We start from the raw sequence: 124,149 nt of genomic DNA on the forward strand, positions 1-124,149 counted from the left end.
TTCCTGCCATAGCCCTAGAATCTCTAGGAGCCCCGGTTTGTTACACTGAAGAATGGTATTCAGAAAGCAGGATCTAGGCACAAATCAGATTTAACTTGGTTAAATGAAAATGCAAACCTGAACTGGCCTTTGGAACAGCTTTGGAAGGAGAGGGCAAATCGTGCAGGGTCGAGGGGAGAAGGGGGGACACAAACAGATACTGAGGTTGAGAGAGAGCCCAGAGCAGAATCAGCCAAGGCAGGGAGCTCAATCCTTGGCTGGGAGCACCTGTGGGAAGCATGGCCTCTATGCAAATAAAAGGAAGGATTCAGAAGGACGCCATCAACAAAACAAGAAAAGGCAACCTGCTGAATGGGAGAAGATAGTTGCAAATGATATATCCGATAAAGGATTAATATTCAAAGTATATGAGGAACTTATATAACCCAACACCAAAAACCTAAATCATCTGATTAGAAATATACAGAGAACCTGAACAGACATTTCTCCAAAGAAAAATACAGATGACCAACAGACACATGAAAAAGTGTTCAACATCACTCATTATCAGGGAAATGCAAATCAAAACCACAGTGAGCTATCACGGCCTTTCTGAGGCTAAAATCAAAAACACAAGAAACAACAAGTGTTGGCAAAGATATGGAGAAAAAGGAAGCCTCATGCACGGTTGGTGGAAAGTAAATTGGTGCAGCCGTTGTGGAAAACAGTGTGGAGTTTCCTCAGAAAACTAAAATAGGATTACCAGGGGCATCTGGGTGGCTCAGTCTGTTAAGTGTCTGATTCTTGGTTTCAGCTCGGGCCATAATCTTACATTTCGTGGATTCAAGCCCTCCATTGGGCTCTGCACTGTGAGTGTAGAGCCTGCTTGGGATTCTCTCTCTCCCTCTTCCTCTGTCCCTCCCCCGCTCACTCTGTCTCTCTCAAAATGAATAAACTTAAAAAAAATTTTTTTTTATTATTTTTTTTTTTTTTAATTTTTTTTTCAACGTTTATTTATTTTTGGGACAGAGAGAGACAGAGCATGAACAGGGGAGGGGCAGAGAGAGAGGGAGACACAGAATCGGAAACAGGCTCCAGGCTCCGAGCCATCAGCCCAGAGCCTGACGCGGGGCTCGAACTCACGGACCGCGAGATCGTGACCTGGCTGAAGTCGGACGCTTAACCGACTGCGCCACCCAGGCGCCCAAAAAAAATTTTTTTTTTAAATAGGATTATCATATGCTCCAGTATTTCCACTACTGGGTATTTACCCAAAGAAAACGAAAACACTAATTCAAAAAGATACATGCATCCCTATGTTTATTGTAGCATTATTTACAATAGCCAAGATATGGAAGCATCCCAAGTGTCCATGGATAGATGAATGGATAAAGAAGATGGGGTATATACACAATGGAATATTAGTCAGCCATAAAAAAGAATGAAATCTTGCCATTTGCAACAACACGGATGGATCTAAAGGGTATTATGCCAAGTGAAGGAAGTCAGAGAAAGACAAATAAGATAGATTTTACTTATGTGTGGAATCTTAAAAACAAACCAAAATACAGGGAACAACTTTATGGTTGCTGGGGGTGGGGTGGGCAAAATGGGTGAAGAGGAGTGGGAGATACAGACTTCCACTTATGAAATGAATAAGTCATGGGAATAACAGGTACAGCGTAGGGAATATCCTCAATGGTCCTGTAACGGTGTGCATGGTGATGGATGGCAGCTACACTTGTGAGCATACATGGGGACTTACAGAATCACCATGTTGTACATCTGAAACTAAAGTAACATGTGTATCAACTACACATCAATTAAAAACAAGGAACACTGAGTTCCAGGCAGAGCTTGTACACCTGGGGCCTGGAGTTGGGAGGGAGAGGATGACTTTTATTTTCTCTCTTGCATCAGTACTCTTATGAATTTTTTAAAAAGTAGTATAGAAAAGACCTACTTTCCTTTTTTTTTTTTTCTTTACCAGAGGCTATATGCATCTATTTTCTCACATTGAAGAACAATGCAGGGGATGTGGTTGGACCGTTGCAGTGGGGTTCACCCAGCCGCAAATGGGTCTTTGCGGGGGGGCCAGCTGCGTTGGCAGTCCCAAATCCTTGGGGCTCAGAGGGAGTGTGGATTATTTTTTTAAGTTTATTTACTTATTTTGAGAGAAAAGGCATGCCCATGTTTGGGAGGGGCAGAGAGAGACAGAGAGAGAGGGGGTGGGGGAGAGAATCACAAGCAGGCTCCACACTGTCAGCGCAGAGCCCAATGTAGGGCTTGAACCCTACGAACTGTGAGGCCATGACCTGAGCTGAAATCAAGAGTCAGATGCTTAACTGCTTAACCGACTGAGCCACCCGGGCACTGTGGGAGTGTGGCTTTTAAACTCTGTTGCATGTTACCCACTATAAGAAGTACAGTTTACAACATGTCCTAACATAGACACATATGCAACCTGAAATTTCATGACGCAATATCCATTCCTTGTTATGGATGACGCAAGCTGCTTTCGATTCCTTGCAGGTTATTTCCCGCTAGTTTGATTTCACAACATACTAAAGAATGGATTGGGACCTGCAGTTTGAAAACCACCCCTCCAGGCCAACCTCTTATCATGTAAATGGGGAAACTTGGCCCTAAGAAGGGAACTGAGTGCCCCAAATGCTATGGCTTTTCAAGATGAACTTTTTACTTATGACATTTACTTATGACTTGTCACACAACGCTACATTTTTATAGCTATTGAGGAAAACAGGTCTGAGTAATGAGAGCAGATTTTTTAAGTGTCAAGAGCTGGATGAAATTAGACTAAGGGTCTTGAACCAGAGACTTCCTGCCCTTATTCAATAGCCCCCAATTCCTAACGTTGGAGACCATAGGCTCTTTGCAATAAAATAAATGTTTTGTCCTTCATCAGTCCATTCACCACTGACTCAGCAAAAGCTCTGAGAAGGTAGTAGGCAGAGGCGGGCATGCAAGATGAAGGTGTGAGTGCCTTGTGCTCAGGGTGCTCTCAGTTTCGCTGGGCGGCAGAGAGACGAACAGCCCAGCTGAGCAGACAGAGAGGACCTTGCAGTAAGAAGTGTACCCAGTGCGGGTGGGGCTACTGAGGACAGCATGGGAGCTGTCAGTCTGGTTGGAGGGGGTTGTGACCTAGGAGAGTCACCTTCCTAGGCCTCAGCATCCTCCCCTGTATGGGGAAGGCACGACCTGCATCACCTGCATCGGTGAGCTGTAGTGGGCCCTGGGAGCTGCCAGCACGGGCAGGCCAGGAGGACCTTAGCAGAGCATGGCAGGGAGGCTGGCAGAATGAGTAGGAGGAGGGGAGAAGGCACTCTTTGGTGGACCCACAGGCCTGAGAGGACCTGCCATGACCCCGAGGTGGGGCAGGTTGAGGATATGGGGCCTGGAGTGCAGGGTGTGACGGGAATGACAAGGAGGGGCCCCATGATGGAGGCTTTTTCTGTCTGCCACCCATTGGAGTCAAAATTTCATCCTATGGCCAACAGGGGCCAGGGATGTGCTCTGAGAAGCGGTATTTGTATGGTGAGATTTGTATCCTTTACACTGACTCCTGTAACCACAGGAGACTGGTGGTGCTTGGAAGATCCTGTAACCACAGAATCTGACACTGTGGTGCTTGGAAGACACGCTGTGAGGTGACCCAGGTATAGAAAGCAGTTTCTCTTGCACTGCTGACAGCAAGAGCAGGTGGGCCGAGGCACGAAGGTGGCTTTGTACCCCCCCACACCCACTTGGGGTGCAGAGACTGTGGGCGCTTTTCTAACTAAAGACATGGCCCTGACATCAGAGAGAGTTCTCCAACCCTCTGTGCTGAGAAACTGCCCTGGAGAATCTCACTGGCCTGAGCCTGGGAACTCAGTCCCTGACACTGTCAAGGCACTTGAGCATGACGTGAGGTGCCACAGTGAAAAGACATATAGCACACTGAACTGCACAGACCTGGGTTCGAATTCCACCTCCCCCATGTACAAATTAAGTGACTTTAGGAAAGTTGGTTAACTTTGCCCTGGGCTACATATAGTTTCCTCATTGTCCAGTGGAGAGAGGACATAGTGTGGATGAGTTAACGTGTTTGAAATCTGTTGTAAACCCCCAATGAGCAGTCACTCTTTTTTTTTTAAGTTTATTTTGAGAGCGCGAGCACACACACATACATGTGTGTGGGGGGGAGGGGCAGACAGCAAGAGAAAGAATCCCAAGTAGGCTCCACACTGTCAGCACAGACCCCGACACGGGGCTCGAACTCATGAACTGTGAGATCATGCCCTGAACTGAAACCAAGAGTTGGACACTCAACCAGCTGAGCCCCCCAGAAGTCACTCTTAATGTCCCCTTTTACTTTTTAAATTTGTTTTAGAGAGAGAGAGGGCAAGCAGGAGAGGGGGCAGAGGGACACAGAGAGAGAGAATCTTAAGCAGGCTCCACGCTCAGTGCGTGGAGCCCAATGCAGGGCTCAATCCCACGACCCTGGGATCATGACCTGAGCAGAAATCAAGAGTCAGATGCTCAACCAATTGAGCCACCCAGGGGCCCCTCATAGTCTCCTTTTAAAGGTGAAGAGGCTGAGGTGGGAAGAGTTAAGTGACTTGCCCAAGCATACCCAGCTAGCGGAACCAGAAGCCCCGTGGTGGTCTGGCTGCTGCCCACATTCCTTTGAGGAGCTGGTGCTGCTCCAAGCTTTGATTCCACAGCAAGCAGAGCCCTGCCACCTGCACCCAGCCTGAAACCACGTTGCCTGTTAACCTAGTCCTAGGGGCCAGAGCACGGAGCGATGAGTCACTGCAAGCAGCTCCAACAAAGAGACCCCCTCTTCCCTAGCCAGCACACGGGCTGAGCCCTGGTTGCCAAGCAACAAGACATAACATATCTAAATACAACTAGGTCTCTTGCTGTAACAGTGAGGCCTGTTTCTTGCTTCTCCCTTTCACCCCTCCGCCTTCCTTCCAGTGTCTCCTGGGGCAGTAGGTTTGGTCCTCACGCTAACAGCTTCCAGACCAGAGTGAACGTGGACTGCAGGGTGGATTCCTAGGGGTGGATGCTCTGCCTGGGCGATGAATGGGACAAGGCTGTGCAAGGCAGGGGGGAGGGAGGTGCAGAAGGTGTGGGCGGTGGCAGCAGACAGGATGGGCTTTTATCATTCCAGCCGGGTAAGGGCGGTGGTGGTGCCAGGACATGACTTCCTGACACCGAACCAGGAGGATGGCAGAGGGAGGCTCCTCAGATGGGGGTGCGTGTCCATTTCCTTGGGGCTTCAGCTGTTCCAGGGGCCCCAGGGTGGTGACAGCCTCCTGTGTGGGTCTCGTGGCATCTCTTCTCGAACCTGTGCTTTTTTAATTCCATCTGGTTACTCGGTTTAGCTGCAGAATGTCTTGAGAGGGTGGCTCCCCTGGGAGGGCCTCTTGCCTACACACTGGCCTTGCTTATGCCAAAGACTGTGGACAGGGTAACAGTTATAATTTTAGGACTCCTCTTGTGGTCAGGCAATGAACTTGGTCTTTGCGTATATATCATCCTATTAACCCTTACAATGACGATGTAATGTATTATTTTTTATCAGTTTTATTAGGTTTGATTTACACACAATAAAAGACACCAATTTTACCTGTACAATTTGGTGAGTTCTGACAAAAGTATAACAATGTTGTAACCAACATCACAGTGTTCACCACAGAACATTTCTGTCACCACTCTGCAGCCAATCCTCTACCCTTGACCTCTGGCAACCACTGGCCACTATAGTCTTACCTTTCCTAGACTTTATTTCATTCATTCATTCATTCATTCATTCATTATTTGAGGGTGGGGAGGAATGGGGAGGGAGGGACAGGGAGGGAGAGGTAGAGAAAGAGAGGGGAAAAGGGGGAGAGGGAGGGAGAGGGAGAGGAGAAGGGGGAGGGAGAAGGGGAGGGAGAAGGGGAGGGAGAATCTTAAGCAGTCTTCATGCTCAGCATGGAGACCGAGTCAGGGCTTGATCCCAGGACCCTGAGATCATGACCTGAGCCAAAATCAAGAGTCAGATGTTCAACCAACTGAACCAGCAGACTCCCCTCTTAGACTTTCATTTACACGGAATAACAGAACATGTAGTCCTTTGGTGACAGTCTTCTTTCACTTAGCATAATGCTTTTGAAACATTATCATTGTTCTGCTAACCAGTTAATGAATATTTGGGCTGTTTCCATTTTGGAGCTATTATGAAAAAAGCAGTAATGAACATATATATACAAGACTTTGTGTGGACATGTGTGTTCATTTCTCCAGGAATGGAACTGCTGGTTCATTAAACAGATGAAAGATTGAAGCTCAGAGGGGTTAAGAAACTTGCTTGAGCTCATGCACCTTGGCAGAAATTCACAGCCAACGGCAGGTGGTCGCCCATAGGAAATATGTTTTGTTTTTTAATTTTTATATTTTAATTTTTTATTTTTTAGTTGAAAGTTCTTTGGCCAGTAATTACTGTAGTAGTGTGTATCTGGGCTGAATCCAGGTGTATTCAGGCTCCTGGCATAGGTAGACAGACACTAAGCACAAGTTGCTGAGTACACAGGGGCGTAGGTCACTCTCAGAAAGCATTAGCAGGTGACTTCCAGAAGCCTAAGTGGCAGGGTTGCAGGGTTTTTGTTTTGTAAAGATGTTTGCCAGGCTTCTCCACTGTAAAATTACTATTTTCTCTTTCTAATTAATTACTCGAGAGGGGAGACTTTGAGAGGAAGCATCCTGCTCCTCATCAAGCTTTCATCCACTGGTCTGAATATCCATTATGAATTTCCTGACTCCACCATTCCTTTTACATTTGTCATTGGCATTTTTCTATTAGGGAGAGCTTTCCCTTCTTCCCCATTTATGTTTAGATCAGTATGCCTCATGGATTATTTTATTATATGGGAGATAATCCATAATTATCACTGTTTTAATGTTTAACATGTCCCAGATTTGACCAAATTCAGTCTCTTGAAGCTGGCTCCTATGTCCTTTTAACACATGCACAATGTCCCAGGCTTTCGTACTTCTGTGGCAGCCCCGGTCCCTTTTATTGGAGAATGGCATTCAGAAACCAAGAATGGGGTGCTAGAGATACTCGTTATTGCTGGGCTGTCCCACTTACAGGCCTCCTCAGGCTACAGGGTTTCAAGGCAGTGGGGCTGGGTCAAAGGCAGGGCCATGACACTGGACTTGTAAGTGAGAGCTCAGCAAAACTGGGCATCAACATCAAGGGAATCTACAGTAGGTGCCAGGATGGGGAAACCCAGCCAAGTCAACCAGTCAATCAGTTTCTCTGCTCAGAAATATGTCTATAAATTTCATAAATTTAAAAACCTCTGGGGCAGGGGGAGGTAACACCTTTCAGCTTTTCTTCCTTTGGTGTGAATAACTTCCAGGGCAGAGAACATGAGAAGCTGGTTCTCAAGGAAGGTGGTGGAGGGTCAGGGAGAATGAGGGCAGGCATGGCAGGGGAAGAGTCTAGGGACTCCGGATGGTACACTGTGTCTCCAGTGGCAACAGAAAATTGCCCAAGTTCTCCTGCCACAAACCCTGTGCTATGCCCAAGGTTGATGGACCAGCTGGCTCACAAGAATCTGACCCTTGAGTGAACTCCAGAATTAGAGGTGGGGGCTCATAACGTGGGACCACCATCTCAGAATTGGTCTCCCTGAAAATAACTACCTTCTGGTTGTTTTGGGGTACCCTCCATTCTGAAGTGGCTGCTGGTCTTACTGGGCAGGTACGGTGCTAGGCCTCTCATGGGCAGCAGGTGGGGACAAGCCTGCCTGTTTGCAGTGGCTTTCTTTTCTTTTCTTTTTTGAGAGAGAAGGAGCATGTGTGCAGGCACACAAGAGGGGTGGGGGAGCACAAGTTGGGGAGGGTCAGAGAGAGAGGGAGAGAGAATCCTAAGCAAGACCAACATGGGGCTCGATCTCACAACCACGAGGTCATGACCTGAACCAAATCTAAGAGGCAGACTCTTAACTGACCAAGCCACCCAGGTGTCCCTCCAATGGTCTCCACATGCCTTGTCCCACTGGTGTCTCTCAGAATCCTGGGGCAGGATGCTCTTTTCTGTCTTCTAGATGAGGACACTGAGCAAGCCAGGCCAAGAGGAGCAGGCATCAGTCCCTGCCAACTCTAGTATTCATAGTTTAGCCTGGCCAGAGCCACCAGACCTGGCCATAGCAGGGTGGCCACTGAGGGCACAGGGAACCCCACGGAGACCGGTCTGAGCAACCTCAGCAGTCTGGAGGGGCTGAGGAGTCAGTGGCACTGCTGCCTTTCAGGATGCTGAACCTTCTCCAGTGCAGCTTCAGACAGGCTGGCCTATGGTGAAGAACCAGACCTTCAGATGAAGGACGTCAACCGTTTGAGCAGACTTGCAGGAACCAGCTGTGGAAGGAGCTATACCACACTGGACTGATGGGTGTGGTGAGCCAGAAGGATGAAGGTGACTAACTCCTCACCGGTGTCTGTCTGCCGGTGAGTACCTGGGGGAGGGGCGGATCCCGCAAACCAGTTCTGAGAGCAGACTGGGAAGTCCTGGAGGGAAGGAAGCCAGTGGTGTCACCACTGGTCAGGCTGAACCTGGAGGGCAGAGCCCCAGTGCTGGGAGGGGCAGCTGAAGGAAAGGCAGGGAGTGGTGCCCTGTGGCATTAGGCACTCATTAGGGGCTCTGGGACCTGGCTTTAGGGAGGGATCCTGAGACACCAGGCACTCAGCAGGGCTGGACGCATGACTTCCACTCAGGCCTGCTCCATGAGGAGTCCCAGCAGCCTGGTGACAGCAATCCCACCTTTCTTTGCTACTTTTTCCTTATATGCAGATGAGAATAATAATTCTGCTGACCTGTCTTTCTCAGGATGTTTGTGAAAAACACCTAATAAAACATGGTGCAGAGAGACAAGGAAAAAGAGGAATGGGAAGAGAAGAAAATATAAACAGGATAAAGGGAAGAAACAAGACACAAAGATCAGAAGCAAGGGTTGACCATTAGGGGGTGCTGCAGGGGGTAGAGGTCACCAGGAGGCCCCAAGCAAAAGGCCAACTTTTAAAAAACTGATTATTGTCAACAATTTGATATTTTAAAGGTGTATCTTTACTATAGTCTTAGAACGCACTAATTCAGAAAACCCATGTGATTTAAACATCTCTTGGTCCTTTTCCAAAACAGGAAGTTCTCCCCCAATGGCAACCCATAATTTCCCCATATCATGGAAAGTGAGCTGGGACAAGGGCTAAGGGAATGTGAAAGGAATGAGTTGCACTTCTCAGATTTCCCTTAGCATCGGTATCTCATGTGATCTCTCATCCTGCCATAAACACCACGGGCAAAAAGAAATCCCTAACTGTTCTCTTGCAGCCAAGAAGCTGTCCTTAGCTCTCTATCCATTATATGAACATCTTTCACTGAAAAAAAAAAAAATTAGAGGGGTGCCTGGGTGGCTCAATCGGTTAAGTGTCTGATTCTTGATTTTTGGCTCAGGTCATGATCTCACAGTTTGTGAGACTGAGCCCCATGTCCAGCTCTGTGCTGATGGCACGGAGCCTGCCTGGTATTCTCTCCCCCATCTCTCTCTGCCCCTCCCCCGGTCATGCGCTCTCTCTCTCTCTCTCTCTCTCTCTCTCTCTCTCTCGGAAATAAATAAACTTAAAAAAATTAGAACAAGTTAAAATTTAAGTATACATACCAGCTATCAAATTTATGTTTGTAATTAAAGCAGAAAATAAAGTAAAACTACCATAAAATCTATCTAAAAACTTACCTAAAAACAAAAAAATACCAGCACAACAAAGATCTATGCAGGGAGGAAAGACTGAAGGAAACAGCTATAGAAGGAACAAGAGGGTTTTCTTCCTTGTGTTTTCCACATTTTCCATCAATATGTGTAACATAATGAGAAAATATATGACAAACGTAATTTTAAAGAAATATACCCAATAGCAACTGATAAAGGAAAGAATTAGGGATGACCAAGATCACAGAAAATTCAAGACCAACCTCTGTGGGAAATCTTGTCATAGGACCACTTTCCAAGGCTTTTGGAAAGCTTTTTGGGCAATCCCCAACAGCTGAAATCCCAGAAATTACTTTTCTTTGCTTGCAGAAGCACTGTGGACTTTTTATCAGGAGATTTACTTTACTAATATTACATTTTGCTTTTTGACAGAGCAAAGTGAGTGTCCACCCCAGGGGATCATGATGACAATAATAAAAATTAAAAAAAAAAAAATAACAGACTTACCATGGATCATTTATATAGCACACGGTCCTTCTCTGGCTCCCTAAATCCCAACTTTTCATGTGCTTCTCAGGGAAGACATGATTAGCTGCTATGCAACAGCCATCCATCTCTCAGCTCCCTGGTAACCTCTAGCCTGGGTTTGTGGCCAGACATGGTCTGGCAGTGTGCCCAGCCCTGGGGCACACCTCATGTGGGCTGTCCACATTATGGTAATGCTGACTCCTTTGCAGACACAGAAATGGAGCTGGCTCAGCTCTGGTCAATGAGATGCTCCTAGGACTAGGTTCAGCTACCAGTGACAGTGACTTACCCCTTTCTTATGTGAAAGTACAGAGTCCTGTGGTTCAGACCAGGATGGGGGTTCTGCTTCCACCAGTTCTTTGCACGGCCCCCTTGTTCTCCTTCTTCAAGATGATCTGTAAGGTATTCCAAGATGGAGAAAGGGATGAAGGCAGAGGGATCAAAGGGGTCAAAGCAGTAGACTCTTGAGGAAGGGTCTCTCAAGAAGGTTCTTGGACGGACACTTCCACTGATTTCCCTTTTACTAGTATTTAGTTATATGATCACATTTAGTTGCAAGGGAGGTTGGGAAATAAACCCTTTATTATTGGGGGGGGGACGTCTATTGCTCAGCTAAAATTCAATTGCCATGGAAAGAGGAGAATGAACTTGGGGGCACCATTAGCAGATTGTTAGCAAGAACAAAAGGGGTACTCTGCTGGAGGGCTGACGTGAGATTGTCCTTGATGAAGAGAATCCCAAACACATCTAGCCTCAGATTTTGGTTTCTAATGTTATTCTCCAATAGAAGGAAACAGGGCTCCTTGGAGAATGGCTGATTCTAGGACTAGGGCAAGAAACATTCAGGATGAGTCTGGCACATCTGGTAATGCCAGAAAGTTAGGAAGTACTAAAAAAGTAGGGGGGAAAAAAAGAAAGAAAAAAAGAAAATCTCGTAATGATGAGACCCTCAGAGGATCACAGGAACCAGTGGAAAGAGCTCCTAATGGCCAAATCTGGAACGATTTGAGCAAAAAAATAAATAATGTTATATTGGATTACAACCTAAAGTATAAAATAAACATCTGTGAGCCCATATTAATATAAATAAATGATTGAATAGGTAATAACTGAGGGAGAAGAGACACATTTTCCATGGAGAATTCCAAGGAATTTATGTAGATATTCTGCACTCTAGGAGGTGAAGCATAACTCTCCACTCCTTAGGTGGGAGCACAGTGATTTCATTTCAGAGAATACAACATAGAAGTTGGGGGGCGGGGGGGAAGAATAGAGAAACCTGGAAATGAGGCTTCAAACAGGCAGTCAAGGTCAACCTTAACCTTTATAAATCATGGTGATGACAGGCTGTGATGAGAAGGGCACTTTACCCCTGTGATCTTCATCCCCAAATTCAAACCTTACTTTAATCATAAGAAACACATAAGACAAACCACAGTGGAGAAATATTCTACAAAATATCTGACCACTACTTCTCAGAACTGTGAAGGTCATCAAAAACAAGGGACATTGTAACCAAGCGGAGCCTAAGGAGACAGGAGAACTAAGTGTAATGGGGGATCCTGGATGGCATTCTGACACAGAAAAGGGACATTAGGTAAAAATTATGGAAATCTGAATAAAGTATGGATTTTAGTTAATGATAAGGTATTAATATTGGTTCCCTAATCTGAAAAATGTATCAAATATTAATAATTGGGGAAATTGGGTGGGGCATATCTGGGAGCTGTCTGTACTATCCGCTCAATCTGTCTGTAAATCTAAACCTGTTTCCAAAGTTAAAAGCTGAGAGAGAAAAAGGGAGAGAGAATATGAATCCTTTCCCTTTCCTGAGTAGGAGGCCAAGATATTTGGAGGTGAGGGAGTCATCTTATGACTGTAGACATGACAATCACAGCCATAACCGATTATGGACCACTCTATTGGGTTTTTGTTATATAAAAAAATAAACTTCACTGTTGAAGCTGTTTTGGGCCAGGTATCTTGTTCCTTGCAGCTGAATGCATCCCAACTGACACTCCTCAGGTCACTTTCACAGCCACCGCTGTAGTTTAGACCTTTATCTCCTTACTTAGGATTGTTAGCCTGCTTGAGCACTCTTCCTTCCTCATTTGGTTGCTCTCTTCCTCCTCTGGATTTACCCACTGGCTGCATCTCTCCAAACACCCTGAGGCCAGCAATTCTTGCCCTTTCCAGGACAAGGGCTGTTCTTCCAAGCTTGTGCAGACTTGAGTCCTTCTGCCCGGAATGCCCATTCCTCCCTCCTCCATTCCAGCAAATAGCTACCCAGATGCAAGTTTCAGCTCACCGTGTGTGATGGGCAGGATTCTCCTCTGTCCCTGAAGATCCACAGGTAAACATGGCCTGCGTGGTAAACATGGCCTGGTACTGTGACTATAATGAGCCGTACCCCTATGATTAGATTGATTTCTAAGAACAGATTATCTTGCAGGGCCTGACCAAATCATATGAACTTTTAAAAAGCAGAGAGTTTTCTCTGGCTGGTAACAAAAGAGGAAGTCAGAGATTCAACACGTGAGGGGGATTTGATTTTCAAGAAATTCTCTGTTGCTGGCGTTGAGGATGGAGGGGTCCCATGGCAAGGAATGCTGGTGGGCTCTAGAAGCTGATAGCAGGCCCTGGATGAATGCCTGGGAGGAAATGGGGGCCTCAATCCCACAACCACAAGGAACTGACTTCTGACAACAAGAATGAAGACGGAAACAGGTCTTCCCCCAGAGCCTCCAGATAAGAACTCAGCCCAGCTGATATCCTGATTTCAGCCTCATGATACCGAACACAGAACCCAGCCATGATGCTGTGCAAACTCTGACCTAGAGAGCTGTGAACTAATAGTAAATAGGTGCCACTAAGTCTGAGGCAGTTTATTATGCAGCAGTAGAAAACGAACACACCATGCCTCCTCTCTGAAGTCTTCCCTCATTCCTTATATACACCTGTGATGTCCTCCTCTCTGCTGCTGGGGCACCTCATACACAGCTCTGCTACAGGGCAAGTCGCTAAGTATTATACTGATCCACTTAGGGGTCTGCCCTCATCACACAATTCCAGAGTTCCCGAGAAGTGGTGGAAACTACAACTTTATCACTGCAATCTCAGGCACAGAGCAGAAAGGCAAAAAATACTGATTAAATGAGGATTTCATCAAGAAAAAAACCCCCCAGGATCCCTAATTTGTAATCATATACACTAAAATTGCCAAAGGTACCAAAGATTTAATGTCTAAGCCAGAGAAAAACTCGCCAATGTAAAGAGAGAATGGAGAAAAAAGGTTAATATTCATGTAGGGTGTTTCTAAGGAACCAGATGTGGATGAAGTCCCCAGGTAAGTAGGTGAGGGAAGAAGTAAGCAGAAGTATGAGGAAAAATCTCTACATTACTTAGTAAACAGGTATTTATTGAATGTCTGCTATGTGGTCAGGCCAGGAAGTGTGGAAAACAATACAGGATTTAAACCCTGCTCTCAAAAATACTGAAAGCCTCCTTTCTGTGGCATACCGTGCTTAGAATGTTAGAACCAAAACGAATTTTAAAGACCTTGATTTTATGCATACTTAAGCTTAAAAATCTTCTACTTTTTTTTAATGTTTATTTTTGAGAGGGGAGGGGGCAGAGAGAGAGGGAGACACAGAATCCGAAGCAGGCTCCAGGCTCTGAGCAATCAGCACAGAGCCCGATGCGGGGCTCCAACACAGGAACCGTGAGATCATGACCTGAGCTGAAGTCTGACATTTAACTGACTGAGCCACCCAGGCGCCCACAAAATCCTCCACTTTTTAAACAAGTGGGAGCAAATGGATTTTCTATTGAGCTCCGTAGTTTTGAGGTCTTTTGGTATTGGCCCTTCTTTGCGTTGGCTGCCTGATTCTCTGCAGGACAGACGAACCATTCATTATCAGCTTAGCCTGATAGTCATTTAGGTTGTTCGGAGGTTTTCACTATTACAAACATCTGTCCAGTAGCAACTAAGCTCCCGCGCCTTTTACATCTCTGTGAAAGGGTCTATAATGACAATTCCAGGAAGGGGACCCAGATATTTTATGACACCACACCCTCTCCCGCAGTCCCTGCCCCACGGACGCAGGCTCCCTTGAGCAGCTAGGGCCTCCTGAGTTGGGGCAGTTGCCTACCTCTGGGCCTGGCGGGTGCAGCTCCCATCTCTCTCCGGGAGTGGAAATGTGGTCTGGAATAGGCAGGAAGGAGGTGGACTCCATAGTGTACCCAGAAGCCAAGTAGATGCAGAGCGAGGTTAAAAAAAAAAAAAAAAAAGGCACAGGAAGTTGTTAAGGGGTACTTGAGAAAGAAGAGAGGGGGTGGAAAAGATGCTTTCTGGTTCAGGGTGGCGTAGGCTAAAATCAGTCGGAATACATACAGGTTATTCACTCGCGATTAATTTGTTTTATCCTGTGGGCGATGGGGAACGAGGGAAGGATTCAGTGAAAGAGAGTTAGGTTTCAGATTCTGCCACTTGATCTAGGGGTGAATGTCAATTCATCTCTCTGGGTTGTTTCCACATGTTAAAACTGGGGAAGTAGTATTTGCTGGGCCGACCCTAGAACGGTGACAGGAACTAAACAGAGAACAGCTGTAAAACTTAAAAGGCCGATCTCCGGGGAGGGGGTGGTGGTGGTGGTGGTTTACAGTTAGCTAACAAGCCGATAGTAATATCTAAAGTGCTTCAGAAAACAATTCTGCAGTGAAGTCCGAAAATTAAGAGGCGGATGGCTTTTCGCCTGCAAACGACATGCCACAGACTGAGTCGGTCGCAGCCTCTCCTTGCCCTGCTGCTCAGCGCCTGGCTCAAAGCCCACGCAGGAAACCCTCGCCCGGGTTTGCTTGGAAGTCTCGGGCGCCGAGGACTCCCGGAGGCGGAGGATGACGGCGCGCGTGCGCGTGCGCGTGCGCGGCGCACCCCGCTCGGAGAAGGCGGCGGTGATCTAGGGGCGGGGCTGGCGCTGGGGCTGACCCGGACTGGGAATCCCCGCAATGCCTAACGGGTGGGGGGCAGCGGAGCGTGCGTGGGCGCAGCCAGCCAGTGCGCAGGCGCGGGCACGCTCCCCTTGGCCTCCGCTCGGCGCTGTAGGCTGGGCGCGCGCTCGCGGCGGGTTCCGTTCCCGGCGGGCGGAGGGTTGTGCGCGCAGGAGCGAGCCGGCCGTGACGTGCGCCGCGCTACGCCCGACGTCACGGGTCCGTGTGTAGTGGCGGCCCGGCTGCCCTCAACGGCGGCGCCTGACGAAGGTGGTGCGGTCGCTGGGTGCGGCGTTCAGGGGTCGCGCGGCGTGCGGCGACAACCACGATTAGGACGACGATCGGGAGGCCGGGCACTTCCAGCCGCGGAGTCGCCGCTCCCGCCCCTTCTCCGGCCTCTGGCGGCGCCCGGCCCACGGCTTCCTCCTTTCCAGCCCAGCTTCGCGCGGGCCTCGGGGCCGCGGCGGCGAGAAGTACCTAAGGGCGCCGAGAGGCCCCGGCCGGCCGCGACGTTCCACGCGCCCGCCATCCCGCCCGGCGCGGGCTCCATGTGAAGGAGAGACTCGGCCCGCACCACACTCCTCGCGCGCCCCTCCGGCCCCCGGGGGCCCGCGGCCTCCCCCGACCGGGGGGGGGGGCGCGGTGACAGGCCGCGCGGGGGCGGAGGGGCGGGCTCGGAGGCAGCGACGGCCCCTCCTCGGGCCTGCGGCTCCCTACGTCCCCGCGGAGCGGCCGGTATGTGCCTGTGTATGTGTGGGGCGGGGGCCGCGGGAAGGGGGCCGCAGCCCGCCTGTGAGCAGCTCCCCGGGCGGGGGGTTTCGCTGGGTGGTGGTCCCGCTCCAATTGGGCAGATCTCGGGGTCCCTGTATCCTGTCCTGGATCCCAGATCTGGGCGAAGTAGACTGCTGAGCTGGGTAGCTGTCAGACATGTACTCTGCAGGGATTTTAGAAGCAAGAGTGCATCTGGTCCCTTGGGAGAATCAGATATGTGCAGTAAGCGAAAAAGTGCTTGCCTTTGCACTGTCACATTGTGATTCTCTTTTGATTGGGGTTGATTCTTCCTTCTCGCTTTAGCTAGCACTAACTGCGCCGGGCAGTTGTCTTGCATTGTCTGACTTGGTCTTCTCAGCACAATGAGGTTGGTAGTGTCTCCCCATTTTACAGATAAAAGAATTGAGTCTCAGGGAGCTAGGGAATTTGCCCAAGGTCATGCAACTGGTAATCTGGGAAGCCTTGATTCCACTATGATGTCTTTTCCGTAGGAGTGTATTTTTGTGTCTTGAAAAAAAAAATATGTGAGGAAAATGAGAAGAGCTGGAGAGTTTCTTCCTGGGAGTAATGTAGTTTACTTGCCCCTAACGTAGGCTGTTCGATGTGTTTTGCTGCAACCTAGCCAAATCATTTTATTGCTTTTAAATAATTACTTTTAAAAAGGCGCTGGGCACCTTCCCCTTTTTTTGCAGTAGGATTGAACAGAAAACAAATTTCACTCTTCTTAAGAGGAAATATAGTGAAGACTATTTGATACATATTAGAAGATGATAATTAAAAAAGAAAATTGGTAACACTGCATGTTTCTTGAAAAGTTACAATGTTACTTGTGCAGTTTGTTCTTGACAAATACGGGGAACTCGCACTTGGGTTATTAGCTTGAGATTTCCTTATTGCAAAACTTGTTGCTGAATTATGTGGCAATGGCTGAACATACTTAGTAATTGGTGCAGTCTTATGCAATATTTCTGAGTTGAGTGTCAAAATTCAGTGTGTAGAATATCATAGAAACTTGTAATGGTGTGATTTTTTTCCCCCTTTGTATGTGGTGACTGATCAATGTTTATAAACTAAAAATTCTCATTTTAGCATTGGCCTGTATTATTTCTTTGATTATGGTTGGTGAATAAGAAAAGAGCCTTTACGTTTCTCTTTACAGAGCAAATGTTGATAAATTCCTTTGAGTAGTTGAAGCTTCACGCACAGTTGCAAACGTTTGAGAAATGTACTGATGCCCAATTACAGTACTCTGTAATTTTATCCAGTGTATTTTCAGTTTGAAAAAATTTGTAGTTGAATGATTTTGTATTGTCTGTAGAGAAAAAGTTAAATTATAGAGTTGACAGTGGTTGGTTCATAGATTGAATTGTTATTTGGTTAAAATATAAACTATGTTGAGTCCTGTTGAATTATGTTGAGTGTGAGATCATTATAGAATCATTATCTAGCTGTGATATTCATGTGTCTCTTTTGAAAGACTAGTTGTTAAAGGCTTATTTTTAAAAATTGGATTACATTATGTACTCAATCTTTTTTTTTATTTTTTAAAAAAAATTTTTTTTTTCAACGTTTATTTATTTTTGGGACAGAGAGAGACAGAGCATGAACGGGGGAGGGGCAGAGAGAGAGGGAGACACAGCATCGGAAACAGGCTCCAGGCTCTGAGCCATCAGCCCAGAGCCCGACGCGGGGCTCGAACTCGCAGACCGCAAGATCGTGACCTGGCTGAAGTCGGACACTTAACCGACTGCGCCACCCAGGCGCCCCTGTACTCAATCTTTTAAGCAGTGGTTTAGGTGAATCTTTCATTTTTAGTTCACCTTACTGCTACCAAAGCGGTAAACTATTTAATAGTTGCTGTATTAAACTGCAGTCATGTTTGATTCTTGACAGTTGCCACAGCTTTGATTACAGGTTGATCTTTTCTCCCCTTCTAGAATTGGAGTTCACCGGGCTCCTCAACACACTCCCCCAACTTTTTATTATGAAAGTTTCAAGCATATGAGAAATTGCTAATCGTGAACATCCATACCATGACCCTTTAGATTCAATATTTGTTGACATCTTGCTGTATTTGCTTTATCTATAAATATGTGTGTATTATTTTTGGCTCAGCCATTTGAAACTAAGCTGTAAACATTATGGCACTTTCCCCCTAAATATGTCAGCATACATTTCCAAAGATGGACATTTCCTTACATAGCCAAAATACTATTACTGTCACTTTTTTTAGTTCATATTTTCTAATCAATAATTAGTTGATAGTTTCTTATTGGTAGTTCCTTAATGTAATCTAACATCATCCATACTTAAATCTATTTATACTGACTGGTCTTTTATGGTGTTTTACACCTAGCCACACCAAACCAAGATCCTATCAAGGTTTATTCACTGCATTTGGTTGTTAAGTCTCTTTGAGCTCTTCGAATCTAGAACAGTCTCACCTCTCCCTTTTAAAATGAGGTTGCTTTTTAAAAAGAGATCAAGCCAGTTGTCTTATAAAATGAGTCACATTTTCTTTGTCTGATTTTCCCCCCCTCTTATGGTGTCATTTAGTGTATTCAGTTTCCCTGTATTAGTTAACTGTAAGCTAGGTTTAAAGGCTTGATTAGTTTAAAATTAAATATTTTGGACAAGAATAACCCCTCAGTGATCCCGTGTACTGCATATTGCTTCCCATCAGGTCATATGTTGTCAGGTCCCATCATTTGTGATGCTGAGTTTGATCACTTGGTTATGGGGGTGAAGGTAAGGTCTATCTATTTTCCCCACTGCAGTTAGCAGTCTGTGTTTTAGCTTTTCTTAGCCAATATTTGTTGCACAGAAGTAAGCAGAAATATAATAAAGGAAGAATGGATTTATTAAAAAACATTTTGAGGGGTGCCTGGATGGCTCAGTCGGGCATCTGACTTTGGCTCAGGTCATGGTCTCATGGTTTGTGAGTTCGAGCCCCGCATCAGGCTCTGGGCTGACAGCTCACAGCCTCGAGTCTGCTTTGGATTCTGTGTCTCCTCTCTCTCTCTATCCCTCCCCTGCTCTTGCTCTGTCTTTCTCTCTGTCTCTCTCAAAAATAGAACATTGAAAAATATTTAAAAAAACATTTTGAGAAAACTGTCTATTTTTATGGTGTAATGCAAGGAGCACTGGATTAAGTGTCAGAAGATCTAAATTCTAGTCCTAATACTACCACTATGTGAAGTTCAAGAATTATAATAGAATTATGTTTTTTTTTAAACTTCACTCAGTGTTCTCATTTCATAATGATCAAGTTAGTAAACATTTGTGAATTTCTGTTTTTTTAATTGAAGTATAATTGACATAGTATCCTATTAGTTTTAGGTGTATACCATAGTTATTTGATATTTTTATACATTACAGAATGATCCCCACAATAAGTCTAGTTACCATCTGTCGCCTTACAAAGTTATATTATTGGCTGTACTCTCTATGCTGTATATTACATTTCTATGACTTACTTTATGAATACTGTAATTTCTGATCATAAGGAGTGTTGGTTACATTTAGAGGGGAACCTCATTTTAATTAAGCCAGGTAGAAATAAATCAAGTATATGTAATATGAAATTGAATTTATTTCCCAACTAATTGACATTTAGTGGGTTATTGGTTTATTTATTTTTAGGTTATTGTTTTAAAGAAGGTTTCATAATAGGATTTACTTAAGTAACACATTTTCTCATTAAAAATACGATTTAATTCATTAAACAGTTTATGTGAAGTTTTTCCACACGTAGGATGAACTATATATGGAAATAAAGAATCCTTTCCCTTATTCTCAAGGTGTTGTGTGAGGTATATCTCTGTATCTAGACACACATATACTTTTATAAGAAATGTGGCTGGGGGCGCCTGGGTGGCTGGGTTTAGTGTCCCACTTCAGCTCAGGTCATGGTCTCACAGTTTGTGGGTTTGAGCCCCACATGGGGCTTTGTGCTGACCGCCCAGAGCCTGCTTCGGATTCTGTTTTCCTCTCTCTCTCTCTCTCTGCCCTTGCCCCGCTCTCTCGCAAAAACAAATAAACATTTAAAAAAAAAAAAAAAAGAAAGAAAGAAATGTGGCTGTATAATTTTGTGGTTTTTTTGCCTTGTATATCTCTGGGATTTATTGGGAACATTTGTTGACTGCATTTTTTTAAGGTGGTTAATCATGTATTTGCTTTGTAACATATCTTGTTGTCTTTATAGTTACTTAACCCTTAGATTATTGCTTACTTTTGTTTGTTTGTTTGTTTGTTACACTTTGTCTTCCCAACTAACAGGTAGAATCTTTGGGAGCCCTTCCTCTAACTAGCACATTGCCTTTCTTATAAGTGCTCAAGAGTGTTTTGTTTGAGATTCATAGTACCGTAAATTTTATAAGCACTATGTGGTTTATAAACTTCGGGAGTTTTTTCTAAAGGTAATTTTTCCCATTTGTGCAGTTAGTAATTTGTGTGGACTTTAGTAATTAATGATGACAAAGTAAAATAATTGTTTAAGATATGATTTTATCGGTATTCTTTGGATAATTCCCAGATTAGGTCCCCTCATCACTACTACTTCAGAATGCTTCTCAAGCCCACTGCACCTGCCTCTCTCTACCATCATACTCACCACATTGCTCTAGAATTATGTCTGTGTCCTCCACTGGGAAGTTAGCTCTTCAAGAACAGAGGCAGTGTTGTGTTGATTTTGGGGCACCCAGCACCATGCCTGGAGCCAAATATTTATTGAAAGAGAATTGACAGAAGGGACCTCCTTTTTCAGTGTCCTAAGATTCTTAAAAGGTGGTGCCTACCAAATCGCTGATCATTTACAGAATGTTTCTTCTTTATTTATTGGTTGAGTTTTCTTTGTTCTCTTTTGTGGTATTGTTTATTTAGCAAACGTAAGCTATTTCTATATTCTATGCACTGATTTAGGTGCTACTTTAAAGATACTTATTCCCTATTAACAACCTAAGGAAGTAGTTATTATTATGCCCATATTACAGATTAGGAAATTGAACCACAGAGACAATAAGTAACTGCCCATATTCACACTTTTTGTGCGTGGTGGAGCTGGAACTTTAATGCAGGTAGTCTGACTTCACAATCTGTGCTCTTAAGAATCGCACCATGCTGCCTCTCTGCTTTATCAGGGCAACCAGAAAATTGGAATTGCTTTACCAGAGTACTATTGGTACCATTCATGGAGACCCAACTGTGTATCAGGATGGGAAAGGCACTTCAGAAGGCCTTGAAGAGGAGGTAGTACTTGAACTAAGTTAACAAAATTGGTAAGCTTTACAGGTAAACTGATTGTGATTATAATATATTGAAAAAATTAAATATAGAAAAGATAAGGAAGCAAAAATTAGTAATCAGTTAAGAGTATATATTTGGGAGTCAGACCTGAATGGGAGTCCCAGCTGTGCTGTTCATCCTATCTATGCTTCACTTATCTGTAAAATAGCGAGAATAGTATGTAACTCATTGGTTTGTCATTAGGTTTAATGAAATAATATGTTTAGTACAGTGCTTCGCATATAAAAAGTGTTCAGTAAACATTGTCAGGTATTGTAAAAATTTCCCATAGTTCACTTAGGTTATGCCTATTTTGATGTTATAGAAGCCCTTCTATTTAATGTGATTAAGATTGGTGGTGGTCAGTTTAATTAAAAAAAAATTAATATAAGGGGAATTAAGTGACACATTATTACTTTAATTTTTTTTTTTTTTGAACACAGAGATGTAAACTAGTCTGAGTTAAAGTGATCCATCTGGAGTTGTATGGTTATTTCTCCGAGTCTTACAGCTTGTTCACCTATGCCCACTTTAACAACACTTTGTTTTTTTTAAAACTAGCCTTTGAGTCTTTCTAAACACTCAACTTCATTCTCATAGAAACAGTTTTCACATTCACAATTTCTTTGGGTTATATCATATTTAAACTGTATAACGAGCGCGTAAACACATTTGGTTCTTGGTAAATTGATGGGTGCAGAAATGTACTGGTTTGGTAAAAGATAAATTTAACATTGCATGTTCAACATTTTATCCGAAGGCTTTATTTATTTATTTATTTATTTTCAGAGGGAGCAAGCCAGGGAGGGTCAGAGAGAGAGAAATCCCAAGCAGGTTCCGCACTGTCAGCGTAGAGCCCGACATGGAGGCTCGAACTCACATTGTGAGATCATGACCTGAGCTGAAACCAAGAGTTGGATGTTTGAGTCACCCAGGCGCCCCTTATCAAAAGGTTTTGTAGGGAGAGTGGAGTGTTGGTTAATTTGCCAAGTTGGTTTGTTAAGGAGGTTAGATAAGAGAAATTATTGATACCTTGCCTTCTGAGTTTATGGATGTAGGTATTATGTAGATATTTAAACAAATAGCGAATGTAGATTGAAAGCTAAGAGTCATAATATCTCAATTTTATTTCAGTTCATTCTTTTTTTTTTAATCTATCCTTTGGTTTTTCTTTGTATTATGGTTCTTTGGCAATGTGTATAGTTTTTAGATTTCCATTCTCCATCTTACATATTTGTCATCATCTTTTAATGTTTTCATCTCTGTTATTTTACTTTGTGTTCCAGGAGAGCTGCTTGTGTTTGATCTCCATAGCCACATTGGTGGTTCTGCTCTTTTGCCCTCTGCTGTGTTTTAAAAAAAATATTTTTCATCTCATGAATATTTTAATTCTGCAGTTGACTTCCTATTATCTTGGTAATCCTTGATCTTTCCCATTTCTTTTTTTCCTCTTATCCTTGTTTTGCACTTCAGCCAGATCTCTCCTTTAGTTTTCTGTTTTTGTTTCATAAAGGTATATCTTCTGGCGTTGAGGATATCACACATTAATTATATCTTGGGAGGAAGAAGTAATATTTGAGTGTTTGTTACATGTCAGAAGCTTTACATACATTACTTTTACGTGACTGTGGTAGACCATAGTATCCTGGTTTTGAGCTAGGAAATTGAGGCCCTGAGGTATTAAGAGGATTGTTGATAGTCACATAGTATAGATGGGGATTTTAAATGGCTCTTTTAGAGCAAGAGTTCCTTAGCCTTCTCTCTGCCTCCACATTGTTTACATGAAGCCTTCTCCTTGGAAATGTGTGCGCTGGAATCTTCTGGGGGTAGGGCCAACATGATTTTTGAAAAGTGCCCACAAATATAGATATTATTCTTACCTCTCATTCTTCGTAATTGTAGAGAATTAAATCAGAGAGTTCTGATAAATATTTGGGGAAACCTGAATGATTTCTGTGTTTGAAGTAAATACACTTTTCAGTGGAATGAGAATAACCTGGCCTATTTTAAGTAAATGGTATGGGAAGTATGTTAATTTTTCTGATATTTAGGAGAAGTGATAGGAGTGATTTTAATGTACTTGGTCAGAGAAGGGATAAAATTTCTTGAAATGATGGGGCGCCTGGGTGGCTCAGTTGGTTGAGTGTCCAACTTCGGCTCAGGTCATGATCTTGCAGTCTGTGAGTTCGAGCCCCGCGTCAGGCTCTGTGCTGACAGCTCAGAGCCTGGAGCCTGTTTCAGATTCTGTCTCCCTTTTCTCTGCCCCTCCCCCGCTCATGCTCTGTCTCTCTCTCTCTCTCTCTCTCTCTCTCTGTCAAAAATAAACATAAAAAAAAATTAAAAAACAATTCTTGAATTGAGTAGAATGAACACGAGGAATTTTTAGTGTGATTTTTAAAATTAAATTTTAGGGGCGCCTGGGTGGCTCAGTCGGTTGAGCGTCCAACTTCGGCTCAGGTCACGATCTCATGGTTTGTGAGTTCGAGCCCCGCGTCGGGCTCTGGGCTGATGGCTCAGAGCCTGGAGCCTGCTTCCGATTCTGTGTCTCCCTCTCTCTGCCCCTCCCCCATTCATGCTCTGTCTCTCTCTGTCTCAAAAATAAACATTAAAAAAAATTAAAAACAAAATAAAATTAAATTTTAGACTATCATCCTGAATAGGCTATGAACAATAAGTCTCCAACTCAGGGCCTTAAAACAACAAAGATTTAGTTTTTGCTCATGCTATGTGTTCATTGAGGGTCAGTTGACGTGCTTCTGCTCAACGTTGTCATTCTTACTTTGAATCCCACTTTGGGACCTCCCTTGGGAGCAGTCATTATCTGGAACATTACTGGCTGCCATAGGTAAAAGAAAAAAAACACTCTAGGTTTTTCTTTTGTATTGTGCTTTCTGGGAAGGAAAATTTTTTTCTTTACCCTTCTTGGTTATTTGGTAGATTGACTTAAGATTGATAAACAGGAGAAAAACAAATTTAATTATATATGTACAGAAGCCCCATAAGGATGGGAGACCCACAGGCAGACTGGCAATTGAGGCTTATATGCCATCCTGAGCAGAGAAAGGGTAGGTTTTTGGGACTTCAAAGGGAGGGGAGGAAGACAGTTTATGGGAAGATGGGAAGAACAAATGTTTGGTAAACATGTTTGCCATGTTTTGTGGAGAAGGTGGGACACTGAGGAATTTGATCTCCAGGCCCTGTCAGCTTCCCCCACCCAGTTTACCATGCTTGCCCCATATTCTTTGTAGTTATTTTTGGTGATAGTTCAGATAGACCAGAACTATCTAAATTCTTTTTTTTTTCCTCTATGTTTATATTTGAGGGAGAGAGGCGAGCAGGGGAGGAGCAGAGAGAGAGGGAGACACAGAATCTGAAGCAGGCTCCAGGCTCTGAGCTGTCAGCACAGAGCCCGATCGATGCAGGGCTTGAACTCTGGAGCCTTGAGATCATGACTTGAGCTGAAGTCTGATGCTTAAGTGCGATTGAGCCACCCAGGCACCCTCCCCCTCACCCCAATCTAAATTCTTTAGGCTGTTAAAGGGGAGGTAAAAAGCTCTTCCTGAGTCTTTTGGACCTTGATTGACTTCAGTTCAAAGTAATCTATAAGCCAAAGTTGCATATTTGAAGGAGGCTCATTCTGAACCTCTTCACACTCAATACTTTTGACACTTCTGATCACCAACTATGTATGTGTGGGAGGCATTTCCATACCTTAAACAATTTTGTAATAGCAGCCAGACATAAGGTCATATCCCACAGGTTAAGAGCTCCGTTGCAGGGGACTGTCCACCCTTCAGGCTCAGTGGCATGGTAGGTAGTTGCCTGTGCTTCAGACCAATTGGCTGTAAATCAGAGGTTCCCATTCTTTGGGAATCTTTAGGTTCAGTTAATTTGCTAGAGCAACTCCCAGAATTCTGGAAAACACTTTACTTACTAGATTACTGGTTTGTTATAACAGGACATAACCCAGGAACAGGCAGGTGGAAGAGATACATAGGGCAAGGTTTGGGGAAAGGAAGTGGCTGTGGAGTTTCCATGCTCTCTCCCAGTGTACCACTCTTCCAGCACCTCCAGGTGTCTGCCACCCCAGAAGCTCCCCAGGACCCATCTTCTTGGGTTTTAAATGGAGGTTTCTTACCTAGGCATGACTGATTAAATAATTGGCCATTGGTGGTTGAGCTTAATCTCTAGCCCTTCTCCCCTCCCTAAAAGCCTTGGGAAGGAGCTCAAAGTTCCAACCCTCTAATCACATGGTTCCGGTGGCAACCAGCTTCCCTCGATCAGTGCTTTTCAAAAGTCATCCATTAACATAAACTGAGGTGTGGCTTAAAGAGATTCCTTATGAATAACAAAAGACACCTACTTGTCCTAGCTACACCTGTGATGAGCATATCATAAAGTGTAAACTTGTTGAATCACTATATTGTACACCTGAAACCAAGGTAACATTCTGTGTCAACTATACTTCAATTAAAAAAAGAAAAAAGACACCTGGTTTTTCTGAGCTCTTTGCCAGAAATGAGGACAAAGACCAGATACGTGTTTATTGTAAATCATACTCTCACACCAGGATAGAATGAAAATAGAATGTGTGAAAGTACACTCAGACTTTTAAAGCTTTTACCTGGAAGAAATATTCACCACTTCTATCCATGTGTATTGGCTGGAGGAAGTCTCATGGCTGTAATAACTAAATTGAACAGGGTGGGGAAGTTCAGTATTTCCAAATACCAGAAGAAGAACATCAAGTATTTGTGAACAGCCCTACGACCAAAGCAATGCTGTGGAAAGCTGTTTGAAAATTATTATTTAAAAAAAATTTTTTTTAAATGTTTATTTATTATTGAGAGACACAGAGAGAGCATGAGCTTGGGAGGGACAGAGAGGAGGAGACACAGAATCCGAAGCAGGTCCCAGGCACCAAGCTGTTAGCACAGAGCCCGACGACGTGGGGCTTGAACTCACAAGCCGCGAGATCATGGCCTAAGCCCAAGTTGGACACTTAACCGACTGAGCCACCCAGGCAACCCGAAAATTATTTTTGAAAATTAATAGGAGCCAATGAGAAAAATGTGAATCGATACTTTATAAGCCACTGGGAACAGATCTATAGCCTAAAGAAGTCAGTTTGTAATTGTTTTTGTGCTATTACTATCTCTAAATGTTTTCAAGTCATATTTTAGATTTGACATAAAAGTGCTTATTTCTTATTATTTGATGAGTTTGTGATTATTCTAATTAGGTTTGACTTGCTACATTCTAATGGTATTTGTGGAGTTTTAAGACAAAATGTTTTTGTTTTTTGTTTTAATACAGTAAGGTAATGAGATTAATGTCCCTGATTTAATTTAAGGAGAGATTGTCATGATTTATGTGATGGCTTTAATGTATTTTAAATCAGTTTAGGCATTTATTTATTTATTTTTTTTTAATTTTTTTTTTTCAACGTTTATGTATTTTTGGGACAGAGAGAGACAGAGCATGAACGGGGGAGGGGCAGAGAGAGAGGGAGACACAGCATCGGAAACAGGCTCCAGGCTCTGAGCCATCAGCCCAGAGCCCGACGCGGGGCTCGAACTCACGGACCGCGAGATCGTGACCTGGCTGAAGTCGGACGCTTAACCGACTGCGCCACCCAGGCGCCCCCAGTTTAGGCATTTAAACATAGCCTGTTGATTCCTTTTAAAATTACTAATATTGTGCAATATGACCAGTATGTCAAACTATATATAAAATTTCTGAGTTGCTTAGACACTATAAGGAAACAAAAGATGTAGAAGTAGCTCTGCCTTACTGTTGATAAAAATCTACTTTGAGAGATGGTATATTAACCATCTAGTCTGTAAATAGTAGATGACCGCATTCTAACGACTTTACCCCCAAACCACCATGTCTCTGCTTATATAAACTTGTTTCGTGATTTGGGAAAGAGTAGATTAGTGATGTGGTCTGAGATCATGTAATCCATGTTATTAATCAGCATTGCAATTAATGTCTCGTAGCCATGAACTGTTGCATACTTCCTTACTGTTGAGAGTTTTACTTAGGGATGTGCCAGGGGGATTTCTTGCCTAGAGTTTTCCTCAAGAGAGTACCACAAACTGTATTCCATTCTGTTTGTTTAATATTGATGGTAGGTAGGAAAGCCTGAGTTCAGTCTTAAATCTGACATTAATTAGAAATAGACTGTGACAGAGGGACTTCAACATTTCTGAATTTGAAAAAGTTGCCCCAGGTGATTTCTTAAGGACTAGCCTGTCTAGTCTGTGATTCTGTGAGACCCACAACATAACAGAATATAGTAAAGACTCAAAAGAAATGGAAGTTTTCTTGCTTGGGGGGTTGAGATGACAGTAGTCCAGGGAATATTTGTTATAGGGCAGCATTTGGAAGATAAATAGCTGTGTTTAAGTGTGACTAATTTGTTAGAATGACATCTCTTAAAGGTATTTCATAACCAGATACCTTGCATTGTGCTTGACATGTAGGCTTTCAGTAAAATGCTTGTTGAAAGAGTGAATGAGTAACTTCAGAATAATGTGATAGAAACCAGAATCATCTGTGATAAAATCCAGTAAACATTGAGCCCTAGAAAATAACAGAACTGAATTATTCTCATGTTATGAATGAGGAACCAAGACTAGTGGAATGTGTTTTTGGAAATACTTTCGCCAAAAAGAGAGGGAAGATCTTTTTGGAAAAAGGTGAAAGGTATTGGAAAAATTGTACATGCACTCTTTTATGTCCACTAGAAAATTTTAAATAATTTAGGGATATGCTTGGATAAGCCCAAAATGATTACATAAAAAAATGAAGCTTCTGGGGCACCTGGGTAGCTCAGTGGGTTAAGCGTCCAACTCTTGATTTCAGTGTGGGTCATAATCTCGCAGTCATGAGATCGAGTCCCACATTAGACTCCATATTGAGCATGGTGCCTGCTTGAGATTCTCTCTCTCCTCCTGTCTCTCTCCCCTTCCCCCAGTCACTCTACCTCCACCCCCTCAAAATAAATAAACTTAAAAAAAATGAAGCTACCCTATTTCGCAGTGGACAAACCACACATCAGCAAATATTTTTCTTCTCAGAATCCTTCTATATCTTTGTTTTTTGTTCTTCCATCTTCACATGTCAAAACAGAACATGGAAGTGCCCGAAGTGTTCTTAGCTTACTTTGTTCTTAGTTAATAAATTAATATTGACATGCTAATCTGATGCCCGCTCTAGTGCTTTCTGTCACTTAAATCTTCCTTTTTTGGAAATGGGAAGATCAAGTAGGGAGATACTGTTTCTTTAGAATAAGGGACACTTCAGCCTGTTTGGAAGCAAGGATAGGCTGTGCAGAACTATAAAAGAAGGCTTGAATGGAGGCTATGAAAGGACCAAGTGGCCTAGATTTGGTTTTGCAGGAAGATCTCAGAAGGAAGGTTTGCAGAGATTTATTGGTCATTAGATTGGGAGGAGGCTTGAGTAGTTACATTAGTTAGGGTTCAATTAGGGAAGGAGAAGTGCTGTGATATTATGGGATAAGGAATTTATGTAAGGTGTAAGAGCTTCTACAGTTGTGGGAGAAACTCAGAAATCAGTCTGTAAGGGGGAATTGGCAGATCAAAGTCAGTAATCAGCCTTCCTGAAACAGTGGTACTTTGGGCCGAAGTTTGTAGATAAATCTGAGGAGTCTGGTATGCCCAGCTGCTGGAGTAGAATCACACAGTAGAGCTGGTAGAAGGTCTATGGAAAGCTGTTGCCTCTGCATAGCCTCTCCTGTGGTTTCTAGTCAAGTGTTTGGTGGTAGCCCTGAGGTTGCTGTTGTGTCAGCAAGGTGCAATCAGGAAAAGGCTGTATGCACAAGGGGAGAGCAGAGACATGGAATTTGCTGGCAACTGCACCTGTCTATCTAACCCTGATCTTCGGAGTAATTTCCTCCTTTGGCTAACTCTAACCTGGAACCATATGGGAAGACGATTCTGGGAAATGTAGTTTAAACTCAATCAAGTTGACATAGTACAGACTGGCACAGTAGGTGAGCGTGGGGTGGGTGGGGAACTACAGATGTGATTGTGATGAGAATGGTATTTTATAGATCTAGGTTCATTCTGTGAGAGAGCATGTCTCTAAATTCAAGGCTTTTCCCACCTCTCTGAGATGGGGAGATAATATCTTCCATATGGGAGTGTTCTGAAGATTAAATAAAATGTTTGTAAAGCATTTAGCAGAGTATAAGCACAGTGCAAGCTGTTATAAATAGTAGCTTTATTAATAGTAGTAATTAGTAGTAATGAGAAAGGAAGAGTACATATTTTGAAAGGGGAGGAGAGAAGTGTATGGAAGAGAGATGGATAATGAGGGGAACAAAGTAGAAGGCATGGTTCCTAATATGTGAGAATGCTGTGGTCTACCTGCAGGGAACACACGTAAACATAGAATGGGAAGCTAGTGTAGGAGGTAATATCGTTTAAGAAAGGTGATTCTTTGTCATTGTGAGTGGAGAGACAGTATGTGCTGTCATTCTAGTGTAATTAAGGTTAAGTGGTAGTGTATGTGAAATGCCTTAGCACGCTGGCAGTGCACAGTGGATAGTTATTTTCTACTTCTGTCAGTTACCCTCATGACCAGGTGAGGGGAATAGGGAAGGCTTAAGCCAAGTCCTTTTTTTTTTTAATTAAAAAAATTTTTTTTTAATTTTACATTTATTTATTTTTGAGAAACAGAGTGAGACAAAGCGTGAGCGAGGGAGGGACAGAGAGAGAAGGAGACACAGAATCTGAAGCAGGCTCCAGGCTCTAAGCAAGCGGTCAGCACAGAGCCTGATGTGGGGCTCGAACCCACAAACTGTGAGATCATGACCTGAGCTGAACAAAGTCAGACGCTCAACAGACTGAGCTACCCAGATGCCCCTAAGCCAAGTCCTTAAAAGGTGGTTTGGGGGGCGCCTGGGTGGCTCAGTTGGTTGGGCGGCCGACTTCGGCTCAGGTCATGATCTCGCGGTCCGTGAGTTCGAGCCCCGCATCGGGCTCTGTGCTGACAGCTCAGATCCTGGAGCCTGTTTCAGATTCTGTGTCTCCCTCTCTCTGACCCTCCCCCGTTCATGCTCTGTCTCTCTCTGTCTCAAAAATAAATAAACGTTAAAAAAAAAAAATTAAAAAAAAAAAGGTGGTTTGGTCAAGTAGCAAAAAGAGAGGAAGCCTTTCAGACATAGAGAAGAAATAAAAGGTAGGCATCAGCAAGACACGTAGCACTTGATTAGTACAGCTCAGTACCTATTGATTCCTCCTCTTTGCTTTTGGTTATCTATTTGTAATTTCTAGAGATTGTCTGTGTTTGCTTCTGCTTGGGTCACTTGCCTACCTCTGGGCCATCAGTATGGCAAGGGATGTGGGACCACACTGTGCTAGTTTGGTGATATTAGGTAATCAAGTGGGTGGTTGGAGGTGGGGATGGTCAAAGGGACATATTTCCAGAAGAAGGCCACTATGGGTGAATAACTTTAATCACTCCCTTTGTTATAGTTGTTCAGTTTTGTAATTCTACCTTGTTCTTTTCAGTTCCTTGAATTAAGCATTTTTTTTTAACATTTATTTAAAACGTTTTTTAATTTAAAAGCTGAAGTCAGATGCTTAGCCAACTGAACCACCCAGGTGCCCCTCGAATTAAGCATTTTAATCTTGTTTCATACAATTAATATTTGTTTAGGTTTATCATGTTTGCCAGGTTTTTGCTAACATTTGTTCTCCTGGAATCACTTTCCTTTTTCTTTCTTTTTTTTTTTTTTTTGAGAGCAGGAGTGTGCAAGTAAGCGAGGGGCAGAGGGGTAGTGAGAGAGAGTGAATCCCACAAGGGGTGGGGGGAGGGCAGAGAGAGAGAGAGGAGGAGAGAGAGAGAGAAGGAGGGAGGGAGGACTTGAACTCAGGAACCATGAGATCATGACCTGAGTTGAGGTCAGAGGGGCCACGCAAGCGCTCCTCACTTTCTTTTTCTTTTTTCTTGAAGTATATCCTTTAGAAGTTTCTCAATTAAGGGTCTTTGGTGATAAATTACAATTTTTATTTGTTGGAAATCTTTAGCTCTTGTTTTTTTTTTTTTTTTAAGTTTATTTATTTATTTTGAGAGAGAGAGAGAGAGCATGAACAAGAGAGGGGCAGAAAGAGGGAGAGACAGAGAATCCCAAGCAGGCTTCTCACTGTCTATGCAGAGCCAGCTTCAGTCTCTAACTCATAAACCGTGAGACCATGGCCCAAGCTGAAATCAAGAGTTGGACGTTTAACTGACTGAGCTACCCTGGTGTCTCATTGTTTTTTTTGTTTTTGTTTTTTTAAGTTTATTTATTTGTTTATTTGAAAGAGAGAGGAGTGCCTGTGTGGCTCAGTTGGTTAAGCGTCTGCCTTCGGCTCAGGTCATGATCTCATGGTTCTTGAGTTTAAGCCCTGCATTGGGCTCTCTGCTGTCCATGCAGAGCCCACTTCAGATCCTCTGTCACCCTCTCTCTCTGTTCCTCCCCCACTTGTGTGCATGCATTCTCTCTCTCTCTCTCTCTCTCAATAAATAAACAAATAACTTTGAAAGAGAGAGAGAGTGTGCAACATGCCAGAGAGGGGCAGAGAGAGGAGAGAGAAAATTCCAAGCAGGCTCCATGCTGTCAGCGCGGAACCTAATGCAGGACTCGAACTGACGAGCCCTGAGATCATACCTAAGCTGAAATCAAGGGTTGACACTTAACTGACTGAACTATCCAGCACCCCTAGGTTTTGTTCTTGAATGATATTTTAGTTGCAAGTGAAAATCTACATTAGCAGTATTTTTCCCTCAGCATTTCAAAGATATTATTCCATTCAGTTTTCTGCCATATAATCAGATATAAAGGGCTATGTGGATGTTTTATAAATGATGATGTATTTTATTGTGCCGTTAGTATATAATTAAGCTTTTGAATGGAAATATTCATATTGGTTTTTATTTTAATTTTAAAATTCAGTGAATATTTATTGAAAACCTTAGGAATGTCAGAGGGAATGAGTAAAATAGGCCTTTAAAAAATCTAATACATTTTAGTTGTTCACATGCACAATATTTCTAAAATGTTTAATTACCTTTTCTGCATTAGCACTGAAGATAAACAGATAAACTGGTCATTCTTTTTTTTTAAGTTTATTTATTCTGAGAGAGCGAGTGGGGGGGGGGCAGAGAGCGAGGGAGAGAAGAGTCACAAGCAGGCTCTGCGCTACCAGGACAGAGCCCCATGCAGGGCTAGAACTCCCAAACCATGAGGTCATGACCTGAGCCAAAGTCAAGAGTTAGTTGGATGCTTAACCGACTGAGCCATCCAGGCTCCCCAGCTGGTCATTATTTCTATAATTATAAAACTTCATTCTGGTGAAAGGGAGAGAGACACATTAGGGTGACTGTATAATTTATTACCCAGAGTGGGCTACTTTGGAGAGTGGAAGGAGACTGTCTTAATAATTATCCTGGGTCAACAAAAATAAACTGGTACTGTGCTTCGTAAACTGGGACATATGGTTACCTTTCCTATGTGCATATGAGTATATTACAATAAAATATGTACAAAATACCATGGGCACATTATAAGTAACATAAAATTGAGTATAAAAGTATAAGTAGTATATGTAAATATCCAAATACTGAAGCTATATTTAATTAGCAATAGCAGTAATACTTTGATTTACTAGGAATGAAACATACCTAGATGTCAGCTTAACCTAATGAAAATATGTCAAAAACCACATTTGGCAAAAAAGCTTAAGAAATCTACAAATTGGATACTCAGAAATAGGGAAAATTGTGTGCAAAGTGCTCGTAGTGGCAATTTAGTTAACTGGAGTAGGTTTTCTGAATAAGTTGTTCTGATATGGATGTTAAGAGTAAGAATTCCTAAAGAGGAGGGAGAGATGAGCATTCAAAGGACAGGCAGAAGTCAAGGACCAGGAGGTGGGATCTGTTAAGTCCTTTGGGAAAGGCAGGTGGGTTGGATTGACTAAACAGATGTGTGCTGTGTAATGTTGTGGTTGTAAGGAGACTCAGATTTGAGATTGCTTTATTTTAAGGTATTTGTTAATGGACTTGCCAGGTACAATTGGGTGCTGTGGGATATATGAGTATGGGCGTCGAAGTGGCCTAGTCGGTTAAGTGTCGGACTTTGGCTCACGTCATGATCTCATGGTTTGTGAGTTCAGGTTCCACATCTGGCTCTGTGCTGACAGCGTGGAGCCTGCTTGGGATTCTCTCCCTTTCTCCCTGTCCCTCTCCCACTCCCATTCTTTCTCTCTCTCTCTCTCTCTCTCTCTCAAAAAAACAAATAAACATTAAAAAAAAAAGATATGTAAGTAATATTTCTTGTCCTCAAGGAGCTTACAATAATGAAGACACAGCCAGGTGCCCATATACAACCTTTTTACAAAGCATGAAATGAAAGGGTTTATGGGAATTGGTTTGATGAAAACGGCTAGCCTTGGGGTTTTATGTTGGAGTTTGAGATTCTGACAATGTATACTGACTTCAGAATTCTGACGGAGGAGTACTGTGTTTGATATTATTTGGGAGTTTTGATTTATGTGATAAGCAACAGAAAGTGTTCAGCGCCTACCAGCAGAATGAGTATATTCAATATAATCCTGTTTTGACCATAAACGTGGTCATGATTTTATTATACCAGTATTAAAGTATAAGTATTTGCCTTTCTATGCTTTGGAAAGACTTTAGAATTTTAAAAGACATTATTAGTATTATATAATTTGGTATTTCATCATTTAAAAAGTTCAGGTGACTAGTGAAGGGAGCATACACAATAGGCAGGTGTTACATGTTGATGGAACAGATAAACCAATGAGAGTATAATGTAGACTGTAAGAGTGGGTGCTGAACAGGATTGTCTGGGCTCCGATGCTGAACTTAGTAAATGTTAGTTGCTATTTTTTGAGTATTCACTAAGCTCTAGTATTCTAATAAGTGCTTTACAAATACTTGATTCAAACGTTATAATAATCATACGAAGTGGGTACTGTACCCATTTTACATTATAAGGAGATGGGCACCGAGAGCCATTATTATTATTATTATCAGTGAACCATTGACTAATGTTTTTGGCAAACCAATTACAATCTTTTATTTCTAGTGGCTGATAGAAATACCAGGGAATGATAACCAGGGTGCAAATATCGTATCTACATCAGCCTACAGTGATTTGAGAGTTTTTGAAAAGCTTAGATTCGTTAGAGTATTGATTTAGGAGCTACCCTCTTCTTCAGGATAATCTAATTCAGGAAAAAGTTAAGATTCATACACATTTAAAATAGATTTCCTAGTATTCTCAGTATGGTTTAAGAATAAGAAAAAAAAAACCCTTAAGTATATCAAATTAATTTTAACAAACATTTGTATAATTATTATTGTATGCCAGGCTCCTTCTAAGCACTTTATAAACATTAACTTGTTTAATTCCCATGGCAATCCAGTGATGGTATTACATCTAATACACCAATAAAAATCTTTGTATTACAGATAAGGAAACTAAGACAAAGAGAGATTGCGTCATTTGCCTTACATCACACAACTAGTGAGTGGCGGATGTGGATTTCAAACCCAGGCAGTTTGGCTGCATAGTTTGAGTGTTAGCCACTGTGCTTGCTGTTTTTCTGTTTGTTGTTGTTGTTTAGTTTCAAGTTTTTATAAATAACATAAAGTGTAATATTAGTTTCAGGAGTAGAATTTAATGATTCATCACTTACATACAACACCCAGTGCTCGCACAAGTGCCTACCTTGATATCCACCAAACATTTAACCCATCCCCTGACCCGCCCTCCTTCTGGCATCTTTGTTTGTTCTCTATAGTTAAGAGTCTGTTTCATGGTTTGTCTCCTTTTTCCCCCCTATGTTCATCTGTTTTGTTTCTTAAATTCCACATAAGCGTGAAATCATATGGTGTGTGTTTCTCTCTGACTGACTTCACTCAGCATAGTACTTTCTAGCTTCATCCATGTCGTTCCAAATGGCAAAATTTCATTCTTTTTTATGGCTGAGTAATACTCCATTTGTGTGTTTTGTGTGTGTGTGTGTGTGTGTGTGTGTGTATGTGTGTATACGTTACCTTAATTCATTTGTCAGTTGCTGGACATTTGGACTCTTTCCATAATTTGGCTATTGCTGATAATATTGCTATAAACATTGGGGTGCATGTATCCTTTTGAATCAGTATTTTTGTATCCTTTGGATAAATACCTAGTAGTGCAATTGCTGGACTCTAGAGTAGTTCTATTCTTTTTTTTTTTAATTTTTTTTTTAATGTTTATTTATTTTTGAGACAGAGAGAGACAGAGCATGAAAGGGGGGAGGGTCAGAGAGAGAGGGAGACACAGAATCGGAAGCAGGCTCCAGGCTCCAAGCTGTCAGCACAGAGCCCGACGCCCGGTTTGAACTCGTGAATCACAAGATCGTGACCTGAGCCGAAGTTGGACACTTAACCTACTGAGCCACCCAGGTGCCCCTAGAGTAGTTCTGTTCTTAACTTCCATACTGTTCATACTGTTTTCCACCCTGGAAATGCAGTTTGCATTCCCACTAACAGTGTAAGAGGGTTCCGCTTTCTTCACATCCTCGCCAGCATCTTTTGTTTTTTGTGTTGTTAATTTTAGCCATTCTGACAGGTGTGAGGGTGATATCTCATTGTAGTTTTGATTTGTATTTCCCTGATGTTGAGCATCTTTTCATGTGTCTATTAGCCATCTATATGTCTTCTTTGGAAAAATGTCTTTTCATGTGTTCTGCCCATTTTTAAACTGGATTATTTGTTTTTTGGGTATTGTGTTTGGTAAGTTCTTTATAGATTTTGGATGCTAACCCTTTATCAGATATGTCATTTGCAGATATCTTGTCCCATTCTGAAGGTGGCCTTTTAGTTTTGTTGATTGTTTTCTTTGCTGTGCAGAAGCTTTTTATCTTGATAATGTCCCAACAGTTCATTTTTGCTTTTGTTCCTCTTATTTCCAGAGATGTATCTAGTAAGAAGTTGCTATGGACAACGTCAAAGAGGTTATTGCCTGTGTTCTCTAGGATTTTGATGGTTTCCTGCCTCACATTTAGGTCTTTAGTCCATTTTGATTTTATTTTTGTGTATGGTGTAAGAACCATTTCATTCTTTTGCATTGGTTCGATTTCATTCTTTTACACTGTTGCTGTCCAGTTTTCAAAATACCATTTGTTGAAGAGACTGTCTTTTTTTCCATTGGGTATTCTTTCCTGCTATGTTGAAGATTAGTTGACCATATAGTTGTGGGTCCACTTTTGGGTTTTCTATTCTATTCCATTGATCTATGCTGGTTTTTTTGTTTGTTTGTTTGTTTGCTTCCAAATGTTTGTTTAGTTTTGAGAGAGAGAGAGCAAGCAGGGAGGGACAGAGAGAGAGGGAGACAGAGGATCCGAAGTGGGCTCTGCGCTGAGAGTAGGAGCCCAGTGCAGGGTTGAACCCACAAACTGTGAGATTATGACCTGAGCCAAAGTCGGACACTCAAATGACTGAGCCCCCTGATCTATGCTGTTTTTATTTTTGTAGGGAGCATAACCTACTGAGAGATAAAATGTGAGTGAGTGTGAAGTAATGTTACAGATGATAAATACATTCGGTTTCTGTATAATACTTTAAAAGAAAAATCAGAATTTACTAATTTCATAAAAATGGATGCTCTGTATTTAGAATGGTCAGATTTTGAATTCAGATCCCTCTATGACTCTAAAACATTCTATGATCATATTCTGCTTCCCAAGGAAATGTGAAAACTCAAATTTGGTTTGCCAAATAAAGCATATATTCTTTTGAAATATCAGTCAAGAAATGATAAAACATTTTAACTAAAAAATCTTTTAGGACTTAATAGGAGGAAGGCAGCAAATCCTAAATAATGATGATTATCGTGTCAACAGGGACCACTTGATGGACATTAGACTTTGTCTTCTAAGTATGTGCAGGCCTGTTTACAAATGATTACTACTTTATATGAGGTGTGATCATTCAACCAATTTGAAATAACTATGAGTTGTGACTAATAAGTTATTAAGAATTAACCAAATTTATTGCATCTAGGTAAACATTTAATCATTCTGGGAGGCTGTGTATTGTCTTTATTTGTATTATTACTTAAAATGTTTTGGGAACACTTTTAAAATTCTCTTTAAATTTGAATTTTGTATGGTTTTGAGTAGATAATATGATACAAAGCTCAAAAAGTATGAAAAGATACACAATGAAAGTCTTCTCCAGCCATCCAGTTCTTCTTAACCAGAGGTGACTGATATTATTAGAGAAAATTCTTCTTTGAAATCAGCTTCAGAATTTTTGAATACTTGCAATTAGGATATATCTGGGCAACGATGCCAAATTTTATTTTTTAGAATCTGAGTTCATTTACAGTCTGGCAAATTAAAGGGGCTACCAGCTGAGTAATATTTTTGAACATCAAAGGAGGGGTGTCTGTAAGGTAGTGAGATTTGTGGTGTGACATAAATTGGCTTAGTCATGGTCATAGTCACAGTGCTTGTAGTGTTATGGAATAAAATTTTTGTAGCTTGACTGAAATATTGACATAAACTCACATTTAAAAATGGAATTCGGTAAATTTGGACATATGTATATACCTGTGAAATTGTTGCTCTTATTAAGATTATGAAGATTAAGATCCATCACCCCCAAAAGTTTCTTCATGCCTTTTTGTAATCCAATCACTATCTTGCTTCTATCCATTGTCCCTAGATAACCAGTGATCTGATTTTTGTCACTTGTTGATAGACATTTGAAGTTCCAATTTCAGGCTATTATACATAAAGCTGCTGCGAACGTTTGTATACAAGTATTTACGTAGACAGTGCATTCATTTTTCTTGAGTAAATACAATTTCTTGAGTGGAATGGGTGGGACTAAAGTCTGTAGTTTGTATTAGCGTTCACTCTGTGTTGATTATTATGTGGGTCTTGACAAGTGTACCTACCGTTATACAATATCATGTCATGGAGTGAACAGTTTCACTGCCCTGAAAATCTCCTGTGGTCCACCTATTTATCCCTCCCTCCCTCCTTCCTGAAACTCTGGCTGCCACTGACCTTTTTACTGTCTCTGTAGTTTTGCCTTTTTCAAAATGTCATATTCTTGAAATCAGTCACCCTCATTGGCTTCTTTCACTTAGCAATAATGCGTTTGAGGTTCCTCCATGTCTTTTTGTGGTTTGATAGTTCTTTTCTTTTCTTTCACTTTTTCTTTTTCTTTTTAAAATCACTAAATGATATTCCATTGTTTGGAGATGCCACAGTTTGTTTATCCATGTACCTATTGAGGGACATCTTGGTTGCTTCCAGGTTTTGGCAATTATGAATCAAGTTGCTGTAAATGTCCATGTGCAGGTTTTTGTGTGAACATAATTTTCAGCTCCTTTGGGTAAACACCAAGAAGCATGATTGCTCGATATTATGGTAAGAGTATGTTTACTTTTGTAAGAAACTGCCGGACTGTTTCCAAAGTGATTTTACCATTTGATGTTCTCAACAGCAGTGTTGTGAGCATTTTAGTTGCACAGCATCTTTGCCAACACCTCACATGGCCAGTTTTAGGAATCTCATTGTGGTTTTGATTTGTATTTCCATAATGACTAATGATTTGGAGCATCTTTCATGTGTTTATTTGCCATATTTCTGTCTTTTTTGGTGAAATGTTATGTCCTAATCTCCAGTTGTTTCTGCATTTGGTTGTTTGTGTTTCTTTAATGGGTTGTAAGAGTATTTTACGTATTCTAGATACAAATCTTGTTGGATATGTTTTGCACATATATTCTCTTAGTCTGTGTCTTGCATTTTCATTTTCTTCATGTCTTTTGAAGATCAGGGGTTTCTAATTTTGATTAAGTTTAGTGTATTTTTTCCTTTAAAATTTGTACTGGGGATACCTGGGTGGCTGAGTTGGTTAAGTGTCTGACTCTTGATTTTGGTTGAGGTCATGATCTCATGATTTGTCAGTTTGAGTCTCATGTCTGCACTGTCAGTGCAGAGCCTGCTTGGGATTCTCTGTTTCCCTCTCTCTCTCTGCCCCTCCCCTGCTCGTGCTCCCCCTCTCTTTCTCTTTCCCTCTTTCTTTCTCAAAAATAAGTTAGAAAACTTTAAAATTGTACTGTTGCTCTTCAAAAGATACTATTAAGAAAATGAAATCTTTGCCAAACTCAAGGTCACAAAGTTTTTTTTCTAATAGTTTTGTACTTTTAGCTCTTATATTTCAGATATATGATCCATTCTGAGTTAATTTTTGTATATGAGATAAGGGCCGAGATATCCTATTTGTTCTGCCACCATTTATGGAGATTTTTCTTTGCGTGTAGCATCTTGTCATTGGCCTGTAATTCACATATACAATACACCTGTTAGTAATATTTACAGAGCTGTGCAACCAGCATTGCAATGAATTTTAGAACATTTTCTTCACAACAAAAAGATACTCTGTACCCTTTCACCATTTTCCCCAGTCTTCCCTTCTTCTCAGCCCTCAGCAACCACTGGTTTACTTTGTGACTCTATAGATTTGCCTATTCTGGGCATTTCATCATAAGTGAAGTCATACAATTTGTGTTTTTTTGTGATTGGTTTCTTTCACTCAGCATAATGTTTTCAAGATTCATCCATGTTGTCTGATGTATCAGTACTCCATTTCTTCTTATGGCTGTATAATACTGCATTTTGTGGATATACTATATTTGTTTACTCGTCAGTGATAGGCATTTGGGATGGAACATTTCTGTACACATTTTTGTATGGACATATGTTTTCAGTTCTCTTGGGTAGTAGAATTGCTGGGCTCTATGTTTAACCTCTCAAGCAACTGTCAGTCTGTTTTCCAAAGTGTTTGCACCTATTTAGCAATTCTTCCAGAAGTGTGTGAAGGTTCCAGTTTTCTCACATCCTTGTCGACACTTGTATTGATTTTTATTATAACCATCCTAGGGTATGTGAAGTGGCATCTCATTGCATTTTTGATTTGCACCTCCTCAATACTTAGTGATGTTGAGCATGTTCTCACATATTTATTGTTCATATCTGTATCTTCTTTAAAGAAATACCTATTCAGATCCTTTGCACATTAAAAACATGTTTTGTCTTTTTATTAATGAATTATAAGTGTTCTTTATATATTTTAAATACAAGTTATTTACTAGGTGCTTTGCAAAAATTTTTTTAAGTGCTTTGTAAAATTTTTGTCCTATTCTTTGGATTTTGTTTTTACTTTATTTTATGTATTTAATTTTTAAAAAGTTTATTTTGAGAGAGAAAGTGTATGCAAACAGGGGAGAGGAGCAGAGGGGGGGAGAGAGAGAATTCTAAGAGAGAATCCCAAGCGGGCTCTATGCTGTCAGCTCAGAGCCTGACACTGGGCTTGATCCCACAAACGGTGAGATCATGACTGAGCTGAAATCAAAGAGTAGGAGGTTTAGCCGACTGAGCCACCCAGTGGCTTTTTACTTTACTTTACAAAAAACTGTTTATTTTTACTTTACAAAAAATTGTTTATTTTAGGTGTTTCAGAGGAGAGTTACAAGTTTCCTAATTTATGTTTTCAGTAAGAGAAGTTTATTTCGAATGTTAGGCCAGTTTGGGGACACCTTTCTCTCTCTCTCTCTCTCTCTCTCTCTCTCGCTCTCTCTCTGTCTCTCTCTCTCTCTCTGTCTCTCTTTCTCTCTGTTTCTCTCTCAAATAAGTAAACTTTTAAAAGAAGAGCAAGCTTTAAAAAATAATGTTATACCAGTTTTAATCAATGCATTAACTCTATGGTAAAAGTTTAAGTTTTATTAATAGGTTAGATAAGCATTTTCAAAATATGTCTGTAGGAGATGGTATAGCATTGTAATAAAGGATAAGGATGTATTGTGGGGTTTGATTTCAATTTCCCCACTGATAGCTGCAGGACCCCAGGCACATATCTTAACTTTTATACATTGCTGTTTTCTTTTCCTTGTTTTTTATATTATTTTTAATTGAGATATAATGGACATATACCATTATATTAGTTTCAGATATACAACTTAATTTAATGATTTGATATTTGTAAATATTGTGAAATGATCACCAGAAAATCTAGTTAACATCCATAAACACACAGTTACACATATTTTTTTCTTGTGATGCACACTTAAAAAAAATGTTTATTTAGAGAGAGAGAGAAAGAGAGAGAGAGAGAGAAATTGTGAGTGCGAGCAGAGAGAAGGAGAGAGAGAATTCTAAGCAGGCTCTGCACTGACAGTGGGGCTTGATCTCACCAACCATGAATCATGACCTAAGTCAAAGTCAAGAGTTGGACACTTAAGTGACTGAGCTGCCTAGGCACCCCTTGTGATGAGCACTTTTAAGATCCATTCTCAACAACTTCCTAATATACAATACAGTATTATTAATTGTGGTCACCATGCGATATATTACATCCCCAAGACTTATTTGGGGATGGGATCCCCAATAAGTGGGTAATTCCCCACTGGAATTTTATACTTTTTGACCATTTTTACCCGTTTCACTTACCCTTCAACTTCCAGCCTCTGGCATCTACTGGTTTGTTTTCTGTATTTATGAGTTTGGTTTGTTTGTTTGTTGGATTTTTTAGATTCCACATATAGGTAAGATCATGTGTATTTGTCTTTCTCTGACCTGTTTCATATAGGATAATGCCCTCAAGGTCCATTCATGTTGTTGCAAATGGCAAGATTTCATTGTTAATGGATGAGTAATTTGTGTGTGTGTGTGTGTGTGCGTGCGTGCGCGTGAGCGTGCATGTGCGCACATTTGCACGCATCACATTTTCTTTATCCATTCATCTGTGGGCACTTAGGTTGCTTCTGTATCTTGGCTATTACAAGTAAATAATGCTGCATTAAACAAAAGAATGCGTATATCTTTTCAAATTAGGGTTTTTATTTTCTTCAAGTAAATTCCTAGAAGCAGAATTACTGGATCATATGGTATTTCTAACTTTGTGTTTTTCAAAGAACTTTCATATTGTTTCCCATAGTGGCTACACCAGTTTTACATTCCCATCAACAGTGCACCAGTGTTCCCTTTTCTCCACATCCTTGCCAACACTGTTATACCTTGTCTTTTTTTTTTTTCTTTAAGTTTATTTTAAGAGAGGGAGAGAGAAAGAAAACTCCAGCGGGGGGGAGGGGGGGCAGAGAGAGAGAGAGAGAGAGAGAAAGAGGGAGAGAGAGAATCCCAAGGAGGCTCTTTGCCACCAGTGCAGAGCCCAGTGGGGGCTTGAACCCATGAACTGCAAGATCATGTCCTGAGCCGAAACCAAGAGTCAGATGCTTAACTGACTGAACCACCTAGGCACCCCTATTTCTTGTCTTTTTGATGATACCCATTGTAACAGGTGTGAGTTGATATCTCACTGTGGTTTTGATTTGCATTTTCCTGCTAATTAGTAATGTTGAACATTTTTTCATGTGTCAGTTGGTAATCTGCATTTCTTTGGAAAAATGTCCACTCAGTTTTGGATATTAATCTCTTACCAGTATATGATTTGCAGATATTTTCTCTCATTTGGTAGTTTGCCTTTTCATTTTATTGGCTTCCTTTGCTGTGCATCTTTTCACTTACCTGAGGTATCCATTGGAGCTCAAACGTTTTTACTTTTGATAACTTATTTAGTTTTTCATTTGTAGATTGTGCTTTTGGTGTCATATCTAAGAAACCTTTACTCAGCCCAAGGTCATAAAAATTTATTGCTGTGTTTTTTTAATGAGAATTTTCCTGGTTTAGCTCTTATGTTTATGTCTTTGATCCATCTGGGGTTAATTTTTGTGTTTGGTAATGCAGGGACTCAACTTCATTCTTTTGTATGTGTCTGTCCAGTTGTCCCAGCACCATGTGTTGAAAAGACTATTCTTTTCTCATTGAGTCGTTTAGGTACCTTTGTCATTTGCCTTTTTTTTTTATCTTAAAGAAAGCATTCAGTCTTTCATCAGTGAAAAAAAACGGCTGTTTTTCCTAGATGCCTTTATCAAGTTGAGGATGGTTCTATTCTTTGCTAGGACTCTTTTTTTTTTTTTTTTTAAATCAGAAATGGATGTTCAGTGTTGTCAAATGCATTTTTCTGTGTCTGTTGAGATGATTGTATGTTTTTTCCCCTTAGTTTGCTAATATAATGAATTACATTAGTTTATTTTCCAGTTTAAACCAACTCTGCATTCCTGCAATAAATACTACTTGTCTTTTTTTTTTTTTTTTTATAAGTAATGTCTACACGCAATGTGGGGCTTGAACCCAAGAGTCTCATGCTCTTCTGACTGAGCCATCTAGGAGCCCCAAATACTACTTGTCTTGATATAGTATTGTTTTCAAAAGTTCTTGGATCCAATTTGCTAAAATTGATTTATCTATTTTTGCAACTATGATAGTGTGGCATATCAGTGTTAGGGTTGTTTTGTTTTTGTTTTGTTTCCTTATTATGTCTTTGATTTTAGGTTAGATCAGATGCTGTCTTCACAGGATGGGTTGGGAAATACTTCCTCCTCTTTAATATCCTGCAAAGGAGGGGTGCCTAGGTGGCTCAGTAAGTTAAGCATCTGACTTAATTTCAGCTTAGGTCATGATCGAATCCCGTTTTGGGCTCTGCACTGATGGTGCAGAGCCTGCTTGGGAATTTCTCTCTCCCTCTCTCTCTGTCTCTGTCTCTCGGAATAAATAAACTTAAAAAAAAAGATTGAAAAAATATTCTGCAAAGTTGCATGTAAAATTGATATTATTTCATCCTTAATTATTTGTAGACTTCACCAGTGAAGCCTTGTTGGCCTGAAGTTGTCTTTGTTGGAAAATTTTTAACTACAGATTAAGTTTCTTTAATGGATACAGTACCATTCAGGTTATCTTTTTGAATGAGTTTTGGTTGTTTGCTGCTTTTAAGAAATGTATCCATTTCATCTAACTTGTTTTAATTTATTGATATAAATATCATAGTATTTTGTTATTTTAATATTTGTAGAATCTATCTATAGTCACCTCTCTTCTGATAATTGGAATTGTGTCTTCTTTTTTAAATGTTTATTTATTTTGAGAAAGAGAGAGTGAGCATATACAAGCAGGGGAGGGGCAGAGAGAGAGGGACAATTCAAAGCAGGTTCCACACTGTCAGCACGGAGCCTGATGCAGGACTCTATCTCACAAACTGGAAGATCATGACCTGAGCTGTTATCAAGAGTTGGACGCTTAACCAATTGAGCCACCCAGGCATCCCTCTTCTTTTTTTTAACTGATCATTCTGACCAATAGTTTAAGAATTTTATTGACTTTTTCAAATAACCAACTGTTTTATTTCCTTTCCCTTATGTCTTTCTGTACTGTTTCATTTATTTGCACTCTGATTTTTATTTATTCTCTTATTTTGGCTTTAATGTACTATTCTTTTAAAAATCTATTTATTTTTTTTTTTCAACGTTTATTTATTTTTGGGACAGAGAGAGAGACAGAGCATGAACGGGGGAGGGCCAGAGAGAGAGGGAGACACAGAATGGGAAACAGGCTCCAGGCTCTGAGCCATAAGCCCAGAGCCTGACGCGGGGCTCGAACTCACGGACCGCGAGATCGTGACCTGGCTGAAGTCGGACGCTTAACCGACTGCGCCACCCAGGCGCCCCTTAAAAATCTATTTAAACAGAGGTCATTGAGACCTTTCTTTTCTCTAATATAGGAAATTTTTGTGCTAAAAGTTTTCTTCTAAGAATTGCTTTAGGTGCAGTCTCCAAGTTTTCATTTATAAAATTTTCTTTTAGAAAGCTCAAAATACTTTCTTTTTAATGTTTATTTTTGAGAGAAAGGGAGAGACAGTGTGAACATGAGAGGAGCAGAGAGATAGGGAGACAGAATCAGAAGCAGGCTCCAGGCTCCAAGCTGTCATCACAGAGCCCAATGAGGGGCTCGAACTCACAAGCCGAGAGATCACGACCTGAGCCAAAGTTGGACACTTAACCGGCTGAGCCACCCAGGCGCTTCTGTTCTAAATACTTTCTAATTTTCTTTTTGATTTTTTTCCCTGACCCATGGGTTAATTTGAATGTATGTTAGTGTCCAAATACTTGGGATTTTCCTGGTCTTCGATTAATTTTATTTGTGGTCAGAGAACATACTTTGTCCTATGTTAAAGAAATTATATCAAGATATTTAGTAAATTATAGTATCTGTCATGATAAAATTATTTTATTAATGTTTTAACTATATTGAGACTTGTTTCATGACCCAGACATAGGTCTGTCTTGTTAAATCTTCCATGTAAACTTGAAAAGGAATGTTCTAAAAATATCAAGTTGGTTAATAGTGCTCTTCAGGTCTTCTATAGCCTTATTAATTTTTGTCTGTTCTATCAATATTTAGAGAGGGATGTTAAAAATTTCCCACTATAATTATGGAATTGTCTGTTTTCCCTTTAATTTCTTTTGGATTTGAATTCATGTATTTTGAAGCTCTTTTAAATTCACAGTTGTGTAGTATTGTTATATTCTCTTGGTAAATTGACTCCTTCATAATAAATGCCTTTATTCCTGCTAATATTCATTGCTCTAAGATCCATTTTGGTATTAACATAGCCATTTCAGCTTTATTTTGTTTGTGTGTTTTTTTTACTTTCATTTTACTTCTAACCAACTTTCATCATTATATTTGAAGTCAGTATCTTGTCATCAACAAACAATTGAATCTTGCTTTCTTTAGAAGCCAATTTGACAACCTCTGTCTTTTTAATTCTGGTATTTAGACTATATTTAATGAGATTATCGCTATGGTTGAGATTTAACCCACTATTTTGCAGTTTTGTTTGTGTTTGTGTGTGTGTGTGTGTGTGTGTGTGTGTGTGTGTGTACTATTGGTTCTTTTTTTTCTCCTTTTTTGAGTTGTTTTGGAATGAATTTTTTTTTGTTGCATTTTATCTTTTTTGTTGACGAATCAGCTTTAACTTTTTAAAACTGTTCTAGTGTTTGACCTGGAGTTTATGGTATGTATATTTAAATGATCATAGTCTGCCTTTAAGAAATACATATCATTTAATGTAGACTCTAAGAAACTTATAGTAGTATACTTCCATTGTCCACTCCCCTCCTTTTCTAGCTTTTGTTCTACTGTTGTGATGCCTTTAATTTACCTTTTTGTTTTTTAAGTAGGGTCCATGCCCAGTGTGGGGCTTGAACTCAACAGCCCTGAGATCAAGAGTCACATATACAGACTGAGCCAGCTAGGCACCCCACACATTTACAGTTTTTGTTTTTGTTTTTAAAGTTTATGTATTTATTTTGAGAGAGAGAGAATGAACGGGAGGGGCAGAGAGAGAGAGGAAGAGAGGGAGAATCCCAAGCAGGCTCTGTGCTGTCAGTGTAGAGCTTGATGCGGACCTTGATCTCACAAACTGTGGAATCATGACCTGAGCCAAAATCAAGAATCAGACACTTAACCAACTGAGCCACACAGGTGCTCCCACATTTACCTTTTTAAAGAGAAAGGAAAAAAATTTCTTTTATGTATATCTACAAATTTACCATTTCTTGTGCTCTTCATTTCTTTGTGTTATGCCTAACTTATATTCGATGGCATTTTCCTTCTCTCTGAATGACTTCCATTAACATTTTTTTGTCTTTTGGAGCAGTCTTGGGATGATTTCCTTCTGATTTTTTTTTTATTTAATATCTGCAAACATCTTTTTTCTCTTTTATTTTTGAAAGATATGTTTTGGGTTCTAGAATTCTAGTTGACAGTTTTTTTTTTCCTTTCAGTACAGATCGTCCCTAACTTAGGATATTTTGGCTTTTGGGTGGTTTGGAAATGATACACATTCAGTAGAAACTGTAGTTTGATATTTGAATTGTCATGTTTTCCCAGGCTAGCTATATGCGGTACGATACTCTCTTGATACCAGGCAGCGAGCCACAACTCCTGGTCAGCCACACGACTATGAGAGAAAACAACTGAAATGCTTACAACCATTGTGTACGCATAAAGCCATCTGGTTTTTACTTTCAGTACATTATTTAATAAATTACCTGAGATACGGAACACTTTAATATAAAATAGGCTTTGTGTTAGATGATTTTATCCAGCTGTGGCTAATGTAAGTATTCTGAGCATATTTAAGGTACACCAGACTAAGGTTTGATGTTCAGTAGGTTAGGTACAGTAAATGCATTTTTGACTGACAATATTTTCAACTTACAATGGATTTATAGGAACGTAACCCCATTGTAAGTTGAGTATGATCTGTATTTTAAAGATGTTGTTCCCTTGTCTTCTGGGCTTACATTGTTCTTGATAAGAAGCCTGCTGTCATTCTTCTTGTTTCCATGTCTATATATAATGTGTCTTTTAAGTAATTTGTGATTTACTTTGATATAGTACTCTTCATATTTCTTGTGCTTGGAGTTCTTCGGGATTTATGGAACTGTAGGTTTATAGTTTCTATTAAATTTGGAACAATTTTGGTATTTCTTCAAATATACTTTCTGCCTTGCCTTGTTCTCATCTGAGGATATCAGTTACATGTTTATTAAGCTGCTTCAAATTTTCTTATCATTCATTGATGATATGTTCATTTTTTACCCACTCTTTTTACTCTTTCATTAATTAAATCATCTTTTGGTTATGTGTTTACCAATTTTTTCTCCATTGTTTGATTTACTGTTGTTAATCTTATCCAGTATATTTTTTGTCTTAGACATTGTATATTTTTTATCTGTAAAAAATCCGTTAAAAAAGTATCTTCCTTGTGTCTACTTAACATCTGTCCTCTACTTCCTTGAACATATGGTATGTAACTATGACAGCTGTATTAATGAGTTTATCATAGTGTTGTTTCTGTGTCTGTTTGTATTGACTGAGTTATGTTTTTCTCCTTTTCATACCTGGTGCTTTTGGATTTGATACCACATATTATGAATTTTACATTCTTGGGCCCTGCATTTTTGTGTTTCTGTAAATACTCTTTGTTCTGGGATTTAGGTAAGTTACTTGGAAACAGATTCTTTTGTGTTTTTTTTTTTAATTTTTTTTAACGTTTTTATTTATTTTTGAGATAGAGAGAGACAGAGCATGAATGGGGGAGGGTCAGAGAGAGGGAGACACAGAATCCGAAACAGGCACCAGGCTCTGAGCTGTCAGCACAGAGCCCGACGCGGGACTCGAACTCACAGACCGCGAGATCATGACCTGAGCTGAAGTCGGCCGCCCAACCGACTAAGCCACCCAGGCGCCCCTTTTGTGTTTTGTTTTTAATTTTAAGCTTTGTTAGGTGGAACCAGAGCAGCAATTAGTCTATCACAAAACTTTTTCCACTGTTGAGGCCAAACCCTTCAAAATGGTTTGTCCAATGCCGTGTGAATTATGAGCTTTTCCAATCTGACAGTTTTATGAGGGAATCCCATATGTAAAAGATAAAATCAGGGAATGATTGCTGAGAGCTTCATCTTCTCAGTATCTCACTATATCAAGGAATATATTTGGATTTGTGTAATAAATACGAGAGGTTATCAAATTAATTTTTTCATATAATCAGTCTAGAGACTGAAGGAAGTAATCATGTGCCCATTTTAGCTTATTGCTTTGCGATCCTTAGCATGTGGCCCTGGATGGAAATTTGAGATTATTTTCTGTAATTTGAAATGTGGAGGTGAGCTACAGACTGAATGTATAGATTTGAGGGTTATCAATTAGCTTGTAGGTAGTGGTGGTTATAATCATAGGAAAGTTTGCTCTTGCTCCAAATGAGCCAATAGAATAAGAGCAGTAGTGTAAGAATGGAACCTCAAAAAACACCATTTTTAACATCCAGATAGTGGAGGAAGGGATTCTAAAGAAGATAGGTGAAATGTGTGGGATGGGGGAGGGGGTGGAGATCATGAGAGTGCATTACTGTGGATGTTTGTGTTTTAGTTACCAGCATCTAAACAGCCTTCTTTTTGGAGAGGAATCATCCAGCAGTGTCATCCCCTCCCCCCACCCCCAGTATAACCTTTACTATAATATAACATAATGTCAAGAAGTAGGGAAGTTAGTTATATCTCAATAAAACCAGGGTGGGGGGGGGCGTGCAGATTAGGAAGACAAGGTTATATATGGACATGTAAGCCTTGGCAAGGACATGTAAGCCTTGGCAAACTTGGCAAGCCTTGAGTTTATTCAATGTTTGATGGAAAACTACCAAAAAGTTCTGAGCAAAGAAAGAATTAACATGGTCTGACTTTATTTTTCCCTCTGTTTTTTTTTAATTAGTTAGCATATAGTGCAACAATACTTTCAGAGGTAGATTCCTTAATGCCCCTTAGCCCATCTCCCCTCCCAAAACCCTTCCAGCAACCCTCTGTTTTCTATATTTAAGAGTCTCTTATGTTTGTCCTTCTCCCTGTTTTTATATTACTTTTGCTTCCCTTCCCTTATGTGCATCTGTTTTATATCTTAAAGTCCTCATATGAGTGAAGTCATATATTTGTCTTTCTCTGACTAATTTTGCTTAGCATAATACCCTCTAGTTCCATCCACGTAGTTGCAAATGACAAGATTTCATTCTTTTTGATTGCCGAGTAATACTCCATTGTATATGTATAGCACATCTTCTTTATCCATTCATCCATCAATGGACCATACTTTATATGGACTTTTCCATACTTTGGCTATTGTCAGTAGTGCTGCTATAAACATTGGGGTGCACTTGCCCCTTCGAAACAGCACACCTGTGTCCCTTGGATAAATACCTAGTAGTGCAATTGCTGGGACGTAGGGTAGTTCTATTTTTAATTTTTTGAGGAACCTCCATACTGTTTTCCAGAGTGGCTGACCAAACTGGTCAGTGCACAGTGCAAAAGAGAGTCTCTTTGTCCACATCCTCACCAACATCTGTTGTTGCCTGAGTCATTAATGTTAGCCATTCTGACAGGTGTGAGGTGGTATCTCATTGTGGTTTTGATTTGTATTTCCCTAATGATGAGTGATGTGGAGCATGTTTTCATGTGTCGGTTGGCCATCTGGATGTCTTCTTTAGAGAAGTGTCTATCCATGTCTTTTGCCTATTTCCTCACTGGATTATTTGTTCTTTGGGTGTTGAGTTTGGTAAGTTCTTTATAGATTTTGGATGCTAACCCTTTATCTGATATGTCATTTGCAAATATCTTCTCCCAGTCTGTCAGTTGCCTTTTAGTTTTGCTGATTATTTCCTTTGCTGTGCAGAAGCTTTTTATTTTGATGAAGTCCCAATAGTTCATTGTTGCTTTTGTTTCCCTTGTGTCTGGAGACATGTTGAGTAAGAAGTTGCTGTGGCCAGAGTCAAAGAGGTTTTTACCTGTTTTCTCCTTGAGGATTTTGATGGCTTCCTGTCTGACATTTAGGTCTTTCATCCATTTTGAGTTTATTTTTGTGTATGGTGTAAGAAAGTGGTCCAGGTTCATTTTTCTGCATGTCACTGTCTAGTTTTCCCAACATCACTTGCTGAAGAGACTGTTTTTATTCCATTGGATATTCTTTCCTGCTTTGTGAAAGGTTAGCTGGCCATACATTTGTGAGTCCATTTCTGGGTTCTGTATTCTGTTCCATTGATCTGAATGTCTGTTTTTGTGTCATGATTTGGTTTTCAATTAAGGCTTTTTTTTTTAGACCAGTTTTAGCCTCATAGCCAAATTGAAGAGAAGGTACAGAGATTTCACACATACTTTCTGCCCTATGCATATTCTCTTCCATTATCAACATCTCCGACCGCTGTGGTGTATTTGTTATAATTGATGAACTTAGGTTGATACATTATAATCACCCATGTTCATACTTCACTTTAGGTTTCACTCATATTGTACATTCTGTGGATTTGCACAAATGTATAATGACATGTATCCATTATGATGGCTCTTCATACACATCCCTATCTCTCCCCCTGCCCAACCCTGGCAGCCACTCATCGTTTTTTTTTTTTTTTTTTTTTTTTTTTTTTTGCTGCCACTAATTTAAAGAAAGATTGTTTTAAGTTTATTTATTTTGAGAGAGAGAGAGAGAGAGAGAGAGGCAACAAGCAGGGGAGGGACAGAGAGAAGGAAAGACAGAATCCCAAGCAATCTTCTGCACCATCAGCATAGAGCTTGATACAGGGCTCAAACCCATGAACCGTGAGATCATGACCTGAGCCAAGATCAAGAGTCAGATGCTCAACCAACTGAGCCACCCAGGCGCCCCATGCTACCACTAATTTTTCTCAAAAAAAAAATTTTTTTTTTTTTTTTTACTGTCTTCAGAGTTGTGCCTTTTTCAGAATATCATATAGTTGTACTCACGCGATAGCCTTTCAGATTGGCTTCTTTTACTTAGTAATATAAGTCTAAGGTTCCTTCATGTCTTTTCATGGCTTGATTGCTTATTTCTTTTAGGACTGAATAATATTCCATTGTCTGAATGTATTACATTGGGTTTTTAAAAAGGGTAACTCTCATTGCTGTATGGAAAATAAATTGTATGAATGATTCAAATGAAAACATTTTGGGTTGATAGGAAGCTTTTGCAGTAGTCTGTGCAAGAGATGATCATGCCAATTCATTGGAATGAAGTGGTAGTGACAGAGATATATTTTTAAGGAAAAGCTAACAGGATTTGGAATGTAGAGTGAGAGAATGAAAAGAATCAAGGATACTCCAAAATTTTTGTTTTGAGCAATTGGAAAAATAGTTTAGTTTTGTTTTTCCTGTTTTTGATGAGATGGAAAAGACTGGAAAGGAATAGGTAATGTTTATGTTTTTTCAACTTTTTTCTCATTTTGAATTTTTTTTTCTTTAGAAATAACTTTAAGTTCCAGAAGTTACAAAAATGGTTCTAAAGAAGTTTCTGATCAATTGAGAGTGTGTTGCCAACATGAGGCCCCATCACCTCAGAGTACTAATTTGTAATTGTTGTCAACAAGGACATTTTCTTACATATCCAGAATACAACCATCAAAAGTTAACATTGATAGAACAGTGTCATCTAATCCACCGTAGCCATTCAAAGTTGGGTGGTCTCAGTAATATTCTTTATAGCAAAATAATTCAATCTAGGGTCATATTTGTATTTTGTTGTTGTGACTAGTGTTTTTTCATCTGGAACAATTCCTCCATGATTCCTTGACTTTCATGATCTTGACAGTTTTGAAGTTTATAGAGCAGTTAACTTTTAGAATATTTCTCAGTTGGAGTTTGTCTAATGATGCTTCCCCATGTTTCAGTTTATTTTATTTTGGCAGAAACATCACAAAGGTGATGTGATATTTTTCTCAGTGCATCCTGTCAGGTGGTGAATGATTTTAATTCCCCCATTACTGGTGATCTTAATATTGATCAGTTGACTAAGCTTTCTGACAAGTTGCTATGCTAATAAAAAAGGTAGTTTTTTTTTTCTTTATAGTTGATGAATATTGGGGGGGGAAGGTATTTTGAGACTATTTTATTCATTCTTCATCACATTTTTACATATGAGTTTTAGCACTTACTGATTTTTCTTGGCTGAATTATTATTAGTGGTGCCAAATGGTGATTTCATAATTTTATTAAATTATTATAATTTATGAGTGCCAAAAAAACCTTCTTTTCCCATTTATTGACTTATTTTTAAAATAATGTGTCTGTGGACTCATAGATTCCTTTTTTTATTCAGTGGTTGTAATCTGTCATTTATTTTGATGCTCAAACTGTCTCATATTTGGCTAATGAGAGTCCCTTCTGTCTGGTTCCTGTGTCCTTTTGACATGTTTCGTGACTTTTTGTGTCCTTTCTTTCTGACACAGTAAGTCAGATGTTCCAGGCTCATCTTGCAGTTACCTGATTCATACCTGGAAATAACTCATATTTTCAAGGAGCCTTGGTACTTCTTAGTGGAGATTAGAATCTTCTTAATGGAGATTAGAAACCAGCATCTAGCAGGTGTACTCATTGTGAGTAGGATGTCACTACTCCTAGATTGCAGTAGACAAAACTATAACACGTATATATAGGTACAACCATGTTTGTGTTCATGTGTGTGCATACATATACACAAACATGCATATACATCTGTATTTACATCTGTTTCTTTATCTGTACATATTTAGAACAAAAACATTATTTCATAATGAAACTTCCAATCCCAGCCCAGCACCGTAGGGTTCATTCCTGCTTTTACCTGTTTGCATATTTGCAAGAGCCCAAAGGATGTTAGGTAGGGCATCTGTTGGGAGAAGGGGGTGTGGTGCAGTAGCAGTGCAGCATGATACTGTAATTTTTCCTCCTACATAGTTTTACATGTTTTAGTTCCATTTAATTCTATATGTTAAAAAAACTATTTGAGAATTTGTGTCTTAGCTGTTGATTATTTTGAAGTATGTTGTTTTATTTGCAGATGTTTGGAGATTTTCCTGTTGCCTTTCTATTGTTTCTGTATTGCTTATATTGTGATGAGAAAACATAGTTTGTATAATTTCAGTTCTTTCTTTTTTTAAGTTTTTTTTTAACATTTGTTTTTGAGACAGAGAGAGACAGAGCGTGAACGGGGGAGCGTCAGAGAGAGAGGGAGACAAGAATCTGAAGCAGGCTCCAGGCTCTGAGCGGGCTCGAACTCATGGACCGTGAGATCATGACCTGAGCCGCAGTCAGGTGCTTAACCGACTGAGCCACCCTGGCGCCCCTAATTTCAGTTCTTTCAAATGTGCTGAGACTTATTTTGTGGCCAGGATATGGCCCAGGTCCATCTTGGTGAATGTTCTGTGGGTGCTTTAAAAGAATATATATTTTTTTATTGGGTGGAATGGCATGTGGCTGTGTGTGTATGTATGTGTTAGCTTTATATAGTCATGTTTTTTTAAGAAGCTTAAGAGAAGAAAAAAATGTTAATAATTTTTTAAACATTTTTATTTAGCATTTCTAGTGTTTTTCATTTTGTCTGTTGGATTTGACCTTACCCCATCTGATGTCACTTCTCAGTCTAAAGACTTTCCTTAATATTCTGTCAGCCTTTGTTTATCAAGGAATGTGGGTTTTTTGTTTTTGTTTTTTGTTTTTTTAACTTTTGAGAGGGGCAGAGAGAGGGAAGGGGACAGAGAATCCAAAGTGGGCTGTGTTGACAGCAGAGAGCCCAATGTGGGGCTTGAACTCATGAACCATGAGATCATGACCTGAGCTGAAGTTGGAAGCTCAACCTACTGAGCCACCCAGGCGCCCCCAGATTTTTTTTTTTTTAAACCAATTTGCTTCTCCTTATTTGGTAGAATATCTTATTCCCCATGCTTGTTTCCTTGCTATTGTGTTTGCTTATTTTTCTTTGTTTTTTTTGTTTGTATTTTTTAAGCTAGACTTCTTAAGGGTTGCCCTGTGACCACATAACTTAGTGGTCAGTTATTGGTTTGGTAGAGGTTACATTCAAATACTTCAAGGCTGTAAGGCTTTGACCATCTTCTGGTGGATGTATATGAGTTGGAGAGCACAAATTTAAGGCAGTTTCCAGGTGTGGCTTAATTTTTACTTTGTACCTGGCCCTCTTGGGTCTCGTCTACACATGCCCATACTTTTCTAGTCAGCCTGGGATTTTTAGAAAGTTCATCTAGCACTTTTATGGCTTTAATTTTCAAGGTCTTCCCATTAAATTTCTGGCAGGCTTGCCCCTGTCCCCATCTGAGACACCGTTCTCTTCCTAGCAGAGCCACTGGTTTTCCCCATTTGTTTTACCCTATTTTTATTTTTATTTACAGTGTTATTCAGTGTAGGTTTTCATCTTTCACTCCAAATTAAGTCAGCACCTTAGCAACAGAGCTGCTGGATTTCAAGCCTGTCTTGTTTAAAGCTTTTATGCAGGGGTGCCTGGGTGGCTCAGTTGGTTAAGTGTCTGACTTCAGCTCAGGTCATGATCTCATGGTTTGTGAGTTTGAGCCCCGCGTCGGGCTCTGTGCTGACAGCTCAGAACCTGGAGCCTGCTTCAGATTCTGTGTCTCCCTCTGTCTCTGCCCCTCCCCTGCTCATACTCTATCTCTTTCTGTCTCAAAAATAAATCAAACATTTTTTAAAAATTAAAAAAAATAGTTTTTATGCAGACCAACCTGGGCTAGTGATGGGAGTATCTCCAAGTAGGAAGTCTGTAGACTCCCACTCCTTCCCTGAAGTTCTGGTAGTTTTCCATGAATAAATAATTCTCAATTTGTTGTTTACCTTTTGGCAAGTTCTAAATCCTTAAAATAGTTATTTTTGACAGTCTGTCCAGTTTAGTTCTTATTTTTGAAGGAGAGGATTTGCTGACCTTTTTATTCTATACTAGCTGGAAATCTAACCAGAAAGTTCTTTTTATTCTGTCTTACAAAATATACCTTGAATCCAACTCTTGTCTCCCATCTTCTGTGCTACCGTCTTATGACACTTTAATACATCATTATCTCTTCCTGGATGTTAAGTGACCTTATAACTACCTTTTGCTTCTTTTGTTGCCCTCTTGCAATTCATTCTTTTTTTAAAAATAAGTGTTTTAGTTTAGAAAAGTTGTAGATTTACTTAAAACTTCCACAGAGTACAGAACTTTCTCAGTTTCCTGAGAACCAGTTTCCCTGTTATTAACATCTTACATTATTGGGGCACCTGGGTGTCTCATTCAGCATCCCAACTCTTGATTTCAGCTCAGTTCATGATCCCATTGTTGTGGGATTGAGCCCCACGTTGGGCTCTGTGCTAAGCATGGAGCCTGCTTGAAATTTTCTCTTTCCCTTTCCCTCTGCCCCTCTCCTGTGTTTGTACATGCATGCTCTCAAAAATATTTTTGAAAAAAACCTTATATTATTATGATTGTGATAATTAATGAATCAGTATTGATACCTCATTATTAACTGAACTCCATATTTTATTTGGATTTTATTGTCTTTTTTCTGTGTCCCAGGATTCCATCCAGGATGCTACATCACATTTAGTTTTCATATTCCTTTCATTCCTCTAGGTTGTGACAGTTTCTCAAACATTCCTTGTTTTTAATGACCTTGACAGTTTCAAGGAATATTGGTGAGGTATTTCATGTCTCTTAAATTTTATTTTGGCATATGTTTTTCTCATGTTACTTGGTTTATGAGTTTTGGGAGGAAGACCAATAGGTAAAGTGTCATTGTGTATTAACCACATAATCCTTCCTATAGTTCCTGGAACATGCCAAGGTTTTTCGGCATTTGTAACTGCCATTCTTTAACCTTGAGAGTTTTCTCTTGACTCTTTATGGCTGGTGCCTTCTCAGTTTTTGAAGATTTTATTTACTTATTTACTCATTCACTGGGTTTGTTTCTTCATTTGATACTTTGTAGTTACTTGTATATCTTTGTCATTAAAGTATAAGCCCAAGAGTACAAGGACTTTGTTTTCTTTACTACTGTATACATGACACATAGTAGGCAGACACTAAAGTTTTCTTTTTAGAAATTATGAAGTGGCTGTCCTTTTTAGAAAATTTTTTAATGTTTATTTTTGAGGGAGAGAAAGAAAGCGTGCGCATGTGTGTGCGAGTAGGGGAGGGGCAGAGAAAGAGGGAGATAGAATCCCAAGTAGGCTCTGTGCTGACAGCACAGAGCCCCACGTGGGGCTCAAACTCAAACCATGAGATCATGATCTGAACTGAAAGCAAGTTGGATGCTTAACTAAGTCACCCAGGCACCCCAGTTAAGTGGTGGTCCTTAAAGCACATGAAGTGGAAGTATGTACAATGTAGATGACTCTTGAACATCATGAGTTTGAACTACATGAATCTACTTATAGGTGGATTTTTTTCCATACAGTACTGTAAATGTATTTTCCTTATGATTTTCTTTTTTTATTATTGTCATTTTTGTTTATTTTTTTATTTGAGAGAGAGCGAGAGCACATGAGCAGGGAAGAGGGGCAGAAAGAAAGAGAGAGAGAGAGAGAGAGAGAAAGAGAGAGAGAGAGAGAGAGAGAGAGAGAATGAATGAATCTCAAGCAGGCTTCACGCTTAGCGTGGAACCTGACTCCAGGCTAGATCCCATTACCCTGGGATCATGACCTGAGCCAAAATCAAGAGTCAGACCCTCAACCGACTGAACCACCCAGGCGCCCCCTTTCTGACTTTTTCTTTTCTCTGGCTTACTTTATTATAAGAATATAACATATAGTGTATGTAACATACAAAATATGTGTTAATCTACTGTTCATGTTATTGGTAAGGCTTCTCTAGTCAACAGTAGGCTATTAGTAGTTTTTAGGGAGCCAAAAGTTATAACACAGATTTTTGACTGCATGGGGAGGGGTCAGTGCCCATAGCCCCATGTTGTTCAAGGGTCAGCTGTAGATCACGTAAAGGACAAAGTGAAGAACACCTATATTTTATTTTATTTTATTTATTTATTTTTTTTTTTAAATTTTTTTTTTTCAACGTTTATTTATTTTTGGGACAGAGAGAGACAGAGCATGAACGGGGCAGGGGCAGAGAGAGAGGGAGACACAGAATCGGAAACAGGCTCCAGGCTCTGAGCCATCAGCCCAGAGCCCGACGCGGGGCTCGAACTCACGGACCGCGAGATCGTGACCTGGCTGAAGTCGGACGCTTAACCGACTGCGCCACCCAGGCGCCCCAAGAACACCTATATTTTAAAAGTAAATGGTTGTACTTGAAGTAAAGCACAGTGTATGTAGTGTCGGTAAATTCTAGATTTGTCTTGTTTGGATTTTGCAAAAAGTGAGGGTTTTTTTTTTTGTATTTTTAGAATTGTTATAAAATTTACCATTTTAATTATTTTTAAGTGCACAGTTAAGTGACATTAAGTACATTTGCATTGTCATGCAGTTATCACCATTAGCCATCTGCTGGCCTCTTCTTATATTGTAAAGCTACAACTGCATACCCATTAAGCAACAACTCCTCCTTTTCCCCCAGTCCCTGGCAACCACCTTCTACTTTGTCTCTATGAATTGGACTTTTCTAGGTACCTTTTATAAGTAGAATTATACTTTTTTGTTGGCTGGATTATTTCACTTAGCAAAATGTCCTTAAATTTCATCCAAGTTATAGCATATGTCAAAATCTTTTTTTTAAACTGCTGAATCATATTCCTTGTATGTATATACCATGTTTTATTTATCCATTCATCTGCCTCTAGGCACTTGAGTTGCTTTTACTTTTTGCCTCATGTGAATAATGCTCTTATGTGAATGTGGGTATACAAATACCTGTTTGAGTCCCCACTTTCAATTCTTTTGGGCATATACCCAGAAGTTAATTTCTGGATTTGTGGGAGTGAAATTGCTAAATAATATGGTAACTTAATTTTTAAATTCTTTTAAGTTTATTTACTTATTTTTTTTTAGTTTACATCCAAGTTAGTTAGAATATAGTGCAATAATGATTTAAGGAGTAGACTCCAGTGATTAATCCCCTATGTATAACACCCACTGCTCATTCCAAGTGTCTTCCTTAATGCCCCTTATCCATTTATTCCATCCCACTACCCACAACCCCTCCAGCAACCCTCAGTTTGTTCTCTGTATTTAAGAGTCTCTTATGTTTTGTTCCCCTCCTTGTTTTTTATATTATTTTTGTTTCCCTTCCCTTATGTTTATCTGTTTTGTCTCTTAAAGTCCTCATTTGAGTGAAGTCATATGATATTTGTCCTTCTCTGACTGACTGACTTCGCTTAGCATAATACCCTCTAGTTCCATCCGTGTTGTTGCAAATGGCAAGATTTCACTCTTTTTGATTGCCAAGTAATACTCCATTGTGTGTATATACCACATCTTTATCCATTCATCCATTGATGGACATTTGGGCTCTTTCCATACTTTGGCTATTATTGATAGTGCTGCTATAAACATTGGGGTGCATGTGTCCTTTCGTAGCAGCATACCTGTATCCCTTGGATAAATAACCTAGTAGTGCAGTTGCTGGGTCGTAGGGTAGTTCTATTTTTAATTTTTTGAGGAACCTCCATACTGTTGTCCAGAGTGATTGCACCAGTTTGCATTCCCACCAGCAGTGCAAAAGAGAGCCTCTTTCTCCGCATCCTCGCCAACATCTGTTGTTGCCTGAGTTGTTAATGTTAGCCATTCTGACAGGTGTAAGGTGGTATCTCATTGTGGTTTTGATGTGTATTTCCCTGATGATGAGTGATGTTGAGCATTTTCATATGCCTGTTGGCATCTGGATGTCTTCTTTGGAGAAGTGTCTATTCATGTCTTTTGCCCATTTCTTCACTGGATTATTTGTTTTTTGGGTGTTGAGTTTGATAAGTTCTTTTTTTTTTTTTTAATGTTTATTTATCTTTGAGAAAGAGACAGACAGAACATGAATGGGGGAGGGTCAGAGAGAGAGGGAGACACAGAATCCGAAGCAGGCTCCAGGCTCTGAGCTGTCAGCACAGAGCCCAACATGGAGCTTGAACCCACAAACCATGAGATCATGACCTGAGCCAAAGTTGGAGACTCAACTGACTGAGCCACCCAGGCACCCCTGATAAGTTCTTTGTAGATTTTGGATACTAACCCTTTATCTGATATGTTGTCTGCAAATATCTTCTCCCATTCTGTCAGTTGCCTTTTAGTTTTGCTGATTGTTTCCTTCGCTGTGCAGAAGCTTTTTATTTTTGATGAGGTCCCAGTAGTTCATTTTTGCTTTTGTTTCTCTTGCTTCCAGAGACATGTTGAGTAAGAAGTTGCTGTGGCCAAGATCAAAGAGGTTTTGTCTGCTTTCCCCTAGGGATTTTGATGGCTTCCTGTCTTACATTTAGGTCTTTCATACATTTTGAGTTTATTTTTGTGTATGGTGTAAGAAAGTGGTCCAGATTCGTTTTTCTGCATGTCGCTGTCCAGTTTTCCCAGCACCACTTGCTGAAGAGACTGTTTTTATTCCATTGGATATTCTTTCCTGCTTTGTGAAAGATTAGCTGCCCATATGTTTGTGGGTCCATTTCTGGATTCTCTATTCTGTTCCATTGATGTGAGTGTCTGTTCTTGTGCCAGTGCCATACTGTGTCGATCATTACAGCTTTGTAATACATCTTGAGGTCCAGGATGGTGATGCCCCCAGCTTTAGTTTTCTTTCTCAGGATTGCTTTGGCTATTCAGAGTCTTTTCTGGTTCCATACAAATTTTAGGATTGTACTAGCTCTGTGAAGAATGTTGGTGTTATTTTGATAGGGAAGTTGATTTATTTTTGAGAGAGTGAAGGAGGGAGAGAGGGAGAGGGAAGGAAGGGAGAGAGAGAGAGAGAGAGTGAGTGAGCGAGAGAGAATGAATCCCAAGCAGGATCTGCTCTATCAGCACAGAGCCCGATGTGGAGCTCATCGTCACGAACTGTGAGATCATGACCTGAGCCAAAATCCAGATTTGGATGCTGAATTGACTAAGCCACCTAGGTGCCCCTTAATTTTTTATTTTTTGAAGAACTGCCATAATGTTTTTCTAAGTGACTGCACCATTTTACATTCCCACCAGTAGTGCAGAAGAGTTTCAATTACTTCACATCTTTGCCAACCTTTATTATGTTTTGCTTTAAGTTTATTTGTTTATTTTAAGGAGAAAGAATATGTGCACCACATCCACATGCAAGCAGAGGAGGGACAGAGAGAGAGGGAGAGAGCAAATCCTAAGCAGGGTCTGCACTGTCAGCCCAGAGGCAGATGCGGGTCTTGGCTTGATCCTGTGGCCTCATGACTCTGGGATCATGACCTGCACCAAAATCAAGAGTTGGATGCTGAACTAACTGAGCCACCCAGGTGCCCCTTGATAGTAGTTATCGTAATGGGTGTGATATGGTATTTCATTATGGTTTTAGTTGGAATTTATTTCCCTAATGATTTGTGATGTTAAGCATCTTTTCATATTCTATTGGCCATTTTTATATCATCTTTGGAGAAATGTCTATTCAAGTCTTGTGCTCATTTTTATTTTTTTATTTTTTATTATTTATTTATTTATTTATTTATTTAGTGTTTATTTTTGAGACAGAGACAGCATGAGCAGGGAAGGGGCAGAGAGAGAGGGAGACAGAATCTGAAGCAGGCTCTAGGCTCTGAGCCGTCAGCACAGAGCCTGACGTGGGGCTTGAATTCACAGACCGCAAGATCATGACCTGAGCAAAGTCAGACACTTAACCGACTGAGCCACCCAGGCGCCCTGTTGTGCTCATTTTTTAATCACATTATTTGTTTTTTGTTGTTGAATTGTGAGAATTTATTCTGGACATTAACCTCTTCTCAGATCAATGATTTTTAAATATTTTCTCCCATTCTGTGGATTGCCTTTTAATTGTTGACTGTGTCTTTTGATGCACAGAAGTTTTAAAATTTTTTAACTGCTTTAATGAGGTATAATTGATATAAAAAAACTATTTGTGTTGTATAATTTTATTAGTTTGGACATATACAGGTACCCGTGCTACTACCACAATTAAGGTGATAGACATATCCAGCACTTTCCAAAGATTCCTTATGTCTCCTTTCTTTGGTAGTGGAAGGAATACTTAAGGGTATAATACCATATCATTAGCTATAGGAACTGTGTTGTACAACAGATCTCTAGAACGTAGGCGTGTAGAATAACTGACACTTTATACCCATTTAATAACAACTTCCCATTTTTCCCACCTATCAGTCGTTGGAAACCACTATTTTATTCTCTGCTTCTATGAATTTGACTGTTTTAGATACCTTATAAAAATAGAATCGTGTAGTATTCTACATGACTGGATTATGTTACTTAACATAATACCTTCCAGGTTCATCCATGAGAAGTTTTAAATTTTGATGAACTCCAATTAATCTATCTTTTTGTTGACAGTGCTTTTGGTGTCACATCTAAGGCATTGTTGCAAAAATTCTATGTCATGAAGCTTCTCCTTTCTATTTTCTTTGAAGAGTTTTATGGTTTTCACTATTACATTTAGGTTTGTGATCTATTTTGAGGTAATTTTTGTGTTTGGTGTAAGGTTCAGTCTACATTTTTTTGCATAAGGATATCCAGTTTTCCCATCACCATATGTTTACAAAACTGTCCTTCTCTATTAAATAGTCTTGTCATCCTTGTCAAAAATCATTTGACCATATATATGCAAGGGATTAATTCTGGACTCTTTTTCATTGGTCTGTGTGTCTTTTACACCAGTACCACACTGTTTTATTTTTTTTTAAATTTTTTTTTTTTTCCAACGTTTATTTATTTTTGGGACAGAGAGAGACAGAGCATGAACGGGGGAGGGGCAGAGAGAGAGGGAGACACAGAATCGGAAACAGGCTCCAGGCTCCGAGCCATCAGCCCAGAGCCTGACGCGGGGCTTGAACTCACGGACCGTGAGATCGTGACCTGGCTGAAGTCGGACGCTTAACCGACTGCGCCACCCAGGCGCCCCAGTACCACACTGTTTTAATTACTGTAACTTTGTAGTAAGTTTTGAAATCAGAAAGTGTACATTCTCTGGTTTGTTCTTTTTCAGGATTGCTTTGGTTATTTGGAGTTCCTTGAGATTTCTATATGAGCTTTTGGGTGGATTTTTCTTTTCTGCAAAAAATGTCATGGAGATTTTGATAAGGATTGCATTGAATCTGTAGGTCACTTTCGTAGTATCAACATATTAATGGTGTTAAGTCTTCTAATCCATGAGCATGGGATATGTTTCCATTTATTTATATATTTTAAATTTCTTTTGGCAGCGTTTCTGGCAGTGTATCATTGTACAGGTTTTTCACCTCTTTGGTTAGGTTAATTCCGAGATATCTTACTCTTTTTGATGCTGTTGTAAGTGGAATTATTTTCTTAATTTCATTTTCAGATTATTCATTATGTAATGAGATGTAACTGATTTTTGTGTATTGATTTTGTATCCTGCAACTTTGGTGAATTTGTTTGTATGTGTGTAATCTTTAGACATTTCTATATATAAGATCGTGTCATCTCAAACAGAGATATTTTACTTCTTTCATTCCTATCTGGATGCTCATCATTTATTTTCTTGCCTAATTGCTCTCACTGGAACTTCCAGTATTGTGTTGAACTGAGGTGGCAAAGTGGGCATTTATGTCTTGTTCCTAATCTGAAGATGGTAAATCTTAGAGGAAAAGTCTTTCATCAGTAAGTGTGATGTTAGGTGTAGGCTTTTCTTATATGCTCTTTATTGCGTTTAGGAAGTTTCCTCCTATTGGTAGTTTGTTGAGTGTTTTTTATCATGAAAGGGTATTGAATTTTGTCAGATGCTTTTTCTGCATCAATTGAGTGTATCTTGTGTTTTTTGCCCTCTTCATTATGCTAATGTGACCTGTTACATTGATTTTTTCATATATTGAACTATCTTTGCCTTTCAGCAACAAATCCCACTGTGTTATGGTGTATAATCCTTTTAATATGCTGCTGAATTTGGTCTGCTAGTACTTTGTTGAGGAATTTTGCATCAATATTCATAAGAGATAATTGTCCAATAGTTTTCTTTTAAATGTCTTTGTTTGGCTTTGGTATTAGGGTAATGTTGTCCTCGTCCAATGAGTTAGGAAATGGTCCTTACTCTTCAATTTTTTTGGAATGTTTCAGAATTTGGAAGAATTGTTTCAGAAGAAACCATGTGTCGATGTTTGATAAAATTCATTAGTGCAACCATCTGGTCCTGGGCTTTTCTTGTCAGGAACTTTATGATTACTGGTTCATTATCTTTACTAATCATAGGTCTGTTTAGATTTCCTAATCATTATTCATTCTTGGTAGGTTTTATGTTTCTAGAAATTTTTCCATTTCACCTCTGTTATATAGTTTTTCATATGCAGTTGTTCATGCTGCTCTGATATGGTCCTTTTTATTCCTGTAATGTTCTCTTTCTGATTTTAATTTATTTCAATCTTTTCTGTTTTTCTTATTCTAACTAATGGTTTATCTTTTCAAAGAGCCAGCTCTTGGTCTTATTGATTTTCTTTATTGTTTTTCTCTTCTCTCTTTAATCTGTGGTCTAACCTTTATTATTTCTTTCCTTCTGTAAGCTTTTGGCTTAGTTTGTTTTTGCTTTACTAATTAAGATGTAGAGTTAGGTTGTTTTGAAATTTTTTTTGACATAAATATTTATAGCTCTAAATTTCTCTTAGCATTGTTTTTGCCATATCCTATGAGTTTTGGTGTGTTGTGTTTTCATTTTCATCTTTTTCAAGATATTTTCTAATTTCCCTTGTGATTTCTTCTTTGAAACATTGGTTAAGAATTTACTGTATGATTGCCACTTCTTTATGACTTTTCCAGTTTTCCTTTTGCTGTTAATTTCTAGTTTCATTCCACTATGATTGGAAAAATACTTTGTCTGATTTTAATCTTACTAAATTATTAAGATTTTTTTTGTGTGTGGCCTAACATATGATCTATTCAGAAAAATGTTCCATGTGGACTTGAGAAGACTATGTATTGTACTGTTTTTGGATTGAGTGTTCTGTATCGGTCTGGTAGGTCCAGTTGGCCTATAGTGTTCAAGTCCTGTATTTCCTTACTGATCTGAATGGTTGCTCTGTTATTGAAAGTGGGGTATTGAGTTTTCTATTGTTACTGTGTAGGTATGTATTTCTCTTTTTTAATTCTGTTCGTGCTTCATATATTTTGGAGCTCTGCTGTTTGGTGTATGTATGTTTATAATTGTTATATCTTCTTAATGAATTGACCATTTTCTCAATATTTAATGTCTTTTTTGTGTCTTATAACAGTTTTGACTTCTAGTCTGTTTTGTCTGATATTAGTGTAGCCACTCTAGCTCTCTCCTGGTTACTATTTGCATGGGATATCTTTCTGTCCTTTTACTTTTAGCCTATCATGTCCTTAGATCTTATAGACGCTGTATAATAGGATCATGCTTTTTAAATTCATTATGCCATTCTGAAATGATACTCAACATTATTGGCCATGAGGTAAGTATAAATTAAAACTAGTGAGATATTACATCGTCACCAGAATGACTAATAGGGTTGGTGAGGAGGTGGAAGAACTGGAACTCTCATACGTTGCTGGTGGGAGGATATAGATTGACAGCTACTCTAAGAAAGTGTTTGGCCATATATGCTAAAGTTAACTATGTGTGTGTCTTAGTGACCTAGCAATTCCTTCTGTTGGTATATATCCAACAGAAATATGTGTTTATGTTCACTAAAAGTTATGTTCAAGGAGGTTTGTAGAGCCTATGTTTGTAATAGTCAAAAACTGGAAACTTTTATGTCCATCAATAGTAGAGTAGGTGAATTAATTGAGATATAGTCACATAATGGAGTATTACACAGCAATGAAAATGAGCAAAATACTCATACAGATGATGTGGAAGAATCTCAGAGCTGTAACAGATATTGAATGAAAATAAATACAAAAGCGTATGTCTTCTGTGAATTAATATGAAAAGCTGGCAAAATCAGTCTATGGTAATAAATGTCAAAATGACAAAAATTAAAATAGGTTGTAGATAAGAACTTTCAGGTACAGATGTGATTCACCTTTGTTTAACTTTTCCTACTAACTTGTACCTTTAATTTTATATATTTTGATGTTTTTGCCAATTTCAACCTCAGAATATTGGTAAAAGTACTGAACTGTTTGTTTATTTATTGACTGTTTTATTTATTTGGGAGAGAGAGTGTGAGCAGGGGAGGGGTAGAGAGAGAGAGAGGGAGAGAAAGAATCCCAAGTAGGCTCCTCGCTCTCAGTGCAGAGCCTGAAGCAGGGCTTGAACCCACAAACCATGAGATCATGACTTGAGCAGAAATTAAGAGTAGGATGCTTAACATACTGAGCCACCCAGGCATCCCCATAGTTGTGTTTATAAATGCAGCCTTGAACTGCTTTTCCATTAGACTGATGCCTTTTTTATTTAATTTGTGGTTTGGGGAATTAACTGTTTTTCCTGAAAGAGATGTTATTGATTTAAATGGAAAAAATTTTGTGTTCAGAATACTTTATTTTGGAGGTTAGTCAAGATTTGTCTTCAACATTTTAATTTAAAAATTGAAAAAGGCAGTTGAGAATTTAAATTTGTAGAAAGACAATATACTGAATAAATTCTTCTCGACCATTTTATGACATTCTCTGTGTCTATATGTATGGTAGGAGAATTTCCTATGCTAGCCATTTTCTTGAAAGGTGAACTGGAGTGACACATAGTATTCTAGAAAGTTTAAGTGAGAAATAAGAAGTGGGTATTCGGGTCCTAACTTTGCCCAGCTTTATGATCTTGAGTAAATTATATTATCTTTTTGTCTCTTCTAAGTAATGCTGCATTGAATATTAGTGTAAACGTTTTTGTGTGGTTATATGTTTTTAGTATTCTTGGATATATACCTAAGAATTGAAATAGTGATTCATATAGTTTCAGTGTTTCCACATTTTCACCAACACTTGTCATTGTCTGTCATTTTGGTTATAGCCATACTACTGGGTGTGAATTAGTAGGATGCCATTGTGGTTTTGATTTGCATTTCCCTGATGACTGTTAATATTAAGCATCTTCTCAAGTGCTTATTGGCCATTTTATATCTGGGAGAAATGTCTTTTGAAATCTGTTGCCCATTTTATAATTGGGTTAGTTGTTTTATTATAGAGACCTTATATATTTTGTATCCTAGACCCTTATCAAGTATATAATTAGCAAATATTTTCTCCCAGTCTGTGAGTTGTCTTTTCACTATCTTGAGAGTGTCCTTTGATGCACAAAAATGTTTAATTTTGAGGAAGTCCATTTGTTGCTTGTGCTTGTAGGGTCACATTTAAGAAACTATTGCCTAATCCAAGGTCATGAAAATTTATACCTTTGTTCCCTTCTGAGAGTTTTTTTGGATTTAGCTTTTACATTTATGTATTTGATCGATTTTGAATTAATTTTTTGCATACTATATGAGGTGGGAGTCCAACTTAAGGCTTTGGCGTGTGGATATCCAGTTGTTCAGTGCCAGTGAACTGCCAGAACTGGGTGGCTCAGTCAGTTGAGCGTCCGACTTTGGCTCAGGTCGTGATCTCGCGGTCTGTGAGTTCGAGCCCCGCATTGGGCTCTGTGCTGACAGCTCAGAGCCTGGAGCCTGCTTCGGATTCTGTGCCTCCCTCTCTCTCTGCCCCTCCCCCACTCATGCTCTATCTCTGTCTCTCTCTCTCTCTGTCAAAAATAAACATTAAAAAAATTTTTTTATAAAGACTGTTCTTTCACTGTTATCTTGGCAACCTTGTCAAAAATCATTTGACTGTAGATGTTTGGGTTTATTTCTGGATTCAGTTCTATTCCACCAGTCTCTATTCTTATGTCAGTATTACCATTGTTTTGATTGCTATAGCTTTGTAGTAAGCTTTGAAATCAGAGTGTGTGAATATTCTAACTTTGTTTTTCTTTTGCAATATTGTTTTGGCTCTTCAGGGCCTCTTGTACTTCCAAATTTAAGGATCAGCTTTTCTGGGGATTGTACAAATTTAGGGATCAGCTTTTCTGGGGGCGCCTGGGTGGCTCAGTTAAGTGTCTGACTCCCGCTCAGGTAATGATCTTGCGGTTTGTGAGTTCAAGTCCGATGTTGGGCTCTGTGCTGACAGCTCAGAGCCTGAAGCCTGCTTTGGATTCTGTGTCTGCCTCTCTCTCTGCCCTTCCCCTTCTCACCCTCTGTCTGTCTCTCTCTCTCAAAAATAAATAAACATTAAAAAAATTTTTTTAAAAAGAATTAGCTTTTCTATTTCTGCAAAAAAAAAAAAAAAAGGCCAATGGAATTTTGATACAGATTGCGTGGAATCTGTAGATCACTTTGGGAATATTCCCATCTTAACAATATTGTCTTTCATCTATGACCATGGGATGCCTTTCCATACATTTAGATCTTCAATTTTTTTCAATAATGTTTTATAGTTTTCAGTGTATACAAGACTTATTTTTCTTAAGTATATTCCTAAGTAATTTATTCTTTTTGATACTATAAATGGAATTTATTTTATTTTTTTATGTGACTTTTAAAAAATCTTATTTAAGTTCCAGTATAGTTAACATGCAGTGTTAAATGAGTTTCAGGTGTACGGTGTAATGATTGAACAATTCTGTATATTTCTTTGCTTATCAAGAGAAGTATACTCTTGGGGTGCCTTGGTGGCTCATTTGCTTAAGCATCTGACTCTTGATTTCCGCTCAGATCATGATCTCACAGTTTGTGAGTTCAAGCCCCATGTCTGGCTCTGTGCTGATAGTGCAGAGCCTGCTGGGGATTCTCTCTCTCCCTCTTTCTCTGTCCCTCCCCCACTTGCACACTCTCTCTCAAAAACAAATAAATAAACATTAAAAAAAAAGAATTTAAAGTGTACTCTTAGTTCCCTTCACCTGTTTCATCCATCCCCTCCCACTTCCCCTCTGGTAACCATCTGTTTGTTCTCTGTAGTCTGTTTTTTGTTTGTCTCTCTTTTTTTCCTTTGTTCATTTGTTTTGCTTATTAACTTCCACATATGAGTAAAATTATGTGTTATTTGTTTTTCTATAAAAACAGGAGTGCTTTTAGTCCTGTATCCAGTACAGTATTAAAAAGGAGTAGTAAGACTGGCCATCTGTTTCTAATCTTAAGGGGGCATGCATCTGGTCTTTCGCCATTAAGTATGATGTTAGCTGTGGGGTTTTTCATGGATGACCTTTATCACCTTGATGGAATTCCCTTATCTTTCTAGTCTTTCAAGTATTTAAGGTAGTTAGATTTTGGCAGATGCATTTTCTGTGTCTATTGAGATGATGTTTTGGTCCTTTTTTAATGTTATTTATTACATTGATTTTTGTATGCTGAACCCTACCTTTTGTGGAATATATCCCACATGTTTGCAGTGTGTAATTCCCCCCCCCCCTTTTTTTAATGTTCTGGATTAGGTTTGCTAGTATTTTCTTGAGGATTTTTATACCTGTTCACTTGGGGATCTAGTTGTCTTGTAATGTTTTTGTCTGGTTTATCAGTAATCAGTAATACTGGCTTCAGTTCTCTCTTTCTCTAGTTCTCTCTCTTTTAATAGTGGTAGTTTTTTTCTTAAATGTTTGAAGGCATGTGGTTTGGACTTTTATTTGCAGAAAGATTTTCATTTCTAATTCAATCTCATTAATTTTTATATTGAATTCAGATCCTTCTTGAGTTGGTTTAGGTAGTTTCTAGTAATTTGTGTCATCCAGGTGACCCAATTTATTGGAAATACAGTTGTTCATAGTATTATCTTATTCTTTTCATTTCTGTAAGGTTGGTAATAATGCTCTATCTTTAATACCTCAGTTTAGTTATTTGTGTCTTTTTTTTTTCTTGGGTAGTCTAGCTAAATGTTTGCTAATTTTCCACTCTAATCCTTATTGTTTCTTTCCTTCTGCTTGTTTGGGTTTCAAATGCTCTTCTTTCTCTAGGGTCTTAAGGTAGAAGTTTAGGTTACTAATTTGAGATCCTTCTCATTTTCAATATGAACATTTACAGTTAGAAATTTATCTCTAAGTTGTACTTCAGGAGCATCTAGTAAGTGTCAGTATATTTTGTTTTCATTTGCATTTATCTCAAAGCATTTTCTAATTTCCTCATGATTTCTTTTTTGATCCATTGATTCTTAAGGAGTGTGGTGTTTTATTTTCACATATTTGTGAATTTCCCAAATTTCCTTCTGTTTCTGATTTCATTGCATTGTTGTCAGGGAACAGACTTCATATAACTTCAGTCCATTTATACTTACTGAGATTAGTTTTATTGACTAACATGGTGTGTTTTGCAAAAAGGTTCTGTGTGCATTTCTGAAGAATGTGTTTTGGGGTTGAGTTTCTGTGGAAGTTTTATAGTGTTATTCAAATCTTGTTTTCTCACTGATTTTTCTGTTTATCTATTGTTGAAAATTGGGCATTGAAATCTGCAGCAATTATTTTTGAATGATCTATTTCTCCTTTCAATTCTGTAATTTTCTTCTTCCTGTATATTGAGTTTATTGTTACGTGCATACATATTTATAATTACTATAATATAGTACATACTATATTATAGTAATTATAATTGATGAACTGGCCATGTTTTCATTATAAGTGTTCTCCTTTGTCTCTAACAATTTTTGTATTCTCTTTTGTCTTCTATTAGTATAGCACTGTAGATCTTTTCTGACTACTGCTTGCGTGGTATATCTTTTTCCATCTTTTTACTTTCAGTTTTGTCTTTGAATCTAAAGTTGTGGCCAGCATATGGTTGGATCATGTTATTATTTTTTTTAAGTTTATTTATATGTTAGTGCTGATGGGGGAGGGGCAGAGAGAGAGGGAGAGAGAGAATCTCAAGCAAGCTCTGCACTGCCAGCACAGATCCCAACATGGGGTTCCAACTCACAAAACCATGAGATCATGACCTGAGCTGAAACCAAGAGTTGACACTTAACCGACTGAGCCACCCAGGCGCCCTGCCCCGATCATGTTTTTTCTTTTCTTTTCTTTTCTTTTCTTTTCTTTTCTTTTCTTTTCTTTTCTTTTCTTTTCTCTTCTCTTCTCTTCTCTTCTCTTCTCTTCTCTTCTCTTTTCTCTTTCCTTTTTAATTTTTTTAATGTTTATTTTAGAGAGAGAGACAGAGTACAAGCTGGGAGGGACAGAGAGAGAGGGAGACACAGAATCTGAAGCAGGCTTCAGCCTCTGAGCTGTCAGTACAGAGCCCGATGCAGGGCTCAAACTCACGAACTGTAAGATCATGACCTGAGCTGAAGTTAGATGCTCAACTGACTGAGCCACCCAGGCGTCCCACCTGATCATGTTTTTTTAATCTACTCTGTGAATCTCTATCCTTTAAATGGTTTGTTCATTCCACTTATATTTAATGTAATTACATATGAGTAGAATTACATCTGCTACTTTGTTTATATTTGTGTTTTATGTGTTGTATCCATTTTGTACCACATTTTTCTATTACTGCTTTCTTTTGTGTTAGATATTTTCTAGTATGCTAATTTAATTTTATTTCTTTTGCCGCTTTTATAAAGTTTATTTTTACCAGTTGCTCTGGATATTAAAATTAATAACTTAAAACAATGTAGTTTGGGGGCACCTGGGTAGCTCAGTGGATTAAGCATCTTATTCTTGATCTCAGTTTAGGTCAGGATCTCATAGTTCATGGGATTAAGCCTTATATCAGGCTGTGTGCTGACAGTGTGGAGCCTGCTTGGGATTCTCTCTCCCTACCCCCCCTGCCCTCCCCTGCCCTTGCATGCTTTCTCTCTCTCCTTCTCTCTTTCAAAATAAATAAACTTAAAAAAAAATAACAAAAACCAAAAAATCATTATAGTTTGAGTTGATACCATCTTAATTACTGTGGTATGCAAACACTTTTATATAACACCATTCTTCCCCTTTGTGCTGTTACTGTTATACAAGTTATATTATTGTATCTTGTGTGCCCAACAAAACACTTCATATTATTGCTTTGTGCAGTTTCTTTAAACCTGTGTATTTCTTGTTGTTGCTTGTGGAGAAGAGTTAACATGGTAGGCCTCACTGCATATCCTTAGAAAGAACTGCTTAAAAGATCCACCCTTGGCTAGCATCTGAGAACTTACCAGGGTCCATACCTGCCTAACTGATAAGAATGCTCGCTGTGCCTAAACTGCTTATACAAACAGTATAGTTTGTGCTGAATAGCTGCTTTTCTTCTGGGAGTTAGGAATTTTGGTGTATGCTAGGCAGAGGGTATGTATTGATCAGTCCCTAATAAAAACCCTCAGTGCAGAGTTTCCAGTTTTTCCTGGTGTTGTCATAACTGATTTCTGGGGTTGGGGGGAATTAAAGGTGTCCTATGACTTTATTTAAAAAAGATCCTTAGGAGCTAGCCCTCACCTTCCCTGGTCTTTGCCCCGTTTGCCCTTTCCTTTAGCTTATTTTGCTTTGTGCCCTTTTGCTATAGTAAGTTATAGCTGTCAGTACTACTGTGTCACTGAGTCTGTTGAGTTCTCTAGCAAGCTCTTGAAACTGGGTGTTCCATTACATACTGCTATAATAGATTACCACAAATTTGGTGGCTTAAAACAACATAAATTTATCATCTTACAGTTTGGGAAGTCAGAAGTCTAAAATGAGTCTAACTGGGCCAAAATCAAGGTGTCAGCATTGCTATCATTCTTCTGGAGGCTGTAGAGAAAAATGCATTTTTCTTGCCTTTCCCACATCCTAGCAGCTGCCTGTATTCATTGGCTCATGGCTGTCCCATTCCATCTTTAAAGCCAACAATGAGTGGTCAAGCTATTCTTTTGCAGTACCACTCTGACACTTTCCTGCTGATTGTTTATTTATAAGGATCCCTGTGATTATGTTAGGTCCAGCCAAATAACCCAGGATAATCCTCTTATCTTAAATTTGTTAATTTATCATATCTGCAGAGTTCCTTTTGCCATGTATATATATATATATATATATTTTTTTTTTTTTTTTTTAACGATTAAATGTGTTTATCTTTTTTTCTCCCCAGGCAGTAAAGAATGCTGATGGAAGAACCATTTTCCTAATTTTCAAATTGTTGAGCTGGTTGCCATGATGGGTGAGTTCAGACTAAAGGCAATTTTCATCTATAATTAAAGGATAAAATGGGGAAGAAAAATTTTTCTCTGTGTGTATGACCAAACATTTTTATAAAGAAGTTTTATGATGTAATAGACTTCTGTAATGTTTTGTATTTAATAGATTTTAGATTAAAGCACTTTTTCAGTTAACTTACATATTTGGAATGACCATTTCATGCAGGATATCTTAGTAGGGACATTCAAAATAAACTACTAAATGGATTGAGATTTACTTAGAGTCTAATGGCCAGAGAGAATACTAGATAAGGAAACCTGACTTGTAAAGATTGAATAAATGCTGAAGAATGAATTGTTGTAACTACCCAACTATGTAATGTGGTATCATAATGTTAATGGCAAGGGAGGCTTTCCTAAAGTATGGGAGTGGGTTATAGGTTATTTACTTTTTTTTTTCCCTTTTCCCCTTGTTGAAGTTTCCAACGTGAGGCAAGGATTGGACAGGGAAACACTAGAAATAAATGGACCAAATGGCACCCACCCCATCCTAAATGGGGAAAAAATGGACTGAGTAGTTGGAAGCTAAGTTTTTAAATCTAGACTGATCCCATTTTCTTAATTCTGACATATACTTGTTAATGTTTATCTTTGTCACATTTTTCTTATCACTTGTTTAACAAACATTATTATTCACTCTTACATGCATGTATGTGACAGTATAGGCTAAAGAGCTTAAATTTGTCAATGTTCTTTAGTGGAGGGTCTGTACATTTTCAGTGTGTCTCCTTGTGGCAAGTGTGTAAGCCGAAGCTTCACCTTCCTGCTTTTTAAATTTCTCTTCATTTCTCTTTTTGTAACCATGTGTGTAGTGCCATCATGTGGCCCAAATTCTCCGCCCAGCTTCACCTCCAGTTCCAAATTGGATATCTTTTACTGAACTCCTATCATCTTTTCATTTTGGTTGTTCTCACTTGCAGTCTGAGCTGTGTATTAATCAAATCCAGTTGTACCATCCTTCTCAAATAACACTTCACTATAGTAAACAACAACACAAGGAATAGTCATTGCTTAAAAACTTATACAAAGGTATTCACAGAAAACTGAATATTTAAAAGTATGAATCATAGGTATTTGAATTTTAGATTGAGGATGTTCTCCTGTAGTTATTTTACAAGCATAATGAATAAGCATAGAAGGAATCTAAACCTTTCTGATAAAAGATTTTATTGAAATTATTTCCCAAATAATTTGTTTTTGTGTTCAGGTAAATGTCTTTTCAGCATGTCAGAAACCCACTGCTTCATCTGTGTGCCTTTGGTCAGACTCTGGCCTCCTCCTGTAGGCATCCTCATTGCCTGTTTGATCAACTCATGATCTTTAAGAAATTTATAACCTGTCATATCTGCCTAGTACCAATGACCACCACAGAGATTCTTGATAGAGTAAAGCAGCCTAAGAATTGTTACAAGAGTGCTTATAGTGGATGTTCACCACTTTGCATGATCTTTTGTGAATTTGTTAGTTTACATCTTGTCAGCGTCCTCAAAGTAAGTTTCTTATTGGGTACTTAGGTATATCATGTGATTCTTCTTCAAGCCGGAAAAAGAAGGAACTCAGTTAAATTGCCCTTTATTTGCATGTCATCTCACTGAGAAGTTACTTTTATTCAAATGGTCCTCCTTACTTTTTTACATCTACGATAGGAAGCCGTACTTGTTTTTTTTTTACTTTTATTTATTAAAAAAATTTTTTTTCTTAACCTTCATTCATTTTTTGGGAGACAGAGACAGTGCGAACGGAAGAGGGGGAGAGAGAGACACACATAATCCGAAGCAGGCCCCAAGCTCTGAGCTGTCAGCACAGAGCCCAATGTGGGGCTCAAACTCACGAACTGTGAGATCATGACCTGAGTGAGCTGAAGTCAGATGTTTAACCAGCTGAGCCACTCAGGCACCCCCATACTCATTTTTTTTAAACAAGGAAATTAGTATATGTAAATATGATAAGAGATTTAAGCCAGGCATCTGTTCATTTTGGTATTGTGATATTAAACATGGGAAAATATCTAAATTCAAGTGTTTAAGTTTTCTCTAATGAAGAAAATAATTAGAACATATATATGTACTTTTAAGTTTTCGAGTTCTTCTCTCTCGAATACTTAAAAGTATTACTTAAATACTTAAAAATCCAGTTAGGATTAAAGAGCTTACCTTTCTCGAGAAGGTTACATGAGAATATTTTATTCCAGTTGAGATCATTCTCAGCTTATTTTTTTCCTAAGGGCAGATTTATTTTTATCAATAAATGACATGTTCTGGCTTGGACCTGTGGACAGAACACACTTTGTGATTACATTATACCTGGCTGGCTCAGTTGCTGTTTGGCTAAGGTGACGTGATGAAATTGTATTTTACAAAGAATATTTTGTGAAGGATTATAAAATTTTCTCTAAACCTGGAATTTACTGATAAAACCTTTGGCAGCATTAATTTTAATTTTAATTTTAATTTAATATGCAAGCAGTCTCATAGAGCAGAATATATTGAGTATTATAAAAAATTAATACATTAGGAAAGTCAGCTATTTTGTGTGTTTGAAAGGCTGATGAAGCCATTGAATTGCCACATTCTTTTTAATGATTTCTCTTTACAGGGTAAAGCATGTTTTAATTATTACTACTCTGGAAACATAAATTATTGCTCACCAAAATGTTTACATCTTAAAATGTAATCTGTAAAAGTCCTTCAATTCCTTTATGGATTATTTGCTGATTATCATTAGTAGAATTGGTTTAATTCTAGTGATTTACTAGTGAAAATCAATTATCTCCAAACTTTCCCAGAGAGCATATAATTGGTATTACTAGGAGACTCAGACTTACAGTCTTAGAAAGAAATTTTTGATTTATTTGGAAGAAATTAAAAGTTCATGATCCTTTCACTCAGTTTTATGGATTCACCCCCTTTTTTTTTTTTTTAAAGGAATGCATTTTTCTTACATTGTTACATTTTAAGTCGTTACTGGCTGAGATCCTTAAGCAGCCTATTAAATATAGTCTTGTTGAACTTTATGGTGAGGAAGTACTTACAAATATCAGTAGGTCATTTATTATTCACAGATAAAGCCTTTTGTTTCTGACTTGAAATACTGATGAAAATCTCTAAAAGGAATTCTGTACTTTGAACATAAATGCCAAATAATGATGAAAGTCATTTATTTTTTCCCTACTAGCTTTAATTAAAATTTTAGCTATTCTATTGATGTTTTATTTAGGAATCACAGAAAGTAATTTGTCATGATGGGGCTGTTTTCACCCATACACTAGGATGTTACATTATTAGAAGAATCAGAATGAGTTTATCTTGTCTATAAATGTCTCATGTGTAAACATCTAGTATGATGCTAGTGCTTGAGTCTAGTGCAGTTTTAATGTTACTTGTATTCAGTTTTTAAATAATGGAAATTTTATTTCACCAAAATAATAGAAGTATAGGCATTGAAAATGTTCTAGATGCATTTTTGCGTTAAATTAACGCATTTTGCATTAAATTTCATGATCAAATTTGTGTTTGATGTCTATGATAAATACATATTGAAATTATGATTCTTTGCATCTATTATTTTAAAAATACCTAGATGATCAGCAAGCTTTGAACTCAATCATGCAAGATTTGGCTGTTCTTCATAAAGCCAGTAGACCGGCATTATCTTTACAGGAAACCAGAAAAACAAAATCGTCATCACCAAAAAAGCAGGTATTCTAATAAACACATATTTTTATTGTATGAATTATTTGCCTTGAATATCCTAATCTTATAGAGGGTTTGTTTAAAGTGTTTGTCTTTTACATTTTTGAATCAAATATTTTTTGTCATACATTTTTCCTAATGGGTGTGCATTTTTAAAAATTGTAGTTTTCATTGAATGTAGTAACTGCCCTCTAATACTGATATTTCATCCATTCTTAAAGCACTTAAGATAAACAAATTGTTTTTATTTAAAATAGTCTGTTCTGTTTACAAATGAGCATCATTTTGATTTTTGTAACTCAAATTTGTTTGAGATGTCCAACACAAAAAGTGGGAATCCAATGCTCTGTATTTCCCTCTCATAGGTTTAGCAAGGGTCTCATAGGCATGATCACTAAGAGATTTTGGTGCTCTTTGCTTTCAGCCCAGAGTCAGCAACACAGTTCTCAACTCAGCTCTTTGACAGACATTATGAATTGATTGGAGTTCACACTGAAAATGAAACCTCCTTTCCCCCTGCTTTTTTTTTTTTAAATGAGTGACTAAGGGGGAAAAAAATGAGTGACTAAGAAAAAATATCTAGAAATTGTAGAAATTTTATCTGATCTCTGAAATGATTTATCATTTCATTACAGAATGATGTGCGAGTTAAATTTGAACACAGAGGGGAGAAAAGGTAAGCAAAGAAACACTACATGCCAGTTTATTGATTTAATCAAATAAGTCATAAAAACCATTAAAAGTTTTTTCTGGACTTTAGTGAAAGTTGATGGCTTACAAATTGAGAATGGAATAGTCCTTTGGTAATGTGTAACATGTACTTAGACTTAAAATAGAGTCTGTCAAAATTTAGGCTAAAGTTTAGTAACAATTATTAATGTTTTTATTTTAGGAAATAAAAAAATCTTGGATAATACAGCCTTTAAATATTACTATTTCCTTTTATTTTTACTCAGTGGAAATCAAATATATTTCTCCTTATCATAATTGTATTGTCCCTTCAGATATTATATAAAGCTTATGTACATGGATTTAACATTCATAATTTTGATTATTCTCAAGAGACCTCAGTCATATGACATATATTTGATTAGTAACATTGAGGAAGATGATTGGAATGGTGGCTGTAAATTAATTAGCAGAGGGATAAGCCTAGCCTTCCATTGGGTATCTGTATCTTAGTGCAGTGGTAGAGGTGGTGGTGGTGGTGGTTGACAACAAAATTGTTAACAAGGCCTAATAGGAGATAGAGAAGATGGGATTTCACTTCTGTTATTGGTGTCTCATTAAATCCAGTTAGTGAAAGAGCATCCATTTTAAGGGCTTTAAACAGGCTCATGAGTCATATAACCTGAAGATGTAAAAATGTTTTATACAGAGATGTCAACAAAATTGGATATACCACATATACCATCCACTTGTCCAACGTGCTTTTTTCCTATTGTTCTTTTATGGATATTTTCTCAATTCTTTCCATTCATTGAGCATTATTTATTAAGTACTGTAAGTATTGGACCATAAAGGAATAAAGTGAGCAGAACAAACATGGTCCCTCCCCCATACTACAGTCTAATATAGTAATTTCCAAGCTTAGGTGCTTGCTCCCAGGGTCAGCATAGGCTAATCTTTTGAGACACAGGAAGAAAATACTAGAATTAAAAAGTTTTAATTTTATAAAAATACTTATTTTGGGGATATGCTTACATGATATATAGGTCCTCAGAAATGTTGAGTTGATAAAGGTACAGAAATCAAAATTTGAATCTCCAAAGAACAAACAACTTTATTCTTTTAATAGTTTTGTTGCATTCCATTATACAGAGGTCACATAGTTAAGTTTAATTTTAATCACTTTTTTCAGTGAACATTTTACAGCTGCTCTTTAATAATCTTAAAATTCTGTCCACATAGAATCCTTCAGTTCCCCAGACCAGTTAAACTGGAAGATCTGAGATCTAAGGCTAAAACTGCCTTTGGACAGTCTATGGATCTCCATTATACCAATAATGAGGTAAACATGTACAATTTAACTTTCAATAGCTCTTATTTTGGAAAGTAGTATGTTCATTTAAGAGATTGTTTTAGGAATATTTATTTAGAAATTGATAAGGATATGGTATGCTAGAGAAACAAAACACGTAAATTTGTAAATTTTAACTAACTGAACTGTGTGTTTTCCATTGTGGAAAGATTTAAAGACACTACTGTGCAAGTAATTGAATGAGAACATATTGAGGGAGGAAACATACGTAGTACTTAGAAGTTTGCTGCTTATTTATGTTTTATTTTCACTCTGTGTACTTTTTTTTTTTTTAATTATCCTCAAGTTAACATACAGTATAGTGTTGGCTTCAGGAGTAGTAGAATTCAGTGATTCATCTCTTACATATGACACCCAGTGCTTAATCCTGAAGAGTGCCTTCCTTAATGCCCCCATCACCCATTTAACCCACTCCTCCCAATGCTCAGTTTGTTCTCTGTATTTAAGTCTCTTATGGTTTGTGTCCCTCTCCTATTTTTATCTTCTTTTTCCTTCTCTTCCCCTATGTTCATTGTTAAATTTTCTCAAATTCCACAATGAGTGAAATAGCTATAAACACTGAGGTGCATGTGCCCCCTCAAGTCAACATTTTTGTATCTTTTAGATAAATTCCTAGTAGTGCAATTGCTGGGTTGTAGGGTAGTTCTGTTTTTTTTTTTTTTTTTTTTTTCAACGTTTATTTATTTTTGGGACAGAGAGAGACAGAGCATGAATGGGGGAGGGGCAGAGAGAGAGGGAGACACAGAATCGGAAACAGGCTCCAGGCTCTGAGCCATCAGCCCAGAGCCCGACGCGGGGCTCGAACTCCCGGACCGCGAGATCGTGACCTGGCTGAAGTTGGACGCCCAACCGACTGCGCCACCCAGGCGCCCCGGGTAGTTCTGTTTTTAATGTTTTGAGGAACCTCCACACTTTTCCAGAGTGGCTGTAACAATTTGCATTCCCACCAACAGTGCAATAGGGTTCCCCTTTCTCCACATCCTCGCCAACATTTGTTGTTTCCTGAGTTGTTAATTTTAGCCATTCTGACAGGTTTGAGGTAGTATCTCATTGTGGTTTGGGTTTGCATTTTCCTGATGATGAGCGATGTTGAGTATCTTTTCATGTGTCTGTTTGCCATCTGGATGTCTTCTTTGGAAATTGTGTACACTCTACTTTTTGATGAACTGTCTTTTTTTCTCATACTCTACATTTGGGTGTATAGACAATACAGCTTTGGTAGTCAGACAGTTTAGCTAAAACTTTAAAGGATTATTTTCAAGTTGCTTAGGATATGATTAGATCATTATGTTTGTGTGTCGGTACATGTGATTTTAAGGGCTTCATCTGGCACTGAGGAGCTCTGTGTTCTGGACCACCCCCCTTTTTTTAATGTTTATTTATTTTTGAGAGAGAGAGACAGAATACAAGCAGGGGAGGGCAGAAAGAGAGGGAGACAAAGAATGTGAAGCAGGCTCCATCCAGGCTCTGAGCTGTCAGCACAGAGCCCGATGCAGGGCTCAAACCCATGAACTGCGAGATCACGACCTGAGCCGAAGTCGGACACTTAACTGACTGAACCACCCAGGCGCCCCTGGAAAATCCCCCTTTGAACCTTCTTAAAATTCAGATTGGATTAGATAATCCCTGAGGTTTCTTTAAGATCCTATGCAATCTCAAGATCTTGAATCTTAAAAATTTCAGGGACAATTTAATTGGTTAATTTGTTGTTTTCTCAGAAAATACTTGCTGAATTTGCCAGGCATAATGCCATGATTCATGAATTGCAGTGCTTCATGGAGTTTATAGGCTTGTGTTTGTGGTAGAAGCAGACAACTAAATAATGAGTTGTTCAAATAGATTAAGTTCTTTGAAGGACAGGCATAAAATATCATGAAAAACAATGAAGGCAAGGGCAGGCAGTACCTGTTCTGTTTAGATGGTACTAAGGAAGAACTAAGGTGGTAATATTTAATTACTGTCACTTGAAGTATGAAAAGCCAAACTTGCAAAAAGTTTGAGGGCAAGAACATTCTTGGTAGAGAGACATTGAGAAGCATACCTACAGAGATCCTAAGATGGAAAAGACTAGTTATGTTTCAGGAATAGGAAAGTGCTAGTGCGAATGGAGTAATGGTGGAGAGCTTACTAAAAATTAACTTGAGAGAACATGTAAAAGTGCTTTGCAAATGTTAAAACATTGAGCAAATAAAAATATTTGAAAATACTAGATTTTCAAATGAGTCATTATTAATTTAAAACAAAAACTATGTTAATGTAGTTTGTCTAAAGAAACCACTTACAACTGAAAGCAGAACATATTTTGAGAAAGCAAAAATCCATATTCAAACAAATAGTATCCCTGAACAAAGTGATGAGTATTATACTATAGTAATACCTTAATAATTTTATTTTTTAATAATTTTTGGGTTTTCATTTAGCCATGAACACCTCTTGTTGCCTGGCCCTGTCTTGGCACTTACTATTTCTTTTTGTGCCAGCCTGATTTCCACCTGCCAGTCTGAGGGCTTTTTAGAAGTACAGCCATAGGGTCTAGGCAGAAATACAGATAGGGGTACCAGGGGGTGATGGGAGAATGAGACTCAAGGATGGTGTGGGAGGTGGGGATAGGTAGGTTCCACTTAACAACAATGGTAACTTGCTGGATAACACATCCTTTATAGGCCCCTTTCCTGTCTTCCCCATTCCTCTGTACCAGTGTTTCCTGGTACATTTTCCCACATACAAAGGCTTGAACTTGTCTTTATTTCGTGGTATGATTTTAGGGGAATCCAGATATATATTTGTTTTTGATTTTAGGGGAATCCTGATATATCTTTGTTTTTGTTTGGCCTAAAATTGTATGATGGAAAGCTTTCAAATGCCAAGATACATTAAGTCTACAATATTGTCTTGGTCTAGCAGTCTAGTAGGTCTATCAAGAAAAATGAGGTCAGTTTGACATAATTGGCTCATATTGTACCTGTTCTAGGTCCTAGAATTGCTGTTTCATCCCCCTGAGTTCTCCAATTTGTTTATATAATTTTTTCTAGAGTTTTCTTAAGGATTGACACCAAGCTAATCTGTAGTTTCAAGAACCTTCTCCCTTTTTCTAAAAGTTGGAAAATTTCTCCCATTTTCAGTTTCTTTTTCTCATGCTTTCTGAGGATTTCTGTGAGTGGTTCTGCCATTATATCTGGGTGGCCTCTTGGCAGGAATGTGGTAGAAGAGACATTAAGTAGGGTAAGATCACGTTTAAAATTTCTCACAACTAAGATATTCTTTTGAGACTGTGATTCTGTGAGTTAACCATGTCCTGATTCACATCATGACAAACCCAATGCATGCCCTTCAATACTGAGGGTACTAGGGAAAAGCTTATAAGGTCTATTAGTTTTGTGGACGTATGGACAAGCAAAAAACTCATTTATACTGCTTGTTATTCCAGTTCTATAGATATTTTTTTTCTAGTATAAATCCCTGTGTTCTAAAAGAACCATTATTCTGTAAACTTCTAGTTTGCCAGACTCAAAACAATGAGATTTAAGCTGTGATTGGTTGGCTCTGTTAGTTGGGCTCCTCTTTATCTAATAGTGTCAAGCATGTGTGTTGTCGTGTGTGTGTGTGTGTGTGTGTGTGTGTGTGGCCACGGGAGATAGATGTGAAGGTGTGCAGGCAAGGAAAGTGGATTTTCTAAGATCTTTCTCTCTCTTTTTTAAGTGTTTATTTTGAGAAAGTGCTATGGAGGGGCAGAAAGAGTAGAGAGAGAATCCCAAGCAGGCTGTGCGCTGCCAGTGCAGAACCTGATGAGGGGCTTGATCTTGAACAAACCATGAGATCATGATCTGAGTTGAAATCAAGAGGCGGAAGCTTAACCAGCTGAGCCACCCATGTGCCCCAGATCTTTCCCATTTTAGATGGTTAGAGGAAGAAAACCTTTCTATGGACTATTACCATGTGTCACTGTGCAAAGTCAGGCAAATAAATCACTTCTTTTAAATTTAGGTTCTATTGCATGGGCTTCAGGACCTAATTTTGAGTTTTTGGGAAGGATTCACATTAACCCACAACTGATGTATCAGTATTAAGACAGAAGGAAGTAGATTTCATGACTGAGGCTCAAATGAATTCACTAAGCAGGAAAACATTGTGTAATGTATTTAATATAATTTAGATAAACTGGGATTTGTTATTAACTCTTAGTCCTCATTTTAAAATTGGTAATAGGTGACTTTAGAACATACAGGGGATCACATGAGAACCATAGGCAGTAGCCCAAGCTGCCAATATATATACTCCTCCACAATGCCCAGATTTCACATTAGTAAACTGAAGAACAACAAAATCATTTATGTTAATATTTTGTTATTGTGATTTAAATAGTGTCTTTTCTCCCCAGAAGCAACAGAAGTAAGCGATCCAATTATCAATAAATGTATAGTAAAAGTAAATATTCAGGTTTTCCCCTCAAATGAAAAACTGGAAAAAAAATCATCTTTGCTTTAAAATGTTTTCTAGTGCTTAAAATATAATTAAAAAGAATACAAAAGATAGGAACAAGATGTACCAATATGGTTCAAAATCAATAGGAAAATAAAAGGATATTCTTTTTCATTTATGCTTATTCTGTGATACCAAACAGTTAATATTCTTTTTTTATTAGAAAAAAAAATTCTCATAGAGGAAAAAAAGGCCTGGTTATAGTAGGTAAGTTGGAATAGTACAAAACTACTAAAGTAGCTACAAACAGATATTGGGAATATAATTTCAAGTACCTATTAAGTAAATTTAAGTGGATTGTACGGTGGAAATCACGTTAGTCTGGAATCCACATTATTTGTGTTTGGAAGCCTTTATTAAAACAATGGCTTTTTTCCATAAAGAAATCTGCAGAGAATGCACACCATGTCAGCTTGTGGGTTTGGGTACAGATGATGCTTTTGCCATATGATATGCATTAAACAGTATTTACCAAGTAGTTGCCATGCATTCTCTGTGTCAGTTATTAGTGCCTCTGTCCTCAAGGCATTCATACTGTAGAGGACCCCAAACTAACTTGGCCTTTACATTTGAATGGCTTCTATACTGTACTTAATTAGAGCAAGGTAACAAGTGTGCAATAGGTTCATTTATTTTTATTCTGTCCTTTCAGTGAAATGGAATATACTTTGAAGATTATTGACAGTTGTCCTAAGCGATTAAGTTTACATTTTTTTAAAAAAAGAAAAGAGTATTTGATTTTCTTAAGTTGTGTGAATCATGCTTTCTCATAGACCTTTCAGAAGCTTTTTGTCCTTTATAATGTCTGATCCATAAGAGGATCCAATCTGCTAATGAAAGCAGATTTCCACATTTAGAGTTTACTATGGATGGCTGACCCATTTAGCTGATTTATTGCTGGTGTAGTCACCAGGAGCAGAGGGAGCCCCAGGTGGACTGTAGATTGCAGGTACATTGTTAGTGGTCCCTCCATGGCAGCTGCTACAGATGCTCATTGTATTTGGGATGGTGATACTCACTGTAGGTATGCAAATCTGGAGAATGCAAATTCGTGGTAGTATTACTATAGAAAAAAACCTGAGAGTTTCATCAATGCAGATGAAGGATAGTATTGTATGTAGTTTTTGTGTGTACTCCTTAATGCTGTTTTGAGGTAAAGATACTATACTTTACATTTTGCAACATTATGGAAATATCCTAGAAAATTAATCTTTAACCTTTAAATGTGTTTTTTAGAAGAATTTAATGATGATTAAAGCAAAAACATTTTTTGTCCATATTCAGTCTTATGATTTTAGTGGTGGCAGGATGGGAAGAGTGAAACAATTTAGATACATCTATTCATTCAGAATTTCATTATACTGACAAAGAGCCAGGGTATTTTGAAATTTATAATTCCATAGTAATGAAGATGGTCCTGAAAGGACTTTACCCGGTGAGATGGTTGCATGATTCATTATGTTCCCTTCTGTTCAGTTGGTAATTCCATTAACTACCCAAGATGACTTGGACAAAGCTGTGGAGCTGCTGGATCGTAGTATTCATATGAAGAGCCTCAAGATATTACTTGTAATAAACGGAAGTACACAGGTATGCATTGAGACATCTTTCAGTAAGGATTATAGGATTTGTGCCTGTGAAATGTGAAACATAGTTACATTCTATAATCATTGATATATTTTCAATATAATGAAATGTAAACTTACATAATGTAATTGCTATAGTTTTATATCCTTGCTCCTCTAAACCATGTAGCCAAAATTATAAGTAAGTATAATATACTGTACATATGGAACTAATAGAAGTACTGAGAACTTGGGAAAATTTATGCTGGAAATAAAGTTTCAAAGAATAGATTTGATAAGACCTACAAACAGTGTAGAATATATAGGTTGTATTTGGTGGGGGGAAGGATTCTGTTTAAAGCCCCAAAAGGGGAAGAATAGTATTAATCATCCCCTTTCCTTATAGGCTGCTAATTTAGAACCATTGCCATCACTAGAAGATTTGGATAACACAGTATTTGGAGCAGAGAGGAAAAAACGGCTTTCTATAATAGGTAAGAATGATAGTGTCCGAACCATAAAATGGACAATTTCTCAGTTTCTTCTTCATCCTTTAATGTAGGCCAGCACCTAAACATAACCCTGATAAATAGCAGCCTGTCCCTGTACTCTATAATTTTTCCCAGGTACCTGTGTTCTAGTTTCTTATGTCCCTTCAAAAGTTACATCAAGTGTTGTAAGATTAGCAATCTCAAGCTTAAATATTTTTTCTTTATATACTTAGGATATTTTAATATTTAACAAATTTAAATAAAACCTCTAGTTATTTTAATTATAAAAATAACCAGAGAGAAGAAATTAAAAGAAGTAATTCCAATATATTAAAATTAATGGATGGACTAAGTTCATAAGCCTTTCTCTAAGTTTTAGTTATTGCAGTACTATCAAATGCTTTGCTAAGAGTTTCCAGATTGTTTTTTTTTTTTAGTATTCATTATTCATCATTAATAATAGACTATTAAAATTAAGCTTGTGGTACAAAGCAGAATGGATCCCGTGTGCTGTTTGAAGGAGGCCTATTAGAGAAGCAAGGGTGAGGCAGAGGTGCTCTGAACTCCCCAGTTCTGTGGATCTTCTTCAGGTAGCATAAAACATTAATAATAATCTGCATTTTTATATGATAAAAGCATTACATTGCTCAAAAACCACTGGTATAAATATATTTTAACAGGGCAGTGAATGTGACAACATGAAAACGTATGTGAGGTATGGACTTGAAAGGGAAAAGTAGAGGAGGAAGTGAAACAGATGAATGGAGAGGGAGGAAGCAGGAGGGTGGGACAAAATGAGAGATACGGTTGGGACTCCAAGACTGGTAACAGAAAAGGATTGTTAATAACACAAGAAGAGATTAAATTGGCATATGGGCCAACCCCCATATATCCGTTAGTGATCTTTTGTTTTGGCCCCCCCGGAAGAAGCTACTTAACTACTTCCTTCTAAGTATCTGTCTTACATAAGTCCTACTTTTGGTTTCAGAAATTCTGGAAATGTGAGCAGCAGCGATGATATACAAGCAAAATAGAAATTGTTTATCTTTATTCAGATATATTTTTATATGGTTTAGAATTTGGGTGAAGGAACATTAGGAACACCTGAATTCAGATTCCATCTCTCTAATTAACTTGAGACCAATAATGTTCTTCTCATCTTTAAATCATGGGATTCTTGTGGCAATAGGTTGAGAAAACACTTTTAAAGAACATTTTGCTTTTCAAACTAGAAAATATGACTGTTATTAAACCTACATTTCTTTCTTCATTCCCTTTTCTTATCACATTACAGTATGTATCATTTTAAAGTAAAAATTGCCAGTCACTGTAGTTGCATTAGAACAAGCTGAATGCTCTACTTTTTTTTTTTTTTTCAACGTTTATTTATTTTTGGGACAGAGAGAGACAGAGCATGAACGGGGGAGGGGCAGAGAGAGAGGGAGACACAGAATCGGAAACAGGCTCCAGGCTCCGAGCCATCAGCCCAGAGCCCGACGCGGGGCTCGAACTCACGGACCGCGAGATCGTGACCTGGCTGAAGTCGGACGCTTAACCGACTGCGCCACCCAGGCGCCCCTGAATGCTCTACTTAAATTGACATTTTAAGTTCATTTTGAATTAAAACTCTACTGAGTACCTCAATCTTGTCCTACTAGTAAATATTCTTATTTGAGTTCAGTGCTAGCATAAGAAGAAGCTGGAAATTATAATGTAGAAAATTGTTGGTTTTTATTGGTACCTCTTTAAACCTAGAATAGCTTTGATAGATATGACCACCATCTTTTTTCCTTATTTATTGATAATTATTCTCTTTAATTATTTTCATAAAAGATAGCTAGAGGAAAAACTACCTTTGGGATGAGTATATTCTAGTGTGGAGGTCTCAACCAAGAGTGCGTTGGCATACCCATTACCAATAAAAGTTAAGAAAAAAGGGTTTTCTTTGGGTATAAATACCCAGTAGTGGAATTACTGGGTCATATGGTAGTTCTGTTTTTAATTTTTTTGCTGGACCTCCATACTGTTTACAAGGTATCAATTTACATTTCCACTGACAGTTGATGAGGGTTCCTTTTTCTCCACATCCTCATCAATACCTCTTGTTTCTTAGGTTGTTGATTTAGCCATTCTGACAGGTATAAGGTAGTATGTCATCATGGTTTGATTTTCATTTCCCTGATCATGAGTGATGTTGAGCATCTTTTCATGTGTCTGCTGGTAAAATGAAATTCAAAGAAATTTGAAGAAAAGCTAATTCAAAACAATATATGCATCCCTATGTTTATTATACTAGTATTTACAAAGCCAAGATATGGATGCAACCTAAGTGTCCATGGATAGATGAAGGATAAAGAAGATGTGGATATGTATATATAGAGTGCTGTATTACTCAGCCACCAAAAAGAATGAGATCACGCCATTTGTGAGAACACAGTGGACCTAGAGGGTGTTATGTTAAGTGAAATAACTTAGAGAAAGATACCATATGATTTCATTTATATGTAGAATCTGAAAAGCAGAGCAAATGAATAAACAAAAAATCAGACTCTTAAATACAGAGAACAAACTGGTGATTGTCAGGGGATTGGGAGGGTGGCCAAATAGGTGAAGGGGATTAAGGGGCACAAACTTGCAGTTATGAAATAGATGAGTCATGGAGATGAAAAGCCCAGTATGGAGAATATAGTCAATAATATTGTAATAATATATGGTGACAGATACTGACTATACTTAGAGTGGTGAGCATGAGAACTGTCAGATCATTATGTTGTACACCTGAAACTGTTACAACATTGTGTGTCAACTAGACTTTAATAAAAACAAATAAATAAAAAGAAAAATGAATTATCTAGTAAGGAGATGAAGAGACTTTCATAGCATTTTTTTCTTCCCTATCTCCTTTTAGTAATGAGTATATTGATCTTTTATAAACAAGAGTATATGGAAGGAGTAAAAATATTAGGGATAATGTCTTTGTACCTATTACAAAGCCTAAATAACTCTTGGCTCAAAGTTCAGTTACTGATTATTTTAGAGTCAAGCAGAGAGTTATCTGTTCTGTTCAAATCTTTTGGTAATCACTTTGTTCTTTTTCTCCCTATCTCCTCACTCACAAATGCTAGCATATACTTACAGTGACCCCTTTTTATAAGGCAAAGCCTTTTGCTTTCAATCTGACCAAAACTTAAATGCCCACATGACCTCCCCATATCTTTTTTTTTAATAGTTTAATTTCAGAATATTTGGAGGAAAAGAGAGCTGTGTTAATAAACATAGCATTATTTCTATAAAACCAGGTAAAAATAAAATGGATTATTGTCTCATAAGAAATGATGTGATTAACTAGGTGAACTATATTAGATTTTCTGCTTTTCTGAATTATGAAGAAATTTAAATGCCAGGAATATGGCTTATGATAAAACCTAATTTTAAAGTACCTGAGAATAAAATTCAGGATTCTAATTTGAAAATACTCTAATATGGCTTAAGTGACTTAGAAAGTAATCTCACTTTAGGTTTTTAAAGATTAAGGAGAGGGAATGGAAAGAACATTATGGAACCAGATGTGCCTAGCACATACTCAGTGTGAATAATTTTATCATCACAACACCCTTGCAGAGGAGGGATTTTGTCTTTTTTTTTTTCTTTGTTTATCTTAAGTGCTGGCTTTATTCAGTTCTTTAACCTATTTTTAAAATTCAAGTATAATTAACATACAGTGTTAGGTTAGTTTCAGGTGTATGATAGAATGATTCAGCAGTTCTCTGTGTTTCTTAGTGCTCATGAAGATAAGTGTACTCTTGATCCTCTTCACCTATTTCACCCATCCCTCTGCCCACCTCCCCTATGGCAACCACCAGTCTGTTCCCTAAGAGAGGAGGGATTTAGTCTTATGTTGACAGGTGAGGAACCAGGTTTGTGGGGGTTGGATAATTTTACCAAAGACAATACAGTTGGTAAATAACTAGAACTGAGATTTTAAACTGAGGTATAAAGTCCACATTCTTTCCACGACATTATGATGCCTTCCATAAGTTATGTTAAAGGGTAACATATATCTAGGTACAAATGACCCTTGGAAGTTCAGAAGCAATGGCATCTAAAAATCTTTATTATCAGCCCCATAACGCAGTTGTCAGCAGTTAGAAGAACATACCATCTAATAAGAATAAATGAATATTACAGTGAGGTTAATAATTATAATAGGGTGGGAGTTTAGAAAGGTATAAAACATTTGAAGATTTATAGAGATGAATGTTCTTGTAAGTTTTAAAAACTGGATTTCAGTAGTTACTGAAATCCTGTATTTATATTTAATTGAAACAAAAATTAGTTCCCAGTTGATATTTATAAAATCATGTAACTTTTTTTCCTTTGAGGTCCCACTAGTAGAGATAGAAGCTCCCCTCCCCCAGGATACATTCCAGATGAATTACACCAGGTTGCCCGGAATGGGTCATTCACCAGTATCAACAGTGAAGGAGAATTCATTCCAGAGAGCATGGACCAAGTAAGCAAAAGTTGGATGTGGTTTTTCATTTCACTTAAAGGGATGTTGTCAGGATTTGTGTGGTTTGGCAGGTATCCTGTGTTTGTGTGTGTGTGTGTGTGTGTGAGAGAGAGAGAGACAGAGAGAGAGAGAGAGAGAGAGAGAGAGAGGGAGAGAGAGAGAGGGAGGGAGAGACCTCTTCTCCCATGTCTTCCTTAAGTGAACAAAATGGTAAAAGAATATAGGATAATGCCCACTAACTTACATGTGCCTGTGTGCATTCATGTATAAACAAAGCTGGAATAAAGCTGGTTTTCTTATTTTGTCCATCCATAAATAAATGAATGCATTTGTTTGTAATCCTGGGATTGACATTCAGATTTTTAATTAACATTTGAAAGATATAGTGAAGGGTGCCTGGGTGGCTCAGTTAGTTAAGTGTCTGACTTCCAGCTCAGGTCACAATCTCACAGTTCATGAGTTCAAGCCCCATGTCAGGCTCTGTGCTGACAGCTCAGAGCCTGGATAGAGCCTGTTTCAGATTCTGTGTCTCCCTCTCTCTCTGTTCCTCCCCTGCTCATGCTCTGTCTCTCTCAAAAATAAACAAACATAAAAAAAATTTAAAAAGAAGAAAGATATAGTGAAACTAAAGATATTTAACTTTGTGAAGCTGAGGTTTGTCAACTTTTTAAAACATTGTAAATATTTTAATAATGTAGCAGCCACAATGTCATTATTCTCAATTTGAGTGGGGCTTTAGTCAGTGTTCAGTAAGCAAAATTATGTGAAATCTTTTAGCTTTTATTTATTTAGCTAGTAATCTTATAGAGAAAATATTTTTCCCTTAGGATATTTTGAAGTTGTAGCCTACCTACAAGGGACCACTACATTTAAAATATTAAAAAATTAGTAACTCTGGGGAGAGGTGACTGCTGTTGGATATGGGGTCTTCTTGTGGGTACTGAAAGTGTTCTGCAACAGTGGTGAGGGTTGCACAACTCTCAGTATACTGAAAACATTAAATTGTACACTTTAAATAGGTGAATTTTATGTTACATGAATTATATCTCAAAAAAGCTGTTTAAAAACCCAGTAACTTCTGGTTGTACACATTGAATCATGGAGGAACTCTTTATTTTTCTAGATGCTGGACCCATTGTCTTTAAGCAGCCCTGAAAATTCTGGCTCTGGAAGTTGTCCATCACTTGATAGTCCTCTGGATGGGTAATATGGATTGTAGTTTTTATTTTTTAATGTATGTGGGTACATACATATGCATATATATAGCATGTCAGAGGAATGTAATTGATACTCGTCCATACTTAGGCCAAATGAATTTTTTTAGTTTGAACAAATCCCTTAACCTCATGGGGCTCAGTATCTTTATTGGGTAAAATGATACCTGATTATAATATTATCAGTATTTCTGCTTGCCAAAACTGTGTTTGAAGCTAAATGCAAACTTAGAATGTACATTTACTTATAAAACTATGTTGGTGAAACTTCTATCAAATTTCTCATTAATACCTTTGGTTTTGGAGGTTTCTTGAGTTGTTTTCACCTGTTTAGGATTATGTTCATTCTGGCACCAGGTTATAGATAACTTACTTTTTTGGTAATTGTGGCCCAGAATGTTGGCTGTCATTTAACATTTAAGTAGTGTACATTTCTTTTGTGTGAAATGGCTGTTCAGAAATATAAGCTGGGTGAAGTTGCAACTGTGGATTTTTAGTTACAAGTGCTCCTTCTCTTCTGGTCTCAATAAGACAGTGTTCACATGTAGCAGGCAAAGTCATCCTGTAGCACACAGTCTGTAAAATCTTTACCTATTTGATCTCCTCTGGGATTTCTTTTTAGAAGCAGATTCTGAAAATAATAATGAATACTGTATGGAAATACACATTTAATTTTCTTTTACCTGTATAGATAAAACCTTTGTGCCCATGTCTACCTCAAGATAGATATCTGAAACATTTAAGAAATTCAGGAAAATAGTAATGTGGAAGCTATATATTGAGCATTTAATATTTGAAAGACACTGTCCTAAGCAATATATGTACACACCATTGATGAGTTGGAAATTATTATCTCATTTTTATAGATGTGGAAAATCTCAGCAAGGTGATTTACCAAGATTGCAATTGCTGATTAAATGGTAGAGCTACGATTAAAACACAGGTGTTTGCCATCATCTGTAATTCCAAAACTTACCATTTTTACTGCCATACCCTATAGGTTAATATATTTTTAAAATTTTTTTATGTTTATTTATTTCTGAGACAGAGACAGAGCATGAATGGGGGAGGGGCAGAGAGAGAGAGAGAGACACACACAGAATCCGAAGCAGGCTCCAGGCTCTGAGCTGTCAGCACAGAGCCTGATGCGGGGCTCAAACTCACAAACCTTGAGATCATGACCTGAGCCGAAGTTGGTTGCTCAACTGACTGAGCCACCCAGGCTCCCCTATCGGTTAATTTTTAAAGCTAGGCTTTTGCCTCCCTGCACCAAGTAAGTGTTTAAAAAGAAGTCTATCTTTTTCAGTTATGTTGACATTTCAGAGTGAGCTCCTTTATTCATATATTTATATATATATACACCTCATATATATGTATAATTTCCACACATACTTACAGATACTGATATTGCATAAAGATATTTTAAATGTCTTATTTACATACTTTCTCTTCATTTAACATGACATTTTCTGTTTTTAGAGAGAGCTATCCAAAATCACGGATGCCTAGGGCACAGAGCTACCCAGATAATCATCAGGAATTTTCAGGTTAGACTCTCCGTATTCTAAATGTTTAAATATTTGTGTCATTAAACAATGCTTTGGCTGGGAGGGAGAGGGGAGGTTTTTTTTTTAAATGAATAAAAATGTGTAAATGTGTTTTTTATTATTAGAGATATTTGACTTTTTTATAACACATAACTTTCTTATGTCTCAATAGACTATGACAACCCTATCTTTGAGAAATTTGGAAAAGGAGGCACATACCCAAGAAGGTATCATGTTTCATATCACCATCAAGACTATAATGATGGTAAGCTTCTGTAACTAGACTACAAGAACAGCTTGTTAAAAATCTCAAAAATAATCAAAATCAAAATCACATTTTTAAAATCTCATATTTAAACCATTAGAGATAATTTTTTTCCGGAATCACTTAGTTTTTCTGCTTAAAACCATTTTTGAAGGGTACCTGGGTGACTCAGTTGAGCGGCTGACTGGCTTAGGTCACAATCTCTTGGTTCATGAGTTTGAGCCCCGCCTCAGGCTCTGTGCTGACAGCTCAGAGCCTAGAGACTGGAGCCTGCTTTGGATTCTGTGTCTCCCTCTGTCTCTGCCCCTCCCCCATTCTGTCTCTCTGTCTCTCTGTCTCTCTCAAAATAAACATTAAAAAAACCCAATTTTTGTTTTTTTTCCCCCAATATATGAAATTTATTGTTAAATTGGTTTCCATACAACACCCAGTGCTCATCCCAAAAGGTGCCCTCCTCAATACCCATCACCCACCCTCCCCTCCCTCCCACCCCCCATCAACAAAAAAAAACCCAATTTTTGAAAGAAATTAGGTAACTAAAATGATAACAGGTTTATGCCAGCTTACCACATAGTACTTATCTTTCCCTTAAAAGAAAAACTGTAATTAAAAAATGATATTGGGGGTGCCTGGGTGGCTCAGTTGGTTAAGCATCCGACTCTCTTAGTTTCGGCTCAGGTCATGATCTCATGGTTTGTGGGATCAAGCCCTGTGTCAGGTTGCATGCTGACAGCACAGAGCCTGCTTGGGATTGTCTCTCCCTCTCTCTGCCCCTCCCCCACTCATACATGCACACATACTATGTCAAAATAAATAAACTTAGAAAAAATTGATATTAACTAGAAAATTATTCCTCAATGATGGAATTCATACTTGCATTGTCCTTTTCAAAGAAAAAAAAATACTACTTCTAAATTTTCTAACTTTTGTTCTTATAATTGGAAATGAGAATAAAGTACGTTTTTTTTCTTTTTATCCAGAAATGAGAGAGTGCAGTGATTTTATGAATGTGGGGGGGGGGGGGTGTGTTTTTACAAAAGACATTGAATTTGTATTCAGATCCTGTTTTTGCCCCACTTTTCTCATTTCTGCTTCTTTCCCCCCTTTTCTCTTGATTTTCATTTTTTACTTAATGATTCATTGTTCAAAAGGCTATTTCCTTGAACTTAAAAAAAAAAATACTATTAAGTTTCAAACATGTAAACAAGGGGCACCTGGGTGGCTCAGTCAGTTAAGCCTCTGACTTCAGCTGAGGTCATGATCTCCCAGTTCATGGGTTCGAGCTCTGCGTTGGGCTCTGTGCTGACTGCTTAGAGCCTTCAGAGCCTGGAGTCTGCTATGGATTCTGTGTCTCCCTCTCTCTCTGCCCCTCCCCTGCTTGTGCTCTGTCTGTCTCTCTCTCCCTCTCTCTCTCTCTCTCTCTCTCTCCCCCAAAAATAAACATTAAAAACAAAAGTTAAAAATGTAATCAAATAATCATTGCTATTTTAGTTTCTTAGCCTACTCACAGGACAGACTTCTATTCCTCATGTTACAAATTTTAAATACTTTGAATTACAGCATATGAATAAAAGTTGTAAGGTAATCCTGTTTTGATTTTGTAGGTCGTAAAACTTTTCCAAGAGCTAGAAGGACCCAGGGGACCAGCTTCCGGTCTCCTGTGAGTTTCAGTCCTACTGATCACTCTTTAAGCACTAGTAGTGGAAGCAGTATCTTTACCCCAGAATATGATGATAGTCGAGTAAGAAGAAGGGGAAGTGACATAGACAATCCTACTTTGACTGTAATGGACATCAGCCCACCCAGCCGTTGTAAGTAAAAGAAATTGGCACAGTGAATGTTTAGCAGAACCTTTGCAGAACTTTACAGTATTAAAAGGAATAAATACCAAACGAGTCCACAGGGTGAGACCCAACTTCTCAAAAAAAGGTAAAAAGGGTATTTCTAAAAGTGGTTGGAATATAAGGTGTAAGTACAGTGTTAACTGCTAATTACTTTAGCTGATTCTTTCCTTCTCTTTAGTTAGTAAGATTGTTACCAGTCTGTCATTTATTCGTTCATTCCACATATCCTTGTTGAGTATCCAACTGAGATTCCAAATATGACCTCTAAAATGTAGTCTAACGGGGAGAATGTTGTGTGGAGAAATGATTATTGTATAGTATTTAATCTAGATCTTGAATGTGAGTAGGAATTCACTAGCTCGGAAGGTGATATGTGTAGGAGGTCATGGCATGCTCTGAGAATGGGGAATAGTTCATTTTTGGCTAAAGTGAAGGGTATCTTACTTGAAACAGTAGGAAAAGGACTAGAATGGTAACTAAGGCCAGATTGTGGAATATTTGGACTTTATCACATAAGCAGTGCATACCAAGATTTGTGCTCAAAGGTATTTATTGCAGCAGCATTTGAATATTTCACATTCATCCCTTTTGTTCTAGTGTTGTCATATTTTACTTTTACATCTGTGACCTTACACTACATTGTTGCTATTTGTCCTTTAGACAGCTATTGTTTTTGAATTGATAAAAGATAAGAGAAGAATATCTTTCATATATCCATCACTTTATTTCTGTAAATCCAGGATTTTGTAGACTATAGGTTATATAGATTCCGGATTCTGTTGGGTATCACATTCCTTCTGCCTGAAGAATTGCTTTAAACCATTCTTGTAATGTAAGTCTGCTGGCAATGAATTCTTTCAGAGTTTGTTTGAAAAAGGTCTTTTTTCTCCTTTACTTCTGATATATATATATATATATATATATTTTTTTTTTTTTTTTTTTTTTTTTTTTTTTTTTGATACAGAATGCTGGGCAGTTTTTTTCCTTTTAGCACTTTAAAGCTATTTTTTTTCCGTTGTCTTCTGACTTGTATACTTATTGAAGGAAGGTCTGCTGTCCTTCTTATCTTTAATCTTCTGTAGTATTCCCACCCTTGCTCCTGCTCCAGCTGCTTGCTGCTCTCAGGATTTTCTCTTGTTAGAATGAGAGTGATACTCTGTCCAGCTTTCTACATCGTAAGCAGGTGGAAGACTAATTACAAATATTGCTGCAATAAAGCTTAGGAATGGTGCATCTGACAGTCCACAGTACCTTAGATTGAGTGAAAGATACTATTATATTTTTAACTGAGGGAAAAATAATCTGTTTGGAAAACATAAGGCATGGGGATATATGAACCTTGTTTGGGTTTAGAATCTTAGAAAATTGAGGAGAAAAATTTTCAAAGATGATCATTATGAATTTGGATGATAATGATTTTCCCTTATATCCACACATACTCAATTAAGGATGTCACTAATGCAGTTTACTCATTTAGTCCTTAACCATTTGTGTGCCATCTGGGTATTCCATTTTAAGAAAATATTCTTTTTTAGCACCTCGTGCTCCAACCAACTGGAGATTGGGCAAACTTCTTGGCCAGGGAGCATTTGGCAGGGTCTACCTCTGTTATGATGTCGATACAGGAAGAGAATTGGCTGTTAAGCAAGTTCAGTTTGACCCTGATAGCCCTGAGACCAGCAAGGTAAGAATCACTGCAAGCTACTTTGTCACATTTATAAGAAGCATTTTTACTAAATAAATGTAACGCAATAGAATATTTTGTTTTCCCTTAATACAAATTATTTGTGAAACAAATCAATAATTTATCTACTTTGTACTGTGACTTTTTTTTCTCTTTAGTACTCAGTTATATTCCTGATCGGATTTAGTATTGCTTTAGTATACCTTCAAGGTCTATTACTGTTTAGAGACTTTAAAATGTTTATTCCTTGGGAAGTAAAAATTTCAGAATGAAATCACCTTGATGGTCCATGAAGTTCGAATGTTTTGCTTTCACTAGCAATGCTGTAAAGACTTAAAAGTGAGTTTTGTCTTTCAGGAAGTAAATGCACTTGAGTGTGAAATTCAGTTGTTGAAAAACTTGCTGCATGAGCGAATTGTTCAGTATTATGGCTGTTTGAGGGATCCCCAGGAAAAAACCCTTTCCATATTTATGGAATATATGCCAGGGGTAAGTTAGTACGTCTTATGAAAATAAACATATTCTCTTTCACGTCTTCAATGAGGAAAGAAAAACTAAAACTTTGATTATAATATGTTAAACTACTTTAGAAAATTTTGAAAGTTTTAAATTATTGCTGGGTAATGTAATTTTATTTTGTTTTCATTTATTAACTCATTTTTTTAGACAGTGCTGAGGTATACTAAAATAGGTTTACAGGTACCATAGCAGTCCACACTCAGATTTCCCTAAATGATCTTAAAATAACCATAATAGCTGGTTTATACAAACCAGGATCCAGCCCAGGACTGCACATTACATTGAACTGTTATGCCCCTTACTTCTTTTTTAATCTAGAACATTTTTACATGACATAGGTTTGACAAAGAGACTAGGTGCTCTGTTGACAGTCTCACCTCCTAGATTTCTCTAATTGTATCCGCATAGTGGTGTTTAATTTGTTCCTTTATCTTCTTATATCCTGTAAGTTAGATTTAGTATCTAAATTAGGTTTAAGATGTGGCATTTTTTATTAGAATGCATCATAGATGATACTGTGCATTTCATGTTGCATCCCATTAGGAGACCTACAATTTCTGGTTGTTCCTCTATTAATGATGCTAAGATTGAGTGTTAGATTAGGATGATTGACATCCAGATTTCTCTGGTGTAAGATTTTGTTTATTCCTGAAGACCAGAAAGTAACTTGAGCTATTAGCAATGGCGCATAAGAATATCCAGTTCCTGGGGTGCCTGGGTGGTTCAGTCAGTTGACTGTCCAACTCTTGGTTTCAGCTCAGGTCATGATCTCACAATTGGTGAGCACAAGTCTCATGTGGGGCTCCTCAGTGCCTGTGCAGAGCCTGCTTGGGGATTCTCTCTCTCTCTCCCTTTCTCTGTCCCTCCCCCACTCGTGCTCATGTGCTCTCTCAAAATAAATAAACTAAAAAATAAAAATAACATCCAGTTCCTTTTCAGTCATCTACCTAATGTTTTTAACATGGATTGGTAATCATTGCCTGAGTCAGTAGTTTCAATAGAAATTGCAAAATGTGACTTACAAACTGTTATTCCTTGTATGTAATTTTTAATATTTGTAGGGTTGTAGGGCACATTTTAATATTAATGTTTTTCAAGATGGTGGTACATTTACTCTTTTAAAAATACATGCATTCAGGGCGCCTGGGTAGCTCAGTTAGTTGAGCGTCTGACTTTGGCTCAGGTAATGATCTCAGAATTCATGGGTTTGAGCCCCGTGTTGGGCTCTGGGCTGACAGCTCAGAGCCTGGAACCTGCTTTGGATTCTGTATCTCCCTCTCTCTTTGCCCCTCCCCTGCTTGTGTTCTGTCTCTGTCTCTCTCAAAAATGAATAAACATTTAAAAAGTTTTTTTAAACACATGCTTTCGTGTACTTTAACAGGTAATATATATTAGGAAAAACATTTGATTTATGGGTCTCTAAGTGGATTGTTTATTAGAAGTGTATATGTTTAATGTACAAATTTACAGTTTGAGCTTATGGATCAGTAAAACTGTTGACTAGTATCTAATAGTAATGGTTTTAATCATCCTGTTTCACAAGAGCAGCAGTAAACTTTACTTTCTTATCATCATGAATAACTGTTTATAGAGACACTGTTGTTACTCATCATTGCTACTTTGTATTTTCAAAGATTCTGTTGATAGTATAAATTAGTTGGGTTTTTTTTTTAATTCCTTTGGAAAACAAATTGGTGGGATGTATTTAAATGCCATAGAAATCTTCAAGACTTTGAAGACTTTTGGACTGGTAATTTCACAGAAATTCATTCTACAGAAGTAATCCAAAAGAAGGAAAAAGTTGTGTATATTTATTTTAGTATTGTCTGTGATGGAAAATGAGTGCCCACGGTAGAATTAAATTACGATGGTGCTGTCAAGAGAATATGTTAAAATTGTGAAGGCTATGTTGCAAAGTTGGAGGAAGTACTTACAGTAAGAGAAAAAGAATATAAAATACTTTCTAATAATGATGATGGTGTTTTAAGAGTACCTGTATTTGGACAAGGATAGGAGAAACTTAAAAAATGAAAATGTGTCATGTTGGAATTGTGATAGATTTTTCTCTTTTATTCACATTTCGATTGCTGTTTGTATAATAAGTATTTAAATTGGAAATAGAAAATTCTGAATAAGCATGAATAGAGGTCCTGATTGTTGAAGATAAGATTAAATGGTTGGGGCTCTTGGGTGGCTCAGCTGGCTGAGCGTCCGACTCTTGATTTCGGCTTAGGTCATGATCTTATGGTTCCTGAGCTTGAGCTCCAAGTCCGGCTCTGCACGACAGTGCAGATTCTCTGCCCCTCCCCCATACATGTGTTTGTGAGCACTCTCTCAGAATAGATAAACTTTAAATTAACCATTTAATTGGCTGGGACTGATTTACATCGCAAGTGGAGACAGGTGATCCTTATATGTTTAGCAATCTTAAGACTAAACCAGGACCATTCAGGAAGAGGTGTTAGATTCTGCTTCTCATTAACTTCACTTGGTTTTGTAAGGGCAGCTATCTCTTCAAAGTATAGGTTGTCAGTGAAATCATGTTACCAAATTAATCATAGTTCATCAGCAGTCTTAAATGAATTACACATATGCCAAGCCCATGGCATATAATGGTCTGGACATATATGATTTTATTAGACTTAACTGAATCTCCAAGTTTGTGAAAGATGCTATATAATTCTCTCATTAAATTTGCCATGATGATCTCTTTGTGTCCTCGATTCACACTTTGCCAAGATTGTCATCCCATTTTTCAGTTTTCCCAAATGTAGCCTTCTGTTTCTTAGTTGATCTAGAACTGCTTTTGGAATAGAACCATAACTTTATTCTCAGTATCTGGACTAGCAGCTAGCAGTTGATTTCTCTGTTACACACACGTGCATGCACACACACACACACACACACACACACACACAGTTTTTATCTCACAGTACTTTGCAACTCATTCCACTTGTTCACATCGAAGAAGATAACTGTGTTTTTGGTACACAGGAGTAAATAGACTACACTGATGGAGCTGTTAGCAGCTATAGGCTACTGGCCCAGCTGCCCAAGGCCCAGAAGAGCCTTAAGTCCATCACTTGTTTGCAGCCTGCAAGTAATTTGGGGCTTCTTATTTGGACAGCTCAGTTCTAGCTATGTTATTTTGGGTATTACTACAAGTAGAGACACAATAAGTAGACTGAACAAAAAGCCACGTTGACTTGTAGGTGTAGGTACTTGGCTGCCTAAGGCTTTCCACAAATGTGTTTGCAAATTTGGGTCAGCAGAATTGCATCTTGTGGTCCCCCCAGATGTTGTTGATGAATAGTGGAAACAAGCAAATGGTTAAACCTGTAAAGTCTAAGAATCTATTTTCCTATGGCAAAGTATACCATTGGCCAAAACTCAAGGAAAGGCAGAAACATTTGGATATAGAATAGATTTTATCCTTCAAGAAACATTTTATTCTTATCTTTTAAAGTGGTGATTAGTCATCAAATTTGCACATTGGAATCAATCAGTAGGGAAGCTTTTTCAGAATTGAAGTGCCAGTGTCTCACCTCAGTGATTCAGCATTCTCAGAAATGGCACCTCATCTTGCTTTAAAAAGCATATAAGAAAATTTGAAATTCTTCTTTAGTATATTTTCACATATTTTGAACTAGAATGTTGAGTATGTATACAAAGGAAAAACTTACCCATTCTTTCTCCTGAGAAGTAAATTAGCAGATATCAAACAAATAAGATTCAAGTAGAGCATATAGAAAAGAGCAAGTGAGAAAAACAAAAGTATATTCAGGGCAAAGAGTGCAAGATTTTATTATTTATTTATTTATTTATTTATTTATTTATTTATTTATTTATTTATTTATTGTTTTTAATTTAGAGCATGATTGGGGGAGGAACAGAGAGAGAGGGAGAGAGAGAATCCCAAGAGGTTCTGCACAGTGAGTGTAGAGCCCAATGCAGGGCTCAATCCAGCAGACTGTGAGATCATGACCTGAGCTGAAATCAAGAGTCAGAAGCTTAACCAACTGAGTTAGCCAGGCACCCTGCCCTCCCAAAAAAGGAAGATTCTAAAAAACACAATTGCAAGAACAGGAGATCGTTAGAACCAACATAGTCATGGAAACAAGGGCATCAGTCAAAAAATACTTTTAAAAGGCTTCTTTCAGCTGTGACCATACTCTTCCAGGGTTTGAGTCAGGAAATGTAGTAGAATTTATGTTAATTAGATGGCATATAATGTCCTTAATGTACTCTCCAACTAAAGCCTCCTAGTCATGAACTAAAGATCCTTTTAAAAATATTTAATAGTGGTTTTCATTTCAAACCATACCATAGTTTTTTTTTGTTTTTTTGTTTTTTTCCCTTTTAGGGTTCAATTAAGGACCAACTAAAAGCATATGGAGCTCTTACTGAGAATGTGACTAGGAAATACACCCGTCAGATTCTGGAGGGCGTACACTATTTGCACAGTAATATGATTGTTCATAGAGATATCAAAGGTAAGTGATGAAGTATTTTTTAAGCATACAGTTATTTTTTTTGTGAATCTAAATGAAACAGGTGATATGATTTAAGAAATTTAACATTTAAATTAATACATCTACCTTTAAAATATCTTAGGAAAGCAATTCTGCTTTTTTGCTGACTCTGTCGATATTCTGACCGATGTTCAGGTCTTCACAAGTGGGTAGCTCATCTGTCATGGTTCCAGAATCAATAAAGTTCAAATGATCATAAAAATGAGACCTTTCATACAGGGGAACATACATATATAGAACATAGGCATTAGAGTATAGCAGTTGAGAGTAGGGGCTCTGACACCAGATGACCTGGTGCAAATTTGGGCATCATTGTGACCTTGGTCAAGACATATAATCTCTCTGTGCCTTAGTTCCTCATTTTTAAGGAGGATAATAATAGTGTCCAACTCATAGGAATTTTGTAAGAATTATAAATGAGTTACTTTATATAATATGCTTAAGACATATATTTAGGAAACACTCAAATTAGCTGTGATGGTGATATGCTTTATGTTGAGATCATATTTAAAGCCATGGGGGTAGGTGTCACTATCTAGGGAGAGCGTAAGAAGAGGGAAGAAGAGAGCCCAAGATGAGCTTTGATAATCTGTAACTCAAACTCTCTTTTTAAAACTTAGAAACCCAACTGTTTTCAGGGAGCAGGTACGTAAAGGAAGTGCATGATGTGAGACAAAAGCAGTTGGCAGAGATGTTTCAAATTATGAGAGTGCCTACAACTTTGTACTGCATAGCGTATCCAGAGGTCTGATTCTGTAAACACTGGGTTGTGGCCCACATTTAAAGATCACTTTATTTAATCGGTCAGTAAGAAACACACACACATGTGCAGTTGATCCTTGAACAACACAGGTTTGAACTGTGTGGGTCCACCTATTCGTGAATTTCTTTTTATAAACTGTGGTACTGTGAATGTATTTTACTTATGATTTTCTTAACATTTTCTTTTCTGTAGTTTACTTTATTGTAAGAATACAGTATATAATACATTTAATATGCAGAATATGTGTTAACTCTTCATGTTATCAGTAAGGTTTCCAGTCAACAGTAGGCTGTTAGTAGTTAAATTTTGGAGGAATCAAAAGTTTTACGTGGATGTTCAACTGTGCCGGGGCAAGGGGTGCCCCTAACCCTTGTGTAGTTCAAAGGTCAACTGTGAATAATAAAAACACATTTTTATTGGTTTTTCTGGGGACTTTTTTGAGCTATTGGGTATTTAGTTTCTTTCTGGTATATGTTACATCATAAATATGGCCATATTCAGGCCAAACGGAACACTCCTAACACGTTTCTGGTGACAGAGTAGAATCTGCTTCAGAATGCCCGAGCCAGATCGCTGGTATGGAGTGGAGCTTGCTAGTGTGTCTGGGAGGACGAGTACCTGCCTACTGATCTAAAAAGAAATAGTCTTTCACCTCAGTTGTCAAGTACAAAACCTGATAGCTTCAAGAACCACGTAGGGAGATTCTTTGATTGCAAATTATTCTATTAGGAATCACTTCTATTCAAGCCAGTTTCTCTTTAGTTTTCACAATGAGGAAAGGTAGAGGACCTGAGGGCAACTACCCCTCAGTGGGTCCTCTTCTAACCTTGCCATTCCGGTAAATGAGGAGGCTGGAAGCAAGCAGATTTAAAAGCATTACAGGGCAAATAGGTTGATAAGAGAAAAGCAAGATATAAAACTGGATATGCAATGTGATCTCAAGTTTGCAAGATTAAAGTACAACCCAGGAGAACAATTTCCATATAATTAACAGTGATTATTTCAAAATGGCAGGATGAGTGATAGTTGTTTTCTTTTCATACGTTTTACTTTCTGTATTTCCCAAGTTTTTATAATGTGCAGTTTTTATTTTTACTTTTATTTTTTTAATTGTGCAATTTTTAAATGATGAGGGAAAAGGAAAGATAGTTGGTTGCTCTTAAAGTTTAAATCCATGAGTTCATAATGAAACTTAGGATAAAAACGAATTGATCATTGTTGCTAGGAACCAGCTCATTATTTTATAATCGGGTTCCTTTATTCTGCTTTTCTGTTACAAACTATACTACAGAGGACCAAATAGTGGATGAAAGGAAACATCTTTATAGAAGTGTGTTGGCTAACAAATGAGAAAAGAATAATAGAATAGTATCATTTTGCAACCACTAAGGAATTAATAGATGTAAGCACTAAATATGAACAGTTGCTGACATCACTAAAACAAAGCCAGTCCAGCATTATGTACTTCCTATTTGTAGAATAATATACATCATCATCCATGTAGGTGGTTCTGCAAAAAAAAAAAGCAAAACTGAACCTGAATCTGATCAAGCCTCTAGATTCAGCTACGAATTATAGAACACATATAGCACAGATGCATATGTAGAATGACTCCTTGGGATGGAGACAGCAAGATCTGGACCATAAGGAAGCTATAGGCAAACAGTTCAGATTGTTCATAAATTACAAAGGAAAAAAAGGGATTGGAGGGAACTTTAGATTAGGAAAGACTTAAAAGATAGATCAGTGAGTCTCAATGTATGGACCTTATTTGGATTCTGATTTTTTTTAATGTTAAAAATAGCATATATTTAATAATATTAAAGAGTTACTGTCCATCCTCTTAGGTGTGATGAGAGTTTATATTTTAAAGATAGGTACTAAACTATTTGTTGATCCTGGTGTGTTGAATTTGCTTCAGATAATATGAGGGGGAGTAGCTAGCAGTATACATACTGGTGGGGAAAGATTGTGGGTACTATATTCTTGTGTATGCTTTTGTGTGTTTGAAAAGTCTCCTTAAAAGCCTACTTCTAATGTACTTAAAATTAGCTTTAAAAAGTTGCAAAGTTATTTTGGTAGCTTGGCTACACAGTTTCTCCTCAGCGTTCATAAGAATGGACATTGGTTCGTCATTGGTGGTTACTCCATGGCTTTCCCAGTCTGTGTCCATGGCTCCCCCAGTCTGTGACCTGCCTGGGGTTGTTCTTCCCATCTCATTGACAGTAAAAGCTGGCTGGTTTGTTGTCCTTCCTCTGGCTAAGCATTTTATAGGGAGTGGCTTTTTTGACAGAATATCTCTGCAAGTTTTGAGCGGTGGGAGATGTTAAATAGGCAGTGTGCTGTTTTTGAGGATCACTGGTGTCCTTATAGCACGCTTAATTTCATGGCATATAGAGAATGGATCCTGGACCCTCCCCTGGAGAGAGGCTCTGGGGAGTCATTGCTGACTAGCTGGGGAGTTTGCTGGGAGAACAGAAAGACAAGTACAGAAGTCCATGGTGGGGAATGCACAGTTTACATTCTCTCTCTTCTATAATGCATATTTTCTCTACTGTTCACTCTCCTTCTTAGAGGCCATTAAAAAAAAAGGATAAAAGGACAAATAAGGAGGTTTTTTTTTTTTTAATATAAAATATAGTTAAGGTAATGGAAGACTTAAAAAATGAAAATTGAAGTAAAGCTTAAAGATTAGAACAGATATGTTAATATAATAAATTGCTTATTTAAGAACATGTTATGGGGGTGCCTGGGTGGCTCAGTCGGTTAAGTGTCTGACTTCAGCTCAGGTCATGATCTCACGGTTTGTTAGTTTGAGTCCTGCATCAGACCCTGTGCTGACAGCTCAGATCCTAGAGCCTTCTTCAGATTCTGTGTCTCCCTCTCTCTCTGCCCCTTCTCTGCTCATGCTTTGTCTCTCTTTCACGAACATTAAAAAAAAAAAAATTAACAACAAAAAAAAGAACATGTGTATTGAAGAAGCTAAAAATGAGAATAGAAATAATTTATATAAGACAGAAACCAGATCTACAATCCCCAAAGAAAGATTGAATTTTAAAATGATAAAGGGAAGAATAAAGAATAAGAATAAATTAACATAGCACCTAGATCTTGATTTCTGATACCATTCTCCACTAAAAGGAACCAGGGCTCCTTGGAGGAATGACTGATTCTAGGACTGGTGCAGGAAATACACAAGTTGAGCCGGGAGCACCTTTTAGTGCCAGAAAGTAAGAAAATGCTTTTAAATACCCACAAAACCCAAAACAAACAAGAACACAGTGATTCAGGGTATGGCCAAGGGATACAGGAGCCAATACAAAGAGCTCCCAATGGTCAAAGCTGGAACAACCTGAGCAAAAACATGATGCCATATTTGAGTATAACTCAGAGTATAAAATAAATATGTGTATTTATACACAAAAGAAAATATGTGTATTTATATAAATGAAGGGTTGAATGAATAAATGGGAGAGAGGAGACAAATGTCCCTTGCAGAATAATTACAAATAATTTATGTAGCTGGTCAGCCTTGAGCACCTTAACTGGGGATTGTGCATAGTGAGCTTCTTCCAAAGAGTGCGGTATGGAAACGGGGGAAGAGTAACTTTCAGTGTGGAACTCAGCAAACACTATCTCACGCCCCACGAGCAAGAGCAATTTATAGTAAATACAATTAGAAGTTTATTGTAAAAGTGAAATTTTAAAACAGCTCAAAGCTAACTTATAGAAATTGAGAAATAAAATTAGTATAAAACAAAACCCAGTAAGTACTAAGAAAAACTGTAAAATGTGGGACAACTAACATTAAATTATACTAGTGGGGAAAGTGCTAGAAATTGTTGATTATGAAGGTCCCCCAGGAAGTCCCTGAGGAGGAGCTAGCTCCTCAGGGAAAGAAGCTGTAGCATGGGCTTCTCGCTTTGTTTCAGAGAAACTGGGGCCAAAAGCCTGCTGTTGCTTTCTGCATCCTTCTCTGAGCTTCACATTCTTAACTCTTTCCCCCTTTTTCTTTGTCATCCTCGCCTCCCACACACTCCAGTCCTTTTCAGTGGGCGAAGCTTTTTAGTTCCTGAAGTGTACAGAGCTGACTCTAAAAATTCAGTGTTTGTGCAGTAAGTCCTTAATGAGCCCTGGCTGTGTGACTGGCATCATGCCAGGTACTGCTCGGAAGACGAAAAGCAGCCTAATTTTGGAGACAGACTGAAGAGTCTACTAAGTAATTCTCTACCATTGTTTTTTTTTAAATTTTAGGGGTGCCGAAGTGGCTCAGTCGGTTAAGTGTCCGACTTCGGCTCGGGTTATGGTCTCACGGTTTGTGAGTTTGAGCCCCGTGTCCAGCTCTGGGCTGACAGCTCAGGGCCTGGAGCCCATTTCGGATTCTGTGTCTCCCTCTGTCTGCCCCTCTGCTGCTTGCACTCTGTCTCTCGCATTGTCTCAAAAATAAATAAACATTAAAAAAAAAAATGAAAAAAAATTTTTAAACAGCCAATAAAAATAATGAATTGAGGATGTTTTTGTATTTTTAGGTGCAAATATTCTGCGAGATTCAACAGGCAACGTCAAACTGGGAGATTTTGGGGCCAGCAAACGCCTTCAAACCATTTGTCTTTCGGGGACAGGGATGAAGTCTGTCACAGGCACACCATACTGGATGAGCCCTGAAGTAATTAGTGGAGAAGGCTATGGCAGAAAAGCAGACATCTGGTAGGTTTTGATGCTAGTTTTGCCTGAAAACACTTACCTTCTTACATAATTCCACCTAAAATGGAAATTACTGAGCCAGACTTAGATAATCTTTTGTACTTTTAAATCAGATGTCAGGAAGGGTGCCTGGGTGACTCAGTCGTTAAGCGCTGGACTTCGGCTCAGGTCATGATCGCACTGTTTGTGGGTTCAAGCCCCACATCGGGCTCTGTGCTCACAGCTCAGAGCCTGGAACCTGCTTTGGATTCTGTGTCTCCCCCTCTCTTGGCCCCTCCCATGCTCATGCTCATGCTCTGTCTCTCAATAATAAAGAAACGTTAAAATTTTTTTTTAAAAATCAGATATCAGGATTACAAGGATTACTATCATTTTCATTTTGCTTTTTTTTTTTTTAATGTTTATTTATTTTTGAAGGAGAGAGAGACAGAGTGTGAGCGGGGGAGGGGCAGAGAGAGAGAGAGAGGGAGACACAGAATCTGAAGCAGGCTCCAGGCTCTGGGCTGTCAGCACAGAGCCCAATGCGGGGCTCAAACTCACAAGCTATGAGATCATGACCTGAGCCGAAGCTGGACACCCAACTGACTGAGCCACCCAGGTGCCCCTTCATTTTGCTTCTTTGTGGCTTAATAATTAAACAAAAGGAGTTTTTGAACCTGTTTTCCTTTCTTTAGACAGGATTTCATCTAAAGCAGATTTCAGCATTAGAAAACTACCTTCATTTTATTTCCCTGAAGATCTTTGAAAGTTATTAACCTTTTTTGCTAGTATCTTGTAATTCAGTTAATCTTTAGTTTTTTAATAATTTTAAGTGAGAACATAAAATGGTTATTTTCTATTTCTCACTGAGAAAAGTGTTTAATAGATTAATCATTTTAGGCACCTAAAGGCAAATAGTTTCTTTTTTTTTTTTTCTTTTTATTTTTATTAAAAAGATTTTTTTTAATGTATGTTTATTTTTGAGAGACAGAGCACAAGTGAGGGAGGGGCAGAGAGAGAGGGAGGCATGGAATCCAAAACAGGCTCCAGGCTCTGAGCTGTCAGCACAGAGTCTGATGTGGTGCTCAAACTCATGAACTGTGAGATCATGACCTGAACTGAAGTCCAGCGCTTAACCAACTGAGCCACCCAGGTGCCCCAAGGCAAACAGAATTTCTAATGTTTGTGTCCTTTGTAAGACAAAAGTAATATTTAATAATCAGGTTAGAGAATTACATAATAGCAAGCAAAAATTATAAAATTAATAATGTTCTCTGCCTAACCATTTGAATTAGCCCTTATTGTGGTTTATTTTCATTGATTTTACCTTTAAATTTTAGTTTTATATAATTATAATCCTTCAATGAAACTTTAAACTTGAAGTCAAGTTGTATTTAAATGTATATGGACTTCAGTCCTGTTTCTCGTGTCATTAAGTGACTTTCCTTCATGGTGATACTGTTTGTGTAATTTTTTTTTCTAGGAGTGTGGGCTGTACTGTGGTGGAAATGCTAACTGAAAAGCCTCCTTGGGCAGAATTTGAAGCTATGGCTGCCATCTTTAAAATTGCCACTCAGCCAACAAACCCAAAGCTGCCACCTCATGTCTCAGACTATACTCGAGATTTCCTCAAACGGATCTTTATAGAGGCCAAACTGAGACCTTCAGCTGATGAACTATTAAGGCACATGTTTGTGCATTATCACTAGCAGCCGGTACCTCTACTGTGCCTCTACCCAGCTCCCATCAATTCATTCACCTTCTCTCTGACTGCACTTTTCTTTTTTATAAAAAAGAGAGATGGGGAGAAAAAGACAAGAGGGAAAGTATTTCTCTTGATTCTTGGTTAAGTTTGTTTAATAATAGTAACCTAAATTTTTTATATTTAATCTTTTTTTTCCCTTTCAAGAACTTGAAACTCCTTTTTTTTTTTTTTAATTTTTTATAATGTACTGATGTGGTTCAGAGAGATAAAAGCACTTTAGTACATAGTCACTCTTTTTAGTACAAACAAATCATTTAAAATACCTAAAGATTGTAGAGTCTTTCCCTGCGTCACTGACCGATTGATTAGTGGTGATGGGGAGACATGAAAAACAAGGAGAAGAAAATGATGTATGATTTGTAGTTTTTAGTGATAGTATTTAAAATAGATCCTCATTTGTGGGGTTGAGCCCTAAACTTGAGTTTAGGGTAGGTACTCAACTTAAAGAATATAGGTTCCTTCTTATATCTGTATTCTTTAGATCCTAACCTCTGTCTACCAAGCTTTTTGCTCAGTAGGAATCTCGATAGAAAATATGAATCTCTAAGAGGTATGTTTATTTGTTAATTCTAACCAGTATAATAAGCAAATACACTATAATAGATCCATGTTACTGGAATCTGTAAACCTTGAGGGATAGCTTTCTGCTTAAAAAAAAAAACAAAAAAACAAAAAAAACAAAAAAAAACCGGTACTATTTTAGTTTAAAGCAGATATGGGAAGTCAGTGAGCAAATCCAAATTAAACGGCAAAAAAAGATTGCTCTATATCAGCATGCGAGCAGATGAAACCACATTTGCCAGTCAAAAGAAATAAGGAAAAGAAGAACTAAATATTGTTTAGTATATTTGCAACTGTGTTCTTTATCAGAGGTAGACAGTCCCAAAATTAAGGGAAAAAAGAAATAATCAAAATCATGTATACTGTATTTCCCTATTTCTAGCTCCTGATTCCCCATGGATAACATTCTTTGGGAACTAAGAATTTAACTTGGAGTATCATGTGTTACAGCTAGTGTCATGAGATAAAATCCTTGTTCTTGGGATCACAGAATACTAAAGCACCAAAAAATAGTTACCATGTAAAATAGTGGTTCTCACGTGTCAGATGAGGTTACTTTTGCTTTGCATTTGGCAGTGCCCAGAGATGATTTTTCCTGTCACAACTAGAAGGATGTTAGTGGCATCTGGTGTCCCAAAGCCAGGGATGCTGCCAAACAAACTACACTGTACAATACAAGTACAGCAACCCTGTTCCCCAAGTAAAGAACTATCCTGCCCAAAATGTTAAAAGTGCTGAAGTTGAGAACCCTGATGCAAAGACCAGCCCCAGTTATAAACTGAAAACAGCCATTTGCAGAGCAGGGTCCTTGCAAAAAGTAAATTTCAGAGAGAAAGTGATGCACAGTGCATAATGAGGGTTTTACAAGAGCAGATACCACTACTTTAAGTCAAGGGTGAGCGATCTCAACAAACATCAGATAGCAATCCTTTCCTTACCAGCTGCATATTACACCAAAACCAGTACCTTCCATTGTAGAAACAAAATGAATTTAAACACAGAACCTGTTAAACCCAGCCATCTGTGTGTATTCTTTCCTCAAAAGTCAGTTCATAATTGTGAGAAAAGCAAAGCATATCAGAAAAGAGTATTAACTATTTTATGGGAAGGTTTAAGGTATTTCTAGTACAGCGTATCCCCTAAGAGCAAGGGCATCCAGTGGAAAGAGGCAGCTGGGAAACTCCCATTAGCTCTAATGGACTTATGCTACTGAAAAATATCAATAACATCAGTAATTTGGCTACTTGCGATTTTTTCAGCATATTAAAGCAAGTGCTAAGTGCTTTATTTTTAAAGGTTAGAAAATAGTCTTTTTGGAGGCCCTAAATGTGTTGCCTTTTATAGGGTTCATAAGGAGCTCTGGTATTTTATTTTCTGCTTAAAGGTATGCTCTTCTAGGGACTCTTTTAAATTACTTTGTTTCTGAAGATAGGTAGATCTTGGTTTCCTATATCAAGGTCCTATCTGGCATTTTCTGTAGGAATATTTGAAATACCACTAGCTAGGCTGAGAAAAAAGTCAAAGCACAAATATGCTTGTCAAAGTTTCTTCCATACGCTCATAATCAAAGGAAGCAGCTTACAAAGAAGAGTATGAATTAGTGGCCCTTCCCCTGGAAAATCAACTGCCAAATCTTGTGCTATAAACATAGTAACCAAGGATGTGGATCTATTATAATTTCTTTATCTTTTATGAGTGAAGGCATCTCTTCTGCTTGAGCAAGATGGTATCTGGACCAGTGGGCTTTTCCTTCATTCCTTTGTCTTGTGTAGTCTTGATTTCCTTCGGGCTCATTTTTGGTCTGTCAGGGTAACCAGCAGTGTAGAATATGAGACAGATGCTCTTTAGAGAGAAATCTTGGGGGACTGTGAAACCCAAAGCAAAATCATTTGCTTTCTTCAGTCTCTTTTTTCTTCTCTAAGTGCCATAGAAAATAAATTCACCTGAAAAGAAATTACTGCTTTAACACTGCTGCAGAAGACCTTTGTTTTATAAGGAAAATGTGGGAAAGTATCGTTCTTTATGTAAAGACTTTAAAATAGACTAATAGTTTACAGAATTGCTATATAAAATGTGATGTGAATTTATTTCAAACAAGTTGTAAAGGTACCAAAACCACAATAAAAGTTAATATATTATACAAAAACTACTAGAACAAAAAAGCTTGAAGTGGGATGAGGTGCGAAAGACCAAAAGTAAATTAAAAAAAAAAAAAAATTGAAAAGAACCTCGCCCCCCCCCCCCATTAGGGGCAGTTAAATATAACACTCCAATTTTTTCTTTCTAATAATGGTATGGATCAACAAATGAAATTTGAACTTTTAAAGATGACTCAATGTAGTTTGTTTTTTAAGTGCACAACTGATTCTTCTATACTGTAATATTTCTTTGCTGAGGCTGGAAAATGGCCAGACTGCTGACTTTGTGCCTTTAAAATGTGTTCTGCTTTGATAGTGGCAGACTTTTTGGTGCTGGAGAAGATTCACTAGCAGTCTTATATGTGCTTTTCAGGAAATATCTTTCTACGTAGGCCTTGAGAGATTCAAAATGGCATGACTTAGGCTTGGACCAAATACAAGATCTTTTACATTGCAAACAAACTGTACTGAATAAAAGGGTTAAAAAACATCACAATGACTAACGGAAATTTTGATGGTAATTCTTTAAAATGTATTTAAAAGTATACAGACTTTGAAATTTTCAGTATGAATATCTTGAAAATTTTTCAATTTTTCTCATTTATAAAACATGTTTCTAACTTGAAAATGCCTTAGAAAGTTCTCAAAGGCAGTCAACCTTACATAATTTCTATGAGATTGGAATGTTAATGCATAGACAGAAATATAAAAGAAAATGAAAACTTGAATTGGCTTTCACATGAGGGAGGCTTTATTTTATTACCAATAGAAAGTACATGAAGAAGGTGGAATTATTTCGTTAATAGCTCTCTGCTGCTTTAGCTTTTATATATGTCAGGTGTGGTCTGTAGTACTTCTGAGATGGAATTGTTATAAGATATGTGAAGACACTAAGAAAATCAAATCTGAATAGTTTATAGGGATGACCAAGCTTGGGTGCAAAAGCCAAGGTGTTCGTCAGATGCAGATTGACCCACAGAAGAGCTCTGTGCCAATGGTTTCATTTGGGGTCTAGAGACCAGTAGCTGGATACACAGTCACCTGGTGTCAATCAAATATAGGAATCTATCAATTTCTTTTAAAGAGGGTGAGTCTTTTTCACTTGCTTATTCAATAATTGTGGTTTATTATGTCAGGTACTAGATTAACTTATCCCTTAAGTAGGTCACAGTCTAGGAGGAAACATGGGCAAATGGATTCTTATTTTATGGCATACCCTAACTCTGAAAGTTTAGCACTGATTTTTTTAAATTCTTTTTTCTTTAAATGTTTACTTATTTATTTTGAGAGAGAGGGAGTGGGAGAGGGGCAGAGAGAGGAGAGAGCAAGCTTCCCAAGCGGGCTCCGCACTGTCAGTACGTAGCCCATCGTGGGGCTGGAACTCACAAACTATGAGATCACAGCCTGAGTTGAAATCGAATCAGAAATCAAGAGTTGGACACTTTACCAGCTAACCCACCCAGGTGCCCCCAGCAGTTATGTTTTAAAATGCTGTTGTTTTTTATGAAATGAGGGGAAAGCAATTTTGGGTAATCTGGCTGTTACAAACTAAAATGTCATTAACAGAGATTAAAAGTATCCCCAAATTGGAGGGACCCTCTGGGGTCAGGTGGCCTCTTTCTCAGAACTCCCTCTTATATAAAAATTCAGTACCTACTCAATTCCTGTGATGAGGGGCATAAATTCCATAGGTTTTTTTCCCTGCTTTTTCTTTCAAAGAGAAAATAAATTTTTTTTTTAGTCTAAACTATTAAAATGCCCAAAACATTTGATAGAAATTGAATCCTGTCAACAGTGTTACATATGCCAGGATCAGGACAGTGTCTTGAGACCTCATTATTTTATATTAAGTTTGGCCTTTTTACAGATGTAATGTTCATATTTATTTGAATTTTAAGATTGATTAACTGTTAATGAAAAGCAATTTAATTGTTCATTTTTGGTAGTGCCTTTTTCTCTGTATGCCTTAATTTTATTTTATATCAATAATAATTCAAGTTACCCACCGAAATGAAGGTTTTTCCAAAATCAGTAGGCTTCAAGAGTTCATTTGGCCTTGGGACTGTATATTGACCCTTAAATCTTTCTTAATGCCTGCTTCCTCCTACCCTTTTCTACCTCTTTATTTTACATATATATATGTACATATTTTACATCTATATATGTTAGAAGAGAAACATTAGCGTTAGTCTATGATAGACAAAGTGCAGTCTCCACTAGACCTGAATGCCTACGATAAGGATAGAAAGAGGTATTCTAATTCTAAAGAGACATAGCAAATTTTTTTGCAGGTTGGTAACTTGACTGTCAGTCACATTGGCACTGTCCAAATTCTTTGTATATCATGGTTCAGTGATGATTTTCATAGCAGGGCTAGAATGGTTGATTTTGCCCTAAAGAGGTGATTTAAATGGTTTACAAATGTTAAGGCAATGAGACTTAGGGCAATGCGCAAGGAATCCAGGGATAGCAGTTCTGATCCTTACTTTTAATTAACATTTTGACTAAAAACTCTTACTTTTCTGTGAAGAGAGAGACTGTGTGTGTGTGTGTGTGTGTGTGTGTGTGTGTGTGTGTGTGTGTCTGTCTGTGTGCACGTGGGAGTTGGGGCAGGGCTGGGAAGGAGGGAAAGGTATGAATGTTCAACTAGATTAGTCTCCGTTCTTAGAAGAACAACTGAAAAGTGTATGACCTACTGATGTGGGTGAGTGTAATTGTCTTCAGGTAGGAACGCCAGCATATTTTCCACAAGTAGCTAGTACAAGTGATTGTTTAATGAAGATATTTATTGTAAATTGCCAAGCTTTTGGTTGGTAAAAGTAGATTAAAATTGAATTTGTGTGTGTGTATAATAGCTTATATATAATTCTGAAATAGAAAATAATTGATTTTGCATAGTTCTTCATGAGCTCTTTGGAATAGAAATTCTTCCAGACATTATGAAAACAAGCTTCCTTAGCTTACCAAGTATTCAAAAGGAAATTGTCTTATACCTCTTTTTGGTTGGCTGAGAAGGCGTGCTGTGAAGCCACTGTTCCTACTTCATAGTTGCTTTAGCTTTGCTTTGACTTCTGCCATGGTCTGGATGGTATGCCATAATAGAGGTGGAAAGTATCAGGGCCAACCATCTCTCCATACTCACCTGTCAGAGCTGTAGATGGTGATGAGCTCTCAGGGGAGTCTAGAGAATCTTCTCTTGGTGATAGAGCAGACATGGTTCAGTCTCAGAAAGTTGAGGGAGGAGTCATAGCTAGAGTAAAGAAAAGAATACATTTTTATTTGTTGCCTGTATACAGTCTCATGTAAGTCTTCATATTTTTCATAATTATGCATTTTAATTGATAGTAGTATGATACTTTAGTTTATAACGGCAAAGGCATCTAGTCAGTGAGTACTGTTATTCCCTATGCCTGATGACTCCTTGTTTGTATTCACAATCTGTATTATCAGAATCACTTTAAACCAAAGCTTTTATATTCCCTGCACACATAGCCAAAATGATGATCACTGTTACTTCTGCCCACCTGTAAGCTAATAGTATAATTGTGATAAAGCAGGTACTTGTAGAATTTGTATCTCAATCTATCCTTCAAGTAAAAAGACAGGTGCTCAGTATTTGCATTTAGACATACAGAACTTACTTCAACTATTATGGAACTATATAAACATTACAAACTTGAGCTTGTACATGTGCCAATCTTATTGTCATTTGACCATAGATGCATATACGTATACGTTGACATGTGATGCCTCAGGTTGGTGGCATACTTTCTTCCTTGTGTCTTAACATTTATGAACTTGTGTTTGACTTGAGGGGCTTTTAAGAAAGCTGTGAAGAAAAAGTAGGTTATGGGCTGACGTCTGCTTTGTGCCATAGACATTTTGGAACATAAGGAAGAGCCTGCTCTCCAGTATACGTGCAGAATTCGTCCCCAGATAAGGATTTCTTAGTCCCTTTATGCCAGTCGAGAATGGTAAAGTTTGTGACTAAACTGAAAAGCACTTTTGTGTTCCTTTATATTTTTTTAGAATTAAAAAAAAAAAAGAAAAGAAAACATGTAACTAGTGGTGATTTTAGCATATGTATTACTTGGAGGGGAGAGAGAAGTAACAGAGTGTCATCTTAAGCTCTATTAGATACTTAGGCTCCAAAATGGATTTGACATATTCTAATTTTTCCAAAGACTTTTCCACCTGGAATAGGAAGAGAGAGCTAGTGGAAACATTTGAGCTGGAAAGGCTTATGGGCAAAGGAAAGTGGGCCAAACCCTTGCAATATACCCTGTTCAAGTGCAAGTACAGTGTCTACAGATAAGAATACTTCTTTAAAAACAAACAGTTGTTTGTAATACAATCTTAATTAGTAAGTAAAAGGTTTACATTTTTTCTATTGCTATTGGTTTTAAAATTTGCTAGCCTGCATTCTGAAATATTATAAGAGTTAATACCAAAAATACTTTTAATGTCTGACATCTCTTACATTTCACATGGTTCTTTTTATTCAAGTATCATTGTAAATAAAAGTAAACTTGGATAAATTTGAGAATAAACTTTTAATTGTTGCAAACTATGATTATCAATTTGTAAATTTACCCTTTGACCTAATGTACATTTTTTAACGTAGCCATTAAATTGTCTATATTTAATCTATTAGTTTCTCTCTGTAAACGTTTTTAATCTCAGTTGAATGCTGGGCAGTTTATAATTATGTACAAAGGTGTTTTTTTCCTATCAAAGTTGACTTTTGCACATTTTTGGAAATGTTTAATTTGTACACTGATTTACTACTCTGACCAATAATTGTTGATGGGTGTATGAGTATCACGAATGCGTGCATTGAACTACTGTCTGTGTCTTTTATGTTTTAACTTCTTTCAAGATGTAGCCATCAGTAACTGCACTGCTATTACTGACTTAAATGGACTTTCTTGCTTTTACAAAGTATACTTATCTATGGTTCTATCTTTGTTGGAGAACTCAGGAGTTCAACATCGCTTTCTGATTTTATATGTATTCTAAAATCATGACTAAGTTGAAAGTATGCTTGTAACTCTGTGTATCAGGGGATGTGTGTGTGGAGATGTCTTTTTCTGTCTGTAGGCACATGTATATATCCCAGTAATTTCTTATTTTCATTTTATTTCTACATTTTTATGAACTTGTTTTATATGCGTACTGTTTAGTTAGAATAATTAAATATATATAAAAGCTTTCTGAGAGATTATTTACTATATGAATATATTTTCAGCTGGCTGATCAAAAATATTTTTTTAATTTTGTTTTTAACCATTTAAAATGTATTTGTATTTCCAGAATTGGATGCAAATTTACTTAGATATCAATTAAAATACTCTTGCAAGGAAGGGAATTGAATTCTCCTGTGAGAATTCTGTGAAATGCAAATTAAGAGGAAAACTAGGTTTCAAAGCAGTAGCAAGAACACACTGTCCACAAAATGGCCTTTGAATCCTCAAAGCTATGAAAAAATGTGAGAAACTAAATTGTCTTGAAGAGATGTCAAGATTTTTTATAGCTGCAGTTGCTGTTGGCCTGTCCTGTTGTTTTTGGGTATTTTCCTATATTCTACCCTAAAGATTTAAACTTTTAGTTTTTCTCTTACTGGGCAAAATCAGACCGCATTTATAAAACAGTACATTGACATATTGTGATCCTCTGTAATTGACTATAAATTGGTTTAGAAAAGTTTGAACATACATTGTTGTGTCTTTAGTGTACTGTGTATTTTAAGTAACTGGCAGAAAAAGAATTGGAAATTAAATTTCCAATCTGACAATGTTATTGTACTTAAGGAAAGCCTTGTTTTTAATATGCGGTACCACGTAAAAATTATTTGTATTAGGAATAAAGTCCACTGTTGAAGTTGAATGTCACTAAACGTATTATGTTACAAGGAGCCGGTATGATTAGAAAAACCTACCAGAAGCCAGATACAGTGTGGTATGTGCCACATTTCATGCACATTTTGACTTTGTGTTGTTCATTCGAAATTGTGCTTGTAAAAATGTATAAAATTTCTGAGTTTTACAATTTTTATGTACTTATTTTTTCTTGCTGGTAAATAGCTTTTTTTTTTAAATCTAATGTGAAAGGAAACCATGTTTATATTTTGTTAGTGATCAATGACTTTGTTTATATGGAAATTTGTATATTGTTGGCTCACATCTTTGTTTAGATTTCTTGTGCATGAAGGCCTGCAATAATTAGCACAATGAAAATTGCTTTTTCTTACATGTTAGTTCATTTTTTTGAAAGATTGTGGTGCAAAGGCTTACTCTGAGTAACCTTCTGGACTTTGGAATGAATATAAATGAATGGCACTTTGAGTGTTAATAAAGCTGATATTTATTTCCACTGTGATTGATTTGTCCAGATCTGTTCTTGACACAGTGTGTTCTCAATTGTCCCTCCTTTGCCTGAGTTGATCACTCTCTAGGACACCAACCACAGACTGGGTTGGGCTATAAAAGCCCAAAATTGAGGCTTTACATGTCCCAACAATAGAGGCTATTGTAACAAAGTATCACAGAGTGGGTGACTTATAACAGATGTATTGTCTCAGCTCTGGAGGCTAGAAGCCTGGAATCAGGGTGTCAGCAGGACCGTTCTCCCTCTGAAACCTGTAGGGGAATCTTTCCTTGCTTCTCCCTAGCTTCTGGTAGCCCCAGGCGTTCCTTGGCTTATGGCAACGTAACTAGTATCTTCATGTGATGTCCTCCCTGGGTGTATGTATGTTTCCCTCTTTTAGAAGGACACTGGTCCTGTTGGTTTAGGGTCCACCCTAATGCCCTTATTTTAACTTGACTACCTTTTGTAAAGATCTGTTTCTGTATAAGGTCACATTCTGAGGTACTGGAGATTAGGACTTCAACATATCTTTTTGTTGGGTGGGGGCAGGGGGTGTGGATACAAACCCATTATAGTCTGCCCTGTGGCCCCTAAAAATGTATACCTGCCCCACATGCAAAATACATCCAGCCAATCCCAACATCCCCCAAAGTCTTCATCATTCTAGCATCACCTCTAAGCCCAGCATTTCATCTAAACACCACCAACTCAAATCTCATCATCTAAATCACCCGGATCAGTTATGGAGAAGACCCCAGGTAAGGGTTCATGCTGGAGCAAGATTCCTTTCCATGTGTGAACCTCTCTGAAACCAGACTAGTGATCTGCTTTCAGAGCACAATGGTGGGACAGGCAGAGGAGGGACATTGCCATTCCAGAAGAGAGAGGTCAAAAGGGAAAAGGGGACATGGGTCCCAAGCAAGTATGAAACCTAGCAGAGCAAGTTCCACTAGATTTTAAGACTGGAGAATAATCGTCGCTATCTCCATGCTCTGTCCTGAGGAGCCCAGTGGCTGGTGACACTGCCACCTCACAACCAATGAGGTGGTCCACAGACTCAGATTTGTACCCTGGGCCTGCCCATTCTGGGGGCCCTCTGCGCTGCCCTCCAGTCATTCTTCCCTCTTTCTTTTTGCTTCACAATTCTTTCTTCAATTTATCTTTTTCTCTCACGTTTTACTATTAGCAGCAAGGAGAAACCAGGACACACCTTCGACCTTTTCATCCAACTTCATTCATAGTTTCCAAGTTCTATTTTCCACCCAACAGAACACAATCCAGCCAAATCCTCTGCCACTTTATAGCAGGGATCACCTTTCCTATAATTTCCGATAACATAATCCTCATTTCCCTCTGAGCCTCACTAGAGTCACATGTAATGTCTATGTTTCTATCAACAGTCTCTTCAAGGCATTCTAGTTTTTTTCTATCCTGCATCTCAAGATTCCCCCATCCTCTACCCATTCATTACCTAATTCTAAAGCTACCCCCATATTTTTGTTAAAAAAATTTAATTGAAGTATAGTTGACAAAATGTATATTTTTTTAAATTAAAAAAATTTTAAAGTAGGCTTCATGCCCAATGTGAGGCTTGAACTCACAACTCTGAGATCAAGAGTCACATGCTCTACCAACCAAGCCAGCCAGGCACCCCGACATAATATATTTATATTAGTTTCAGGTGTACAACATAGTGATTCAACAATTCTGTACATTACAAAATGCTCACCATGATAAGTGTAGTTACCATCTGTCAACATACAAAGTTATTACGATGTTGACTGTATTCCCTATTGACTTTTCATCCTTGTGGCTTATTTATTTTATAAGTGGAAATTTGTACCTCTTAATGCCCTTCACTATGTTGCTCCGCCCCCCCCTACTTTGGCAATCACTAGTTTGTTCTTTGTATTTATGAGTCTGTTTCTTTTTTGGTTGGTTCAATTGTTTTGTTTTTTAGACTCTGCATATAAGTAAAATAAGGGATTTGTCTTTTTCTGTCTGACTTATTTCACTTAGCACAACACCCTCCAGGTCACATATTTGGGTTATTTGTTACAGCAGCACCCCATTTCCCTTTAGCAAAATCTATATTAGGGTCCTCCAGAGAGGCAAAACTTTTGCTGTCTGGAGGCAGAATTCCTTTTTCCTTGGGAAACCTGTCTTTGCTCTTGGGGTCTTCAACTGAATGGATGCAGCCCACCTGTGTTATTGAGGATATTCTGCTTTACTTAAAGTCTACTGCTTGTAAATGTTAATTGTATCTAAAAAAAAATACCTTAGTAGCAACATCTAGGCTGGTGTTTGACCAAACAACTGGACACCATAACCCAGCCAAGTTGACACACATAATGAACCATCACAGATATTGAGCAAATAAACTAGTATATTCATACAATGGCACTCTCCACCATGTATTACTGACTGAAAGAAAGCAAGTTACATGAGATATATAGTATGATCCCACTTTTTGCTTAAAAACAAAAAATATCGGGAGGATATATATGTTACTCAAGTGGTGGGTGAGTTATGAGTGGTTATTATTTTTGCTTCCACATAATTTTTTAAACTTTTATGATAAATGTAGGTGTTTTTGCCTATTACCAAATATTTTCCCCCAGCTTTATTGAGATATAATTTACATACAACATTGTGTAAGTTTGAGGTATACAATCTGTTGACTTGATACACTTATATATTGCAATATGATTACACCACAGCAGTATCTATCATGTCACATGATTTCTATTCTTTTGTGTGTGGTGAGAACATTAAGATCTAATGTCTAGCAACTTTTAAGCATATAATACAGTATTATCAACTATAATTGCCATCTTACACATTAACTCCCTAGAACTTACTTATCTCTAGCTGAAAATTTTACTCCTTGACCAACATCTCCCCATTTCCTCCACCCTTCAGTCCCTGGTAACCACCGCTCTACTCTGTTTCTATGAGTTCAGTATTGTTTTTTTTGTTTTTTTTGTTTTGTTTTTTTTTTAGATTTTACTTATAAGTGATACCATACAGTATTTGTCTTTCTCTGTCTGACTTCACTTAGCATAATGCCCTCAAAGTCCATCCATATTATTGCAAATGTGAGGATTTCCCTTTTTCTCATGATTGAATGTTTCATTTTGTATATATATGCACCACATCTTCTTTATTTATACATTGCCAGACGCTTAGGTTGTTTCCATATCTTGGCTACAGTGAATACTGCTGCAATGAACATGGGAGTGCAGATAATTTTTTGAGACCCTGTTTTCATTTCCTTAGGATGGATACCCAGAAGTGAGATTCCTGGATCATATGGGAGGTCTATTTTTAATTTTTGAGGAACCTCCATACTGTTTTACATACTGGCGGTACCAATTTATATTCCCACCAACAGTACACCAGCGTTCCCTGTTCTCCACGTTTGCCAACATCTGTTGTCTCTTTTTTTTTTAAGTTTATTTATTTTGAGAGCGGGGTAGGGGCAGAGAGAGAGGGAGAGATAGAATCCTAAGCAGGCTCCACGCTGTCAGTGCTGAGCCTGATTCAAGGCTCCATCACATGAACCATGATATTGTGACATGAGCCAATATCAAGAGTCAGACGCTTAACCAACTGAGCCACCCAGGCACCCTAACATCTGTTATATCTTATAGTGTTCGAACAGGTGTGGAGGTGATAGCTCATTGTGGTTTTGATTTGTATTTCCCTGATGATTAGTGATGTTGAGCATCTTTTCATGTGTCTGTTGGCCACTTGTATGTCTTCTTTGGAAAAATACTCAGTTCGTCTGCCCATTTTTATTTATTTATTTTTTAATGTTTATTTATTTCTGGGGGGGGAGGGAGAGAGAGAGAGAGAGAGAGAGAGAGAGAGAGAGAGAGAGAGAGAGAGAGAGAGAGAGAGCCAGAGAGAACATGAGCAGGGAGGGCCAGAGAAAGAGGGAGACACAGAATCTGAAGCAGGCTCCAGGCTCCGAGCTGTCAGCACAGAGCCCAACGTGGGGCTGGAACTCAAAAACCACGAGATCATGACCTGAGCTGAAGTTGGACGCTTAACCGACTTAACACACCACCCAGATGCTCCTCGACTGCCCATTTTTAAATTGGATTATTTATTTTTGAGCTATTGAGTTCTTTATATTTTTTGGAATATTAACCCTTTATCAGATAAATAGTTTGAAATTATTTTCTCCCATTTCATAAGTTGCCTTTTCATTTGGTTATTTCTTTTGCCATGCAGAAACTTTTTAGTTTATTGTAATCCCACTTATTTCTTTTTGCTTTTGTTACTTGTGCTTTTGGTGTCACATCCAAAAAATTGTTGCCAAGAGCAATGTCAAGGAGTTTTCCCCCTATGTTTTCTTTTAGGAGTTATAAGGTCTCAGATTTTACATTTAAGTCTTTAATTCACTTAGAGCTGATTTTTATGAGTAGTGTTCCTCTGCACGTGGTTATCCAGTTTCCCCAACACCATTTCTTGGAGAGATTAAGCTTCCCCCATTGAATATTTTTGTCAAATATTCACAAAATATTTTCTTAATTATGAAAATGTTAGATTGGCCATTCTTCCCCATCACCTCCTTCAGTAAAATTAAGCAGGTTTGGCAGTAAGAGCTTTTAAAAAGTCCATATGTTTAACCCAATATTTCTATTTCTCTGAATTTGACTTAGGAAAACAATCCCAGATAAAGATTTATATCTGATGATGTTCATTACAGGACTATTTATATAATAGGATAAATTGTAACTATTCTAATGCTCCCAAATTAGGGTTTCGTTAAATAAATCATGATAAAGTGATAACATGAAAAATTAGTCATTAAACATTCATTCTAACAAAGGGTGAAAAGGCTTAGCTTTTAGGAGGATATACAATCATATGTCCATGTAACATCTTCATAGTATAAAAACACCTACTCACAGAAAAAAAAATGCCTGGAAGAAAATAAACCAAAATGTAAATAGCTATGAGTGGCATTGTATATGATTTAAATAGCTTTCACTATGCTTTTCCTTTTTTTCAAGATTTTTACATGGCATGTAGTACTGTAATCAGATGAAAACTAGAGAAGCAGAAAATCCAGCGTAGGGTGTGGTTCCTCCACTTCTTGAGTGAAACTCTTTTAGAGCAGGGACCAAAAAAATCTTCAATTTACTGAAAGCCATTTAGCTGAGAACTGATCTCTCCATTACAAATCCGGTGGCTGAATCTCAGTCTTCAATTTGCTCAACTGATTGGCAGCATCTAACACAGCTGATCACTTGCTCCACCTTGAAATGCCATGAAATGAAAGCAGGACTTCCAGGACTCCCCATTTCCCTACTTCTCTGAGCGCTCCTTGATTGGTGTTGCCCCGGTTCTCTACCTTCCAGCCTCTTCACTGTGAAATGTTCCTAGAACTTTTCTTTACCTACATTCATTCCCTAGGCAGCCACAATCAGTTCTATAGCTTCAGTACCGTATGCTGGCAATTCCCCAACTTCTGTTTCTAGGTCCCTGAACTTCAGGCTTACATCCAACTGCCTTCAATTGTCTATTAGAACACTGCCATGGACTGAATTGTGTTCTCCTTAAAATCTGTATATGTCGCAGCCCTAACTGCTAATGTGAACTGTATTCAGAGATAGAACCTGTAGGGAAGTGATAAAATTAAATGAAGTCATACACGTGGGGCTCTAATCTGGAAAGGCTGTTGTTCTTATGTGAAGAGAAAGAGGCATCAGAGTTTTTGCCCTTCCCTCAACCCCACGGTGAGGTCACAGTGAGAAAGGAGGAAGGTGGTAATCTGCAAGCCAGGAAGAGAGCAGAACTATGATCTTGGACTTCCAACCTCCAGAATTGTGAGAAAATAAATTTCTGTTGTTTAAATCATACAGCCTGGGGTATTTTATTATGGCTCTCAAACAGACACATTCAATATGTCCAATCCCCACCCCCCCTTCAAACCTGTACCTTCTTTCTTCTGAGAGAGCGGGGGTGGGGGAGTGGGGTGGAGAGAGGAGCAAAGGGAAACAGAGAATCCTAAGCAGGCTTCATGCTCAGCACGGAGCCCCATGGGGCTTGATCCCATGACCCTGGGACCATGACCTGAGCCAAAATCAAAAGTCACTCAACTGACTGAGCCATCCAGGCACTCCAAACCTGTACCTTCTTTAAGGTTCCTCAATTTTGAAGTTGCTGCAGCCAAAAATCTTGGAGTTATCCTTTACTCCTCTGTCACTTTCAATACCCAGTCTGTCAGCAAATCCTGCTCTATCTTCAAAATACATTCAGACTGGAACCACTGTTTCTCATCTTTATCCCCACCACCCTAGTAAAGCCTGCAATTTCTCAACTGGAGTACTGCAGTCATTGCCCTTGACCTCGTAAAGGCTATCTTCAACACAGCAGCTAGTGTAGACTGACTTTTTAATATTAAATCAGATTGTCATTTCTCTGCTCAAAACTCTCCAGTAGTTTCCTATTTTGTAATAAAATCTGTAAGTTTTTGCAATGGCCTATAAGGCTCTATATCAGTGGTTCTCATCTTGTGGATGACAAGACTGCTGTGCCCCTAGAGTTTTACCATTCAATAGGTCTGGGGTGGGGCCGGATACTTTGCATCTGTGCCTCTCTCATCAGTTTGAAGCAATTTCCGTCTGACGGCGATGCAGCCAGGGGACCCCACTTTGAGA

At 38.2% G+C, this 124,149-nt stretch overlaps 1 protein-coding gene across 1 annotated transcript; it reads left to right on the plus strand.

The window, feature by feature from the left end:
- The first annotated feature begins 15,892 nt into the window (after positions 1 to 15,892).
- MAP3K2 (mitogen-activated protein kinase kinase kinase 2) lies at positions 15,893 to 117,487 on the plus strand. Its single transcript, XM_030324278.2, has 17 exons — positions 15,893 to 15,989; positions 72,708 to 72,776; positions 76,393 to 76,511; positions 77,141 to 77,181; positions 78,417 to 78,516; positions 84,502 to 84,615; positions 84,997 to 85,084; positions 89,464 to 89,594; positions 90,718 to 90,797; positions 92,288 to 92,355; positions 92,528 to 92,620; positions 94,225 to 94,431; positions 96,000 to 96,148; positions 96,506 to 96,637; positions 101,031 to 101,160; positions 106,492 to 106,669; positions 108,129 to 117,487. The coding sequence occupies exons 2-17, from the start codon at positions 72,770 to 72,772 to the stop codon at positions 108,352 to 108,354; spliced, it is 1,863 nt and encodes a 620-aa protein (XP_030180138.1). The 5' UTR covers positions 15,893 to 15,989; positions 72,708 to 72,769; the 3' UTR covers positions 108,355 to 117,487.
- Positions 117,488 to 124,149: the final 6,662 nt, after the last annotated feature.

This window comes from Lynx canadensis, chromosome C1 (assembly GCF_007474595.2).
Source record: "Lynx canadensis isolate LIC74 chromosome C1, mLynCan4.pri.v2, whole genome shotgun sequence".
Classification (NCBI taxonomy): Eukaryota; Metazoa; Chordata; class Mammalia; order Carnivora; family Felidae; genus Lynx; species Lynx canadensis.

Bases quoted from the DNA above. Each gene is read 5' to 3' on its own strand.
- MAP3K2 (XM_030324278.2), top strand. The intron at 89,595-90,717 runs GTAAGCAAAAGT...TTATTTTTCTAG, and splicing joins TTCCAGAGAGCATGGACCAA to ATGCTGGACCCATTGTCTTT. The intron at 106,670-108,128 runs GTAGGTTTTGAT...TTTTTTTTCTAG, and splicing joins GGCAGAAAAGCAGACATCTG to GAGTGTGGGCTGTACTGTGG.